This window comes from Sprattus sprattus (assembly GCF_963457725.1).
Source record: "Sprattus sprattus genome assembly, chromosome: 4".
Lineage (NCBI taxonomy): Eukaryota > Metazoa > Chordata > Actinopteri > Clupeiformes > Clupeidae > Sprattus > Sprattus sprattus.
Genome location: NC_137923.1, coordinates 6,220,098 through 6,361,211, shown reverse-complemented (window position 1 = coordinate 6,361,211; position 141,114 = coordinate 6,220,098). Strand labels below are relative to the sequence as shown.

Sequence of the window (141,114 nt, the reverse complement as noted above, 5' to 3'; positions counted from 1 at the left end):
TCCTTTAAAACCTGTTTGAGTGTCAGTAGACACCGAGGACGAGCGAGGATTTCCCATATGATCGCTGGAAGAGTAAATATATGTCTGGCTTGTGTGCATGTGCAGGCTGGAGGATTATGAGGTGAACGAAGAGGATGAGGAGGCTCTCATTGAGCAGAGAAGACTTCAGCGCTTGGCCATTGTGCAGGTACATTCAGATTCTAAGCTTTCCATCTTTCACAACACCAGTATAACAAAGCCAGCTATGCCCTTTTTTTTTTTTAGCTCAGCTTGCTGTGTGAAATCCTCATGTGGGGAAAACAATGTTACTGGGGTGTTGTCTTGTGTAATGCTCACCCTTGTACAAATGCACTTTTGTGTGGGCTGTTTATCGCAGAAGTACAAGGCGGGGAATGATGACAGTGACGCGTCGGCACCCTCAGAGCCTAGCAGTCCCCAGAGCACCCCCCGCAGCCGTTCACCATCCCCCGACGGCATCCTGGAGCGCGTGGCTGCCGATGTCAAGGAGTATGAGCGCGAGAACCTAGACACCTTTGAGGCCAATGTCAAGGCCAAGCAGAACTTGCTAACCCAGGAAAAAGAAGGTACGCAGACACGCATGGTTACATTGTAACATTATAAGTGCACAGTGATGCATTGTAAATCTACTGCACAGTCATGCATTGTTGTTGTTACATTATAAGGGGACAGTGCAACGTGGTTTTCTCAGTATAGGGATATTCTCATTTGTTACTAATGAAACATTTAGTCACTGTGTCAGTTGTTGGTGTTATGCTTTTGGAAACTAAAGCCTCATGTACAGTATCACCATTGTAATTGTTTACATTGAGGATACCAATTAACGGCACTTGTCCTTTCTCATTGCAGGATCCAGTGTGAGAAAGCCGTCAGCGCCAGATATGTTTACGGAGTCCGATGACATGTTTACTGCGTATTTTGATGTGAGTGCTCACTACCCGATTCCCATTGAACAGGTCTTTGACCTTCTCTTGGCTCTCTTGTTTGAACACACGTGTTTGTGAAAGGGGATCTGCACTGGTTAGGTTACATGCAAGCTTTATTCCATCAGATGCATATTTCATCATGCAACCTGTATTCCATCGCCAAAAACTGGCTTTGAACAAGTGATGACAGAACTACCAAATTTTCATTGTTTTGGTTCGCCATACCTTTGAAAATACCACAGAGAAAGACGAGTGGGTTGACAATGGAATTGTGAAAATCATTTCTGGGAATAGGCTCCCTAACCTTGAAGTTGAAAATGTGCAGATTAAACCAGTTATCACGAGACAAAAGAACCATGTATTACAGAACCAGCGGAGAGGAGTTTAACATCAGTTGATGTTTTAGTTGCATAATTCTGCTATTGTGTGGCTAAAACAGTGGTCATGTTTTGTCTGCAGAGTGCAAGGCTACGAGCAGCTGGTATTGGCAAAGATTTCAAGGAGAACCCCAACCTCAAGGACAACTGGACTGATGCAGAGGGTTACTATCGTAAGTTTGAATCACCAAATCCACTCACCACAAGAATTGTGGAGAATGTGTAACATGTTTGAGTTGAAGACCATTTACAATTTAGTAGCTTTAGGTATAGTGTGCTTATGTAAGTGGAATAACTAAGGGTTTAAATGCAATGAATGTATTTGATTTTTCACCAAGCCTAATCTTTTAACAACATTTATTCATACCAGATTTCCTGACTATGAACTGCACCGTATATAAACCGCACAACAGTATTTTATGTATTTTAAAAACAAAACAGAGCATTGACAGCACCTGTCTAATTAATCTATTAACTGTCTCTTTTCCTAGGGGTAAACATTGGGGAGATGTTGGACAAGAGGTATAGTGTGTATGGATACACAGGACATGGTGTGTTCAGCAACGTGATCCGTGCCAGGGACATGGCCCGAGCCAACCAGGAGGTGGCCGTGAAGATCATCCGGAACAATGAGCTCATGTGAGTGGGTCTGAAAAGTTACACTGCACCGTTAGCCATGCAATGCTCCATAGTCTGTATGTTTTGATGAACCAGACTTGATGTTAAGACCTCCCTATGAGTTTTTATCCAAAACTGGTGAGCTAGCTAGTTGGCACCAATGAACGTAAATAACATGGAAGACGTGGCTCCATGCCCTTCTGCTCTTTATTAATGAAGCCTAACTCCTTCCACCATTTCGTCGTTAGTTTTACAGTAATCTAACCTGCTTTACAGTTGTAGAAGTGATCAGATGAATATGGTCACATTCTCAAATTCTCTTTATAAGGCTACTTCTATCGAGGGAGCATAAATTGTTTCAGCTGGAGATATTTAATTAATACGGATGCGTCTAGGAAGGACATTTATCATGTTAACTTGATCTGAAAATTCAGACATTAATGTGACTAACATTCGTACCTGTGAATCACTTCATTCGCAAGTGTATCCACGCCTCCTTATAGAATAACCTTTTGAAAACGAATTGAAGCACATGGGGAGGGTCGGAGCCACACATTGTACTACAGCCAGCCAGCCAGCCAGCAGGGGTGCTAGACCTGTCGTTGCTTCACTTTTTTGAGAGGATACGCTGTCCATTTTAATTAGTCATTGGTTGGCACTGAGAAAAGCTAGCTAGCTTGCTAACTAAAACATTTTGAGTAAGGCTGTTGTGTTTTCATGGGATTTTGTGCCTGCAATCGGTGCGTGAAAAGGCATCTACTGGGAAAGACAGATGTGTTTTTCCCCCTTCACACTAGCTAGCTACTGAAGCACACCTTAAGGCAAAGTATTTTGGAATTCACCACTTTTTGGGGTTTGTTTTCCAATGCAACTATGCACTATGTAGTTCCCACAAAAATGTAAGAAAGCCTTTCACAGCACGACATTGTAAACTATATTGCCAGAAGACACGACTTGGCAAGGGTTTCGCAAGCCTTTTAGCTCACTAGTTTTAGACAAAAACTCTTACTGTTGAAAAAAAACTCTATCATTGCGCTGACTTAAAAATGTGTCCAATTTTCAGGCAGAAAACGGGACTTAAAGAGCTGGAGTTCCTCAAGAAGTTGAACGACGCTGACCCTGACGACAAGTTCCACTGTCTCCGGCTCTTCAGGCATTTCTACCACAAGCAACACTTGTGCCTGGCGTTTGAGCCACTCAGGTAAAATGCCCTTCAAGTGCACATGGATCTTGTCATGCCAGCTCAGACTCGTAGGCACTCTGCAGAACACAAATTCCATTGGTTGTCTTGTCTTGAGACAAAGGCCAAAGGTTATTAAGGAATTAGCTCTGTTTCTGTATACGTTTTCCTAGGGGCTTAGAAGACATAATTAGCTTGTACTTTATCAGCTTAGAGTCTGTACTACTCACTCTTAACAGCAGAGAATAAAGTGGTGTGTGTGTGTGTGTGTGTGTGTGTGTGCCTGCAGCATGAACCTCCGTGAGGTGCTGAAGAAGTATGGCAAAGATGTTGGGCTGCATATCAAGGCTGTGCGCTCCTACAGCCAGCAGCTGTTCCTGGCCCTCAAGCTGCTTAAGCGCTGCAACATCCTCCATGCTGACATTAAGCCAGACAACATCCTGGTGAGCTACCCTCACACACACAACCAGACAAACAACAGTATTCATTCTTTTACCTGCTATTATTCCTCTTATCATGAAGTGGTTTACTGATACAAGATAGATATCTGTCATATTCACAAATCAATTTGTAGTGAAATGTTTATTATGTTAGTTAGACCACTATTTAGGCAAACCTAAAAGGACACTTGTGACACTTATCTATGGATTCCTTGGTGTAATGGTGTCAGTGAGGCCCTTCACACAAGGCGTGCCACACCTCTTTAAAGTCACATCTCTCTCTTCACAGGTGAATGAGTCCAAGACCATCCTCAAGCTGTGTGACTTTGGGTCAGCCTCCCATGTGGCTGAGAACGACATTACTCCATACTTGGTCAGCCGTTTCTACCGGGCACCAGAGATCAGTAAGCTTTTATTTGGACTTTATTGATTAAGCACGTCACAGTGATTTGGATGTTTCTGCCAGCATTTCCCCCTTCAGAGTTTTGACCGATAAGTGGACATTAACATCTTACCGTCACTGACTGTCCGTGGCAATAGAGCACATCTTTGAAAAGTGAACTTTATGGATTAAAGGCAGTTATCACTGTTCTGTTGAGGCACATAAGTTAATTATTGTAAGAAGGTACCCAAAAGCAGTTTCCTCTCTCCACAGTCATTGGGAAGACGTATGATTATGGAATCGACATGTGGTCAGTGGGATGCACTCTCTATGAGCTGTACACAGGAAAAATCCTCTTTCCTGGGAAAACCAACAACCACATGATTAAGCTCGCAATGGACCTCAAGGGCAAGATGCCCAACAAGGTGAGGTGGAAAGTTTGCAAGCTCTCTTTTGGACTCAACTCTCTAAAATGACATTTTGCCAGACTAACTAACTAATCAAAATAACTAACTAATCAAAATAACAACTTATCAGACTCTAGATCCTTGTGTATTCCCAATGTGAATGGGAATCATTACATTTGCACCATGCGTGGTGTTGCCAAAAGGCTCAATGCTTATTTTAACAAATATCTGGCAGAATGTGACTCTGCTAGAAAGCTAATGTAATACCTTGGCTATCATGCGTGTCCAAACCTGACCATTTTGCACTTGCACTTATTCTGTCAATTCTGGTGGCCATGCCTCAATTTATACCGTTCCATATTGAAATGGTCATAAACTGATGTGTTTGTGTCTCTCTACAGATGATTAGAAAAGGCTTGTTCAAGGACCAGCACTTTGATCAAAATTTAAACTTCTTGTACATAGAAGTAGATAAGGTTACAGAGAGAGTGAGTACATCATTTTTTCACTTCCATCTACTTTGACATGTGCAATGAAAAAGTAATTTACTCCAGTCTGCCATCCTCGCTACCAGTTTTCATATTTCATACTTACCTTTGTCAAGTCCAACCCTGTCAGTATGACCCCTCTCTTTGTACCTCTTTTTCCCCCCCTGCTTCCCATTTTGCTGTTTTTCTCTCGTTCTCTCCTGTCTATTCTATCCATCTTATCACAGGAGAAGATCACCGTCATGAGTACCATTAACCCCACCAAGGACCTCCTGGTTGATATGATTGGATGCCAGAGACTTCCAGAGGACCAGCGTAAAAAAGTAGTTCAAATCAAAGACTTACTGGACCAGACTCTCATGCTGGACCCGGCCAAGAGGATCAGCATCAACCAGGCCCTGCAGCACCCCTTCATCCAGGAGAAGATCTGAGGTCTCACAGCACCACACCAGACTGCTGAGGACACTCACACTTAAGTACTTCAAATTCTGTCCAAAACATGCTGCAAACAGTACATGTGTATCTGCGGTCTTGACTTTAGCAACAAGCGTTTTAAGCTTCTCGCCCAGACTTTTTCCTTCTTCTTTTTTTCACGCTTTATATAATGTATGTAATCAAATCAGGGGTGTAGAATATCCATTTCATTTGTTCTTCAAAGATTGGCTGTAAAATATCAAGAAGAACTGTACTATAAGCTGACATTTTACAGAATACAATGTCTATTCTACGTTTAACCACAATTGTAAAATGAGCTTAGCTTTTTAGCTGTGGTAGCAGAGTTCCTCAGAACTGTAAATATTTTTCACTAGGCTAGAAACAGAACCAGGCTAGAGGGAAGAGGTTGCTGGGATTCAGCAATGCTGAAACACAAACTCAAAATGTCAATGGGCCTGTATTTAAGTTTTTAAGTTTCGAGCAAAGTAGACCGCCTGTATATGGTGAGGTATACAGTGTGGTCTTGGTAGTGTGGTTTAAGACCAGCATAAATGCTGTACATGTCCACGTCTCCTTCAGGTGTGAGAGCGAGAGCGCCCACCCCAACGGTGTGCAGGCCCGTCCGCATGCCCTTCGCTGTAGGTGTGTCTCTGCCCAATTTGGCATCTTGGGGTCCTACTGGTGCTCACCTGCAGGGAAGTCCTCCTCTTTTAAGGCAGGTTGTGTACCACTTTCAGTACACTGAAGGTAAGCATACCCCGCCCTCCTCTCCCAAAGGACCTCAGTCAACTACTCCTGGTGTTCTTATCACATGTTAATTTGCTTGTCATGTGGACATCTTCTATCTCTTAAATCAATTGGTTTTATTTTTTGGGGGGGTGGCGCCTGCATGTTGTAAATAGACAAGGACGGAACACTAAAAGAAACCCTCCATCCTTTTTGTGCTGGTGTCTCTCAACTGTTTTCCTGTTTACTATTGTATACCATCCTAAATGCAAAAACAGCAAACTAGTCTCAGGAGAGAGGTACTTAGGGTAAGGGTGGGAAGGGGCTGCAGCACTTTCAGTGTACTGTTGCCTCTGTCCAGGCAGACCTGTTTTGCCAATGAGGTGCAGTGTGCTCTCCCAGTTTCCTTGTTTCGCCTTTTGAAATGGCTTATACCACATCCTGACATGGTGAAACTACAATTGTGTCACCTGCACTACCCCTGTGTTTCTTTCAGTTTAAATGTGCACTTTCAAAAAAAAAAAAAAAAGCACTTGTCTGTACTGTTCTTATGTGTGTTTGTGATCATGTTGTCTTTTGATACAGGGATATTCCTGATCTGGTCTTTGAATCTGCTTGTTATGAGCGGTAATTGCTTCTTTACTTTATTTACTCAACACTGTCTAGGCCACCTTTGGAAGTTCTGTATAAATTTACAGAAATAAAGAGAAAACCAAACCAAAATAACAGCCAATACATAATGAAGTAGAATATGCTTAACAATTTTCTCTTTGCATTATTTGTATTTTTTATTTTTTTGGTGTAGAAGTCTATCCTGCATGTTGACTACAGTTTGGATTTATTGTACATTTACAGTAAATGTGGTGTTAAAGGTAAAAAAAATAAAGATGTTTTCTGAAGAGAGTAATGAAAAAAAAGTATGAAGACCTCCGGTCTCTCATTTTGAAACAGGGCCATCAATCAGTTTCATCAGTGAATATTCAAACTGCAATGATGACTTAATCTAAAACTCTCAAAAAGGCCAAGGCCTTGCCTTCCCTGTATAAGAAATAGACTCTGTGTGCATTGCAGGAAGCAGTAGAGCATCCATCTGTGTATTTCCCACCACTAACTATTGTTTATGATGTTTTTCCTGCTGTCCCCAACCCCCACCTCTCCCGGTCGCTGAGAGAGAGGCAGAGGCCCAGTTTCCCCCAGCTGCCAAGCGGGGCTCTGCCCTGTCCATCACCCTCCAGAGCCTGCCTCTGCTTTCACTGAGACGACACCTCCACAAGGCTGCTCACCCAGGTCATTTCTAATGGCATGTGTAGATGAGTGCCAAAGCCATGTTAAGATGTACAGTTGGATAAGGGCGAATTAAGCTTCATTTGCAGTGTGTCCAAGAAGAAAGATAGCTCTGTAGGACACTTCAGTTAAATATTTTACAATTGCAAAGGGCTCACAGGTGATTGTGAAAGTGTAAAATGTCACAATTGAAATCACAGAAGCAGACTTCTGTGAAATTATGCTCGGGTAGGAAATCCATGGGTGTGCATGAAGCGGTAACCTCCTAATCTAATATGAGGCTGTGGAGACGAGCATCAAAGTGTTTATGTAGGCTAGTGTCTTGAAACTGTTTTAATATGTTTTTTTTTTGCGTAACTGCTTGTCATAAGCAGCTATCAAAACCCTAATCCTGTAGCAGCCTGTAGAAATGTATAATTGGTTAATAGTGCCTTTCATACTTCTTGACAGCTAGTCAATATGGAGAAAATCCTCATACACATGAGCTGGTTTTCAGATGCTTCAGTCTGTATTTTCTTTTAAAGCTTGCAGCAAGATGCTGGTTTACGTATTCTCTGTTTTAGGTGCAGTCCCTTAGAGAAGTCTCACAGGGAACCTCTTCTGGACAAAGGTTTCTGTTTTAGAGAGAGCTCTTTTACTAAGCTTTGAACATAACAGCAGTCTGGTTTTTTTGCCTTTGTCCCCTTAAAACTAGCTTCTAACAGGTAGTTGAAATGGTACTTTGTAGTACATTTGTAGTACGCTTTTTCAATGTTAAATTATTAATATATATTACACATGGAGTACTGACTTAAAAAAATGTACATGGTGACATTACCACACTTGAACTATTAATAATTATGTGGCATATCTGTGGCAAGTGACCAACATTGAGGTAATGCCTTTTTTCTTTGTTACTGACCAATCTGTACAGATGCACTTGTGTGATTGCTTTGGTGACCTTAAATATTTGTGTTTTTCAGGGTAAGTTGCAGCTTCTTCGGTTTCTTGTTTGGCCATACAAGACATCAAGTCCAGATTTCCCGTTTACTGCCAAGTGATTTGTTCTCTGTGGAGTGCATGATTTTATTTAAGAGTGTTGATAGGTCCAAATTATCTTAAGTCAAAACTTTTTGGTGTAAGCTCATGCATAGAAACTGTGGTGTACATCAAACTTCAAAATAAACTGTGATGATTAAAACCTTTATCTACTCTTGTCAAGTAATTCATTTGATACAACCTTGTGAATTGACATATGTTATTAAAGCTACATGTCTGGCTGCTTACTACACTAGAGTTCAAATTACATCTCTTAGCACCTAAATATTTAAAGACAGAATTACATTGATATCAAGGCTTACTTTTATCCCTTTTTTTCAAAGCAGTGCGACCCCTCTTTGATATTTCTTTCTTGGTGGATTTTAATCGTTTGGTTTTATTAAGGGAGGTTGGTTTTGGTGATGGTGATGAACCTGGAGAAAGGCATGGTGCCAGCTTTTCAGCTCTACGTTCCGGGCATGAGCGAGGCCTGTTAGAGGGAGCAGCTGGGTGCTTTCGGCCCATCTTAGACCGCTGTTTGTTTCGAACGCTCCTTGTCTTGTGCGTCACTAAAGCGTTGATTGAAGGAACCACTTCCGTGAAAACAGACACCACAGATCTGCACTCTCCCCTTCCCGAGAACTCTGGCCAAAGGTCAGCTGGGTCCGGTTTCCTCAGACGTGAGCAGCACCTTGTGAAGGGAACTGCCGTTGCGGGACGTGATCGGCCCGTTCTGTCACGTTCTCTCAGCACTGTGGCAGCTTGTAACCTCTCCAGCTCAATCAAGCGTGAGACGATAGCAGAGATGGAGGGGTCTTGCGTGTGCAAACCTGGCCATGCTTGGCCCTCCACCTCATCAGGGGATGACAGGCTCAAAGTCATATGCAACCATTTCAGTGGTCCTGGCAGAACCTCAGGATAAACCTGCGGTGCTTCTGCAGCCTCTCTGCTCAGTATGTCTGGGTCCCTGTCATAGGGTTCAGGTCTCAGGTCCAGCTGAACAGGATTGGCCCAGTGGGATAGTGCGTTTCCTTTCTCTTGGTCAGAGATGTCGCTGTCGTCTGAATTGTAGCCCATTAATTCCCTGCTGCTATAGTCTAGTGTGCTGCCATTTACGTGACAATCCATCAGTCCCTTCTCGTTGTCCACACCCCAAAGGTGAGAAATACTTGTTTTTGTGTCTTCTTTAACCCACCATCTACTCTTCAGCCTCTGACTGTTGGAGACTTGGATGGGGGTGATTCCCACCAAAGGAGCACTCTGGGCCATGTCCTGCCCTTCTGTTTGTGACTGCCGATGGAGATTCCCACTGGGGGTGAATTGCAGCCTAAGCTCACTCCATCTCTGTGCCAGCCTTCTCGGTCTCATACTGGAGAGCTCTTCCAGACTGGATTTTTTGATAAACAACAACACAATTAGAGAATCCAGCAGTACCACTACTTCATTAAATGTATTGAGGGGATATAAAGCACTTTATGGATTTATTTTTAATGAAAGCCCAACATAAGGGGTGTTGTGTTGCATGCCCTTGGAAAGCTGCACAGTTGATATACAGGTTAGGGACTTTGGCAACAGTGGGTAGCGTAGTCATCCGATGCTGTCAGAGATGTGGTGTATGTTTCTGATTTATTCACCACCCAGATAGAGAACATTGACAGAGAACGTAATGAAGTCTATTAACATACTATCCTATTGTTGTTTTCACAGTGAAACCAGTGATAAAGTCACTGATGTATGTATTATAGGGAATTAATTACCGTAGGTGTCATTCATACACTTAAATTAAACCTGAATAACTATGGCTGCCATTAAAGGTGCACAGCTATGGAAAGGACAACAAAGTTGGAAACTTACACTGAGGGTGATTCCAGGCTGCTACTGCAGCAAGAGTCCTCCCGTGCCGGACTTGCATTGCTGTTGTGCACTGACGCCTATGATGAAAGTTTGTTTATTACTATTCTCAAAAACCTTAAACAGTTGAGCCTTTGAAAAAATATATCTTCATCAATTTCCGGTTGTTTCAACAGCAAATATATAGGTCATAGGCCTACCTCATGATTTGGGTTTCCTCTTGAGATGTCAAGTTCCCCAAGGCGACGTACTAACTTAGAAATGTAGTCATCCTAAGAGAGCATATTTAATAATCAAGATCAGAAAAGTCAGTGCATGCCGTAGCCCAGCCCATACCAAGAAGATGGTAGCCGGCTGTGAGCCATCATCAAACAGATGTTTAGTCTGTTTTATAACTCCCACTGCCAACCTCACCTGACCTGTGGTATAAGTTAAAACCTCAACTCAAGCTGTAGTAAAGGTTGTCTACGTTTATGTGAGATGGCTTACTAACCTAAATGCAATAGTAGTAGCATCAAAGTGTCCTTGTAGACATAGTGAGGTTGGAAAATAATTAACAGACATATTTGCTGTGTAGTCTACACTTGAACTACAAGGTCAAATCAAAATTAAACATTTAAAAATGTTTGTGTAGGCTAATATATTGTCAAACTAATTGTATTGTCTAATATAATGTTCCCCACTCACATTAAAATTGTGCAATCCATTGAAGCGCAGTGGAAGGGAGCCTGTGTCTCCTGTTAACGCTGACCTTCGCATTCTGTATGGAACGTTGCCCTGTTGAACAGTTTAAAACCGCGCGAAGCGTTAATAGTTGGCTACTGACTTCTCCTTTGCCATTTGCAAACCTGAACAACATAGACCCTCGCGTGCGCGACTATGGAGAACGGTGATAACATCAAACCTCTCAGGTTTCAGCAGTCTGTTCCAATTCGAAAACTTTTAAAGAATGTAATGAATCGGAAAGTAGAGTATAAAAACAGCTGTAATCAACGAATATACGCTTATACCGCAGTTCTACCACCAACTGTGAATAGGGAAAACTTACCTGCCGCTAGAGAGACTCCAAATAACCTTTCCTACTTCCAGGGGAGGGGGAGGGGGGCGTTGCGCGGCATAGGAACCATGGTAACATTAGCCTTCCATTTTCCTAAATGGGGGTAGATATGGCTGGGTAACAGAAGCTAACGGTGTTCCGTACACTCATCCCTTTTCAGTCAGATTTTACATTAATTTGGTGAAATAAAACGTATACATACCATTCAAACGGTGTCTTGTCCTCTTTTATCTTCGGAAATATTTAACTATAAACTAGAAAATGCATTTCCTGAAGGAAATACCAGTGCATGAAATGCAAAAGTTAAGAAAGGAAAACGAAAAGAAAGAAAAGTGAAAGAAGAAAATAAGAAAGGAAAGAAGTGTGAAGAAAGGAGAGAAGAGAGGAAGAAGGAAAGAAGAAAGAAAAGAAGAGTGAAAGAAGGAAAGAAGAAAAGAAAGAAGAGTGGAAGAAGGAAAGAAGAAAATAAATAAGAGTGAATAATGAAAGAAGAAAGGAAAGAAGAGTGAAAGAAGGAAAGAAGAGTTGAAGAAGGAAAGAAGAAAAGAAAGGAGAGTGAAAGAAGGAAAGAAGAAAGGAAAGAAGAGTGAAGAAAGGAAAGAAAAGTGGAAGAAGGAAAAAAGAAAGGCAAGAATAGTGGAAGAAGGAAAGAAAAATGGAAGAAGGAAAGAAGAGTGGAAGAAGGAAAGAAGAGTGATCAAGAGTGGCTCTGGATATAAAGAGAGAGTGAAAATATTGAAAAAAGATGATAAAAATGGAGTGAAGAAGAGAGATTAAGTGTGAGAGAAAGTAGACTGAGAGGGATAGAGAGAAAGATGGAGAGAAAAAAAAGTAGAGAATGAATGTTCCTAGTTACAGTTAAATTGAGAGGGACAGAGAGAAGAGGTTCCTTTGATTTGGCGCAGGTGTCAGTGAAGCACAGGTGCAAGCCAGTTTAATGACCCTATTATGATGTCATAATGGCCCAATGTAAGTCAATGGGAAAATTTGTATTAGTTTTTATTTAATATCTTAAAAAGTATAAAGTTTAGAAAAGTGAAAAATACATAGCATAAGTGTCCTTTACAAGACCTACGCGACAAAGTTTGAACGAAGTTTGTAAGTTAAGCGGTTCGAGCTGAATTAATCGCAGAAAAAGGTAAGAAGAACTAGAATGCGTTTCGTGAACGAACTGCGAGAGTGTGCTTGCTCTGTGTCAGTGAAGCACAGGTGCAAGCTAGTTTTAATGACCCCATTATGATGTCATAATCCACAGAGTTCTGCCATGCAAGTCTATGGAGAAAAAAGGTGATGGAAAAAGAGGAATAAAAAAGGATTGGCAAGGAATATCGCCACGAAAAGTCATAGCAGGTTGCACCGGATCGGGCCGGACGTTTCGGTGTTTGAACGGCGTCTGTACCTCGAACGGGCGAGGAGTAGTTAGCTGCAAGAAAAACGGGGAGAACTAGAAAATGCATTTCCTGAAGGAAATACCAGTGCATGAAATGCAAAGGTTAAGAAAGGAAGAAGAAAAGAAAGAAGAGTGAAAGAAGGAAAGACAAAAGGAAAGAAGAGTGTAAGAAGGAAAGAAGAGTGAAGAAAGGAAAGAAAAGTGGAAGAAGGAAAGAAGAGTGGATGAAGGAAAAAAGAAAGGCAAGAAGAGTGGAAGAAGGAAAGACAAAAGGAAAGAAGAGTGAAGAAAGGAGAGAAGAGTGGAAGAGGGAAAGAAGAAAGGAAAGAAGAAAAGAAAGAAGAGTGAAGAAAGGAAAGAAGAGTGGAAGAAGGAAAGAAGAAAAGAAAGAAGAGTGAAATAATGAAAGAAGAAAGGAAAGAAGAGTGAAGGAAGGAAAGAAGAGTGGAAGAAGGAAATAAGGAAAGAAAGAAGAGTGAAAGAAGGAAAGAAGAAAGGAAAGAAGAGTGTAAGAAGGAAAGAAGAGTGAAGAAAGGAAAGAAAAGTGGAAGAAGGAAAGAAGAGTGGATGAAGGAAAACAGAAAGGCAAGAAGAGTGGAAGAAGGAAAGAAAAATGGAAGAAGAAAATAAGAAAGGAAAGAAGAGTGGAAGAAGGAAAGAAGAGTGAACAAGAGTGGCTCTGGATGAAGAGATAAAGAGAGAGTGAAAATATTGAAAAAAGGAGATAAAAATGGAGTGAAGAAGAGAGATTGAGTGTGAGAGAAAGTTGACAGAGAGAAAGATGGAGAGATGGAGAGAAAAAAAAATAGAGAATGGATGGTGTCTTAATGTTCCTAGTTACAGTTAAATTGAGAGGGACAGAGAGAGAAGAGGTTCTTTGGATTTGGCACAGGTGTCAGTGAAGCATACTAAGGCAGAAGGCAGTAACTTCTATGTTAAAGCTCAGTGGTATGATAACAATGGAATAATGACCCTATTAATTAATCAGTAGTAATACTATTTCATTTATCACAATTAACAATACAATGATTATCACACACACACACACACACACACACACACACACACACACACCATTGAATTATCACATTAGGCACATAAAACAATGAACTTGAATTGTCACATGAAACACATAAAACATCTATGTCAGTCCATTGGGGTGTGTGTGTGTGTGTGTGTGTGTGTGTGTGTGTGTGTGTGTGTGAGAGAGAGAGAGAGAGAGAACGATAGAGAATGAGGCCCATTTTCCCCCTCCACATGCCCCCGCTCGCCAAGCGAAGTTACCCGATTTAGATGCACCTTTTTCGGACTAGCCACAGGCACTGGGTGGGGGAATAGCCCGATAGCTTAGCATATCTGCCATGCAATTCTAATGGTAATGCTACCTAGCTTGGTATGCTAACTGTCGGTAGCCTATACATCGTGAAATCAACCAAAATACTGATGTCACTGGCTTTAATTTGATAATGGCATGTTAGTAGTACATTTAATATCAGTACATTTGTTTAATTACTGCTGATATTTTACAAATACGTCAAAAACTCATTTTTGACCAAACTTGAAGTTACGGTCTTTTGCCTTAGCACGGCAGAGTAAAGCACAGGTGCAAGCCAGTTTAAAGACCCTATTATGATGTCATAATGGCCCAATGTAAGTCAATGGGAGAAATTTATATTCGTTTTTCTTTAATATCTTAAAAAGTATAAAGTTTAGAAAAGTGAAAAATACATAGCATAAGTATCGTTTACAAGACCTACGCGACAAAGTTTGAATGAAGTTTCTACGTTAAGTGGTTCGGGCTGAATTAATCGCAGAAAAAGGTAACAAGAATAAGAAGAAGAAGAAGAAGAAGAAGAAGAAGAAGAAGAAGAAGCCTAGGAATAACAATACAGGGCATTTCATGCACTGTAATAAACTAGAATGCGTTTCGTGAACGAACTGCGAGAGTGTGCTTGCTCTGTTGCGGCCATGACCGAGAGAACAAGTGCCTTGGAATTGGGGCAGGTGTCAGCTCTCCAGCTCTCCCTGCTGGATGAGCATGCACAAATGAGTATGCATGAGTGAGTAAACATGAGTGAGTATGCATGAGTGAGTATGCATGAGTGAGTATGCATGAGTGAGTATGCATGAGTGAGTATGCATGAGTGAGTAAACATGAGTGAGTATGCACGAGTGAGTAAACATGAGTGAGTATGCATGAGTGAGTAAACATGAGTGAGTACGCATGAGTGAGTACGCATGAGTGAGTAAACATGAGTGAGTAAACATGAGTGAGTATGCATGAGTAAGTATGCATGAGTGAGTATGCACGAGTGAGTATGCATGAGTGAGTATGCACGAGTGAGTAAACATGAGTGAGTATGCATGAGTGAGTAGAGCCCTGGTATGGAAGGTGTCTCTTAATATTCCTAGTTATACAGTTGAATGGAGAGGGACAGAGAGAGAAGAGGAACCGTGCGCAGGTGTCAGTGAGAGTTGTCAGTGAATCACAGGTGCAAGCCAGTTTAATGAGCCTATTATGATGTCATAATGCCTCAAAGTTCTGCCATGCAAGTCTATGGAGAAAAAAGGTGATGGAAAAAGAGGAATAAAAAAGGAGTGGCAAGGAGTACCGCCACGAAAAGTCATAGCAGCTTGCACCGGATCGGGCCGGACGTTTTGGTTTTATCTCAATCGGGCGAGGAGTAGTTAGCTGCAAGAAAAACTACTAGAATAAAAAAAATAGTAAAAAACGAAGAACAATAGTGTGCTTCCCTTCGGGCAAGCACACTAATAAGAAGAAGAAAATGCCTAGGAATAACAATACAGGGCATTTCATGCACTGTAATTAAACACCCTTAAATATTTAAGAAAGTATAGGCTACGGGCGGAATATTGTACTACAGTCTTCAACCACGAGGTACAGAATACTGTTAGGCCTATGCTTAACAGGGATTATTTTGTAGCCTGATAGCAAAAGGCCAGTGGACCACTGGAGTCAGAGTTGGCAGTCTGTTGGCCTTTTGCTCATCGGTTTTCGGGTGGTTATTTCCACCAACTCTTGACATTTTTATTGATGTGATGTTACCAGTGCATGACAGACTTTTAGTTGACCAAGTCATTTTTCACATAAGCATGAACTTCTGTTTAGCATCTGATATTTTAAATAGACTATCCCCATTATGATGTGATTTAGAAAGGGTTGCAATTCCAGGAACTAATAACGTTTGATGTTATTGTCTGAACATCTACTTGATCCTGATAATCTGGCTAATTTAAAGCCATATCTAGCCCCCCTTTTCGTAAAAAAATAAATAAATACTTGGGAAAAATTAGCTGAGCATTTTACTTCCTTTCTACATAAAGACAACAAAAGAAGACTTTCTTTGGCTTTAGAGGACATCACAGCACTGAAACGCATTAGTCAAAGTTCCGAATGACCTACTAATCGCATCTGATCATGGGTGCACTTCAACAATGGTTCGTACTATGGAAACAGACAGGGCAGATTCAGTTTGGATCTGGAGACATATATTTGGCCACTCTAACAACGAGCACACTATGATTGCTTCCACAGAAAGCTTACTCACGAGGATGACAGATTCATTGTAACACTACAGTAGGGCTTACAGTTTTTTGGATCATTATCACACTTGTCTCAATACCATGTACACTTTTTCCAACTCTTCACACAGTTGGCTTTACAGACGCACACCTCAGCATATCAGTTAAACTTTGGTGCAAAATGCACTACAACCACCAAAACACTTCATACTTCACCAAAAAGTGACTCATGCTGCCCTAACTTTAGCAAAATATTCTCTCTCAGGAAGACTACTTTGTCAATCAAAGTTCAATGGCCTAAATAACACACACAACTTGATGCATTGAAAAATCAGGTTTGTACTGGAAAGATCAGTAGCCTACAGACCGATACGGCCAGTAGGCCTACAGATCAGTACACACCCCGGTACAGATCTTTACAGACCGGTACAGATAAGTAACTTCCATTGCTATGCTGATGACACCCAACTTTACCTATCCATGAAACCTGATGAAATTGTACATCTACCTAAGAAAACTGACAGCGCATGTTGTACTGTGAAGGTCTTTGCAATAGTAACCCTACGAACACACTGTATACCCACTAAGCTGTTCTACTCCACCTTTTCCACTACCAATTTTGTACGTATCATGTGTATACCATATAATGATTGTATGAATTATGTTCATTTTCCATATGTACGTTGCATTCATTTGCCCCATGTATGCTTACCACATGTGTGGTAGCATGCTCACCATGATACATGTATGATTTATTCTGCTATGTTCCTGATTGTTTCCCCTCCACTTCTTCTCCCTTTGCTTCTACCATAATTGTCCTTGACTTGTAGTTTTGAACCCTATCTACACTAAAGTGTACAGAACACACGTTAGCTACACAAACGTTAATTTGCGTTTTTCCTAAAAGTCACACAGTAAAAGTTTTACGAAAGTGTGCACAAATTTGTCAGTGGAATTCAAAAATGTGCCTGTAGTTTTTCTCAGTCGCTTTGGTAGGCCTGCATTTCTCAAACGACTTGTTCAACTTGTTCATCACCTCATCACCTTTGCAATAACTCATTGTTTTGAAAAACATTGCAAATGCTGTGGTACATTTGTGCAAATTAATATGTGCTATTGTATTTAATTATCAGTTGCATCTGTCATGTTGATCAATATGTATTATGCAGTTTCTCTGTCATATCCCTCAAACATCTAGACATGTTCATTGTTTAGCCTAAGTCATGACATGCATCATTGTTTGTCAAGCATGTTTCATCAGTTTCATTGACACCATCATTTTTAAATGTTTGCTAATTATATGGCCGAGGTGCCCATACAGCGCGGCCGAACAGTTCTGCAAAAGAGGGGCTTCCTATGTGTAACCGGTGTAACTTCTGCGTTGTGTAATAAATGTGACCCGTGGACAACTGCTGCTGAGACGTGATACAGATGCTACTACAGACCCCGAATACCAGTGTGCTTATGATTTCATAATAAAAGGTCTGAAATACTTGTAACAGAATATCTTGCAAATGTCAATGATGATTCAAGAAATGTAGCATAGCAACTGAGGGAAATTGTAAAGGCCTACCTGACTAGGCTCATGGCCTTTGTGTCATGGCAATTACTAAAGTTAGACACTAGAGGGTTTATTGAGCACAGGAAAGTGCTGTTGAATAGAGCTGTGTCAAAATTCCCTAGTCTGTAGGGCCATAGGGATCTATATTCTCCAGAACAATGGCTTAGAACTCACAAAGAGTGCACCCAGTCTGTTGTTAAAGGCTGCGGCACCCAGTGCAACTTTATAGGCTTGAGACTTGAAAAATAAACATTTCTAGTCTTTTTTACACGTAGTAAGTTTCAATAACTCCATTCCATTCCATATCGACATTCAAGGATCAAAGATGAGACGTCGTTGTGTGGTGAGAACTGAAAGAAAATCGTACACAACAACAATCGCCGGTGGGGAGAGGCCATTTTTCCATTGACTGGAATCCTGCTTTATTTATTGGTGGCACCAATAAATAAAGATTTGGGGGGAAAATGGCGGCGATTGTTGTTGTTTACGATTTTCTATCAGTTCTCACCACACAACGACGTCTCATCTTTGCTCCTTGGATGTCAATATGTAACGGTATGGCGTTATTGAAACTTACTACGTGTAAAAAAGACTAGAAATTGAATGTTTATTTTTAAGCCTCGAAAGTTTAAAGTGAAGATATGGTGAATTTGGTTTCAATTTATTTGACCTGTTTGGATGAAGATTTTTCTTTGAGGGTTCTGATGGATAAATTGGCCAAGACTATTATTTCAGGTCTTCATGGATATTATAACTTTGTGTTAATGAATGCTACAAGGGCTCTGTTACATTTCCACACAAAGTGAATCTAAGGTGGTAGGCCTGTCAACACATCAACCTCTTCCTGTTTTGAGATCTCTGTGTGGTCTAACCATGTCTGCAGGTTGGCTATGCCATCCACATCATGAGGAAAAAAAAATCACAACCACAGCGAGAACATTTTGTACTTGCACATGTAGACCTACTCAAACAACAACTGATGTAGGATCAGTCAGATCTATCCTTGATCCTGCGTTGGTGTAAAGATAGATAGATACTGTGCAGATGGACAATAACGTGACCTGTGCAATGCAATGATATACTACAATAGTGTGCACCTGAAGGAGAAAAACTGCTTCTGTCTCTGGTTAAGATAAGGTGGCCTCTCATGACGTGTGTATTCACAACGGTTTTTTGACCACAGCATGTACTCCACTTTCTCGGTGGTGGCCTGTGGCTTTGTGTCAGACATTAGACTACACAGTAGTATGTATTGTAAACGGTAGCCTATGTGGGGAACATTGTTGCAGACAGTAATGATGCAAAAATGGTATTATGAATCATTGTTCAATTTATTCAGATCTTGTAACAAAAACATAAAAGCAAATGACCAGCAGCAAAATACATCATGGCCGTGAGCAATGCAGCTACAGAGCAACACAGAGCAACTCCAAGCTTTGACCAACAGAAATGTTTGCATCACATTTGTGTTTGAAATACTGCAGTGAAACAGTTAAGATCTGTTCCAAAAGAGCAGCTTCAGTCCGTCTACACATCACAATAAGAGAACTGATTTTCCATATTTGAATGTGCTACTACAAGTCTGCAAAATTGTTTCTGGAATGGTTCCACCTCACCAACCGTAATACTGCACTCTGTATGCTAAAGAAGAGAAGATGGCCTTTACACGTATGGATTCTATCATACAGAACGATCTCATTTCTTTACAAACTTATGGAAACAAGGTTAAAAAAAAGCATCCAAAAGTGGGCTCAGTACATTTGGACCCATCAGGTATTCCAACATAACAGCTTCAGAACAACTCTGTGTTTGACCAAGGACTTGGTGTGCCTCATACAACTTGCCACCCTCTAGGGATGGACATACTTCATTCTTCCTTCAAACAATAGCTTTCGCTCATCAGCACATATGAAGTTACATTGACAGTTATACTGTTTTCTTTGCCATGCCTGAGAGCATCTGAGTCCGAACCGAACACTACTGAGATGGTTGTGTGGATGGTGTCACAGTGAAAGCGCCTGGGTGGTGTCTGTATCTGACATGACAGATGCACGGAACGGAGTCCCATAGAGTTTGCTGAGTTTGCTGTTGGTTGACAGGCACCCATAGTAACGCAGCATCTTTAGCAAGTCTCTACGGAAGCGCACCCCAATGAAGGCGTACAAGAAGGGGTTGAGACAGCTGTGTGTGTAGGCCAGGCCTTTCATGATTTGAGTTGCGATGTCAAAGCTTTTAGATACGTCACAGTCTGTGATTGTGATATTAGCTGCCTGGGTGGCCTCCACTATCAGCATGGCATTGAAAGGAAGCTGAGAGAGAACAAACACAGCAACCACTGCGAAGATGACACGGAGGGCCTTGTGCTTCTCGAAATTCCGTGTCTTCATCAAGGTGTGGATAATGCAAGTGTAGCAGAAGAACATTACCACCAGAGGCAAGCAAAAGCCCATCAAAATCTGGAGCACCCGGACCATAATTTTAAGATGATTGTTCTCCTTGTTCCAGTAGACCAAGGTGCAAAGCTCCAAGTTTGAATCCTCCCAATTCGAGTGCTTTGTGCCCGCAAAAATGAGCTCTGGTACAGCCAGAAATACAGCGAGCAGCCAGACGATCAAACAGACCAGCTTACTGCAGAGGAGCCTCTTTTTCTTGGAGTTCTGTGCCTTGGTGGTCTGAACGATGACTATGTAGCGGTCGACACTGATGCAGGTGAGCAGCAGCATACTGCTGAAGAAGTTGATCTTGTAGCAGGCCGAAGTGATCTTGCACACCAGTGAGCCAAAGGTCCAGCCATTCAGTGCATCAGAAGCCCAGAAGGGCAGAGTGAGCAGGAACATCAGGTCCGCGATGGCCAGGTTAAGCAGATACACATCTGTCATGGTCTTGACACGAGTCTTGAAGTGCATGTAGATCCAGATCACCAACGAGTTGCCCACTATTCCCAGGAAGACAATAGTCGCATATAAAGGGGGTTCATAGTATTTACGAAACTCCCTAACAGATGTCATGTCACAGGGGCTGAAGTCGAGGTAGTCTTCTGTTGTTGTCGAGTCTGAGTAGTCTTCAATTGTTGTTGAGTAGTCATCACTCTATTGGGAAAGAATTTGTCACAGTTTTGAAGCAGAACACATTTTTGATAAATACTCTTCAACATCTTACAGAGAAATATATTTTTCTATCCTTAAATGTCATAAAGTACATATTTTGCATACCTCCGGTGTAACCATCTGTGTTGTTAGAAAATCATCCATTCTTGACACCTTTTCTTTTCCTTTATTTCCCCTAAGGAAGACAGAAGACAGTCAGTGAATGTAATATCTGATATGATTGCACCATGTAGATATGGCACAATATCACAAAGCATGCATAAAGTGATCAAGTTAAGTGAGTGTCAATTTAGCATCAACTTACTTTCTACTGCACAGGCAGGATGTCTGAGAAGAGTACGGGACTTGTCTGAGAGAACTGAGCCACGAAATGCTGTCTGGCAACTGTCTGTTATGCAGACGCTTTATATCATCATCGTAACCACAACATGACGTGTAGAAGGTGAAGTCATTTTTTTTCAGTCAATACCACAGCTGGATAAGTCAATTCATTGTATTCGGATGAACTCATATATGATAGTACTAAGACATATTTTATATTTCTCAAAAAGTGTGTAATACATTCTAAGTTTCCTTACTATGCAGTCATTAGGGTTCATGCAGCGAAGCTGCAGAAACCTATTGTGTTTCTATGTTTTCTTATTATTATTTTTATAATGTTTTTTGAGCAACAAAAAGTGTTTGAGCAGTTTAAAATTAGATGTAACCATTGAGCAAGCCCATGAGGCTCCCAAGATTTTATTTTCTGTAGTCTGTATGTCTTCTGAGACCACCCTTTAAAAAGAACGATAGATTGTCTGACTCTTGGGGTTGCCAGGTATACAAAGACATACAGTGTAATATGGGGGAAAAACGTACATAATGTTTTAGTTTTTTATATCATCTTTCATTACATTATATGAACGGACTCTTTTATAATTTATTTGAACACATTTCTTACAAAACAAACTATATGGAATACTAGTTATGGTGTCCAATATACACTGTCTGACCCATCAATAAAATAAAATAAATAGTTGCGGGTGTTTTTTGACCTTACCATGCGCCAAAAAAAGACATAATTTCCTCCCCATTTGTTTCAATGGTATTTTCTGTGTGCTTTTCTAATACAAACAGAGAATTGGGAAGTGAATGACACAGCCTACATGACTTGTGAGCGAGCTTCTCCTTTTTGTGAAGCTTTTAGTGGTGTCATCGCACATGGAGGTGTTTACAATTTCACTGACAGACACTCAGTGTAACCAGACCACGAGAGCAATATCGCAGTTTGAGAAAATAGAAGTATTAATAGATAATTAAAGTCTGCTGGATATGTGCATTGAAATTTAGGCTTGAGAAAGAGACTTGCAATACATTTTTAAAGCAATATAATAGTTCATTGTCAGTGTCTGCCTCAGCAAATATATTGTACATCTCTTTATTGTAACAGTCTATTCTAGATTTTCGAACCGGTGGCTTTATAGTTGTATTGTATCCAACTTTATTTGGATTATCCAACTTTATGATTTGCTTAATTTTATGTGTACTTAAATTTACATGTGAATGTAAATACCACAAAAAACTCATGAAAATGAGTAACGGCCAGTCACTCGAGCCTCTGCACCTCAGACTAACCCCATACACATAGCAGATTCCCTGCTATCATTAAGATTGAGGTGTAAGTCAGTCCTACATTAAGAGCCCTTTGCCATCAAAGAGGCCTGTAGACTTCTCTCATGCAAGGTTAAGGACACAGAACTTAAACCACCTATAAAGCTTTGCAATCTGTTGGTTTTTGGAACCATTGCTTGGTTCAGTAAATGTTTTACTAACTTATTAGTCTGTATGTAAAAAGTCTGTATGTAGGACCACCATTTCCTGTACTGTTTCCATGCACTTTTTTTTTCTGTGGGCGAGCTAGCTAAAAGAAACACAACGACAGAATGATAGGTCACTAGATGACAGATGGAACATCTAGTTTAACATCAAATATGGAAATTCACACATTTTACTATCGACTAGCAGTAACTAATTGTTTGTTTGTTCTGTTCAACATGTTAGTAAGACTGACTGATTGTGTATTAGTCACACATAACAAATGGTCATATTAAGTGTTTTGAAAGATTAGTTTGTAGTTGGCACACCAGTATGCCCCATTTCTTAAAAACAAACACACACATAAGCATACACACGAGACAAATAGAGCAGTAACAGCCACAAGTGTGTACCCACATGCAAAAAAAAGAAACAGAGAGAAAAAAAAATGTTGTTTGTGTGCCTGTTGAGCTGCACGTGGTCTGCACATCAGTCAGCCTGTGGCCACCTTGCAACAAGTAAAATTTCAGTGCGTACTTGTAATGGAATCATGAATTGAAACATAACACTCAAAATATGTCTTTTGTATACATAAACATAAACATATGTGGGGTTTTAAAGTGTTATATGTAGTGCACATGCATTGAGTATACAGTATATTTATTATTTTTTCTTTTTATTAAATGTATGGTGGTGGAAATGTTTCCCGGCAATATATATTATGTTACATTATGTTGTCACTTATGTGATTTGCTTGGTTCTCCTGCTGTAGTGCAATGTTTGGTTGGTTTCAATCAGTGCAGATAAATCGAAATCTCTGGTCTATCGGGGATACCCTCTACCTACACGTTGTTGTGTCAGTTGAAAACAATATGCTTGCGTGAGAGAGCTCACCACAAAAAGCGAGAGGTGATGCTTCTACAGGCAAGAGTTTCAGCACGACCTCGCCTCCGTGCCAATAGAGTCGCACTAGAACATCCTGCGGTGTACTTTTTTGAGGGGGGTCAAGGGGGGTTGCATGACAAGCTCACGCACATTGGAGACTATTTTGAGGAAGTTGGCACAAGTTTTGTACACTCTACCCCCTCCCCAACTTTCTCTGTTTTACTCACCCTCTCAATCATCAGTGCACATATGCAGAGGTAAGCCAACAGATTTTAGTTCAGTACAATGAGATATGCCAACAGATTTTAGTTCAGTTCAATGAGATATGCCAACAGATTCTAGCTCAGTGCAATGAGATATGCCAACAGATTCTAGCTCAGTGCAATGAGACATGCCAACAGATTCTAGCTCAGTGCAAGGCATACAGTGCAATGCTGTGTGGGGGCTTACGAGTCTTTCTAAGATGCAATCCGACTCCTCAACAACAACATGGGGAAAAAAACAAAAGTGTAAAACAGAAGTGCGAATAACTTCCTCAATCTCGTGCAGAACCATATGATCCAAAACACACACGTCACTCCGGAAAAAATAGATGTGCGTGACAGACTAGACGAAATAAAGTGTGACGGCTGTTTAGGAGGAACCCAGACATGTGTTCGTTCTCATGGGAGAATGGTATTTGCATTTCACCACATGGTAGTATCAGAGCCGCAGGGTTTTCTTGCTCTGGTTTTAGTACAGTATCTCAGTTTTAACTCTCTAACTCTGGTCCTCTTTAACTGCTGTGGTTAGAGGCCTGCAGAGATCATTTGCTGTTTAGATGTTTCCTTATCAGCTCTGCAGTGTTTTTTTGGAATATTGATGCAAATTATTGGCTACACTTTTACAATGTAATGTAAAGTGACCTCAGTGCTAACCTTGGAACAAATACAGTCAGTAAACCAATGCTAACACGAATGAAAGATATGCACCATGTCACTGTCAGCTGGAGCGCGTCACATGTAAAGGACACAGACACAACAGGTCTATCAGGATGGAGTGTTTATTGGGCTGGCCCAGGATGGGGGTGAGCACAGCACAGACATAAGGTAACAGCCTTAACAGGCTCGGCGTTACAAACACCTATGTCACTGAGGGGATCAAGAGGACTCTGATCCGTCAGCATCAGAGATGATCGATGTCTCATGGGTTTCTGCGAATGAAGGAGGACAAAGAGACTGATTAGTTCAAACAAGCCTAGACACATATTTGTTTATGGATGAACTGCTATCTAGATCCTCTAAACAGGAAGTGCATTTGAGTGTGTGTGTGTGTGTGTGTAGGCACAATGTTTATGCGTATGCAGGTCTTTTAGACGTGTATGTGTGTGATGCTGGTGAGAGGTGCAAATCTAAACTGTGTGCTTCAGCCTCACCTGTGATGATCTCTTTCACCTGTATGCTACTACTTCCAGCTAAAAATGAAGAACACACAACGAACAATCAGGGACATGCATAAAGATTCATCTGATGTGATGTCTGCTGCGCACATGTGATGTCTGGGCTGATCACTGGCACTATCCTGTGCCCTGTCCCTCTGACAACAAACTCACCCTGGCCTGGTATTGTGAATCTATGGTTCCATTCCCCAGAGGAGGAGGAGATGGGGGAGTCCTGTGGTGTGCTGACGTGGGCCAGGGCGCTCTCTGCGAGACGGAAAAGCGCAGGTGAGACAGGACTCCGACCCAACAGCACCACAGGACTCCCCCCCCCCCCCCCCCCCCCCCATATTGGATGTGGCCTGCCTCAGGTGGAGACGCAGAGGGGGTGCGGGGGTCAGGGAAACAGCACTGAGAGGAGTACTCATCAGCTGCTGATGATTTAATGGATTCTTCAAGCTAAGGCCTGATCACCTTACAAATCCTCCTCTCAAATGCTCTGAGTGACACAGCCAAGTGTTCCCTTCTTACACTCTGGGGCAAAACACACCTAAACTGACCTGACTAAACCTGATCCTGGGAGGGTAGAAGGGGTTGAACTCCAGTGTCACACAACTGAAAACTAACATTACTTTTGACCACAGAGATCTTACAGGAGATCAAAGTTGTTTGTTGGTGGCAACAGCTTCTCTGCTGTTCTATTCTATTTCTAGGCAACGGTTTCTGTTTCTATGCGCAATGTGGTTGCCTTGCCATGTGACTGAGGAATTTCCCGAAAACCACCATGAGCGATCTAGTCTCCTCAGGCCATCACATCTTAATCATTCCTGTGAATGAGAGACGTCACACCTTCGCAAGTGTCACGCCAGGGCCTTTTGCTACGCTTACCTGTGAAAGTGTAGGATGTTTCAGTGAAGTCTGGTAATCTGAAACAGAACATGGACAAAGAGCTTCTGATTACAGTCACCAGTAATCAGATGATACATACAATTAACAATGAGGGTAAATATGTAACAATGTGGGTAAATTGAATAAAGGTAAACTGGGGAACTACTCACTTGAAGTCATCTCCCTCCAGTAAGGTCCGGTATGTTGAAATCTCCACATCCAGGGCTAGCTTGACATCCAACAGTTCCTGGTAGGCCAGGATCTGCTTGTGGAGATCTACCTTCGCTGCCTCAATGGCAGAGGTAAGGCTGGCGGTCTGAGCCTGGTACTCAGAGGCACCCCCACTTACTTGAGCATGTGCTTCTGCCATGCCCTGCTCGAGAGACATGTTCTGGAGGAAGAGAAAGAGGATTACAAAAGTAAGGACAGTAAAGTGCAGTGTGATGAAAAAAATAATTTGTTAAACAAAAGCATCTGTTCTGGGAATCTTCAAGCGAGTCGTCAAATACTGTACTGAATACTGGTCAGAGTTGCAGGTTGGTAAGAAATGATCAAAGTAATTTGCATGTAATCGTCAAATTTGTGTTTGATGTTCAGATGAACTCTGCAACTCTGTTTTTTCTTGGGGGACAGCTCTCAGGCCGTGGCAGAGAGTCGTCTCTTGGTGCACACAAACCACTTCCTGTGTCTATATACAGTGATTTATTGTGTAGCTGTCTGCTGATCGATGGGAACTGGTGCTGATTCAGCCATGCTCTCGATACAGGTGGCAGAGGGTGCTTTCTAAAGCTGGCATATTTTTTTATCTTTAGTTTTAGTTTTTCTGTTGTTCTAGCAAAAGCCCCTCAAATCCCTTGGTCCAACATACACATTGTTTCCAGGAAGTCTAGACCATAAAGTTCCCAAAGAGAACTTGTTTTTGTTTTGTTTTGTTGAACCAAACCATGAATAATAAGTATAAAATAAAGTCTAGATGGTTGGTTTTATTATATATAGAAAATGACATGACCCACGCCTTCAATGATAAGGCACACACTGTGGAGGCAATGTTCATTCTGATGTACCAGACAGGCAGGACTCTTACCATGGACACCAGGCTCTGCAGCTCCAGACTCAGGGCCTGCATCTCCTTCCTGGCCACCGAGATCTCCACCTTGGCTGAGGAGATTGCCTCTGAATTCTTAGCCGTCTCTGTGTGCATCTCATCCATCTGCAGGGTAAATCATCAGAGTGAGCTTGAGGGCTTTTGTCCCTTCGCTCACACGCTCAGGCTCCTGAGATGCAAGACGGCCAGTGAGTACCTTGAGTTTGTAATAAGCATCGGCCTCCTCTCTGTGCTGCTGCACGGACTTCTCGTACTCCATCCTAATGCTGTTGAGGGCAGTTGCAATGTCAAAGGACTTGCCCGTGTCCACCTCAATCATGGACACAGAGGTATCCATGGCTGCTGTGCCAAGCTTGGTCTGCAGAGAGGACAGCTCCTAAGAAGCAGGCACAAGGACAGGGCAGAGTTGGGACAAGACACAAGCAAGGATATTGGAAGGAGATAGAGACAGTAAGAATCGGGGCAGAGAGAGGTACCCTGGCAACAGCTCCACTATAATAACACTTGGAATCGTTCACTGGTTTTACTGAAGCCCCTCTCACCTCCTCCTGTGTCTTGGAGATGAAGTCCACGTCGCTTTTCAGGCTGTTGTATTTGGCATCCAAATCAATTCGAACATCTGACGCCATCTCAACATCCTACCGAGACAATCAATTCCAGTTCAAGCAATCAATTCATCAAAAAGGTGTACATTCATTTGAAATATTAATATTAAAACCTCCTGGGTGACCTTTATATTTTGCCCCACCTGTTTCATGGAAGAAATGTCAGACTCAAGTTGGAACTTCACACCCTGTTCAAAATCATACCTGTCCAAAAAGCAGATGAGCAAGTGTCAGTGTGCTGGGTTCTTGTTTATATAAGTGGCAGCCATCTTTATCATGCTGGCAAACAGACTTTTTTTTTATCACCAACACAATCCTCACCTTGTTATACTCAGAATCAAATCAAAGAATCAAACCTCATGCTAAACTCAATCCTAAAAAAATGTGTTGCTCCTATCCAAGTTGTTATACAACTGTTTTTTAAGACAAGAGGCTCTTCAACTGGAAGCATCTACTTAATTTACTGAATTCAAAGTTAGCAGTGAGTGGGAGGAGCAAGAATCACTTACTTGGCCTTGAGTTCATGGGCTGCGCCACGGACGTTGTCCAGCTCGATCTCCAACTTGACGGAGTCGAGGGAGAGGGTTTCCAGCGTGTTGCGGTACTCGCTCAGCTGGGCCTCATACTCCACGATAGAAGTGGCAGAGGATTCAGGAGACATGTCAGCCCCGCCAGTCAGCTGGGACAGCCTGGCCTCCAGTGCCGCGTTCTCCTGTTGCAGCGCCCGCACCTTAGCCATGTAGCTGGAGAAGCGGTCGTTCAGGCTGGACAGCGTGTGCTTCGAGGCTGCCCGGGAGAGCAGAGCGGGCAGGGCAGGGCCCGCAGCAGGCCCCACTGCCAGGGCAGCGCCAGCACTCAGGCCTCCTGATGCCATGGTGCGGCCCATGGCGAAGGCTGAGCTGGCCATCAGCGCCCCTGCGCCACCGCCACCACCACCACCGTAGGCAAGCCCGGCTCCACCACCACCAAAGCCACCGTAGGCAAGCCCGGCTCCACCACCACCAAAGCCACCGTAGGCAAGCCCGGCTGCACCACCACCACCACCATAGCCACCGTAGGCAAGCCCGGCTCCACCACCACCACCACCAAAGCCACCGGCTCCCCCACCCAAGCCGAGGCCTCCTCCTAGACCAAGCCCCATACCCAAGCCGGAACCTCCCCCAAACCCTAATCCCAGCCTGGCACCCCCAGCTCCCCCAAAGCCCTGCCTGGCACCCCCAGCTCCCCCAAAGCCCTGCCCACCAGACAGCCTTGAAGAGGATAAGGACAGAGACATGGTCATAGCTGACAACCTGTGATCACAGCAAGTGGCAGAGAGAACACACAACGAATTGACTAAAGCCTCCTGCTTATATAGACAGGTGGGCTAGGAGGGGACAGAGGGAGGAACAAGGGTGCCACTGAGAGACAGAGATAGAGAGGTAGTGGGAGATGGGCTGGGGCTTGCACTCCTCTTTCCAGGTTCCACTATTCCAGCCCTTTCTCCTCTCCTTCTCTGGAGCCCCACCTGGTTACTCCTTCAGGGCAGGGATTCTATCAACTTTATGATCTTTCCATCATGACAGCTTGATGAACTCCGATTGATGCAGTATCCACACTTAAAAAGTTCCCTTACCAGGATTTCTGCTCTTAAATTCTTGTGCCGTCACCTTTCCTCACATTCTAACGTTACGTGACTATTAGATAATATAAGCAGTTCTTGCAGAACCTCAGCAGAAGCACACGCAGACATCTTGTTCATTATCTCAGTGCAAAACCTAGAAGGTAGCATACGAAGTCTGTATGTCAACCAAATAAACGTACAGGACTGTCATAAGGTGAGGAGGCAGTGCCTGGGCTTGAAAGCCTTGGGGAGATAGGGAGCAGAGCGTGCGGCAGGGTGCTGGGTATGTGCATCTCGCCGACAGGTGAAGCATATCTGCTGACGCCTTCCCTGTGGAGGCCTGCCCACAGATTCCCCCATGCCCAGACTGAGAGAATACCTCTCACATATGGGAGAAAACACAGCTGCCGTTTTCATTTTTTGTTGAATAAATATACTTTATCTACAACTCCAGAGGCTTGAGGTAACTTGAAGTGATTTTTGTATTTAGCACTACCAGTCCTGTTCACTGGAACATTTGGTTTGGACTAACAGTTTTCCACAGTGACTGAAGGCACTAGTTATTTCATGAGGTGGTAGACATCATCTTTGCTATGCTAGATTTTTGTTTTATGTGGGGACATCCTTTGCTGCAAAGCTTAAGACAAATTTCCATTATGTGTGGACCATAAAGGTTGGTTTTGTTCTAATTTAATTTGTTACATTTGAGGCATTATATAACCATAGAATCGAACAGTACCCCTTAGCTAAAATAAACAGACCGTTTTTTTTTACTCCAAAATGATCACCAAAATCAATGTCAAATCCATAATTTGACACAATTTATTGGCCTGAAAACTGTAGACATGTTCAACACTGATCATGTTATGTAGTGAACCTCCCTACATAACTGTATGTACAAGTAACCCTTAAGTAATTCTGCCATTGCATGTAACACACACAGCTGAAGACACACACAGCATTACATGTAGGTTCAGCAGTTTGCCATCATGGTAAAATCACTGTGCAGTCACTGATAATAATAAAAATAGGCTTTAGTAGCTACAGTACATTATAATGTCAAAAACATTATCATTTATAAAATAATTTAGGCCGAAGTGGACGGATCAGGCAGACTTTACATAAGCTCCTCATTCACAGCTTATTTAATGACTGGACATAGCCATAACCACAAACACATACACACACTCACATATCTAAAGCAGCCTTCAAAAGGAAACATGTCTCCACTACTCCAAATCAAAGAACTTGTGTGAACTTTCCAAACACAATATCCCACATTTGTACAGACAGAGAACATTCCAATCTATAAGCTGCACTGGAGGTTATAAGGTTATTGTGTGTCCACGGTGATACATGAAATCACATGACTTTTGAAGGGCAACTTCCCTTACACAGGGTATCAATTCCACTTTGCCAAGGTCATTCTGTCCTCAATGGAACAGATTCCTCTCTTCTTATGGTCCATCTGGTCTTTCACTGTCCCCACTGCCCCTCTTCACTCGGACTCATATCTGCCAGGGAAATGAGAAGATGACAGGAAGTCTGTCAAGGAATTTTGTCTGGGCCATTATCCTTAATTAAAAATGAAACTAAGGCCTCACACAGCTGTTATGTGATGTCAGGCCTAGTGTCACCCTGTGTAGTTCCTCCACTCACTTCTGTAACTTCTTCCTGATCTCTTTGATCTGTTCATTCTTTTTAGCCAGGATCTCCTTCATGTTGCGATACGCAGCAGTCTGTTGGAACTTCTTTTCTAATTCCTATGTTTAACACACAAACAAAGATAAATAAACACGGACACACGTCTGCACATTAAAGGAGATATTCATAGTATGATGTACGGAGAAGATGCATCAGATATGTGCGTACTATCCAATCATATCATATTAATGCAATGGTTGATCTTTGAAACATATTGGTATGTGGTATCAAAGGGTATGCCAAGGACATGGAGTACAGCCCGGAGAGGAGTCCTAACCTTCTCAGCCAAGGCCAGCTGGTCCTGCACACGCAGCAGGTCATGTTTGGCAGCTACCAGGGTGTCCTGCAGGTCCTTCTGAGATGTGCAGGTGGCATTCATGCTCTTCTGGAAGTCCTCCTTCAGCACTGCTACTGTGTCCTGCAGGTTTGTGATCTCCTGAGATTGCCGGGAAGACTGTGAGAGAGAGAGAAGGAAAGATGTTTTCATATAACATAGAACACAAATATAACATTTTAATTAATATACAACATCAAAAATACGTCATGATATTTTGGTTTAATTTCTATCAACACTTCCAGATTTGAGGCTATACCTAACAGGCAAAAGCATTTCATTGTACTTCGGTTTCAACTTACTCACCGTAATTATTCCATGCAGCAAAAAGAAACAAAAAGTCTTATCACAATGATAAACTGAGAGGAAAGAGAATCTGTGAAAGAGGAGGACTGTTATATCTCCTGATCTCCCCAGCTTCATGTCCATGTGTATCAGGTCACTCCTTACCTCCTGGTCAGTCTGGACACTCTGGAGGTCTTTCAGAGCCTGCTTAACCTTGCACTTCTCATCCAAAGCATTGGTGGCCTGGAAAAACATCACTCACAAGTTACCACTTTGAAAAAGCTGACTAAATTCTGCCCTAAGTGATACATCATATCCCCTCAGATTAATAGTGAGCTCTAACTACAAGCTAGAGGTTGAACATGAAAACAAGACAAAACAGAGGGGATACCACTGAACAACTAAACTTATAATCCACATAGCCCACCTGTGATTCCAGAGTCTTGAGCCTCGTTTTCAATTTGTCATTTTCTTCCTGTAGTCTGGCAATCTCCTACAAACACACACATTCAAGCAGTTAATATGTGATGCAAAGTATTCTGAAAGCCAAATATGCATAATGAGTAAACAATATGAAGCATGCATTTATGGAGCCTTAACCTTTCTGGCTCATGTGGGAGGTAAGTGATGATGAAGACTTTAAAACATACAAATGTGAATTAAGCACAATACAGCCTTAAGTTTACCAATGAATTCCACCAGTGTATCTGTCCTTGCCCAGTTGTATAGGAAGACATCACCCCACCTTGTTAAGCAGTTCAGATATGCCCCCCTCATTCAATGGGGCCAGCTTGGGCTTGCTGACATCTTGGCTTGTCTGCGTCAGACATGCAAAGGGTCACACGTTAATAGGTCAATAATCCATTTGTGTAAATAATCATACTTAAACTTAAAGTTATGTTAAGCTTAGAAGTTTCACCTTTAATTGTTACTTTTGTGATCTTATATATTATGTACCTTGCATTATCTTGCACTCTAACAGATTGCAATTTGAATTGCAATTGAATTTAAGATTTTATTTAAGAAGATGTTACTTCTACATGGAAAGACGTTCACCTTTTTGTTCGTTGTTGTTACTTCTGTCTTCTCAAACTCGGCCACTTGCTCCAAGAGCTCTCTGAGGAAATGGCATTAGTTTGTTTTCAGATGAATGCAATCAGTCAGTCATTTCACCTACTATTCAGCAGATATCTAGTCATATACAAAATATGTACATTCCTAGTCATGTTAAACCATTGTATACATACAAGGAATAATAAACTACTGTGACAAGTCTCTGGTAAATTTATGGTTGGGCTGAAAAAGAAGATGCCACAGGCTAGCGATAGCGTCCCAGCCTGCCCCACCCTCCCAGGCACTTTACTAATATATCTTGTTTCTTGTCAAAGCCAGTATTTTTATTTTTTTTAAACTGTGATATAACTAGTTGATGGTGGAGCAGGTGCAAAGTGTGGTATGCCACATCATCAGGTTTCATGTTCCACACTGTCAAATAGCATCGTCCACCCTCTAAAAACAAAACTAAAATCCACTAAGAGGGTGGACAATTTTGAGGGGATGAATGGTTGTTAGCTTTGTTAATAAAGGGCAGAAGTGCAATTTAAGGATGAAAGTAAGCACTCACTCCAAAACCATGGGGTCAACATCTATCAATCCAATGCAATTTGTAAGGCACAGTCAGGAGAGTTACACCAAAGAAAAACAGGATGCTGTGACCCCTTTACACAACTGATAAATATATCTGTTGCAATGTGATAACAAACAGATTTTTTTTTTGTAACATTTCTCATTGGAGTAACAAATCAACAACATGTTCCCATGAAAACACACTGTACAAGTTCTCTCTTAGCGGAGAAGAAGGATGTGGTTTTCACACCCCCTTCACTGGCATAAACAGCCAGTATCAGATTGGCGGTTGTGGCATGACATGACCTTCATCAGCTTTGGGAACTAGAATTTCATCCACCGTTCTCATATCACATGAAATAGGACTTACAGGAAACTGAGTGGAAAATGAACGATGAAAATGAATCCAGAGTTGGAATGCTATAACCAGCAACCACATAACAGCTATACAATGTAATCCTATTGGGCATGCATTTTAGTAAAAGTTTGGACCCAAAAAGATCAAATAGGGCCCAAACATCACCAAATTTCCCTTATACTGCTTTGAAAATGCTAGTAATATATCAAGACATTGTGTGATCGTCTGTGGTCTGTGATATGTCCTTCTCAGTTCTATCTTCCAATTTTGTCTGTTTACTTTAACAACTGAATGCTTATTGAATGTTGTTAAGACCAGGATGAGGTTTGGAGTCTGTGCCTAATCTCAAACCACCCAATGACAATATGTGAAGGACCACTACAGTGATAGATCTGCATCTGATTACCTCAATAACTGTAAAGACACTGTAGAAAGCACCTGTTTCTACAGTCAATGTTTTACCTTTCTCTTCTTCCGATCTGCGACACCACTGTGGTTCTGGAGTAGGCACCCAAGGGAGCGCACCGTCTTTTGCTAATCAACTACAGCCACTGATCCTTTCCATGTTGTAAAACACTTAGAATAACATTTACGAGCCTGTCAATGGTGAGAACAAGCTGTTTCCTTTGACATGAATGCTTGCCCCATCGGATTCCATTGCATAGCTGCAGCTGCTTTGGTTGGTTTCAACAATAATAACCCCCCAAAAAGACCTCAAAATAGGGCCCAAGTTGAAAAATCCCTATGTTTTCCTTTCACACTGACCCTAACATAATAACGGTTCTTTCTCTTTCTCTGCCTCCTCCCAGGCTCACCTGTTCTCCAGTTCTGACACATCCGTCTGCAGCTTCAGGTAGTACTTCTCGGCCTGCGAGAACAACTGCCTCAGGAGCAGCACATTGGTGTGAGCTGTATTGATGAGCTCCATCTCCACCTCCCCACGCACCACCGCCTGCAGGCCCTCCAGCATGTCTGACACCTCATCCGCAGTATAGGTCTCCTCCACCAGCCTGGAGAAAAGAGAGAAACAACGCAGGACATGGGTGGGCGAGTATTGGTTATTTACACCTTATTTGACATAGATTACACTACAATTGGGATACTGTGGCAAAACATTGTCACCTGCTTTCTTTGAGGTCTTCGAAGCAGGAATCAATAGTCTTCAACCTCAGAACCCTCTTGGTCCTTGCAAAACGCATGTAATTGATCACTTCATTCTGATGATGGTCATTGAACCCAAGCTCCGCCTGTGCATGAATACAAAGGGAATAAAACAGGCCCAACGTTAAACTTAAAGCACAGCTTATAGCTGGTACACTACGACTAACTTTTACACAACGTTAGTTGACTACTTATTCGACACATTACGCCAACGATGATTATGTAACATTCATTTGACTGAAAATAAGCTTAGCTAGCCTCCACTTAAGTTGAGTAAGCCACACTGCATCAACAGGGCAGCCATATTTTGAGAATAACAGAACTAAGTATGCCAAGCTAGCATGGAACTAGCTTTTGAACAACACTGCTTGTTTGGCTACGCTGATTATACCGTCACTTAGCTGCAGATCTGCCGGGCAGAGACCAAGCTTGTTAGCTAACAATGCTATCAAAACACTAGCTAGATAAGATGACTTACCATGTCAGATTAACTCCAGAGAACAAATAGAATAACAAGAGGTGCTGTTCAGAAACAGACAATCAGAAGCGAGTTATATATACACGGAGGGTTGGGATAACGCAGTCACGGATTTTTAAAAAGGGGACTCAGAACAGACACTTTGAAGCATTCGTAAAACAGCTTGCTCCATTAGCCATCAAACTAAGCTAGCTAAAGTAGGGACGCCACCTGCAAACACCAGTTGCTATGCAACTGACGTTGACGTAGGCGAAAATCTAAAGCCACTCTTGTCGAATGTCTCCCTCAGCCGGATACTAAAGGTTAGGTGTAAGATTGGGACAGCAGCACGGGTTTGCAGTCATACATTATGGTAGAACAATGATCAACAAACAAATCTTGATTATTTAAAATGACTGTTTTTTCCAATAACAAATACATAATACAAATAAATGATGACAACATTCTTGCAGTTATTTATCACTAATTCAATTAATTGTACTCTTGAGAAGCCTTTCTGCAATATAAAGCAAGACTATGCAACAACATTGTGATATTTTTTGGCATCATCTTCATCATTTTTGATTGCCAAATATATCACCAAAAGCCACAAGGAATTAAGCCTTTGTCAGTGCCAACTGGGTTATTCTTGGCTTTTGCAAGGTTTTTGCATGCCTTTTAGGTTGTAAGCTTGCTAATTTTAGGCCAAACTACTTACCGTTGCTTTAATTCAGTATCAGTAAGTCCGACTTAAAACTTGTTGGTTTACAGAAATTAAGCCGTAACCTAATGTAAATGATTCTAGGAGTTCTGGAATAATCTGTTCATGTCTGATCAAGGGTATTGTTCATCATACAGCCTTTTCAGATGTCATCACTTCCCCATGTCTTTTGTTAACCCTCCATTCAAATAGACCTCTCCTGATCTCTCATGGACACAGACACACAGTTCTCTGGTACTGTCTGACATAGGTGGAGCTGTCAACATGCACAATTTCAATACTATACATACATGTGAAAATGGTGTGAATACACATTATACATTTATAGATATATAGTGGCAATGTTGCCAAGATGTATATGCATTGGTGATCTTCATTGAAGGACTGGTTGTTGACTGTGCAGCTATAGTTGTGATAAAAGTGTTAATAAAATGTTGTATCTTTACAATCTGTCAGCTGATGTTCATGTGCCTGGGACTGCCAATGCACAGATGACACTGAAGGTCCTCTGTTTCAATGCAGTTTCTCCTTGACATGGCCCAGAACATGGCTTGAAATACAGCTTATGTCACCAACTGAAATTGTCAGGAAAACAGCAAGCACTCTCTAGCATCCACATCCACATAGCTATAGAGGTTCCTCTTGCTTTGACATGATGATATGACACTTTTCACACACGCACTTTGTGCCCTGTCATTTGGCTGCCATGTGTGTGCATGCCCGGGGGTGGAGGGGGGGATAGTAGGCCCTGGGTTTCTGTCCAGCGTCATAGAGCTTTCCTGAGAAGGCCACAGTGCTGAGGCAGCCGAATACAGTCCAGCTTCAATGCACAAAGGGCAGGGCCAGGTCTCTGTTACAATGCCACCACAAACAACAGGCCGCGGACAAAGGGCTCTGCTTTCCAGAAGCCCAGCGCACCATAAAGAGGCATGTGCTGGGAGGCGAGGCCGTTTCGCTGAGTTCTGGGCAGAGAGGTTTCGTTGAAGCAATGTCCATGGGTGAGTAGCTTACCACCATCACTACTATCATCTCCATCACCACCACAAAGCAATGCCTCTTCCAAGACGACGATCCTCCTTCCTCGGCCAGTCCTCCACCGAGCGCCCCGGTGTGGTTGGCCGGGTGACCGTGGGGAGCACCAGTGCACCTCGGGGTGTGTTCGTGGGCATGGCCCCCACGGGTGGCACCAGCAGCTTGGGAACCCGCGTGTCCCGCCGGGCTTTGGGCATCAGCAGTGTCTTCCTCCAAGGCCTGAGGAGTTCCAGCGTGCCCGTGGTGCCTCAGCCTGGCGAGAGAGGCCACCAGCCCAACTTTGACACTCTCAACGGGTGCCTTCTGGAGTACCGCGACAAGGTCCGCGCACTGGAGCAGCTAAACCAGCAGCTGGAGGAACAGATCAGGAACTGCCTGGACCGCAAGGCGTCCAGCGCTGGTACCTGGGGAACCCTGAGGGAGGACTGGGAGAACGTCTCTACGCAGGTGGGGCTCTGAGAGGATTACTGGGCTCAGTGTGGGATTAGATACTAGCATAGTGATGAGAAATAGTGGAGAGTATACCATATATTGCAGAGAACAAACACTATAAATACTGAACTTAGGTGCAATTTATAACTGGTATATAACTGTAATGATATCAGTACAATAACCTCATATTTGAAACATTTAAATGAAGGACCTATAGGGGTTCCAGATAGCAAATCATTTTATTCTTAGCTGTGGTGGGAGTCAGAAAATGAGACTCCCACCACAGAGAGATGAGCACACTAACACTCCAAAGTTGCTCCTCAGGTCAGCGAGGCCATCCTGGACAACGCCCGGCTCATGCTGCAGAATGAGAACGTCCAGGCCAACGCCGAAGACTTCAAAGACAGGTGTGTCTCTGTGTGGTAGAGCGCCAGCCTTTGCAGTATGTCCATGTTCATTTACAGATTGACAGCCGAGGAAAGAAATATGTTTTGGTCATTATATGTGCTTTACTGGAAGTCAAACCCACTAACTTGGTCTTTCACCTGAGCATTACTTCACATATTAGAGGAAGGCTCTCCTAATTTTTTTTCTGTGTGGCCCAGATATGAAAACGAGCAGCCCTTCCGTAAGGCAGTGGAAGAAGAAATCGGCTCTCTATATAAAGTCATAGACGACGCTAATCTGACAAGGATGGACCTGGAAAACCAGATTGACTGTATGAAGGCTGATCTTAGAGATCTTGCCAGGAACCACGAGGAGGTGGGTGACAGTTTCTCTGGGAGTTGTTTTCAGTATGTTAAAATGATTCATCTGCAATTTGTTCAGGTAGTGTTATGCTGACTATTTCCCACAAGCTAATAAAAATTAGAAAATGAGATGGAAATATGTAAAATGGGTCTCCATGTCTGTCAATAACTTCATTACTGACTTTTAACAAACCATCATAAATCAGCACATAGCAACAAATCTGTGGATGACAGCTCCACTCTCATGTGCTCTTGGCAGGATGTGAAAGTGTTGTATAACCAGATGGCTGGCCGTGAAGTGGATGAGCCTGACGCTCCTATAGAAACCAGTCTGGACCATATCCTTGGCTACATCCGCTCCCACTGGGAGAGAGTGATTGAGAAGAACCGGGCTGAAACCGACTCTTACCTGGAATGCAAGGTTCACACTGTGCTGAAAGAATTCCATTTTGGCATTTTAATGGTCTCTTTTCAAACCATCGTCTTTACTTACTCTTTCTTGTTGTCTATTTGCTCTGTGTGACTGCATGTGCACACCTTTGTTTGCGTGTTTGTGTGTGTGTGTGTGTGTGTGTGTGTGTGTGCGTGTGTGTGTGTGTGTGTGTGTGTGTGTGTGTGTGTGTGTGTGTGTGTGTGTGTGTGCGTGTGTGTGTGTGTGCGTGTGTGTGTGTGTGTGTGTGTATCCATGCACATGTGTTGTGTAAATGCAAGCAGCAGGCCGACAGCGTGAACAGCAAGCTGAGCAGAGAGGAGGAAGAGATGGGGAGTCTGAAGTCAGAATGCAATGATGCTGGTTGTAAGATCCAGAGCCTTCAGGCTGAGACTGAGTCCATGAGAGCACTGGTATGAACTCTTCTTTATATTTTCCCGTCCGGCTGAGGTATGGCCCTCATCTGGCCCAGATCAGAACCACATCCAGGGCCAGGCCAGACCAGACCCGTCCAAAGCAGAATGAGCTGCCATCTCAGTGTTAATTTATGTTTGCCTTACCTGCAGAGTAATTGCGGGGCAAGGGTATGTGGTTGTTGGCCAGATGATGACTGACCAGGCGGAATTAATATATGTAAACTGAAAGTTCATAGACTGAGGAGATTTTGGTTGATGTTTGTCCCTACAGAAACGAGGCCTGGAGAACTCCCTGAATGATGCCAAGCACTGGCATGACATTGAGCTGCAGAACCTGGGCTCCGTCATCGGCAAGCTGGAGTCCGAGCTCGGTGACGTGAAGGCCGACATTGAGCAGCAGCGCCGTGACTATGAGACGCTGCTTAGCAACAAGATGAAACTTGAACTTGAAATTGGGACCTATCATGGAATCCTGGATGGGGAAGAGAGTCGATTCCATCCAGGAATGTTAGTACCTGAGAATGAGCTTTTTAACCTCCAATCTCCCCTCTACACCTCAAACTAGCCTCCAGTGCTGTGACCCCAGTCCTTAATACTGAAATGCAAATCTAAAACCTGGAATTTCTTTAAACATCCTGATGCTCAGCTCATCTTTTAACTTTAACATCAGGAATTATCTACAGTGGAAACTAAAACAGGTTTTCATGAGTAAAAGAAATGTCTTTGTCCTTCTACTCCAAAGGTATTCTGGAAGCTCTGCTGAGCCTGAGCGTGGGTTGGCCCCCCCCGCTCCAACACCACGCCCCCCCAGCAACCCCAAGCCTGACGGTAATTTCCCAGTCCATGTTATATCCCATTGATGCCTTGTGTCAAATCAGTGTATGTTATAGTATAGCCTGCGATATTGATTTTGCCAGATCATCACTAATAGTGTTAAAATACATGTTTTATCATTTTGTTTGTCTGAATGTCTGACTAAAAAGACGATTTTCTTTCTAGGGAGAGATGCTGCCAGTAGCACCCCAGCAAAAGACCCAAATAACTAAGAATGAGTTCCCCAAATGTGTCTGTCTCAACACCTACACCTGTGCAAGGATTACAAACCGGCTCTCATCTTGCCAGCGAGGGCTCTTATCTCCAAGCCACCAGTTTCACAGAAGCATTTGAGGGGTGAATAAAAATTCAAAATGAAATTCTGAAAATCTTTTTTTCTTTTATTGCAGTCACATTTTCATAAACAGACTTGCATTACAACTATTTCAGCATCGAGGCAGACATCTAATGTATTTTGCTCAGACAGACCCTGACACAGTACAATATCAAACCTGGGATTAATAAAAATCTGACGAGAAATGTCATACGTATGCAGCAACTTTACAATGGCAGAAGCTTAAGGGCCAATTTCTCCTTCACACAGCCACATCCACCACAGATGAGAGTCCCTGAGCTTTGTCCTGTCATTATGATGTATTAGGGGGGCTGTGACGTGTGGGAGGTTAACTCTGTAATAGCATAATTCTATATGGTAGAGGCTAATGACATGGTGGGGCTGTAATCACCTGGCTGTAAATTGACCACTCGCGTCTACTCTCTTCACTTAAAACATGGCTAAGCGGAATCAGGACTGCTAGGTGAGGTCATAGCTGTAAAACCTAAAAACATGCCAGCACTTGTTTCATTGCATGGGTGGGAGAATGGTGAATATACTTCAAAATGGCAAGGTTTAGTCCTTCAAGTACATTGAGAAATTAACAAAGAATCATAAAAATCAACAAAAGACACTAACCATAGTTCACTTAAACACTTTAGTTAGATAACAACACCGTGAAGCAGTGTTGAGGGTTCTCTGTCACAGACGCGTTCTTGTCGGATCTCCAATGACAGAGAAACAGCCTGCACAAAAAGGAGCAGGCTTTTTTGAGATGGAAGATGTTGCTCTTCTCTTACGAGCAATGAAGCTCATAAAGGGAGTTTTCCCATTCTGTGGGACAAAAGAATACACAAGTTATAAGATGTCACCGTTGGCTTAGGCACTATAATTAGTGCTGTATACCTGTCTCCTTACAAAGCAGACCATTGTCCACCAAATATCACTCTGATTACGCGAGCATCCAAATAAAGTATGGAATTACAGATATACAAATACTATTGAATAGGTGTAGGTATACAAACAGACATTTGCTGACCTTTGATGTTGATCCCACAGTACTTCTCTCCTCAAGTCTTGATACAATCCCAGAAGCAGCCATCTGAATAAATAATAAAAACAATAATAATAATGTTCTTTTTCAATACAAGTAACATGAATACACTATATGTTGCCATTCTCCTTGAGTGAACGGTAACCCTAGCCTTGTAAAGCATGTAGTCTTTGGCAATTTTACACAAAACTCTTAACAAAAAGAGTGCATAATCATATATTATTGAACCGACACTGGGTTGTTTTAAAAACAAAATTCAAGTACTTGTAGTTCACACATTACCACTGCATGTAGCTGTGGTGTGATACTCATCATGTCTATATATCAGAAAGTATTCAGCAGTGGCACTTGCAAAAAGATAACGTAAAAAATCCTCAAAAGCATATGCTACAATGATAGTTTTGCTTCCAGCACTGTCATTTCAACGCAAAATTCACTCAAAACTCACCTGAGACATGATGGGTTGGTCATTTGCAGTCCCACGTACTCGTACACACTGTGATAGCATGACGGCCAAAGCCATCAGCAGAGACAGTAGCCAGGTCCCTTTCATGGTGTCAGTAGTTCAGCCAGCTGTACAGAATGTGAACGTTTGCCCTGAAGTGGCTCCGAGATATACCCACACAGGCAACCAGACACATCATTATGTTGAAGGGTGGGATCCAAATTAGGATGTTCTCTGATGCAGCACTTTAGAAGTAGGGCTGAATCTACAAAACAGTCCGTTACAATATCTTGACATCAGAGAAAATTATAGGCAAAACAGGGCTTTTTTTTTCTTGTTTATTCTTTTTTTTTTTTTTAAACAAGGCATTTTCTTTTTTTGACATGAGGCACAGTTCATCTGAGTGTAGAGAAACAGAATGCAACATTTTTATTTTCCTTCAACACACCATGATTTAAGACCAGACGTCAAGGAAAGATGCCTTAATTATGTCAGTACAACCTGGCTGAGGACTTTCGGTTTTGTTTAAGCAGGCAAACTTCCCCGAACACCATCTCCCATCTCAGAACAGAGGTAGCTTAAGACAACATGACAGATGGTAGAAAGAAAGAGGAGACTCACCGACTCACTGAACAAAACAATACTCAATATTAGAAAAAGCAGTAATTATGAGCAATATTAAAATTGAAGATTTTGTTTTAGTTATTTTTTAAATCAAACCAATATGTGCAACAGCATAAAAAAGAAAAGTACAACAAATAATAAATAAACTCTGTGGTCCAGTACCAAAAACCAGGGGCAGTAAAAATACTGCACCAGGACTGGAAGTTAATACAAAAACATCATCTTACAACAATATCAGCAGAAAAAAATGCAGATGGCAAGAAAAAAAATCATCTATATTCAAAATTCACAGTACATTATCAGTACAAGATGTATTTTTGTTGTTCCTCTTAACAAAATGTATGGAAAGAAAATGTATGGGGGATGATCCCATGATCTATGAAGCAGATTAGTGTACATCCATTCAATCCCTCCCATATCTCTCTCCAATTCAGCTGGCATCGAGCTTTGGGCCACAATTTTAACAAGCTCAGTATCACTATATACTGTGTATACACACACTCACTCACACCTTGCTCAGTAATGCTTAAAGAATAGCCCATTGTGCTTGCTGCACACATCTCTTCTTTTTGGTATCAAGTGAAGCAGTTTACCCTCATACCAACATACAGACAAAAAGCATGTTGAGAGACAGATCCCCTATGAGGTACATCATTTGTGACATGCAAAACTGTCTGAGTAGAAATATTGGGTTTTGGAGGGGAGATGTTACGAATCTAGCATTCATTTTTGCGCTACCACTGAAAGGAGAAAGATGATTCTTGATTAAAATGTTATATAAATTCTGTGAACTCTGCTGTTTATCCAAAAATCGTCCCACAGTTTGAATATGGCACCTTTAGTGGATGTGACATCAGTTTCACTTTTACCATCTGGTTAATCAATTTTGCAGACAGTCACACAGTATAGACATGATATGACGATAAAAGAAGTTATTGTACATATCCATGATTCTTGTTATTGTACACCTTTGAAACATGATACAGATCTCCCAACAATAAATAATAGATTTGCATTAAAGCAACCCTCAGTGGTTTTACCTCTCCCTATTATAAACAATGAATCTTCCAGTTAAGAACCTATACTCCCAATCACACAGATACAGGATATGCACAAACAACAAACAAAGGAGCACACACGCATGCACACACACACACACACACACACACACACAGACACAGACACACACACACACACACACACTAACGCTGTGTTCACTGAAATGGAGTACACAGGGGTCCATTTCTGGTTAAGAGCACAGTGGCAAGGTTGGACTCTGCTAAGCAGCTTTGAATCTTCACTGTTTATCATCATTATGGAATGCCCAGCATTTCTCACTTGTAAACCTATCAATCTCAGGTTCCAAATGAACATGCCCTATATATTGTAAAACACTGTGACCAAATACAAACCTCCAGACCAAATACATTCTCTGACTCTCCTCACATCTCTCCCAAAATCTTTCTCTCCTTCTCACCGTTTATCAAGCAGGCATTTTTGTCTCTATTGAAAGAGACCCACTCAGAGGGAAAAATAAAAATTCCCACTGACAGCTCTCCACGTCCTGGAGAAAAACATGTACACGTGTACGTTCTGTAAAAGATCCCAATCTGTCTTTGCCATCTGGGCTCCCTCTGTCTCTGAGTTTGCTAGGCTTATGGTCAACTTTAAAGCCTAGAGAGTGTAGTACCGAAGATGCAGAAACATGAATGCATTTTTGGAAGTCCTATCACCCATTACAAAAACATGATTGAAATAAAAATGAACAATAAAACAAACAAAAAACCCCATAAGACTTAGAGGTGAGTATTGACATTAACGGGTTTAAGCAGGCTTCAGGGGTATACAGCCGACCCCCACCCCACCCTCGTGGCACACCATGGGCGCCATGAACGTCCAGCGGTTAGTCTCGGGGTCGTACATCTCCACCGAGTTCAGGTTGGACTGCCCGTCGTAGCCGCCTACCGCGTAGAGCCGGCCGCAATTGGCTACCAGGGACACGCGGCTGCGACGCGTGCTCATGGGCACCAGGTGGCTCCACTGGTCCGCCACCGAGCTGTAGACCTCCGCGCCCATCAAGAAGCCTGAGCCGTCGTAGCCGCCCGCCACGTGCAGCTGGCTGCCCAGGGCCGCCGCGCCGTGCCGACAACGCTTGTTCATCATGGACGCCACAGGGTGCCACAGCGCTGTGTGCTGGTTGTAGTACTCCACCTGGTGGAGGAGAGGAGCATGCACATGGTGAGCCCAAATGACACTGACTCAAGGACACCAGCACTTTGTTTCTGGCAAGAGTGGAAAGGATGCAAGTGACTGAGCACAGGCTTTTGTCCACAGATTCTGTCCAACACTAGTATTAATTTCAAATACGGTTGAAGCATTGGATAGTCACCTACCAAGTTGGTTTTAGACCATCACAGGCATGACCTTTGCCCTGTCGACACTGTGTTATTGTACATGGCTCATTGCACAATCTACCCAGACATTAACAAAACATTTGGAGGCTAAATTAAGTCTGTTCATCTATGGCTGCTTAAATTTCACGGACAACTTAACCCATCTCACTTTAACTTTACTCTTCTCAATAAGTTAACCTTGCTAAACCCGACTGTGAGGTGGATCCCACACTGACCGTGTTGAAGATCTGTAGACCATCATGGCCCCCTGACACAAATATCCTCCCATCAAACACAGTCACTCCAGCAGCACTGCGACTCGCATTCATCTCAGTGACCAGCACCCACCTGTGTGAAGGACAACAAAACACTATGAATAAGTACGTCTAGCTATAACCCATCACATTTTCATTGATTCAAATGTGATGGGTTTGAGTGAGCAGGATATGTTTTATAACAAAATAAAAATTAATGAGTACCCACCGGTCAGTCTCGGGTGAATAACATTCTACAGAATTTAAAGAGGATTTGCCATCATAGCCTCCACAAACATATATGTGTCCATCTACCACAACTGTTCCCATTGCACTGGAGACAAAAAAGAGACAGACAGACAATTTGTGAGCAAATCAAGATACAGGTAACTATAGTAGTAAAGAGAATATTTTCCAAAACAAACAACCAAACAAAGCCTTTCTATGTTTATAGAAACACAAGCCACTTTTGAGTCTGAATTCAATTTTAATCTCACACCAATCTGTAGTTAAGGTTTGTGAAGTATCCTGAATTTGCCTACAATCAATCAATCAATCAATCAATCAATCAATCAATCAATCAATTCTCACCTTCGTTGACTATTCATACTAGATACTTTGCTCCACGTGTCGGTTTCTGGATTGTACACTTCTACTGTGCTGAGTCGTGACTGGCCATCATATCCACCAATGGCATAGAGAAGCCCATTTACTACAGCCACTCCCACTCGACTTCGGGCTGTGGCCATTGGCTGGCAGCGCCCCCAGCAGTTTCCGATGGGGTCGAACATCTCAACCACGTTTAATGAGTCTCCTAAATTTGTCAAAACATGTGTGAGTAAAACAGCTGAAACTGCTAGGACTTACAGTTATGAGAGAAAGCTGTGAAAAGCCAGTTATGAGTAAAAGCTATGAAAAGCCAGTTTTGGGAGAAAGCTGTGAATAGCCAGTTATGACACAGCTATAAGTGGAGGAGGAGCACCAGCACTGTTGAGGCCCCCCACTGCATATATAAGGCCGGCGATAGAAGTGCAGCATCGCTGTCGGGTCTTAAAGGCAGGGAGGTGTGGGCGACGCTCCGGCATGAGGTGATAATCTTTTGCTTCATCTACTAGGTCTCTGTCGGAAATAATAATAAAAAAAAAAAATCAATGAATAGAACCCTCAATTAATAGAACACACAAAGGACTCATACAGTCAGTTGTAATCAAGGAGCAGTTTAACACAGCTGAAAAAAATGTTACACACAAAAGGGCAGCTTCAATCAGACAGACAGCATATTGCTTTGACCACCAGCTCAAAAGCACAACAAATCCACAGATACACACATACATACATTCATACAGACACACACAGTACACACTGCTCTATACACAGCTGTACCTGCACTTGTGGCAGCAGCGCACCAGTTCATCTTGTTGCACTCGGTCGGCCAGGAACTGGGGCCGACACAGGGGCAGCCGCGTCCTGGTCAGCAGCTCAGGGACGTAAGCCTCCCGCTCCTCCCTGTCATGCCGCACCCATGCCAGCACTGCCTCAAACACCTGAAACACAGGGGAGGCGGCACAAATGCAACCGTGAGGGTGAGGGTGAGGGTGAGGCCTGCTCATCAACTTGCAGGCTTTAAAGCCACATGGCCCCTTTATCCCGGAAATTACACTGGCTGCCCAGGGCTTCACTCTGAGCAGACCGCAAGCCTGAAAAAGCTGAGGCAAAATATTGCAGCTGGCGAGAGGGCTTTGAGAGTTCATACACTGCTTCAGGGCAAGTGAAGACCTGATTGAGTTCCATTCTCTGCCCTGAGATGCACTTCCTGTGACCAGACTGATTTTTGTTTAAATATGGGGAGGGGGTGGGTGGGGGGGGGGGGGGGGAAATCGCTCTTTGTGCTTTCCCCAAAGCCCTAACTTACCCATGGTGCTCAGGAATGTAAGAGTTTACTCAACACATAAAGTCCTGTTCTTTTGGGACAACATGCTATAAAGTTTTTCTGTTTTTCCAATATTTATTAACACGGGCTGTAGACATACAAGTGTACAATTTATGCGATGCAAAACTTGCATGCCTGCTAGCCATTCTACTGAATAAAAGGAAAATGACTTGCAAGCATGCAGCGTTGTGAGTATGGGAGCCTCTATACTGGTATGAGCCCACACAGAGGTAGAGGGACTGACAGTGGCACTGACCTGCTCCTCTGCTTTGACATTTAGCTCGTCACAGCCCACCAGCTCCAGCACCTCTTCTAGTCGCAGCCCCAGGAACTCTTCGGACATGGACACCTCCACAAAGTGCTGGTGCACAAAGCTGTTGGCGGCATCGTAAAGCGTGGTGCACATCATGGTCTCTGCGAACTGACGCACACCCAAACAGTTTTTTGGATGCAATCTGTGAAGGAAAAGCCACACTTGTCGTCGTCACACAGTCCCAAAACTTCGGTGAGACCACATTTATAGTAATGAACTTCACCGTGTGTTTACTACCTAAGAAAACAAAATGCTGTGAGTGTGAATGCATACCTCTCCTGAAGGAATGAGCAGCAGGCATCCTTGACGTTCTGCAGCTGTAGGAAACTTGCACCTATTAACAGGGCCTGAACGTTCTGCTGGTCTATTGCCACGTGGCCGTTGTATGCGAAATTAATCAGAGCTTCAAGAGCACTGTGAAGGGAAACGCAGAGGAGATAGGAGATGCCTTGGGGAGAACTGTACTGACACACAGTTCAATGGAACATCGACATTAGCAAAGCAGATCCAAAATAAACGTATGTAAGGAATGTTTGGATTAAGAGGCCTACCTAGGATCCATCCCCTGCATGACAATCTCGTCCTGTTTACATTCCACCATGTCATTGGTGAACATGGCATGGAAGTATGGAATGGAAGCAGCCAGGACAATCCTGTGAGCACTGAATTTGTGTTCGCCAACCTACAAATAATATTATATTTTAGCAGATGCTTTAATCAAAAGTGACTTTTAAAACACTGGATACAAATATTAACTATAAAATAAGAGCATAGGTCAGTTAACAGCACTGTATTGGTCACTGCTTTGTAAAATATTCATTGTAATTCAGTGTAACCACAGGTAGTGTACCTTCTGGCTCTAAGAACAAAAAAATGTCATGATGACAACAATGTAGGGCGGTGGAACAAAATGGGCAGGGGGGTGTGTGAGAGAGAAGGACTGAGAGACGATTGTGCAAACGCAGCAACAATTGACAGCTCTCAGTGTTTAATCTGCAGATAATTATAATGCTGCTTAATACAGAGCAGTGACCACACCGGCACGGCAAGGGCAGAAGGCCAACGTCACACAGTGGTTTATCGGAATGAGAGGCTTACTACTGCCTCCCATTCAATTTGTTTCTTTATCTAACAGTAACACTACCTACATTCATTCGGACATAACGGAAATGGCTCAAAATAACAGTTACTACAGACTGCCATCAGACTGTAGCAGCCTGATTATGAATAGTGTAACTGCAATTCGACCAATGTTATTCGCACCTTTACTACCGAGGCAAATGGGTTCTCAGCTAGTTAAAACAACGTTAGCTATGAGAGTTTGTTATAAAGACCACTTCATGTAAAACGACTGTGTCGGCACCTGTTTGACACTTTTCATGATTCTTCCGCATAGGAAAGTTCATAACTACAGGCAGACACATTATAAATACTTTGCTACGGTTGACAGCAAGGCTGATCTAACGTTGTTTTTAATTTAACTAACCTGTTAGCCACGATTATATTTTATGGCAGAAAATCAAACCTTGCTATCAACAAACATTCAAACCATCGCGAAATTGTTATCTGGTCAGACATACTGTTACAATGACACATTTCGGTGTAAAGTCAGCTAACGTTCACTATTTTGATGTACATACAACGGGGAAAGCTAACTTTGCCTCCTATTTCAACACCTCAACCTCTCCCAAGCAACCACTCATGGCTAGTGGTAGCAAGAGCTCAGCTAGCAATCTACAGCAGCTAGCCAGCTGCCATTTGGCTGCCCAGTATGCATTGGTGGAATTTCTTTACCTTTAGGGTCACATCACAGAGTTTCCCTTGCCGTCGAATCTCTTCCATGACAGCATATCCGCGACCCGGTAAATCGTGGACTGAAAAATGTACTAAATCATCCAGTTCTTCGAATGTCATGTCACCCATCGTCATTGAGGAGAAGGAAAGACCGAAATATTGAAACGCCAAAAGATAGGGCAACGTGATCTTCGCGGGTCACCGTAGTCACTCTTCCGTCTCACTTCTGCGTCCAGGCAGGTTGAAGTTTCTGCAGCCAGTTTACACCAATGTTATACAGGTGTTTGTTCATCAGTGAGACATACAAAGATTTAACCTTAGCCGTTATTATATCTATGGCGTATAGCTCATCGTTAAATCCACTTATCTCTGTCATTCTGTCTGTCGACTGTGTATGACATGACTGGCGGGCAAAGCCTAGTAGTCTTTAATAGTTAGGATTAACGATTACACTGTGTTCCGAGGATTAACTTTCATAAAGAGTGGATATGGTCAGAGGGATATTTAAACACACCTGTCAGTTTTTACCAGATGTAGTTTTGTGGGCCGGGACAAACCTCACAACTTTTATAGGGCGTCCTAAATATTTCGCAAAGTTGGCAAGACAAATCTGTTAGCTAGAGAGTTGCAGACGTAGGCCAAACGTCTCCTAATGTTATTGGTTTCCGTAGGCTTTCAATGCAGTGTCGGTTTTCATAGTTAAGGAACGTAATGCTGTAGATCTCCTGTCAGTTTCATTAAAGTAAATAATGGAGAAAAACACCATCATAAAGTTTTCAATTAAATGTTAAGCAATTAGGACTATGGTTACAACTTAAAAAACTAAACCAAACACTAAATGCAGGCTCTTAGTTTGTTCAGCAGGTCCACTTACAAATAAGTTAGATATCTTGTAGCAGTTTACATTTTCTTGTTTCAGAAAACCCTTGGTTAGGGGAGACTGGGGTGATTTGTGCCAGCGGGGAAGTTGTGCCACTCCTTATTTCTAGGGGACCATAGAAAAAATTGGTCAAGTGACCACACATTTTTGAATAGTCAGCCATTTAACTCATCCTGCAAAGAAGAGAGCCTCTTTGCATGAGAGATAAGCACATTTAAGTTCAATTAAAAGTAAAATTTCTATGATCACGGTTTTTTAATTGTTGTGTCTAAATGGGTTTCACACAATTTCACACATGTTTAAGTGCTTTGGTAAACTACACTATAAGTGCCAAAGGGCCTGGGGTAAGTTGTGCCAGTGATCTGTATAGAGAACTCCATTCAATTTGGTCTTCATTTGAATTCCATTTTGTTCTGAACATGTGTTCATGTAAATTACCTTTAAATAGAATTGACTCAACTCAACTTTGTTCTGATGTGTTCAGGAAGCTTTAGGCCTTGTTTAAGAAAATGTACCTTTGATGTGCTTGTGTGGCGCAATAGGCTTGTAGAAAATCAGCTTTTGTTGTTGAAAAATAACTTTAAATAAACCTTAAATGTGTCATTTTGCTTTGAATTTATCTAGCTTTTATATAGCAACACAGTTTCTGAGATGCATATTTACTGTTTTACTTCAATAATCAATGTCACAATTTACCCCAATGTATTCTCTTTAATGGCACAACTTACCCCGCACCGGGGGCAAGTTGTGCCACGAGACCACTTTTTTTTCAGAAAGCTATATTTCTTAAATACTATATTTCAGATCCAAAACGATTGTTCCCAAAGATGCACCACATCCTGCAATATATGTTCATATTTTAGTTGGAAGCATTACTGTCATGGCCTCGCTTAAAAGTAAAAACTGGCACATCTCACCCCACTCTCCCCTACTCATTTAAAATATTGATGTCACAAAAAAAGACACTAAACACCAAAGGGGAAATCCATAATTAGAAAAATATGATTTGATCTCTACCTTGTTGGGGAAGTCCAACACTGAATGTAGTTTTAAATCATGTGCACGATCTGTTATTTTATATTCTTTACGTGCTATTGCTAACTGCTATTTTTAAAGCGCTGCATTCCAGCATTATTTGATTACATACCTTTATTTAATTTTGAATGGTGGCCCTTAAATTGTTTGTGCTAGTTGTCTCTAAAAGGAATCTTTTGTGCAAATGTTGTTTCTCTTTTTTTTGTGTTTATACATGTCTTGTCATTCACCAGTTAAACTTGGAAATACTTGACCAGATGGGCATTAATTAAAAAACAGCAACTTTCCCCACATCTGCTCAGTCAATTACATAGAATGACTTCTTAAGGCACAATGCCTGCAGAAAAGTTCATAGAGGCATTATAAAGCTATGACTGCTAAACATATGGTTGTTTTGAAGCCATATTAGAGTACGCGGAATGCTTTACATGATAATGTAAATCAATTTCAAATGCTGAATGAAGGCCTTTTCCATCTGGGCTTAAGCCCCCATCCAACAGATGCCGAGTTGTGTGATTCGTTGCAATCATGTGGCTCCCTCCGCATTTAGACACTGCTTTTACCCAATCACAGGGCCTTCTATTTCCATGATGTCTGGAATTTTTCTTGTAAACCATCCTTTCATCTCCACATGATGAGTGGGTTTATATCTAGTTATTTCACAAACATTCAGTGTGCACAGATAAAAGAACGTTATCTTTAAGTTTCTGTTCTCAACACAACACAATGCTTCCTCTGTCACTGATCCACACCCCTCTACCCTCCCAACCTGACCTCCTCCTCTCAGTCTGTATAAAATAGGAGGTCTCGACACCAGCATCACTTCACCCAAAGCTGCTGCCTCGTCAGTCTGATCCACTGAAGCACATCCAGCTTGTGAGTATGCATGAGATGAAAGTGCTGTTATTTCAACTTCAAACATTTTGAGGCGAGATGGTAGTTAGGTTCTCTCTATGAGGGAGAATTCTCCAGAACAGTGTAACGCTAATATAATAAACATTATTTTTAATACACTTTTGGGATGAAATAAGGATGTCTGAGAACTAAGATATTAGAATTCTGTAAAATTCTGAAGACAGTGTCTATTGGTTCCAGATGTAAACTGTATAACTCATTGTCATGCCTGCATCTGTCAGTTTAAGAGCTGCAAGCATGTCATATATATATATCCGCCCCTTTAACATTTTGTAATATTTTTTCTTCCCACATCATAGACTTGTTGTGTTTAACAGCAATTCCATTGTATTTCAGGGGAACAGTTCTAACCTTTCTAGGACTGTTTGTTTTGTGTTGTTCTTTTTCTATGGCAGAGCCATGAGCAGAAACTACATGTCCAAATATGATGAGCTCCGCAAGGGAGACTACCTCTGGTCAAACAACAAGGACTACAAGGCAGTCTTTCAGGTACTTTACCCAACTCTCACCCATCAAATACACTTTATCCTGTATATAGGTATTGGTCATTTGAAAAAAAAAAAATCCTTCTCTTTGTCATGCAGGAGGATGGTAACTTTGTGATCCATGGCTGGAAGCCAATGTGGTCGTCTGACACTAATGGCCAGCGTGACGCTCACCGCCTCTGCATGCAGGATGATTGCAACTTTGTCATGTACAAGCGGGACGACAAAGCCATCTGGCACACTAACACCCACAGGACAGATGGCTTCAAGATGTGCCGCATGTACCTGCGTGACGACGGCAACCTGGTGATCGAGAAGGACGGAGAGGAGGTGTGGAACTCGTCCCAGTCCAAGGGGATGAAGTGAAGCTGAGAGGCCTGCTTCAGCTGAGCGTCTTCCTCTCTCTCTCTGGCTCTCAGCCACTCTGCCTCCAGTTAGTGATGTGGTTGGGTTTGAATGGGGTTGGTTGGTTGACAAACTTAAGCTGAATAAAGAGCAAAATAAAATGCATTTCGTCTAAGTTTACCTTCTTCTTTGCCTCTTGACACCAAAAGTATGTTCATATCAAGCATTCCACTATAAAGAATGACTCTCACATCCTAGGTCATCCTACTATTACTTTTGCAGCGTAATGCATCAGCAAGGCAGAAAATAAGGGGTACTACTGTAGTTCTTCTTATCAGCCCTTGCTTACACACACACAGAAGATACACTTTTAAGCAAATACACAGAGCTATAAATGTCCGCACTTAGGAACAGAGACAGAAACGTCATGTTTCAGCTCACTAAAGCGTAAATGTTTTACATTTACTTATCAGTCACTACCTTTTAACATGGATAAGACATACTCCATTTATCCATAATCCATATCTCCCATATGATCTTAAAGAAATGAATGCAAAGTTAAATCAAAGGTATTCAAACAATGTTCTACCTGTACATACAATTAGTAAATCAACCCTGTGTGGTCAAAAGAAATCCTTCAGAGGGCTGGTTACAGTCTAACTTTAAGGCTCATAATAAGCCTGCATCTCATAGTCTCAACCTGTAATGTCTTCACTGACATCTTACTTTGACTGTACCTTAGTGTCTGTCTGTTGCATTTAACATTTAACTAATTTAGTTCAAAGAGAAAATATGTGATTTGATTTGCATTATTAAAGTAACAACAACCATCTTGATTCTTGTGACTTCCAACATTTCTAAAATAATTTACCTGATGCTATATTTATTTCTCGACCATTTGATCAACCATCTTAAATTAGTTCATGCAATATAGCGGTGACACAGGGGCACATCAGGTCAGATTGTGTGGAAGTGTGATGTGCTAAACATCCTTGGCACTTTTCACAAAGAAGTAATATATTTCAGATTGTCCATTACTGACTTTATGACATTGGAACATTACATTTCAGAGGGTTTGCCTGATTTAATTTATGACGTATGGTCTTGTGCTGAAATGGACACTGGAGGGATTGTAAAAAAGAAAAAGGCAGCGTCTTTGACCTTGCTGAGCCTTTGCACAGATATGCATAATCGTCTGAAGTTACTGAAATTCACTTTCATCACACTGCTGTGTGTAGTGTTAGTGTAAGGCTTGTATGTCAAACATCTCGCAGCATAGTGGATCTTGTGTGTTCCTATTGAGATGACTGTATGTGACATAATTACTGTGAATTTGATTGGATTTTCATCAAGATCCTTTGCCTCGCCCTCAGTAGGCACACTGAAGTCTTATAAATGGCCGTTTGGAGAATGCTACTTTCTGTAGATGAACAACTTACATAATTATCAAGTCATGAACAAGAAATAATGTCTAATAGTTTCACACGCTCACTTTACCTGACCAGTTGATGTAAACATGCAGACCCCTTCCATAAATCTCTAATTTATGATGGTTTCCATGAAGATGAAAGTGTAACAAAATGTTTTAACTGATCACAAGATCAGATGGCATTCATTCAATATTGTATTTTATAAGGTGCAAATTAAACTCAAATCAGGACCAATCTTGTTAGTACATGAAAGAGTTTTTTGCTTTTAAATGGTAAATTCCTGCAAGAGTAAATTAAGCACATTTCACAACCAAATTAACAGATCAACTCGTGCAGCATCACATAGTCTATTCAGGCGTGAAAGAGCTCCTCAGTCCCTCTCCTCCTCCTCCTGCAGCCTCCTCCTCTGCCCTGGGCCTATAAATTGCTGCTTCTCTGGCCCAGCATCACTTCACCTGGAACCGCAGCCACAGCCACAGCAGACGATCCACTGAAGCACATCCAGCCTGTGAGTACTGTGCTCTTTCTCTCTATTGCTTTCCCTCTCTCTCTTTCTCTCTTTCACTGGCAACGTTATGCAGGCAGAGATTGGGTGCCTTTAGCCAGATATCCGGGTAAGGCTGCACCTCTCTGGACTTCCTGGCTTGTAAGTCCTGGGTATTTTTGACTGCCCTGGGGGCTATCCATTTCACTGTGCGCAATTTGAATACTAAATTGATGTGTAACATCCAGTATCTGTTCAATGTGTCTCAAGCTAAATTCCCAGAGATGCCACAGTACTTTAATTTTGACCTTATTTCTTTTAGCTCTTATGGACAGCAAAGAAAACTTTTAATGTTTTCTATCCCACCTAGTCTAAACATTTCTGGTCTCTCTTCCTTGTCAGGATTTCCTTTAATGATAAGGAGGCTCAATACTTCAGTGTACCTAAACCTTCATTTCTCATTAGTGGATATGAGTCTTGAGATCAGCTAGACTGAGCTCAACATATTCTACTTTTGTGATTTTATATGTTCTCAAGGCTCTTTTCCATTAAGACAGGACTAGAACATATGTATTATGTAAAATATAAACACATAGGCCTAAATCACAGTTGCCTTGAATTGACTCTACAGAACCATGAGCAGAAACTACATGTCCAAGTTTGATGAGCTCCGCAAGGGAGACCACCTCTGGTCCAACAACCGTGAATGGAAGGCCGTTTTCCAGGTAGCCTTTTTCATGCTAATGTGAAAAATTCTGTTAAGGAAAAGAGTTTTGAAGAAAAGTCTAAATTTTGCGTCTGTGGAGATTTACACTGCCTGTTTATAACCATCTGATTTTGGACTGCAGGATGATGGCAACTTTGTGATCTATGGCTGGAGACAGATGTGGTCATCTGACACATCTGGCCAGAGGGAGGCCCACCGCCTCTGCATGCAGGACGACTGCAACTTTGTCATGTACAAGCGTGACAACAAGATGATGTGGCAGACCAAGACCCCAGCATCTGGCGGCTTCAAGATGTGCCGCATGCACCTCCGCAACGACGGAAACCTGGTGATTGAGAGGGATGGAGAGGAGGTGTGGAACTCCTCCCAGTCCAAGGGTTTCAAATGAGGATGCTGTCTCCTATTACAGGGTGTAGGCACAGGCAACAGTGCACTCTATTTGCACATGTGGAGTCAAATTCAATGTTTGATTATTCAGTTCATTCAATAAAAACCATACTGCAGACATACTTTGCCAAGTCTTGTGTCATTGTCATTTTGTTTTCCCTGGCTTTGAAAAGCTGTCTTTGAAATGGTCTCGAGTAAAATGGGGAGGTGTGCCAAGTTGGAATTCCAATGGATGAACAGTTCAAAATGTTGCATTGCATGCTAAATTATTGCCAAGTTGACATACGCGTATAGAGACACGTTGTAATACTTTCAAGGAACAACCATTCTGGGATTTGAGTCACGAATACCCTTAGATTTGTGGGCGTAATGCATTTCTCCTATGAAAGAGAAAGCCAGGAGGGAACAGTAAAAGGCTTTGATATAATGAAATGAAATGCTTGCAAGCCCCCTTGTGGCAAAGTGAAAGGCACACATAGAGTGATCTTGTTTTTGCTGGATTGGTCTAGAATCAGACTCCCAAAGTCACGACCGAAGTCACCTACTTGCCTCCATGAGTTCCTGCTTAGTAATCCTGAGATTAGGCAAACTCTTGGCCGGATCTTGGGGGGTGTTCTTGCACTATTTGCATACAGAAATGCGTACCATTGCATACCATCACACAATTCACTGCTGTTAAACAATATTACAGCATGCATTAATGAACTCTGCAGTGCAATGTTCCATAGATTAGGCCTACCCAATACATTCAATATTACTAAACCTGAATTATCATTGATTACAGCGTAACACAGATAAACACTGTACTTCGATAATGGAAGAACGTCTGTCGTTTTTACCCTGTCAGAGTAGGTATAACTATATTCAGGTTTCAATAGATGGCGCTTTTGTTAGATGTTTTGAAGGCTGATGGGTTCTTGCAGACATCTAGGGACATCTAGACATCATCGAGGGACCAAAAACACAGTAAGTACACAGCAAATACAGAAAAAGTCCAGTTACAGATACAAACCGATTAGGCCTATACCTTTGCATCAAACAGAGATATCCTAACTTGTTTTGTTCAAAATCTAAATGTCTCAGATGTTAAGTGAGACTGAGTAAACCGATTCTTAAGCCTTTAGTTTGCAGTTGCCTATGTCTTTAGCAGGTTTGAGCATTGGCTTACACGGTTAGAAGCAGGGATGTGCAAACATACTCAAAAACAGTTACCACGACATGTCGCATAAATAAACTACAGTATTTTGCATTTTAGAAATACAAAAATATATTTCCATGGCAACGTGACATCATATCACAAACCTCAACTCTACATAGGCATGTTAGATCATCTGATAATATTTGACAGCTTTTCACTGCTAAACAAGGCCTATATATATATATATACCTGTTTTGTGAGGCACTCCCAGATAGCCAACTGATTCTTTACAGGATCCTAGGTCCATGTAGTCTGGGAAGTCCCGCCCCACTTCTTCCGGCCAAATTGATTTTGCCTCAGAACTGGGTCTGGCCAAGTTTGCATACCCGTTCATTTCAAGATTTCCAGAATCCTTGGAGCCAATCACAAACTGGCTTTTGGCTACCTGGCGCGCCATTGGCGGATTTAAACTTACCACGGCTACGTTACAAAATCTACTGCACGGAGAGTTTTTAAACATTGGACATGGTGGCCGCCGAAGCACCGCAAAACTTCGATAAGGCAAGTTTTCTTTGAAAACAGAACAGAAACTTGCCCTGGAACAATTCATACAGAAAAAATATGTGTTTGCTTTATTACCGATCGTTGTATCGTTGTATAGTATCGTTGGTCTGATTGGTTAAAGGACTGTCCAATCAGGTGGCTGAAGTGGAGCGCCGTTGAGAGTTGGCCAGACCAACTGAACAAATGGAATGCAGTGAAGGGTCAGGGAATTCCCAAACAAAGGTCCATGCACTTCCCTGGAAACATTATTGGATCTGGAACAGATCCACAATCGGGTCCAGATCGGAGTCCACTAGCATGACAGAACAGATCCAGAACAGATCTATCCCAGACCACACCCGCACTCATAAAGCAGCACAACCAGCCCAAATCTGAATTGGATCGGTTCATGAAGCAACTCATTTGGTCTGGACCCGTGCAGGATCCCTTATTCAAAATAACATATCTGGCCAAAACTAACTACAGAATATTTTGAATCTAGCTGACCAACATCGAGATTGCTCTATGAAAGCTTATATATATATATTTCCCATAACCAGTCTGTCTTTATTAATATAACTAAAATAATGAAATTATCCCTGGATTAAAGACTGTTAATGTATTGGTAGGTAGCCTAGGCCTACAATAGGTATTACCAGAAAAATGAAATGCTATCATACATAGTATCAAAAATCTAAAGGATTCTTACTTCAAAGGGGAATTTCTGGATTTTCAACTTGGGCCCTATTTTTAGATCTTATTGGGTCTATATATTTACTAGGAACAAAACCATCAAAATTGGTCCAGCATTGTATCCAATAGAATCCAGTGAGGCAAGAATGCACGTCAAAGTAAACTTTTCTTTTCTGCAGTATCAAAGTCATCCAGTGATGTCTGTACATCCAGGCTGCCCTAGTGTCCAAGTGGGTGTTGTGGGCATGGCGAGAGGGGGCCATTGGGCCTGAAGGTGGAGGACTGGAGGTGCCCTATTTAGCTCCATGTCGACGGGAGAGGCAGCTGTTATTTTGACCCTCTCCACTGTAAAACACCATGTTCCATAATGCTACAGAATAGAAATGAACAATACGGAAAGAAACCTCCGTAAAAATGTGTCCGTGGCAACGGTAGATATATTAATTTATTTATTTTATTGCCAAAATATTGGTTGGATATTTAGAAGGGGGCGCAAAAAACTCTGCCTAGAAAAAAAAAATCATAATAATTATTTTATTTTGTATTTCCTTGCTGGGTGCAGTTTTTTTTCTGGCCCCCTCTGGGTGGCAGTCTAGGCAATTGCCTATGTCGCCTATAGAAGGGACCGCCCATGCTTTTAATAGAGAGAAAGAGGCGTGTGTGTGTGTGTTTGTGTGTGATCACCTCTCTTTCCCGTAGCTTTCTTTACTCTTATATTATATCTATGGGTGTATGCTATTTCTAGCTAAATCACAGATATGACTGGGGTGGATTGCTCTTTCTGAAACCACAGAATAGCATGATAAGTTCCATCATGCCTAGCAGTAAACTTGAGAAATATCTGCATAGGGAAATTCCATTCTATCCACACCCCTACACTCACACCAACCACCATACATGAAAAAGGCGCATTATCATGTTTTAAAATGCATAGTTTATATTTATATATATATATTTTTTTGCAAGCAATCTGGTAAGTAACGTTACGCCCATAGTTTCTTTATATCAATGAATATCACATACATATGTGGCGGTAATGCTGAACATGGCTTTGATGGACTGCATATATTTGGATACTTACGGTAGTGTTTTGACTTAGCCGAGAGAGCTAGAGGAAGCTCAAATGCTCCCAAGCAAGTAGACCAGGCGCGAATGGGATAGAATGTGTTTAAAGTATGCTAAATCGAAGTGAACCCATCCTCTCACGTAGCCCACGTTAATTGCGGCGGCAATGAAAATAGTTTATAACACGTGGTCAGATTATGTACGGCGTAACTATTTTTTCGAGGATTCCTGAATTGTGAAACGTTGGTACACGCAAGGATCTCAAAGTGACAGTAGTCTTCGTAGTAGTGGTAACCTAGCCTTAGCTAGGTTACAGCTTTTGAATTTAATCTTTCTAGGCTTCGTTTTTGTTCTTCTGCCCAGACACCTTATGGTTCTTGGGGTGAACAGTCTGCGGCCTTGGCCAAATTTGATGAAACAAGGATTTGCATTTTTTCGACTGTTGTGAGACATAGGCAGGGAAAACCTGGATGCGCAGTTCCGAGACAGACCAAGCAAATAAATACACTACGTCAGGATAAAATGACGATGTCTGTCCCGGAGAGGATTTCTGGGTCCGGGGGTAAGGAGGAGGAGAGCGAGGATGAGAGTGAAATCCTGGAGGAAAGCCCCTGTGGACGCTGGCAGAAGCGAAAGGAGCAGGTAGGCTCATAGATGAGTGGTGCGGAATTCAAATGTTCGAACTTTACTCGTGCTGTGCTCATGCTCAAGTTGATCCCAAGTGCAGCGGAACTGTGATACAGCAGTGGATTTAATGTTTGTCTATACATTACATGGTGTTTTGTACCTTTACGGGTTGTGTCTGGTAATAATAATGTTAAGTAAAACAAAGAAAGCATGAGCGAAAAGTTGTTATTTCCACGAAACTCGAAGACCCTGTTTTTTGAAACGCAGCTATACATAGGTGTACATCTATCTTACAGCAGATTCCTATCTAGAGCGATGTTTGTGTGGTTCGCACGCACCATGTTTGAATACGTATACATTTTCCCTTAAGGGCTATTTGTCTTTCTTTATGTTCAACATGACATTAGATTTTAAGCAACTAATAGCCTACATTTTGACATGAGAAAGCTTGACCGCTTTTTGACATAACAAAGCTTGTGTTTCAAGGCATCAAGCATCCTCTCTGCTAGCTTATGAATATGCTGTAGGCCCATGATCCACTCTTTTTAAAACATAACACAAACACACGCATGTATAATACAAAGTTTTTGCTCACAGAAGTGTATAGCCTCAAACTTTCCTTATCAGTGAAGTTTTCTCAGTATAAAATTGATTGTTTTTTTTAGCTCTCATAGCTGGACTGAGTTTTTTTGTGACCTTGTTCAAATTCACTGAAGTTGAGCGTTTAAGCTTTTTGTGACCGATAACTCTCAGTAAGGTAATACTAAAATCTTATCTCTTGAGGCACACATATTCTTCCTCTGTCACTTACTGATTACCCATCAAGACAACTTGGTTACTTCTAACCCTAGAGTAATCACATGTATTGCCTACAACTGTAGATGAGGGGCTCCTAATGTTTTATACAAATCTGAAAAAAACCCATCACTGTTTTGTAAACTGAGCAGTTTGTATTTTGTATGTATGTTTATATCAAGCAGTAGGTCACACGCTATATGAGTGTAGGAGTGCAGCTTCTTTTGAGTTTAACAAACTGGTTTGGTCTTTCCTAAGCAGGAGTGTTCTCAGATGAGTCTCCCTGATATTAGCAGGGGTACATTTTTTGTGGGGAACATCAGGATTGAAGTATATCCGATCTTACAAACAGCCCCCATCAGTGGAATACAGTCGTTACTGTTTCCTCCAGTCCGTGCTGTTGCGTCAGTGTCGTTACAAGGTGCCCGAGGGCCGGGTGTTGGGCAAGACAGACCTGCTTATAGAACAACAGTGAAAAGCTACACTTGTTCTTAATGTTTTCCACTGAGCAGTTCCCCTTTTCCCTGTGTTAGCAATGCATGCATGTGTGTGTGTGTGTGTGTGTGAAATTGAAATACATGACCAAAAGAGGAAATATGAGAGTGAATACCTGTGTTAAACATGTCGGGCAGATGGGCAAAAAATAAAAATAAAATCAACAAGCTGTAGCCTATTCATACAACTATTTCTCTAGTTTACACAGAGGCCTATCAAACACCCCTAAACTCAAAATGGATCACATGACTAGACAGAGCCAGACATTCCCTTTACAATGACACCTGGATTGTGAAAATCAGTTGAGGATTGAGAGAGTTATGGTATTTGTAATATCACCGATTATATCAAAATATTATACATTACTTACAATGGAAGTCATGTGACCGAAAACGCTTATTATTCACATGTTTTTGCTTGTAACTTCCTCATTTTATCAGATATTTGCATGAAATTTGAACAGAAGGTAGACTTTTGTTAGTTCTTTCAAGTGAAACCATGAACATTTAGTTGGAATGGGCATCAGACCCATGGTACCTCACTGAAAACAACTATAATTAATAAGTGCCATTCATATTCACAAACGACGCCTGCTGCAGTGCATCTGACAGGACGTTCGCTAATCTACTCATCACAATTGACTAACAATGACTAACAATTTTCCGCGATTTAGTTTAATACTTTCTCGACCATGAATTTCGATGAAATTTCGTGTGTACCAAGATAAGAAGTATATATTCAAGTCCACCTATCTTTCATCAGTGTCCAAGGCTTTAGATGAAGTCCGCTGACCGGTTGAAAGCCACTCAAATTTTCAGAGAGTTGCGGTGAACTGAAAACACCTCAGGGCTGAAAGCTCGAAATGTCTAACGATTACAGTGGTTGTACTCGATGTAAATACTGACGTATTCAGGACAAACATACTCTCACCAGGCGGCGAGGAGTGAATTTTGTATGACACATATTGACAGTATTAACGCAGAGTGGATCATGTTATTGAGACAACAACCGCTCGCGGCGAACATTCTGTGTCAACATACCTACTATAACCTAAAATTCAGAGATGCCAAGATTGTGTGACCTTATAGTGATCTCACTAATCTAGAGTGACCCTCTTGAAGTCAGGTAAAGGACACTACACAACACCTGAGCAGATGGATATTAAGGACTTTTGTCTCTATTCCCTGTTTTTTCGTACATATGAGATGATCCATCTGTCCAAAACTGTTACGCCTACGAGGACTGCCCTCATGAGCAGCTGTGTGTGACTGAAAACCCCAGCGGCGTGAAACTATTCATCAAGTCTAAGCAGTTCAGTGTGTCATGCTGGTATGTGCATGTCAGTTCTGACACTAACCTGACATTTCACATAAAACCAATGTTTATGGTGGAGAGCTGGCAAGCGTTGCCTTATGCAAGGTGACTTTAGAACCTGTTTTAACTTTTAGACCTTTAGTGATTTCAGTGAACTTCACGTCACTTCACTTCAGTTCACTGTGAAATGTCAGTATGCCCCTCAGCTTGCCCCTCTGCCACAACCTTGCCACTTTTTCCCCTGACCAACTGCAGCATCACCTGGGTACTTGTAGGGCATCACAAGACCCCTGTAGAATTTGAGCATTGCTGTGATCTCTGTCCAGATTTGGATGCTTGACCGGGTCCTAAGAATGAGGCAGAAAGACAGAGGGGCGTGAGAGGAAGCGAGAACCTATCCCTCAGGGTTACCTCCTGTAACATTGTGAAGGACGTCAGGACAGAGGATGATTGTTTTGCCTTGTTTACATTGCAGCTTTATTACAGGCGAGGACAAGTATGCAGTCATCTAATGAAGTCATTTGACATATAAGTTTACAGTCAAGGTACAATTCCAGACAGGATTGCAACACTAAAAAAAATGAGTCAGATGCATCATGTCTGCTTTTTGGAAAAGCGATACTGTGCTCACTAATCTCTTTTGCCCAGAGGTCAAAAGTCAAACAAATGTGTCATTCCATGCAAACAAACTATGGAATAAACGGCTTGAAGTCATTCCATCTTCCACTGATGGAACCATATTGGTTTTGCTAAAGAGGCAACCAAATAGTGAAATGAACAGCTTGAAGACATTCCAGTTTAGGTACTTACTCTCCTATGATGATCATATATTAAGCACCTTTTTAAAAGGCTTGCATTGGCTACATTACAAATCATATTACATAGCTGGAGAGGACTGTCCTGAATCACTCTGTAGAGCTTGGTGTGTTAAATGACCTAAAATAAGTCCCTTGCCAGCTAAATGGGCAGCGTGCGGAGGTGTGAGTGAAGGCCCTCTGGGACAGCCCCTCTGAGCTCACCCTTAAACATGGCCGACCAGGAAGGGAATCTAATCCAGGACATGGACCCTAGGTTGCGTACAGCACTTCCACCGAGTGCCACTGAATGTTACCAATTGCCTGATTGAATTCACCCCCGTTTGTACACCTTAGTTTACTGTGCATTCAAAATAGTGCAGAAGACGCATGATTGCAGACTGCAGCAAGAAACCCTTATGTGTTTTAGTCACTGTGACAGTACAGTGAATCATTCAGTGAAGCTGTGTATCTGAATGTTTGTACAGCTAGGCTCTGTTTGACCTGACAAGGTACAGGTTGCTCTCTAGTCCTGCCTTGAGTTCTGTGACCCCAAACAACCCTGGCTGTGGAACATATGTTAAACTTGAAGGGTCTTTTTTTTCCCACAGTCAGCTGTTTTCCAGGCACTCAGCTGTGAGGGGTATTTCACCCTGGCTCCTGGCCAGTGTAAAGAAAAACCAGAGTGATCCATCTGTCTGTATGCATGAAGCCATCCGTTTGGCATTTCCCCCCCCCACACACACACACTCCCCCTTTCTCTTGATCTCTCCCTCTTGCACGTCCTGTTGCGAGACCCTTCCTTGATTTCTGAGAAAAGGCTGATGTTATGAGTGCACACACCCATGTTTCCCTATCTCTGGGCCTGGAAGGGTGTCTTCGGCCGCCATCGCTGAGGGCTGAAGCCGCAGCAGCAGAGCCCGCCCCTCTGCCCTCATTCATTTACCCATGATGCTGAGCGCTGCAAAAGCTAAGCTGAGGCCCCTCGAGACCAGGAAGTTGGAGGAGGGCTCAGCACCATGTTGTGGTTTTCATGGTAGACCTGTCACTTGGTGGACTTGGTGGTGGTATAATCTGTGTAGAAAAGATGCCAAAATATACCAGTGTGGACCGTAGTACATATTGGGACCACATGTCTGAGTTTTTTTTTTTCTTCATTCTCCCTCTGTTTCCCTGGTTTGTTCCCTTTTGTTTATGGATCAACAGGATTGCTTAGCCATAGGTTTTTGACCTGCAGGGACTAAGGAACAGCACAGTCTAGAATTAACCTTCAGGTCTGATGAACCGGTCCATTGCCGTCACAGCACTGTATTAGATTATGAAAAGTGCTTCCTGTGACGGGGATGCCACAGGGGGCCCCTGCGCCAGCAAATCAGTCTCCTGAAGGTAGCCTCCCTCGTTCATCATGGGAGTATAATAAAATGGCCCCTGTTTGACTGCTGGGATGGCAAAGATTAATTCACCCATCCAAAGAATCACGCTTTACTGAACCCTAGAGCTTGATGGCAGTTCCAGAAAGTTCCCATTTACAAGGTTGGATCAATAAATGGATATTGACCGGCTCTCATTCGTCAGGGTGGAAGCTCAGGCATCTGTGTGCCCCAGCTGAAGAGGAGCAGAAGTAGAGCAATCACCACTACAAGATGCAGACATGACTAGGCTTGTGAGATGGCCTATGACGACTGCATTCCAGTGTTCTCTTGAATCTTTTCCCTTCATTATAGAGCATGGTCTTCTGTCTCTCCCTAAGGGCTCCTGCTAGTGTGTTGATGACACTGCCATGCACTAAAGTTGATGCAAACAATCCCATTCTAGCTGTGCTTGTACATACATGCCTACACAGATGTTTGTATATGTGTGTACGCATGTATGTTTGTGTGTGTGTGTGTGTATTGTATATGTGTACAAATTCAAAAGTGAGCATACCATCAGTGAGCATCCTGCGGGCACCCCTGATGGGGAGGAAATGAGATTGACGGTGCCATGTCAAAGGGCCTCTCCACCCACATGTCTTCAGTGTGACTGGGGCCCAGCCTGCATTCTCATGGTCTCCCTCTACTCCTCCCCCCGCCCCTCAAACAGAAGGTTGGACTGTTTGACACATAGTAACCCCTTCGAGTTTGTATTGAGAATGTATGAATTTATGGCAGAAGGCTAATGAATAGGCTATATAAGAAGAAGAAACATCCCTTGCTCTTGGATTGAAATCTTCTGCTTCGTGGATGCCTTGCGTATTAATAGAGCATTTCTCAGCTTAAGTCGCTTGCCATGTGCCATTCTTGCTGTATGGAGGTGCTCCTCTGTAACAGTATAAGATTCACTTATTACTTGGGCTGCTGAATGTGGCTGGAATAGTCAGCTTTGCTGCCTGAGTCACTTGGCACAATACATCCATTCATAGGCAAAGAATAACAGGGAAGCTTTATGAAAGCGATAGGTACCCTGACATGATTAGCATCCTCTGGGTCTCTGAGCTGCAGATTGCTTCTTGTTGACAGCCTGAGCGTCCTCTTGCTCACATGCCATCACTGGCTGTTTGAAGGAATCATGTGATCCCACAAGATGGCATCTTGTCTTGGACAGACCTGAGAAAATAAAAATGAAAACGCTAGCCCCAGGTTGTTTATTTGGTTATCGGTTATCACAGTCAAGATAAATTCAGTCTGATGCTAAATATTGCATTTGTAAGCCTTTACTTGGATGTAATCTAACTGATGTGCAACCAGGAAATTCCAGGAATGTAACAGTTGTACATTCATTTAATTACTTTAGTTGTACTCAAGGTAATTCATTTAGTTGTTCGTTCTTTAGTTGTACTCAATTTCAACAAATGTCTGAATGTGGGTCCGTACATGTTTGCATACCGAATTGTCCTGCAGTGTGCTTTTATAATTGTGTGCTGTTCCTTTAAATGGATCTACTTTCACCCACCTCGAGTGAACTGGTGCATGGGGGAAGCATCATAGAGCAGATGGCTCTTTCAGTTTAAACGTGACATCAGGATTATTGAGCCCTTGTGCTAGCACGATTGTCCATGCATTTACTCTGTGTGTGTGTGTATGTGTGTGTGTGTGTGTGTGTGTGTGTCTCTGTGTGTGTCTCTGTGTGTGTACATGCGCGTACATGCATGTGCAAGGTCTACATTTGAACTCATCCAGTTGTTTGTGCGTCCATGCATACGTGATGGGAGGTGCACACATTACATAACTACCAGAGCCAGACACAGCCCACAGCCAAACTCATTTTTTAAAGAGAGAGAGAGAGAGAAAATCCTTGTCTTTTTCTGCTCTAATCTCTAATTCCTAATTCCTATGTAATCTGTACCGCGCTCAGTGATTTGCAATCTATCTAAACAAAGTGGGCTGGATTTCAGGCATTTGTTATTCATTTAATTTGAAGTTAAACTAATCTTGAAAACGCAGAAAATGACTTGGCTGAACAGAACCTCCTCTAGACACACTAAAATGTCAAACTTTGTTCTCCGATTCACAAGAAAGTTTCCTACCAAAGGAAAGCAATGCATAGCCAATGCAATGCATATATTACCAAAAGAGTTAGATTGGTTGTCTTTCTAAATTTAGTTCTCTGAGAGCCAGGGTTTCTTGTTGTTTGTTTTACCAAGGTTTTTTCTCCCTCCCTCTCTTGGATACATGAGACGCAGGGAAAACATCTTGGACATAACTCCCGTACTACCGTCCACGCTGCTCCACCCACTCCCACTTCACTACATGTTTGTCTTTGGTTGTTATGGGCCAAGAGCCACTCCGGTTAGCTAGCTCCAGGTTCCTGCCAGTTAGCACTCCAGTTACTGTCCCGTAGCAAATGTGTTTTTGATCTGAAGCCAAAAGAGAAACTTTTGCAAAGCATTTACAATGCAGAGGTACAGTACAAGGTCTCCTCTATCTGCTGCTACTGTCAATGAAAAGGACTTTGAGTCCCTGACATTACAGGAGTGGTGTACTCATATGTTTTTGATGGTTACGGGGGTGGAGAGGTGCGGTGGGGGAATAGGGGGAAGAACGATGAGAGAGCAGCCAGAGGAAACAAAGCTCTCTGTCTGTCTGCCCCACTCTTCCCCACACAAAGCGTGTCATTCAGTCGTCCGGGCCCTCCTGCAGCGACTAACACCGTGTGGGACGGCCAGCTAACATGGTGCAATCTGACATCATTCCTCTCGCCAGGCCGTCAGTTTCACGAGTCCCTAGAAGGGAGAGGCCGCTCTCGTCCCTCTCTCTCTCCCCCAACCCCACGAGTCCACGCTCGAATGCGCCCCACTCTCTGTCCTCCCTCTGTGGCCATGCCATGAACGAGCCTCTGTGTTGCACAGAGCTCCTGGTTTCACGGTCATGCGGTATCAAGCAGCAGAGGTTCAGGGAGACGGGGCCTGCGGGTCCCTCTTCCAGACGCGGCCCGCCATCCCCCTGCCCCCCCCCCTGTCCGAGGCTGAGGTACATGCTCACATGCTGCTGCGCTACTCTGGGGCCTATGATATAACGCCCGCCGCCCTTTAGGCTGCTCAGCAGAGAGGAGGAGGAGGTGGAGGAGGAGGAGGAGGAGGAGGAGGAGGAGGAGGTGGTGGTGGTGGTGGTGGTGGTGGCTCTCTTCCCTTTCAGGGCTGTGCTGAGTGTGACGGGAGAGGGCTTTCAGTGCAGAGTCACATTAGCTCAGTTTCAGGATCAGACGTGCAGCGCACACACACACACACACACACACAGTCACTAAGATTCAAAGCTCCCAGACAGTTGCCAAGAACAGACTACAGCACAAAGGGTGCGGTAGTAGACCCATCTTTACTGTGCAATTAACTTCCCTAGTTTTCCCAGTTCACTGCACTCTTTATCCCTCTTTTTCTTTTCCCCTTCAGACCAATGTTTTGTCTATCAGACACACATTCTCTCTCTGTCACACACACTTACTCACTCACTCACTCCCTCACTCTCCTGACCCATGTTCTCAGGCTCAGTAAAGCTGTGCTTTCAGACACGCAGATAAAACGGCCAAGGATAGCAGTCAGTGCGTGCTGCTTGACTCTCCTCAGGCTCAGATGAAAACAGGGCAGCACCATCAGCACTCTCCTCTGTCAACAGCACATGGCCGCCAGCCTGCAACAGCAGCACATGAGCCAGAGCAGAGCCCCGTTTGTCCCTTATCAGACAGGGGTTTGTGGTGCTCAAGAAATGAAAGAGTTGGGCAGCCTTATAGTATAGTTGGGACAGCCTTTTTTTTTAGTAGTATTTTGTGGGATTATCGTTTTATTGTTGCATTCAGATCGTCTTCACCAATATGTTGAAGGAGTTGCAAATCAGGATTAAAGAGCAGAATTAAAGTTACAACTTGCAACAACTTTTTGAGGTATGGCTTTTTGATACCATCCTCAAATTCATTTTGATAGCATGTGGTCATGTGAAGGCCAGATAAGCACCTGAGCCTTTCCCACTAGATGCACTATGCACCATGCACTATGTCGTTTCTATGTTCCGGGCTTGAACACCCTGCAAAAATTAAAGAAAAGCTTTCACAGCATTGCCAACTACACTGCCAAAAGACACAAGTTAGTGTGTAGACAAGCTTCTAGCAGTGCCAACTGGGCTGTTGTTGGTGTTTGCAATGTTTTTGCGTAACTTTTAGGCAGTTAGCTTGCTAGTTTTGAAACAGAACATCTTATTGCTGTTTTAATAGTGAATGACTGAATTGTATTTGTAATGAGACTTCGGGTGTCTGGTTAAGTGTCCTGCCATCTGGAATACTGTGCCCCTAGGGATAGCATAAGGTGTGATGGAATAGGTGTCTCTCACAACCTCTTATCTAAGGTCATATCAGAATGTCAATGTAGTCCTTATACCCTCACCCCCATGATACAGGTCTCTGAAACATTTGCTCATGTCTGGATCCTCTAATAAACAAAGTCCTTTGTGAACCAACATTGTTGCAGTTCCCGTCTCAGAGTAGCTGCCTGATACATATTCATGTATGGCGGGGCTATTGGTTGACACCCATTCCGCAGTTTAGGATACTTGGACTGTTTCAGTGTCTAATCAGACACGGGTGAATCTGCTTAGTTAAACATTCCTCTCTGCCGTGATGCACATCATTTCAAGAATAATGGCTGTTTCCTGATTGATCATTCTCTGACTGAGTCTCTACCTATCTGTGGTATTAGGAAAAAATGACCAGTGTCTTGAGCAATTATCAGACTCTTTTGTGTGTCTTGTGAGCTTTAACTATGTTAGCCTTTAGCCATCATCCAACTTTTAAAAAAGAAAAGATTTTCCCAGTCGACACATGTATGGTTTTTGTACTCGCCATGTGTGCAATTGGCTGCTCATCGAATGTATTACGCCAGCTCATTTTGAGTGGTCAGCCCCCACCACAACTTAGAGTTTTAAATGCCCTGTTCCCAAAAAGCCCCAATGTTTTGGGCTATAAATCATAGCCAGTCGATAGTGGGCTTACAATGTGCCGTTCATTCTGGAGCTGAAAAGAAGTGTGTGTGGCTTTCCATTCGGGCCCCTGGGTTAGATAGCCCGAAATGACCCAAAACAGCTGTATGTTTGGGGTACTCCGCTTCCTGTTTGAAATGAAAGGACATGGGGCACGGCAGCTGGAAATACCAGAGGCGCGAATCGCCTCGAGCTCTGCCTGTCACAGCGCTTTCGTAATCTGTCTTTTATCTAAACGTGTGGCCTAGCATGTCCCAGCACATTCTTTATGCCATTGTGAACGCCTCTGAGGTTAAGGCTCAAAGTGGTTTAGTATTGTTTAAAGTGTGCCGAGGGCCCTTCACCCACTGCACACGCAACCACACACACACACACACACACACACACACACACACATTTCCCCTGCTGGAACAGGGTGGATTTGTGTCCTAAGTTGGATCTGAAGCATCCTCATTAATTATTCCATTGCAGGCAGTAATAAGGTTCCATTGCTGTAATGAAAATACAAACAGGATAGCGCTATCATTGTGTTGCTAGACAGCTTGTTTCAGTGTTATGAGTGTAGCCCTTCTCTGTCATCTCATCTTATGTCATCTCGTGTTCTCTTCTATGTGCTCTGTATGGGTCATCTTTCCCCCGGTCAAAGTGGCAGTAGGGGGGACCCCCCCCCCCCTGGGGCAGAGCCTGCACCTGCAGCAGCTCCAGGAGTGTGCCCTGTGCTCCGCTTCAACACTGTAACTATAGCAGGCAAGCAGTGGAGCGGATGCCTTCGTTACTTTGTGTGCATTTCCTGTCCCTGTGGAGGAGGCCATTGAGGTTCTTGGTATTGCACCCGGGCTGGAGATCAGAGTTATAGATACTGTCCGCAGCCCAAGCACTTGAGATTGGCTTGTGGGATGAAGGACATGATAAATGACAAGGTTCTGATTCCCCGCGGAATTATGTGTTGTGAAGAGATAGGAGCACTATATCACACAGGCATGGAGGTAATAAACCAAGGCCTGGCCAGACACTGCAGGAGGCATAGGCCTGCTTCATAAATAATGCTTGAGGTGTAATAGGAGGCTGTGACGCCGGTGGCCGTACAGTAGCGGTGAGGAAAGGGGGTGTCAGGGCAGGAAATGAAGCCTGGAGGGTTTGTTTACCGTGGGGATCTCGGCACAGGGGTTCAAATGTCCATTAGATAAAAGAGACCCACTTCTGCATGGACAACCTGTGTCTTCCAGGGGTAAACATGGAAACAGTGCCGTCACTCATGCCTGTGAAATTCTGCAGAATGCAGGGAAAATACATTACATACAAACAAATTCTACTATTTGCTACTTTGTAAAAGCTTCCAATAGATAGCAACAAATAATCTGTTAATTCACCTCTTAAAGGCACCCAGTGCAACATTAGAGGCTTGAGACTCGAAAAATAAACATTCAATTTCTAGTCTTTTTTACACGTAGTAAGTTTCAATAACTCCATACCATTACATATCGACATTCAAGGAGCAAAGATGAGACGTGGTTGTGTGGTGAGAACTAATAGAAAATCGCGCTGCCAGCACCGCCGGTGGGGAGAGGCAATTTTTTTTCCTAATCTTTATTTATTGGTGGCACCAATAAATAAAGGGCTTCGCTCTTGCGGCTAGTTTTAGGGCTCTTTTTACCGCCCAAAGTATTAAATAATGATGCAAATGTGCTAATATGGTGAAGTAAATGTAAAGATGGTCTTATCCAGAATATTTCCATATTGATGCCCTAATGTTGCACTGGGTGCCTTTAATTAAGCTTGAAGACATTTGCAGTATGTCATTAAACCATGTTTCTGTGTGCTTTCATTACCCATGATGCATTCCGACATCAGCTGCATTGTGAGACGGTCTTGAGCTCGCCCTGACTCTGGAGAGGAAGCAGAGCTTTTTTGTTGCAAATTCTTTAACAGCACTATGCAAACATTCCCCAGGTTTAACAAGCACGCAGAAAAGCTAATAAAGCCCAAATGGAACTGCCTCGCCTGGCCATGTAGGTTGAAAATGGTGTCAATAGAACTCAATGGGTCAATGGGTGATAAAAAGTACCACACAGTGTGTCTGTCTGAGGGCGCCTGGTTTAGATTCAGATGTTTTATTAACAGTTGAAGTAGTCTACTCTTCTTGCTGTAAGTAAGGCAAGTCTGTGTTCGATGCTGTGGTTCTTTTAGACTAATTATACATCCCAGGGCTTCAGGAGCCTGTAATTAAGTCTTGTAGCCATTCATAAAAAGGACAGCCTCCTGAACAACAGTCAGTAACACATTTGTGAAAAGTGTGATAGTTTTAGCCTATCCAAACTTGAGATACTCATTTGGTGGACAGTGTTAGCAATAGTTTTAAAGGTGCAATAAGTACTCTAACTTCACACCCGGCGATAATTTCAAAAATGTTCAACCTGGGCTGTATTTTTTTCTTTCTTTTTTGCTCCAAACTTTTACAAAAAAAGGTCAACGAACGATCAGAATCGGTCCAGTACAGCAACTGCAAAACTGCTATACAATGAAATCCTATGGGGCAAGCATCTGCGTCAAAGTAAACCGCTTGTTTTTGCCACTGACAGGCTCAGGCACTCAAGAGAGGGGTGTATTTGGTTTTCCAGAATCACTGGATTTTCATTTGTTGCACTCGTCTAAGCTTGTTTTGTCACCATCGTTGGACTTGTCCGACACACTCCCTCACTAGGCCATATTTATTTATTGCCCGTGGTGCTGTGTTTTGTTTTTCTGCTGGTTGCTGACCTGGCCTGATCTTACGCTCCAAGGGAATGCATTGAAGGCAGAGCACGGAGTGAAAGCTCTGACCGTCACTGCTGAGGTTCAGGCCTGAGCCTTAAGTAGAACAGCTGTATCTCAGCATGTGGTGAGCATGTGACATGAGACCGCCTCCAAAACCACTTGTGGCATTTTATGTAGACATAGTCTAAATTAGTCTTTTACGGGACTCGGTTAGTTTGATTCAGTTAACCTAAAATATTCTTTTCTGATTCGTTCACCAACCAGTGCCACTTCCTATTTGCATGAACTAGATCTGAAACACTTGTCCCCCTATACAAAAAACAGCTAAAAAAATGTTTTATTTAACCCAAAAAGCGTTATAGCTAAACATCACCAATAAGTCGTGTGGGAAATGATATTTGTTTTTGAATAGTCTTGGCAACATTGTAACCATCTTTGGAACATTTCTTTTGTAACTTGGAGAGCCATTGTCTTACAGGGCTGATATCTCAATGATCTATCAATGTGGGAGCATAGGGATTCCAAGATGGCACAAAACTCGTTGAAGGAGATTACTGCCTAACACTAGTGTTATAATTTCCAAATCCACGAGTACGCAAGGATCCGCTAGGGTCAGAGTGACAAACAATTCTGTCATCAGAGTGTTTATTGGAGGCTCTGGGCGGATGTCCATGTACCCTCTAATTGTTTTGTGACTGTGCTACAAGGGCACCAACTTCAAATGCCAAGAGACTAGAAAGTAGCATAATAAGAACAACTACCACCCGTAGTGTCTGTAGCTGTCTATGAAAGCTGTCGTCAAGGAAGTATGATGGGGCAGGTATACTCCTGCGGACACGGCTTTGTGCAGTATAGACATGGACCTGAACAAGGATGTCTCCATAGTATATAAAGTAATTTTTCAGCTGTTGCTGACTCATCTTAGGGCAAAGGCTCAATCACTCAATCACAGTCTTTGAATTGATATCTCTGAGCCGTGTGAATCTACAGCAGACATTTTTTTTATCGGTCTATAGTTTTCTCTGTCCCTTCAACCGACTCCTTTATCTAAATAGATAAACTGTTACCTACCTTAAAATACCGTTGCTGGTGATCTAATCGGCAATGATTTGCTGAAACATGAATTGAACGAAACTCTTTTTTTTTACCAGCGAGTCTCCCTTAGGTCTATTCCCAGGATGCAAACATACTAATGAAAATGTGCATCTGTACTGCACGTTGCTTTGCATAAAAGTGTCTGCTGAATAAATACATTGCTGAAAATAGATCCTCCATTTTTAACTCGCATGAGGAGGGAAGGTTATTTTTCTCACCTAGACAAGAATGCCTGGTGTTTGAGGTGTTTGTAAAACAAATAAAGTTCTGTTGAGCGTAGGTATTTTCATGGTCACAGGCAACGGCCTAGTGTTTACCGTTATTTCAGGAGAATCTGCACTTGGGTGTTGTGCCTGCATGAATGAAGAGCTAGCGCTCGTCACAGTACCATCATGCTGGTGGAGACCGCTCAGGGTGTGTCTGGTGTGTTTCTGCAATGATATTCACACAACCAATGACCTATGTCTTTTCCCAAACCAATGCTGCACCTTTAATATCTGACTTCTGCATTTGTATACATTTGTAATATTGATGCACCTCTACGCTAAGCATGTTTAAGCCCCTATAACTGAGTGCTCCTCTTTGTTATCAATCAGGCTTTTCTAGCTCTGTATTGCTTGTCGTTTCACCAGTGACTGTATTCCTGTTGTGTGTTAACTCCAGCTTAGCCAAGGTAATGTGCCTGGGATCGAAAGCGCCTCCCTGGCCATGGACACGGAGGAGGGAGTGGAGGTGGTGTGGAATGAGGTCCAGTTCTCGGACAAGAAGGTCTTCAAGTCTCACGAGGTGTTCATCCATCCTCTCGCATTCTTTCTTTTAAAGACAAATAGCTGCCGATAACTTATCACCCTTCCATTTTTATCACCGGAGCGCCAATGCATGTTTGTATGGAATGAGTGTGTGGATTTGTGTATTGGGTGGAGTGTGCTTTTAAGAAAATATTTGGCTCAAGGGGTATTCAGCTAGAAATCCAAAACCCAAGGTACTATTTAAAATTGACCTTACCCTTAAATGCATGCCTAACATTTTTCTTTTGTCTGTGTGTGCGTGCCTCAGGATAGGATGAAGGAGATGTTTGAGAACCTCATGCAGGTGGAGCATCCCAACATAGTCAAGTTCCACAAATACTGGCTGGACTCGAGGGAGAGCCGCGCACGGGTGAGACTCACAGGGTGTGACGCCCAAATACTACGGATAAGCACATGCCCTCACGCAGGCACACAGGACACACCCAATGACACTTTTTGCACACAATTTCCCTCACACACATGTAAACACATCTGGACTCATTTACAAAAGGTGCTCTGAAGAACTTGCTTTGTCCGTGTGCGTCCATTGAGTTCAGTGTTAGCCTGAATAAAGCACTTATTACGTAATTTGTGGCTGCCTGTCAACACGAAAAGGCCATGAACTCTGTGACACACACGCTTTCTAAGAGCAGGTCTGAATTATGCTGACTGGAGGCATTTATGGTTGTTAACATGCTGACAGGCTGAAAGATAGACCCCCACACACACACTTAAATTATTCTGTTCTTCTAGGTGATATTCATCACAGAGTACATGTCCTCAGGAAGCCTTAAGCAGTTTTTGAAGAAAACCAAGAAAAACCACAAGACTATGAATGTGAAGGTGAGATGCATTGGTCAAAAAATATAGCCATCATTGTTTTTTGTGTACAGCGCCCTCTAGTGTTTAATGGGAAATGCAGAGGAGTAATCTGGTGCTGCTGTCACCCTGTTTCCTATCCTGTTTTTTGTCCTTGCTCTCCATGGCCTGCTGAAATTCATGTTCCTATTTTAATTAAACTGTCACTCCTTGTCCTGATGTCTGTCTTGCCCTTGCTTGTCTGTCTCAGGCCTGGAAGCGTTGGTGTACTCAGATCCTCTCGGCAATGAGGTAAGAATCATGCCAGTCAGATCCCATAGCACTGCCATTCATTGCAGATTAACTGTTTGAACCAATCTATAAGACACTGTGGATGTATATTGTATAGTACAGAGATGTAAATTATATGGCGTTAATAAAGTGTGACTTTCTGTTTTTCTCCCTCAACAGTTACTTGCACTCGTGTGATCCTCCCATTGTCCATGGCAACTTGACTTGTGATACCATTTTCATACAACACAATGGGCTGATTAAGATTGGTTCAGGTAAAACAAACAAATGAAAAAAAGCATAGCTAAAACCACCTGGGCATGGAATAGTAAATCCAACAGCCTTGGAACACACTCCTTTGTATTTACATAAAAAATGAACATAGACTAATATAAATCAAATTACAGCTCCTAGTAGTCACATGCTTTACTTGTAATATGAATATGCACTAATACTAATTCATCTTTCTTTCTCTCTCTCCTCTCTGCAGTTTGGCACAGGCTGTTTGTCAATGGTGAGAATCCCACTCTGTTTGGCATCGCTACAAAAATGATTGTTGCCCACTGGTGAAAAACGTGCATTCACCACACAGACAGAGAGGCTTTAGGCATTAATTGTGTGATGAAAACATCATTATCTTATTTGGGTTTTTGGTGAACATTTCACTTTTATTTTAGTTTTAAGGTAGCTCTTACTCAATCCATGTGACCTTTTGAATGTCTGTATGGCTAAATTTGGTGTCAGTGAACTTCTGTTCTTCTGTTCCTATTTAGCTCCTATGGTCGTGACAGCCCTTTCTAGCACATGATTTTCTCACGAATATGTCCTCGCAATGCGTTTCAGTGTTGTGCCTTTTTTTTTTTACTGCTTGGTTAATCAAATGAAGACCACATTCTGCCTCTACGAGTACATTCCTGCTGCAAATGGCTTATGAATATGCTTCACAATGTGTTTAATGTGGTTTACAGAGTGGCATGAGTCATTACAGCACGCACACACGTACGCACGCCCAGCAGCGTGTTTATCAAAACTGCCCGTCTGTCTTTTCTGTAGTGTTCCCAGAGGCAATCCATGGGAATGTTCACCAGCATCGAGACGTGCAGAGAAACCAGCACTTCTTCGCTCCGGAGTACGGCCGTGAGTATCCGTCTAGTTCTCTTCCTGAGTTTGTTTTGTCTGTCTGATTCTTATCTGATTTTCTTCCCTCACTCTCTTGAGCGAAACTCCCCCCAGCCCCTTAGAAGATCACTCGTTCACACTTGCTCAGTACAGCGTTTCCCTGGGCTATTTTTCATGGTCTTGCTCTGATGTTTTGCATTATGCTTTTTAAATCCCTTCCTGACATGCCCTGGCACACAGATTGCTATATTCAAATGTTTAGGAAAATTGACCTTGAACCACATTTATTATGAACTGAATTATGTAAGATTTGGTTGAGCGGACTATGATCCTGAGGCTGTCCGTCTAGACTCTGAGGATGACCTCTCCATAGACATATTTTTTCCCCCTTCTAGACTCTGAGGATGACTACTCCATTGACATATATTATTTTCCTTCTAGACTCTGAGGATGACTACTCCATTGACATATATTCCTTTGGCATCTGTGCCTTGGAGGTAAGTGAATAACCGCTGGTTATTAAGTTAGCATTACCAAAATGTCAAAGTAATGTGAAGAGGATCGTGGTGCTTTTGAGAGTTTTAGTTTCTTTCTGTAGATGGCCGTCTTGGAGATTCAAGCCAATGGGGACAATGCTGTGTCTAAAGAAGCCGTAACTTATGCAGGGGAGTCACTGGAAGACCCTCTCATGAGGGTAAGATGCATAATGGATTATAGGTTTTCCAAAGACATTTTACATCACTTCAATTCACTGAATGTTAGGTGTGTTGAAAATGATCTTGATTAACAGATGTATATGTGTTGTCTGTCCTGTAATGTAAAGGAGTTTATTCAGTCCTGCGTACATGCTGATCCTAAGATGAGGCCTACTGCCCATGACCTGCTATTCCACAGAGTTCTGTTTGAAGTGCACTCCCTGAAGTTGCTAGCAGCTCACTGCTTTATTAACAACCAATGTGAGTATGCAGAGTTGTTAAGGTGAACTTGGGAAACAGGAATGGAAGGGCACCAGCCAATACTGATGGCAGCAACTACCTGTGAAATTTGAGTTGTAGTGCAAATGGATGACATGTCCTTCACTAGATTCTGTCAATAGAAAGTAAGGAACCAAGTTTGATTTCAGGTTATTGGAATACAGTTATAATGATATAATACCCTGACGTGTGTGTAATTTCATCACATTTTAACCAGACCTGCTTCCAGAGAACTGTGTGGAGGAGAAAACGAAATCTTTTGATCCAAATGGCATAATGGCAGAGATTGATCATATAGATCGCCCAGGAGTCCAACTTAAGTAAGACCCTTGACTTTGTTTTTGAATGAACAAATGAATATATGAATGAATAAACGAATGAATATATATGTATTTGAATATATATCGTGCTTATTGTTCTCCATGTTTATTGTTCTCGAAGGTACTCCCATGTTTCTCCTCTGGAACTTGACAAATTCTTGGAGGATGTCAAGTAGGTGACAATTTTACACACCATAGCAACTAGTTAAACGTTGAATTGCATTGCTTTGTGCCACTGAAGTAACATTGCCTTTTTTTACTTGTCCAGAAATGGGATCTACCCTTTGATGAACTTTGCCTCCAAGAGGCATGCCATGCCCCGTGCCCTGTCCCTGTCTCAGGAGCACATGGAGCCGGTGAAGACGCCCAGCCCAGAACCCCAAGAAACCGAAACCAGAAAGGTGAGTGAGCTCGGCAGGAGTTGGTCCAGTTCAGTTATGTTATGCCACTCTAATGTCTGTGGTTGATCTGTGGGTCTGTGGTTGTGCTAAGCTTGATGTTTTTGCCTTATAGGTTGTTCAGATGCAGTGTAATTTGGAGGCCAATGAGGAGGGAAATATATGTCATGTGAGTTGCCACATTTTGATACACATGTGCCTCTTGACGAGTTAATTCTTGTTAAAGTGATTTTACATCTCTCTCAACTTGTTTTTTGTTTGTAGCTCTCTCTGTTTTTGAAGATGGATGACAAACTTCATCGCCAGCTCAGTTGTGATGTTCTTCCCAGTAAGTGCAATTATTCCATCATTGTTTTCTAGTGGAAAAATAACTTCACAGATGGGCCTTGTGTCTTTATGCAATGTTTGTCTAGTGTTAAGCTGCCTTGGTAATACCACAGTCTAAATTATACACCGTTGTAATTGTCTTTGAATTAAAATAGTGCCCATTCTGTCCAGAGTTCCAACACATTTGAGACAAGTTTTAATGCAACTATAAAATGAATGTGACAACAAATTATATTCCTCAGCGGACATGCCGAGGGAGTTGGCCAGCGAGCTTGTTCAACATGCATTCATTTGTGAGGTAAGCAGGCCAACCCCCTAGGTTTCCTGAAACTGCTCATGACCGCCGCAGACAACTACAACAGGGTTCAGCCTTTTAAGCTGCTGAAATGTATGTCGCCTGGTTAATTGTCTATAATTTGACTGAATGCCTCTAAAGTTACTACTTTCTAATGACAACCCGACAAATAATTGTATAGCTAGCAGATGCATTCTCATTCAGATCAACTTCTTTAAAGCTTTTACTTCAAAGGCACTGAACCAGCAGGTGAATGAGGGTGTGCTAGCTAACCACTTCCTCAATGCTGGGCCTCTTAATTCAGCTAAATGGGTTCTGTCACGGAGCAGTACCTTTAGGGGTTTTGGGATTCAGCCGCTTAGTCAGTGCACTTAAGAGGGTGCTGTTCAGTGTCACTGATATTCCTGTACTGTGCCTGTGTAGGAGGACTGTGAGAAGCTGGCAGGCTTCCTGGAGGAGGCTCTGGGTAAACACTGGGATGGCTCCTCTGCCTCCACGTCAGTCACGGCCGTGGTGCAGTGAGGCTCGCTCAACTGTCAGGGCTGCCACGTCGTATCAGCAGGGACCATGGACGTGGAGTTTGTGGAGAGAGAGAGAGCAACAATGAGTGAACGAAAGACAAAGGGTGATTCCCATGGAGGGAGGAGATTGGATGAGTCTCACAAATCAGCATGAACAGCAAAGCAATTCCAAAGAGGACTTACCTAAAGCCTCAGGACACTCTCACTTTGGCAGAGTACTTGAGGGAAGTCTGAGGGCTGAGCAGCTATCCCACAATGCCACAGAAGTGATATTCCAAAAGACTCCATAGGTTTTTTTTTTGTTCGTTTGTATGTTTTTGTTTTGTACATTTTTATTGTTTGTCATTTTTGTTTGTTTTTGTTTAAATGGGTTTGGTGTCTGTGAAAACCATCCAACCCTCACTGACTTCTCATCTTTGGTAACATACATTTTACCGTCCAGGTGACCAAAGACAGGAAAACGGCTTCAAAGACAGTCAGGAGGTATTGGATGACAGAGCATCAGGAAGGGAGAGCAAGAACGCTAAAGGTCCAAAATTATGAATGCTCCCTACAAAGCAGCTTTGCCGTCTTAAAATGTCTGTGTTTTTGACTATACTGATCTTAAACTATATCACTACTTGTATTAAACATGTTTGTTTTAAATGCATTATGTTTAAAGCTTGATGATTTTCAGCACTTAAGATTTTTGTCATTCTGCCACAGTTTGAGCACCTCTATTTGTAAACTTGTCTTGGTCAGGAAATCAGTGGCAGTGAAGATGAGATTGTCATCAAAAGTAACCTGTAGCCCTGACTTCCTTCTAAACGTGAATTAGACACTTGACATGCAGACTGATGTCCCTGTGTGTGATTAGATCTTATAATGCACTAAGTGCCTCATTTAGACAGGAATGTGTCAAATCTGAATTTGCCAACCTTGTTGACTCATGGGTGCAGCCTACACTAATAATCCAGCTCCAAGCTATTTACAATTTCCTAAAGTAAAGCCACATTTATTTGTCACTTCACTTTTTGTCTTTTCACTTTTACTTTTAGGAAATATCACCCAAACTCAGTCATACATTGAAATTGAAATGATACTGTCAATTACAAGTATATACATGAATGAAGATTGAAATTCAAAGCATACATCAGATACTGTCACTCTTTTCTGCTTTAAATCACGAAGGGCAACCCCGGCTCACTTTTTCTAATTTAAATGACCTCATCAGTACACAACTGCAAGGATATAAGGTATCCCGTTCTTGAGGATAATACTGTTGGCAATACACCTTCAGTCACATTCACATTCACTTTGCTGAAGAAAGCCTGTGAGAGGGTGAACTCCTGAATCACTCTTTAGAGGTATACAGTATATTTAATGTAACTTGAATACAATAATCATACTGTATTGGTTTTTTAGTTTTTCAATTTGTCAAAGTCTCCCTGTACCAGTATCAGGCGGACTGCATGTTGAATGATTGCTAAAACAATTCCAGTTATTAATATTATTTGAGGCTTTAAATTGGCATGATGTGCATGGAACCTTTCAGCTCATTTTCAAAGAAATCGTTTTAGGAATTTAACCAACGCTGGGTTTATTTTAAAAAAGCATATAACAGACTTTTATTTGGTAAATGTTTTTATCTTGCTGAAGCTGAATCATGAAAATAACCTGCAATAAACGGGCAACATGAATGTGCATAATAAACGCAAAAGCCTTGAGTTCACATGTGAATGGCTCTCTGTCTACTCTGTACTGTCAATATCAAAATGCCTGTATCAATGAATCCTGCCTCAGTCTGTTTATTTAAACTCATAAGATAAGTTGTATAATAAGCAATGTGAACAAAACCATAATAAACTGGCTGGGTAAGAGCCTTTTCATTACTACTGCTTCTGTTATTACCAAGACTTGCTCAAGTCGTGTCTGAAAATGCATCCATAAAAAAATAAACCTGAAATCCTTATTTCCATAAAGTTCTATTTTACTTGGTTAGGTTTTCAATTAAACTTCGGCAGTCTCAACATTTCTAATAAAAAATCAGAAATAACATCTGAGATTCAATTTTGACTATTTTCAGTTATTAAGTTATTTTTTCTTTGAGATACTGATTTTACAGTCAGAACTTTAAACTTTAAACTCACAGAGTGCATTATAATTTTGTATAATTTTCGAGAAGCCCAGATACAGACTCATTAGTACTTTCATAATAGTCACTGTTTGGTTGCACTGTCCTACGTCGAATGTGGCCATTGGCCAATCTTGCGTGCAGAGTATCCTATAGTTGCATCGGAGTTCTCGCGAGGTGTAAACTACAGTGGCGGATGCCAATGCTGCGTATCAAACTATCGCGAAACATTGTGATATTCAGCGTGTCGGCCTCTGCGAAAAGGTGTGTTTCATGGCGGTGGCGGTGTCTGCGGTAAATTAAAATTATGTATATACTACCTCATGCACGCATATAATTGAGTCGTTTTGGTTATCTTAACGGCACTGAAATGCAACACACATTTGCCATCCAGTCTTGAGATCCCATGATTGTGGCGAAGCTTAGTCATTCAAACTCAACATGTTAACTACCAGCTAGCTGGCTATCTTTAGCCAAATGTCCATGGGAAATAGGAGAGCGGGATTTTGTTCATTGAGCTAGGTCGTTGGTCATTTAGGAATTCGATTTACACATAGCTATGTATGAAATATATTTATTCTGTTGAATAAACAGACGTATTTGTTCGTGTATTGTAGTCATGAGGATGGATAGCTAATGTTGAACCTAAAACAAAATGTCCACAAACTATGCTAATGTTATAGCTAATGATCCCTCACATTGTCCCCCAGCTAGCTGCAGTTCACTTCAGTTATCTGAAGCTAACAAGTGCGCTAGTAAGGGTTGCGGGTAGGTTGTAATGGAACAACATTGATCACTGCGTAGTCATTTAGTCACAAGGCTGTTGTTACTCAATACATGAATGATGTTACACAAACCTTAACTTGTTGTGTTCCCTCCATGAATGTATAAGGCACGAGTTTATTATAGTATATGGAATTAATGTTGCCTTGCATTTAGCTGTGAGTGCTAGCTTGCTAAGTCCTTCCACAATGTATGAAGTTAAGCTAGCTAGTTAACGTGAGGCTAAAAGGGCCTTAAAACCTAAAGCGCTATCAATCTCGGGTCAGCAGAATTGGCAAACTTTTTGGTGACGTTGGGAATATAAAAATGCAACACAAATCTTTAAAACTTACTATATAGCGGTATTGCCCTTGCTAGTTTGTAAACCTCATATTAGAAGAACATTAACCTGAAGTTTGCTTACGCCAATTAAGTTATCGCTAGGTTCCCTAGCTCACCGTCATCCTTTGCTTGCTAGCTATCCTCAAACAACCAGTTGCTTCGCAAATGTATTAGTGGTTGTTGATCAAACGACATTTTTACCTCGATTAACTTAATATTTAGATATCAGGCTAAACTAAGTTATACTGTTAACATTGAATTACTTTTACTATACGCTTGCTCACATAACGTCAACAAGTAATGTACGTATTGAAAAATCAATAAACCCTCGTTAAATGGAGGAACACGTCTTCGAATCGTGGAATGGAAGATGTAACTTGATGCAGTTGATAGTGATAATGTATTTATAACTTATGTGAAGGATTTTTCTCCCCCTGTAGACTCGATTTGAACTATAAAAGCTCTCCGTATTTATTATCTCCTCACGGGTAACGTGCAGCAGGACACCCCAACGGAGAGCAGGTGCTAGGTAAGGGCCTTACTTTCCCACTGCTTAAGCACACTGGTTGTAGTATAACATTAGGCCAGATAGCAAGGGTTACCCGGTATCCATTGGGGCCTTGCTCTCTGTCTTCAGTGTGTAGTTTATTTTAAATGGCTGAGATGATCAGACCTTGGAGGGTAAACTGTTCTCAATCCACCCCCAATCCCCATTCCTTGCAATGACCAATTAAGAGTAGAATACACCTGACCAGTCAAGTAACGTTTTGCTGTTGGTAAACTTAAACTTTCCCTTTAACAAATTACTGAAAATAGTTAATGTTTTCACATTGAGAGTATATTAGACTCAAGGCGAAGCTTATTGCTTTACTATTTCCTGTGCCCCTTAATATATGTAACTCTTCACATAAAGGCTTACAGGAATGTATCATTCCAGCACAAGCTATGTTCACTGTTAATAGTTTCTTTACAGATGAAGATAATTCGGTTTGATTAGGTTTTTACAGTACCGTTTAAAGCAATGTTTATGTCTACAGCTCATGGTTATCTGAAATAAACAACCATGTTAATGGCCACGTGTGTTTGTCATAAACCCTCAAATCAAAGTGCCTGACTGGCTCAAACAAGTTGTTTTTAGATTGATGTAATTTTATCCAGTGACTCTTGTGCTAAGTAGGTTTGTGTGTTTTCTTTTCTTTTTTTCTTTTGTCGTTTCTCTCTATGTGTCGTCTGTGCTGTAGAGCGTATCTCTTGACTGTACTATATTTCCAAAGCCAATGGCAGAACTATTTGGCACCACTCTTAATGCACCACTCTGGAGTTCATATGAGCAAAGGTACTTCAGCTTTCTTCTGTGTAGTAATCAATAAGGGGATTTGCCTCACAGAACATTCAGTAGAAAACCCCACTTTCGGGGGAAAGCTCCCCCTATGTATGGAGGTGTCAAATATTTCGTGATTTTCTGAACGGGGGACGTTCACCATGTGCTGACTTATCTGCATGATTTCGTTTCTTGCCTTTTCTGAAATCTTACCCTTTAGTTATGTGGCCATGTTGTGCGCAGTAGAAGAGAATTATGTGCTGCTCAGCCCTTTTTTTGCCTGTTTTTAAAATGTAACATTTGTTCCATTGCGTAAATAATTTTAGAGCAGGCTGAAAGTGATTCGTCCAATGCCAGCATGTAGAAGAAATGTTCTGTACTGTCGTGGTGCGTAAATTAGCTTGAGTTTGAAGATGTTATGAAACACAATGGTGTTCTGCATCAAGATTTCTTTTTTTTTACCGTAAAGCTATTAGGAATTTTCAATAAGAATGTGGATGTTGGTCATGTTGGATGGTTGTGTGGTAAATGAAGATGTGTCCTTCCTACCTCACCTGTTTTGGTCGTATGTGTGCAGGGCGGCCCGGCTCTGACGATGGAGAATGGACAGAGCACTGGCTCAAAACTTGGCCTTCCACCTCTAACTCCCGAGCAGCAGGAGGCGCTACAGAAGGTATGGAGCGGGACGGATGCAGCATTATTTTGGTTCAGCTTAGTGAGTCTACTTTGTAACGTGATATCCCTTGTAACACTAGATTAATCAATTGGAAAATCAAAACATGTTTATAAAGGGTCTTGGAAGGGATAAACAGAGGTAGGTATATCAGTATCCTGGAAGGCAGTGTATGTCTTAATCCAGGAGATCCTCTTAAGAGGTGTGTTAGTGGTCTCCATCTGCCAACGTGTGTGGGGTAGCTCCTTGCCCATGTGTCATCAGCAGGGGCAGAGCAGAGCTGAGGCTGTCTTCACCACCAGCATGTCCAGTGTCGGTTGGTGCTAGTCCTTGTACACAAACTGCACTGAAACACACGTTTGATGTTATTCTATAAATGTAGCAGCTCTTAATTCCCCATTTTCCCATTGGTATTGTAGCTTAGGGTTATTAGTTTTTAGTTGTTTATTTTGGTGGAAAGTTACCCTTACTGTGTCGCTTGGTTCCATATTTGGTTGTAGTAGTTGTTGTCTATGTGGATGATTTCAGGCAAAGAAGTATGCGATGGAGCAGAGCATCAAGAGTGTCCTGGTCAAACAAACCCTTGCCCAACAACAACAACAGATAAACAACATACAGGTGAAGACACATTTTGTCTGTTCTTATGATGTCTCTATTTATCAGGTATTGAAATGGTTCTCCTGTAGTAACACAAATGTCTGTTTCAGATGGCATCATTGTCAATGGGCTTTGGAGATCCCCTCTCACCATTACAATCGGTAAGTCTGTTCAGTACAAAATAGACGGGTTGATTACCAGATAGTAGTTTGAAGGACACAAAAATATTGGTCCACGTCATAACTGTTTGGTCCCCTCTATTTCTTGGCATACGCTTGTTAATTCAGTACTAGTGTGTGTGTAATGTACGGAGGCAAAGAAATGCCAGTGCTATGTCGTATTGCTATGCTAGTACTCTTTCACTGTGAGTTTTTTTGTTGTTGAGGTAAACAAAGGTTGCTTGACAGTGACTGTTTAATTGAATTTTCTTGTCTACAGGTGGCAGCACAGCGGCAACGAGCCCTGGCCATCATGTGCCGTGTGTACGTGGGCTCCATCTACTATGAATTGGGCGAGGACACAGTCCGACAGGCCTTTGCAGCCTTCGGCCCCATTAAGAGCATCGACATGTCCTGGGACTCTGTTACAATGAAACATAAGGTTAGATGTGAGAAACTGATTGGTCAGAAAAGTGTTTTGAAGCAAAACAAGCCAAAAAAAAAGTTGACATTTTGATCTGAAATCTGATTTATGCCCTTTGTGTCCCATAGGGTTTTGCATTTGTGGAGTATGAGGTACCAGAGGCTGCTCAGTTAGCCCTGGAGCAAATGAACTCAGTCTTGCTTGGTGGGAGGAACATTAAAGTAAGTGGGGCTTGGTCTTATTGTGAAGCATCACACGCTATATTCTTGTGATCTTGAACACATGGTGTATACAGGTCAGTGTGGTGTTAGTTGTCTGTAAATGTCTTTTCTTTATGTAGTGTGGAAGACCTAGCAACATCGGTCAAGCTCAACCAATCATTGACCAGTTAGCAGAAGAAGCGCGAGCCTTCAACAGAATTTATGTGGCGTCTGTCCACCCAGACTTGTCAGACGATGACATTAAGAGTGTCTTTGAGGCCTTTGGAAGAGTCCAGTCCTGTTTATTAGCACGGGACCCCACTACAGGAAAACATAAAGGTTATGGATTCATAGGTAAGCTGTAATTTAAACCGTGTCTGCTCTAGAAATTCAAATGTAAAAATGTAATGACCGTAGGGATTCCTTATTTGGCATCACGTTCTTGTCTTTTCTCTTGTGGTCAGGCTCCCACAAAGTCTCTGAACTCATTGTAAATATCTGGGTTTTGAAGAAAAAAAAACTTCAAGCTTATTTCAAAAACTAAATGAACATCTGAAACACCTGATATTTCACTAATGAGCTCTTTATTGGATAAGTGTATGAAAAGCTTGCAGACATCCCAGTAATGTTGCTGTGCCTAATGATAAAATGCCTAGTTGGAAAATTCATTACAGGTGAGGTCTAACAACATTTAGAACATGACGTGCCCCAATTTGCTACATTTATTTGGGCAGACAGAACCTGATGGTGCAAATTGAGTGCAAATGTTCTTATTTGGATCTTCTAGTCACCTTAACATTAAGTCATTACTCTATCTTTGAAAGAATTACATTGTTTCAATTTGTATTACAGGAGCAAAAAGGTGTGATGTGTACCTGGTTACCAAATGAGTAGGCTGCTAGTTATAAAGTAGTATCTCTGCCAATGCTCCGGGCACTTCACAAGGCAGTGCTTAACCTTTCCCATAGAACACCCCATAATGTGTGCTGCCATATTGCAGCCAGAAATTAATTCAGGTACATAAGATTTCGGCACAAAATTGGCACTTGCACAGCATATGAATTTGGCTGAAGTTGATGCACATAAAGTCTTCATCAGCTTTTATCAGCACTTGGTCAAACAGCAACAATACCTATGTGGTTCAAAGGTTGCCTTTTTGAGATGAGATGCCTGCTGCATGATCCTTTAGAAGGTCTCCTCACCCATGTGTCCTCTGCCGCAGAGTACGACAAGCCGCAGTCGTCGCTGGACGCTGTGTCCTCTATGAACCTCTTTGACCTGGGCGGCCAGTACCTGCGCGTGGGCAAGGCCGTTACGCCGGCCATGCCCCTTATGACCCACACCAATCCCGGCGGCCTCCCTCCAGCGGCCGCTGTGGCAGCCGCCGCTGCCACCGCCAAAATTACCGCACAGGTAAGCCCCTTTACTCCTTTTTCAATTTACCTTTTCTTAGTCAGGTGTGTGTGAGTGTTCAGCCGCTTTCTCTTGACTCTAGACTGGAGCTTTTACAGTAAGGTTGCGTGATAAATCAGCTTAATAAGGCCATACGAGACACAAGGTGAACAAGCAAGAGAGAGAACATAGTGCTGTTTTTTTCCTTTTCTTAGTTAGGGTATTCTCTGAGGCAAATTTGATGGCATGATGACTCAGTGTGACTTATTTTAGACAGAGACTTTTACATGCAGAAAGATAACATAGCGTGTAAACTCCAAAAACAGATGGCATGGAATCTGTCCCAGCCGGAGAATCGAACAGAAGACTTCCTACACTGTCTGGTAAATCCTTCAGGAAATTCTGTTCCAAGCACGCTGGTGCCTTTTTTGTTATGTGTAGATATTTTAAGTGTTTGGGAGGGACTTGTCTTCAGGCCCCTCGTGTTTAGTTTTAACTTGTGGGGTAGTGAAATGTTAATTGTTAGGTAATTCTAGGATGTTATGGATGCTGTTGTTTCTTATGGGTATAGTAGCTCCTCTTAAATTTAAATATAGATTTATGTAAGCTTTTCGTCTTATACTATGATGTTACAATCGATTTAGTTTCTTCTGCCTTGAATTATCTGTGTGCACAGCAGCGTGTGTCTCTTAAGGAAATGAAACCGAAAAACACTACAGGAGTATTAATACGCTCTGTGCATAATTTAAGGCCTCACTGATGTTGAAATGAGTAGACATGCATATTCCACAATGCTTTCACTATGTGCAGTTTCACACCTAATTTGTGTGACCAGATTTTTTAACATTCTTTTCTCAGTGAATTGTTAATTTCATATCTATTCTGGTGCATAGACAGTTAATGAGAATTAAAAATATCCTGCTCGTCATTTCACTATTGTTCTATGCAATATATGTAGTACAGAATACCCAGGAGTATAATTACTGAGCAAGCTATGCTTTAATCATACACTGTACAGATAAAAATCATTAAGGCAGTTTTGCACACTGTCATCTTAGATGATATGATAGAGGAGAACTGTCCATGTTTTGTCTTGTCCTCCTGTGTTTTCCCTCTTAGGGCTGGCTGCATATACTAAATCATGCATCTTGTAATGTACACAGTTGTTAATAATGTAAGGGTTCACAGAAATGAGCTAGAAAAAGAGTATGCTGTGAATTAGTAAACTATATTTGGTATACAATTGTAAAGCATGTTGGTCAAAGCTACCAAGGTTTTGCTGATAATTGAAGTAGATTTCCTTTTTTGCCAGAAATACATTTTAATTTCCTAAGGTTGTAGCAAGCCAACATTAATTCATGTGGCTGCGTTTAATGCAAGCACAATAATGGCCGTTATTGTACTTGCATTGGAGGCAAGATGCCTATTCATAGATCCCAAGTGACGTCACTGTGTCTAAGCGCCGCCATCTTTGTGACCGAATGTCGAGCTGAGCGTCATTCATAACATAGACAAAAGTCACAGAAACAAAACGGTCAGTCAAAACTTACAGAAACGAAAAAATGCCTTCCATATGTTGTGCAGTTGGATGCGACAACTATCGCCAAAATAACCCAGCAATACAATTTTATAGTATACCAAAAGATTTAGATCGGCGTAATAAATGGTTGGCCGCTATAAGAAGAGACAACTGGCAGCCAACATCTTACTCCAGATTGTGTAGTGAACACTTTGTATCCGGTAAGTAAAAAAAAAAAAAAAACACACACACCTTTGTATCTGGTAGATTGCCACAAGCTACATTTGCCGTATTTAGCGAATATTTTTTTTACAAGAAAATGTTGACATGGGCTACGTTGTTAATGATGAGCTTGTTAGAACATTGTTATCCTAACGTTAGCTAGTCGCTAACGTTTTTCTGATTGTGAAGTTAGCTAGCTAACGGAGCTGATGTTAGTATAACATGACATGTACAACTAGTTATAAACCTACCTGTACTTCGTACAGTTTATGAATAAGAGAATATTTGAGAGAAACAATTGGAAGGGAAATTACCTTCAAGTTATTTAATGTCTATTATGTAGGTGTATTATATGTATATATATATATATATAGTTTAGTATTATATGTATATTTGTTAGTGTTATATGTTGGTTGTTATATGTTTAGCATACTGTATTGTATATTTACAATGTTTATTTAGTAAGGTCATTTAGGTGACTATATGTTTATTACGTGTAATTTATGTTCAGAGTACTTGTACAGAGTGTAAGTCATGTTTTGTTCTGTTATACTAAGTTATGTTATGGTACTCTTCGGCGGTGCCTTGTCTAATTGCAGTGCCCTGTCTGACCCTGTGTCATTTCGTGCATCTGACAAATAAAAGACTTGTGACGTGTCTTAATAGTATGCACATATTTAATATTCTACCATTCTTTCCTATCTGCTTAGGTAAAAGTGAGAACCCCATGAGCCCTGATTATGTGCCGAGCGTGTTTGCACACACTTCAGCTGAACAGCGGCAGAAAAATGCCTATGCCAACAAAAAATTTGAGCACACTCAGCAGCTGAAACGGAAAAGGATTGAGACTGTGGCCCTCATAACCGATGACACCTACCATGAGCCTGCGGCCGCTTCCAGCACCGTAGAGGTACAAGCTCACACTGAAGGCATGAAGGGTGAGCACACATACTCATCTATGGTTCAAAGCCCAGACATCGTGGAACCATGCTCCAATGCAGCCTGCCGAGCTACAGTCAAGGCACTGACTGATGAATGCGCAAGACTCAGGACCGAGATCAATCGCCTGAAGGACATAACCAAAGACATGTCTTTGAGTGAGGAGGCCTTCAGAGGGAATGATGAAATGGTGCAGGAACTTACAGGCCTTCCAAGCTTTGCCAAATTAATGGTTGTTTTTACATTCCTGTCTGGATTTCTGAAGCCTGGTCCGAGACTGACTCCTTTCCACAGTTTTATTTTGACCCTTATGAGAATGAGGTTAAATCTACCCATGTATTTTTTTGTCTATTTATTTCGGATGTCCAAGTCAAGTGTCTCCAGAATATTTAACTGTACTTTAGAAATCATGTATGTAAGACTGGGTCCGCTTATACTTTGGCCATCACAAGAACAAATTAATGTCAGTCTGCCCATGTCTTTCAGAACCAACTTCAGCAACTGCACTTCTATCATTGACTGTTTCGAAATTTTTATAGAAAAGCCCAAAAAATTGAGAGCTCGTGCCCAGACTTACTCACAGTACAAGCACCACAATACAGTAAAATACCTAATTTCAATAACACCACAAGGTGTTATATCGTTTGTGTCAAATGGCTGGGGTGGACGCACAAGTGACAAGCACATAACAGAGAACTGTGGCTTCCTGGAAAAACTATCTCCAGGAGATGTAATTCTAGCAGATAGAGGCTTTAATGTCAGAGATACGGTTGGCCTGTTTTCTGCCCAGTTAAAAATACCTGCATTCACAAAAGGGAAACAGCAACTGCATCCACTGGAATTGGAAGCAACCAGGGGACTTGCTGCTGTTAGGATCCATGTGGAAAGGGTCATTGGCCTGGTCAGGAATAAGTACACAATCCTTCAGACCACCATCCCGCTGTCTCTCTGCCGAGCGGCCGCTCAAGGACAACCTACCTCCCTTGACAAGATGGTTAAAGTTTGCTGCGCTCTTTGCAATATTTGTCCATCTGTGGTCCCCACAGAATAAACATGCTAGTTGTTTGTTCAAACCCAAGTACTACTTTGTAAATAATGTAATGATGTAATGTGATATCTCTTGTAGTGATGTAATATGATCTAATGTGTGATAAGACTCGCAAATATTTGTTCTTGTACATAGCATGTACTCAGTTGTTTGTTAGCATGGAAGAATACAAAACTATTATATACTGTATAAAATATGGACTACGGAGCTTATTTCTTATTAGTTGAGATCATTTCTTGTTTATTTGCAGCTTCTTGCACTCCAAACATTTCCAACTCTTTGGTACCCTGATCAGCTTCAGACAAGACTTGTGGAACTGTTTTCGCTTACATTGCTTAGATGTGCAAGACAGGACGTTGTCTGCGTTACCAGTAGGCTTTCCACAGTAGCATCCCTCAGGTGTCTTCTCAGAGGTTGCAGTGGCTGAGAGGCGTGGCACAGTAAACCATTTACCCAACAGCTCTGGAAGTATCCCTGTTCTAATAAAGTCAACAACCTTCAAATATCCATCATCAAAAAATTTGCTGTCAAACTGGATACGCTGTATAAAAAGTTCTTGAGGTGTCCACACCACAAAATCACAGTAAGTTACCTCTGCTACACGCATTTGGGCCTGCACTTGATACATGTAACTGTGATCTAGCTTTAGGCTCATCACACCTTCCTTAGAGACAGTCAGGCAGAACTGTGTCTCTTTAGCACATTCAGGTAGAGTGCGGTCCTTTGCACTGAAAGGACACTTGATTTCGACCATGCCACGCTCATGGCAAGCACAGGTCACCACGCCATCTGGTGATGCACCAATCCATGGCAGATCTGGGTTGATGATAAGTCCTGATGCTGCAACTTTGAGGTCTGCATGGATATCTTGCATCGCCATCAGGTACGATTCTCTTGCAGTGTCCTCTTTTTCTATACCCCATCTGATTAAAACAGCACAAAAGTGAGTTATTTTGAACATTGTATTTATTTGTGATAAAGAAGTGGAAAAAAGGCATGATTTTGTCTTGCTTCCTAAGATTATATACTGTGTACCTGGTCGCTTCTGTCGAAAACTGAGAAGAGCGAGGATAGCAAACTCTCTTAATCAGAGATGGAGATTTCTCTGTCCTGGCTGCCTTATGGAACTGCGATGCAGTAACTCTTCCTGCTCTCTGATCAAACCACACCCTCGACTTTCTCTGTTCCCTGGTCTTTTCCTCCACTAACACACACTCAAAAAATAATTGAACTATCAAAACAACTGTATTTATCACAAATGAATAAAGCTATACTTAATAAACTCTGTGATGTTTATGTATATGGAATTGTTTTAACGGGAGCCATTCTAATTTCTTACCAGCTCTTGTGTGAGATGCAGCTCCTCGAAGATCTTGGCACCATCCTCCAGCAATGAGGGCAAATCCATTCCAAGCCTGGTGCTTGAATAAAGTGCTGTCAGAGGAGTTGGCAGATGCCATTGTACAGTCTTGGGCATGTACCTGTGGGAATGGCCTTCGATGACTGAAAGGAGTGCACTTTTCTTAGGCTTTGCCTCTTGGTCTTCACTCTGATGGAGCTGTTCACAGAAATAGTTGAACTCATCAGCAGATGGTATCATGTGTTGCAAATGGTCTTGGGTTTCAAGTTGCTCTTGGTTAGCAAAGATGTTGCACAACTCATCATACTTGACGATTTTTGAACTTGGCTCTGCCCATGCGCATGGCTTCTCTGTGCATGTCTGTCCTTGTCTCTTATCGACCGCTGCCAAAACTGTGTACATCAGTGCAGCAGCGTGAGAACACACCTCTCCCAGCCCTGCCATACAAGTACAGTGTGCCATCACCACTGTCCCTTCTTCCTGCACCACTATCCATGGACATGTGGCTTTTGTGTTCAGAGACTGGGAATGATTGACCTGTTAAGTGAAATGCAGCACGTTGATACAATCGTGAGCAATTGCTGTGTTTTATCAGAGCTAAATTTCCTTAGCTAGCTAGAGCTCTAATAGCTAGCGGGCTGTTTAGCGCTTTAGCTACATCTCGCTAGCCCACATTGGCACTGTTAACCACAACTTAAATAACAAGGTTGATAATCGCTGTTTGAATGACTTACATGCCCTGTGATGACATACATATGTTTTGCCTCCAGATGCCATATCTTTGTGTCGTTCACCCATCCCGCAACTGCATATTGGTATGCCTCTGTACTCTTGTAAGCCTTCAGGCTATCTCCGGTGTATGGGGAGGGATTATGTACAAGATAAATGAATATGTCGGGAAAAGACAGTTGTGGCAGACGATTCGCAGACTTTAAGGGGCAAAATAAAGTTGATGGTACTAAATATGGGTCGCAGCCAATAATAGATGTTTTTTCTGAATATCGCCGTCTTTCTGCCTCATTCAGATGTGCTGTGTACTTATTCATGATGCTAACTATGAAAGCTAACTAACTAAACACTAAAATTACAAAATACTACTTTTACAAAGTCTAAATTTTAATAGCCTATCAATAAAAAACAATACACTTAATATAAAACCGTTATTATTATTATAATATGATTCCTATAAATTCCTATATATGACTTAATAGCTACAATTGGGTACAAACACCGTATAATTCAATGGGAATATTGGCTGAGTTGGTCACAAAGATGGCGGCAGGCTTCACGGAAGTGACGTCTTTGGGACCCATGAATACCTTGGTATTGATACTAGGTGATGCTAATCTCATTCCATAAAATATAAGCTGGTTTACCTCAGCTGGTGGTGAATGAGCTGTTGGTGCTTGGCAGAACCTTGCAGAAATTAAACTTGTTGGCAAAAAGCCTTCAATTGCTTCAGTGGTGACTAATCACTGTACAATAGCCTCTTTAAAGAGTGTATTTTTCTCATGTATGCAGCTGGCCCCCTGTCCTCTTTCTCTATGTACTCCATGCCCAGTTTCGTCCCTTCTCACCTCTGTCATTTGTGTGCGTGCGTGCGTGGCCGTATGCGTGTTTCTGTATGCGTGTGGGCGTGTGCGTGTGTCTGTATGCGTGTGGGCGTGTGTGTTTCTGTATGCGTGTGTCTGTATGCGTGTGCGTGTGTCGGTGTGCGTGTGTCTGTATGCGTGTGTCTGTATGCGTGGCTGCCGGTGTGGTTGCATGTCTTCTGTGTCCTGGTTAACGGGCACTGTCCAGGCGGTGTTCCCTTATGTCCCGGTCTTTCCCTACAGGAAGCGGTGGCGGGCGCTCAGATCCTGGGGGCGATGACTGGTTGCCAGACAGGCCTGGCTCTGCCTCATGCAGTTATGGCCGCGCAAGCTCCGGGAGTCATAACAGGTACGCAGGAAAGGCGATGGGTGGGGGTAGGGTAGAGGGGTGGTAGTGGTTATGAAGCTGGGGTTTCTCTATTGCGATCCTTGCCCAGTTCAGTGCCAATGAGCATTATTACGTCACCCTCAGTGAAGGTCACAGACAGAATTTTGTTGTCACGGCCACTGCATTGAGGATGTCTGCTCAGTTGCATGTGGTTCATGGCAAGACATAAGATGTAGTGACTTTCTGCGAATGAGGAGGCTTACGCATACAGGTAGGTTCTTGCACAGTAGTAATTTTGGTAACCCATAAGACAGCCTTTTTTCTCCTAGGGTTGTAGTGTGGAGACATTGCTGTTTTTGTCATGCAAATGTTCCAGTCAGTGTCTGAGCACATGACTCACGTTTATTAAAAAAGTGTAACTGAGCTCAGTTGAGAAGCATGACAAACTTGATGATGCAACAGCCTTGGGCTCAAACAATCAAGTATTCTGTTTATGAATGCCTATTTGATTACTTGATATGATGTCCCTTTGAAAACTTTTTTTTCTTGCATGATTTCATCCCACACCAGTTTCACAGTTAATTGAATTATTTGCATTGTTGCTAGGTTGCACCCTCTGTTGACAAAATATAGTGACAAAATATAGTGTGTATATATACAAAACTATATATATATATATATATATAGTTTTGTTGTATTTCTTCTATACACGGCAGTACACTGTTATAATTAGTAATAGTAACATTTATAGTATTTCTGTATGCATACCCACCTCGATTTAATAAGTGCATTTGTTTCTGCTTGACTTTATAATGTAGGGCTGAAAATATGATGATGAACGGTGAAAATAGCCTTGTGTTAAATTAAGAAATGTGTCATGTTGTTAATTTTAAGTTATGGGTAATTGATTGCTTAACTACAGTTGAGTACTCAAAACAGTACTAGCCCCTAAATTGCTAGTGGCATGTACACATACCAAGTATGGAGGTGTTTTGCCAGTAAATTGTTGTTGCATGTGCGTTTTTATTATTTATTTGTGTAGGTTTGTATTTGGTTTAAGGCAAAACACTGGAAATTCCCATTTCCCTTCATTCAGATTGTGTGTCTGTGTACCTATGTGTAAACTTTTCCCCCTCAGGTTGCTTTTGTTTCCTACTCAATACATAGATGAACACGGCCTGGCGCGGGAACTGTCCACTAATAGATTTCTCTTTTATTTTCTCTTTTCTCCTTGTCTCTTCTCTCTCCTTCTCTCTCTCTCTCTCTCTCCTCTCTTCCCCTCCCTTTTTTCCACAATCGCCCTGACCGTGGCCTCTTTACCCCTCCCCTTTGCTGCACACTGACCAACCCAGTGTGAAGAGGACTCTTTCTAGCCCTCCCCCTCATAAACAAATCTCTCATTCCTATTGGCCAGTGAGTCTCAGATCCTGTGTGTTTTTGTGGAGTTGGGTTTTTGACATTATCGATTTGAACTTCCAACTGGAGAGGAATTTTTTTTTTGGGGGGGGAGGGGTGAGGGACTCAGAAATCCATCACTCCACCACTTCCCACACACCCACATCATACACATAACACACATTAGTTCAGTTTCTACACATTTCTTCTCTCTGACCAGGATGTGAAACTCGATGACTGCACACAGGTGAAAGTGGCACAGTTTAGAATGCATTATGGGAGTGCATAAAATGCACTGTTGCTTTATTAATCAACACCTTGATTAAGCCTGAAAACAATGTCTCTTTTCAAATAGAAAATCAACAGGATGAACTCTAGCTGGACGATAGTTCTTTTGGAGACGATCTTAAGATTGATCCTATTCAAGTATTTAGAGACCGTTCCATATCCAGCTATCTGTTATTTGAGAAGAATGCTAATCTAGAGGGGCTTTCCCCCCTTCCCTTGTCTTAATAAAGCCTGCAGTCTGGCCAAAAGTCTCACCACAGTAGGGCTTTTCCAGAGCTGACGGGCTCCTCTGTGCTTATCCAGCATGTTTTGACTCCGTGTGGGCTGCTTGCTCTGTCTGCAGGGGTTACTCCAGCCAGGCCGACCATGCAACAGCTCCCCCAGGTGGGACTGGTGAACCCGGTGCTGTCCTCGCCGCCCTCGATGGCCTCGGCTGTAGCGGCCGCACAAGCCTTACAAGCAGCACATGGGGCCAGGAAGGAGAAGGAGGAGGAGGAGGCACGGGAGGCCATGGATGGCACGGGGCAGGAGATGTTGAGCGAGCAGGAGCACATGAGCATCTCTGGCAGCAGCGCCCGGCACATGGTCATGCAGAAGCTGCTTCGAAAACAAGAGGTGGGCCATCAGGGGTTCCCAGTGGAGGGAGTACGGGTTACGCTAATGTAGTATGTGAGGGGGTGTTCGTGACACGGTGACCCTCCTTAAGAGTCACAGTTTGGTTTGATTCCATCAAACACATGAAATCAGAATCTAAAAAAAAATTATCTTTCATATTTTTGTAAATAGGTGTCCTTGTCTCAACTAATCAAATGTAGAGGTTTTGATTGCCCCCTTTGCTTTCATTGCAGTCCACAGTCATGGTGCTTAGGAACATGGTGGGCCCGGAAGACATCGATGATGAGCTTGAGGGCGAAGTAACAGAGGAATGCGGCAAGTTCGGTGCTGTGAACAGAGTCATCATCTACCAGGAGAAGCAGGGTGAGGAGGAGGGCGCTGAGGTCATAGTAAAGATTTTCGTGGAGTTCTCTCTTGCAGCAGAGATGAACAAGGCCATCGAGTCACTCAACAACCGCTGGTTTGGAGGGCGTAAGCTCATTGCGGAGGTCTATGACCAGGACCGATTTGACAACAGCGATCTCTCAGCATAGACACTGCAGTCCTGCCCTTCCTCCCACAAGCCCTCCCCCTCTACTGCTATCAAACACAGCTGCCAAGCACTACTATGTCAGTGGTGCTGGCTCCACTTTTTAACTTGTAATTATTTTTTATCAATGTTCATATTAATATTATTAATGATCCCTTTTGGGGACAAAGGCAAGTAATGGAGATGCTCATGGATTTTTTTTTTGTATTATTACTGTTGCCTACTGTGAAGGACTGGATATTTGTTTTTGTATTGGTTTGTTTCCTTTGTTTCTGTTTTTGGCTCCCTTATAATTATACTTTGAATTCGGTTACATTGTCTCTTTTTATGATCTGAAAGTTGACTCCTGAGGACTCCTATCTTGCTAAATAGCTCTGTTTCAGTTGCCCAGGAACAATAAAATTCTCCAAGTATGAATGCTTTCTCATTCTGTGTACATGTTCTGCGAACATCCTCTGTTTTCATAAAGATAAATAGAAAATATTTATTTGTCATTGCACAAGTGCAACGAAATTGAGGTGGCAGCTCTCAGACTTCAGTGCTATTGAAAATTAAAAAAACAAAACAAATATATATACAATACAACTACAAATTTGAGGAATACTCAGCTTAAGCAAAACAAGTAAAAAAAAACACAAGACATATTACACATCAAAGAGGCAAATACAGGTTAGTTTTGTGCATTGTTTAGTGCAATGATAGCTCTTGGATAGAAGCTGGTTCAAATAGGTGGTGACCAGGGTGTGTTGAGTCTTTGAGGATGCTGTGGGCCTTCCTGAGGCAGCGTGTTGTAAAGATGTCCTCCAGAGGTGTCAGAGAGCAGCCAATGTCTCTGTGCGGTGTTAATGACCCTCTGGAGTACCTTTCTTTCTGCTGCTGTGCAGCTGGCAAACCACAGCGAGATGCCATAGCTCAGCACTGACTCCACAGAGCAGCGGTAAAAGGACACTAACAGTTCCTGTTTTAATTTATTTTTCCTGAGTAACCTCAGGAAATACAGCCTCTGTTGTGCCTTTTTAAGCAGTGCATTGGTGTTATGTTTCCAGGAAAAGTCCTCCTCAATGTGAGTGCAGTCTGATACCCTCTCCACTTGCTCCCCATTTATGACAATAGGCAGCATGTCTGATTTTTTAACAGCTCTTTTGTCTTGGAGGTGTTGAGGACAAGATTGTTTATGGTGCACCATGTCGACAGCCTTTGCACCTTCTCCCTGTACAGGTTTGACATCCATATCAATGTATTGTCAACATTCATTACTGCGCTTCCGGCAGCGGCAGAGTAACTAGCTAGTTATCATATCTATCCCTAGTTGACTTGTTTTGGTACTCGTTACGTGTAAAGCAAAAATAATGCTTTAAGAACATTATAAAGGAACAGGATCTGTCTGGCAATGATAACAGTGCATTTGCATTTTTAAGTCATAAAGCGGACGTTTAACCAGACTCATATTTCGACTGCTGTGGGTCATCCAGCTCTGTTTTTTTCAGAGTAAACAATACAGAATAAATGTAAACAAACCATGGTTCTATCAACAATTAAACGGCGCCTAATATGTAAACGTTAAAAGTTATGTAAGGGATAATGTATAGCCCGGCTGTCATCGAAAATGTCACTTGCCAAAACGATAGAAGACATTCCTCCAAAATACATTTTTTTAATGATTTTGTTGGCGTTTCGTGAGTTCCGCTACGAAAAATTAGTTCTTTACGCAAATAGAACTTTAAAGTTTCAGGTGTTGCGTGGCAACTTTATGCCTTGAAGTTAGGATTACTTTTCTGTACGTTAAATGAACGGATTACTTGCGGAATGAATGATATGAAAGATGAAGCACAAAACCCGTTGCCAATGACAGCACTAATTTATTTTTCGCAATAAATATCAGACCTCCGAACGTTTGGGTGGCCCATTCAAATCAACGGAAAATTTTGGAACATTCTGAGGAGTCGTCTTATAAAAATGTATACAATCCGTAGACATGGGTATTCCATTGGACAATTTTTGATCTTTGCAGGGGGAAGTAAATAAACGTCGGACATACTTCCTGTTTTCGTTTTCTTTTACTGGGTTTCATTGCCAGCTAACAAGCCAGGCTGTCTTGTGGTGATATGACAACGTAATGACTTGGACTAGTGTGGCTGTAGGTGGCAAAATCAAGTTATTACACCTATAGGTACATAGAAATTACTCAACATGGCTTTGAGCTCCGGCGGGTGGGCTCAGATGCCGCCACCTTCTCAATCCTCAATCCTGGTGGGAGCACTGCAATCCACCTGCAATACAGTACTCATGTCGGTACGAGTATCAGTGTGCCATTCGGGACTCCGACCGCTCTGTCTCCCAGGAGCTGGGGATGACACACTTCGCCTTCAACTAAGCATGGACCCAAGCCGGGCTGGAGAGTTTCGATTAGCCCTTAGGGATGTCTGCAGTTCTGGTCGTAGTGTGGTAAGGTCATGACACTGTAGTATGTATAGTTCTGAGCAGTTTCAAAGAGCAGGCGTTGCTATTTAAGGGTATACGTGGAGTCTGATTTATGAGAACGCCTTTTGTCTGAATTAGCTTCCTACCTGTAACTGCTGTACCATTGCAAAGAAGACGGTATCTTCTGTTGTGATTTAGTTCGTCCAGTGATTATTTTATAACCTTATTACATAGTTCTTGCTCAGTTATTACGCAAAGGTACGTTAACCAAACTAATTCCAATTCTTCTTGGACCTTGAGATAATATGAACCCTCCAGTTATTTCTAGCCTTACTGCATTTCATGTTTTGTATATATTGTCCACATTTTTTGTTAAAATATTTGAACATAAAAAAGATGATTGTTTTCCCATTATGTCACCTAAAATCTGTTTGCCCCATTTTAGTTTTTAGCAGAGTTTGACCTGCGGACAGTGAAATATGAGATAAAGTCTCCACGCTGCCATGAACTCCGGCTGACTACACCTCCACATGACTGCCTTAGTTTAAATTTTCGCAGTGAGCAGGAGGCCCAGGAATGGGCGACTGTGGTGATGTCATCACTGAGGGAGGCCCAAAGAGGTCAGTGTGAAAACTTGGGCCATTTCTCCATCATCTCATCTACTCTCTACATCCTCCTCATCTGAACCTTTCTCTGTTGTGCCCAGTCCATCAATATTTCTTCCGTAACGTCCAGTCAAGACCTTTTGGACATAAACATTGCTGTATGTACACCGCACTGTCCCTCATTCTGAATCATCTTTCAGTGGCAAATATCTCCCAGAACTCAGTGGAGGAAGTACATCAGGATGTTAAATCTGTTGAACAGCAGGGTTCGACAGAATTAGCACCCAAAGGTGAGTGTGCCTCAAACTGTTCCTGCACTTGTTCCACAAGACCTCAAGGTATTCATGTCTGGTCAAACCTGTCCTTCTGCTTGTGTGCAACTGCCATAATTAAAACTAATTTGTGTACACCAGTGGTTCACAGACTTTTCATGGCAGGTCCTCCTTTGAAAATGTGGAGAAAAAATGCACTGGAGATGCTCATATAGCCTATTACCTGTTTTTAATTTAAAAAAAGCCCAGCTTGTCTTAAACATCGTTCATACATTTGAACAGTAAAGCTTTTCAAACAGTTAATCTTTTGCCAGCCATCCGAATAGATTCTTTGGTTTAAGATTGCAAGCATTGAGTCCTTGGCTCACTATCTCTTTCTCTGTCTCTCTTCCCCTCCCCAGAGGAGCTATGTATAGAGTTAGCCAAAGCCATAGAGGCAGGAGATACCAGTTCTGCCATGCAGCATGCGACAGCCTTGGCCCAGCAGCAGTTGTCACTCAGTATCCAGCCCTCACAGAAGAACTATGAGGATGAAGATATCAAGTAAGTGCAAACTCACATCACACATCATACTGTACACACACTGTGTCACTGATATTCAGAGGACATCCTTGGTTGTATTACATTGTTTTATATTTTCATTGACATGAAGCCTTCAAACGTGACTAATGTGTCCTCAAAGATATTCAGACGGTGGAAACATGCTACAGTGTTTATTTTACTTCCCTGTCGTAGGTATGGCTTGCAACCTGAACCATGACAGATTCATAGTAGATGCTTATGATGAATGGAAATAAACTAAAGCATGAGAAAATGGTCAGTGTCATTGATGGCCATAGGGATATATAGATCAGTTACTAGCACAGACTGGTGATGACTTTGTTGATATATGTTACAGTCTTGCTGTGGTAGTGGAGGATGCCTCGTCTTCCTGTTGTGTCACAGTTAAAGTGATCCCTCACATGACGGTCTCCTCGCTCAAACAGCAGGTGAGATGTATGTCATTACAGAACCAACCTTCATCTACTCTGGAACACAATTCACAAGAACTCAAATTGAGCTAAAGTTGTAGCCATGGTATTATTAGTGTCTTATAAGAAGGGTAGATTGATTGACTTTGAGATGAATGTGATCGGCAGATTCTCAAGAGAGACTAATGCATTGTTCCTTGTTGTTCTCTCCACGTTGCAGATTTTTCTGGAGTATGGCTTCCACCCACGGGTGCAGCGCTGGGTCATAGGTCAGTGCTTGTGTGTGGACATACGCTCGCTGGCATCTTATGGGGTGGCACGGCACGGCGACACGGCCTTCCTGTACCTGCTGTCTGCCCGACAGGCCCGCCTGAGCCGCCAGCTTTGCCAGCAGGACCAGGAGAGTGCCCTCCTCATGCCCAGTGGCACCCCTACTCCGGGCCCTACCACACACACCAATGTGCCTGCTTCCCATGACTGGAGGGGCTATAGCACCCTGCCATCCAGACTCAGCCACAGCAGCACAAGTGAGTACCCTAATACACACACTTACACACATACATGCACTTATGCAGACACACACACGTGTGAACACACTCACACACACCTATAACAGACACATTCACACACACCACATACTTACACCTAACACCCAAGCACAAAGACACAGTTTCACTGTAATGGATCTTCAGAATTCAGTCAGTTGAGTTAGGGTTGGGCGATGTCTCCTTATTTGGCAGAAGACGATGTTTACATTGAAACATCGTGATGGACGATGATATCGTCTCGTCGGGGGGGGGGGGAGTCCCATTTTTTTTTTTTAAATGCCGTTACGTTTACCAATGTTGAACAGTGACTAGCGGTGAGGTTCGTGGCTGCGGTGAGGTTCGTGGCTGCACCGACTCTTGCAGTGTCAGATTTACAATAAATGAACCCATTCAATTGGTACCTTGCACATTGACAACTTGTTTTTCATATTTATTATCAGCATTCTTAACATACACATTGGTAAGGTTCATACTGTTGGCAGTTGCTAGCTTGTGATGAATTCGTTTTAATATCTGGATATTTGAACTCGTGAATATGAACTGTTTCATAAGTTGCACAGGCACCCTGAGGGTTTCTACCAGTCTCCATTATAATTGTATAGTTAAGTCGAGGAGACTATAACATCAGCTAGATAACTAACTGTCATTTCATGCAAATTGAACTCTTTCATTTAAATCGTTGAAGGTAACTTAAAGTGTCCTTAGCTAGCTAGTAAGCTAGCAGGTATTTAACCGTAACAACCAGGAAACAACTTCAGCTGGAGTTTAATTCCTCAAATCAGCTCACCAATAAAAGCAGTCTTTGGTTCAAGGTGATCACAACCACTTGTATGATGTTAAATGGCTTCACATAGATATGAAATAATCCTCAGATAAATGATGTGAAATCAACGGAGCAAGCTATTCTGATAACAATGTAATGTTAGCGAATGAGGGGTGAGAAGCTCCCCCTTGCTATATTTAGTCTCCGCTGTTCGTTCAAAGCCAAATATATCCTCGTGGTTCCAAATAGCAATTTGGCTTTGAATGTGAGAAGTTGATCGAGCTATCTTCTGTCCCTTCGTGTCTATTCTATTTTGTAGCCATTGCACTGAAGTTAATGCTTTCGCTAAGTTGAACGTCATATTTCTGTTGACAATAAGCAAGTTTCCCGACGCAGGAGCAGGCTTAGATAACGTGAATAACATGAAATGTTTGACGTGGGAAAAACGAAGAAAAGCTGTAACCTAGACATAATACCCTAATAATAATACATTGTATAAGAATAAGCCAATTAGGCATATTGTAGCAGTAGCCTATTTCATTTTCATGCCTGACTTTAATTCATATGGGGGGGCGTGGCATCACGATGGTTACCATCCATCGTGATGGTGGGTCAAAAATGACGATGGACGATGATATCGTCCATCGGCACAACCCTAAGTTGAGTACCATACATGGTCAAGAGTATCTGAACAAAAACATTTAAATGAACAGATCCATTGACCTACATTATGTTTTTTGCGTATTGTGTATTTTTCTGTTTTGTATGCTGAGAAGGCAGCAGTGGTGCTGAGAAGCACAGCATAACAGACGTGATAAACCTGGAGGCGCTGGAGCTTGGTGGGCCCAACGTCAGTGTCAGCAACACTCAGGTACCAGCGGTCCCAGCACATATCGGACATCATTCAGTCATTGTTCATTGTGGACCGAACATTAGGTCACACTTCAAATAGACAATCGCTCTGACCATCACGCCTTGTCTCATCGTGTGTTTGTCTCCAACTCAGGCAGGCTGGGCGTGTCCGTCCTGCACGTTCATCAACAAGGCGAGTCGCCCCGGCTGTGAGATCTGTAGCATGGCGCGACCAGAGTCGGACCAGCAGGGCCACATCCAACAGGTGAGAGGTCAACACCCTGGCAATGGACACTTTTCTGTGGGAATGCTATGAGAATATTGGTCAGTGAAGACTCATTAGTACTTCCAATTAGTACTCAGCCTATTAGTACTTCCAAGGGACATTGGGTTGCTTCTAAACAGCCATGGTGTGAGAAAATACATTAGCAAATGGTCTACCACTTCACGTTCATTGATTATCAAGATGAGAAGGGGGGAGTTGATGCCTCTCCAAATACTGCGGTGCTGAAGTTGTCAGAGAGTGCTGAAGTGATTGCGCTTATGATGAGTCTTGCACAGCTGTGACTTACACCCTTCAGAGAAGGGGTTTGAATGCAGGGACCTTCAATAACATAGACCAGCAGTATGTATGAGTACTTAGCACCCGTTAACGTGTCAGTGAAGTCACAAACTCAAGATGTCATGAATGTGTATCATTTTAAATTAGGCAGGAGAGAGAAAAAAGACAAGGAAGAGATCAGGTGGTGCAAAGAAGCGAGGGGCAGCACACAAGCACTAAACAAAGTGCTGTTGAAGGAGAGGTAATCATTTGAATGATGACAGCAGAAAACATTCCTGCATCTCTGTGGCTCATCACCACAACAGACCATTGACTTGATGTAATAACATACATTTTGTTTCTTTCTTGTTAAGGAGAGAGGAAGAAAAGTCGATCAAGGGACCAGTGGGACGGCTAGCCAAGCCATCTGAAACACAACTACTTCTAATAGTGGAGACCTCCTCATAACACACACCTGACTACAACACAACTCTTGACTCACACCACAGCTAAATGTTTTTACTCCAACACAAACACATAGTAGGACTAAACCATTTATGTCTGCCAAGAACTTTTGAAGACTGGCGTCATACTCAAGCACAGATGAAGGGGAGCACAAGTTACCCCCCCCCCCCCCCTCGCCCCTCCCTGTAGTCTCCAGATGGACTAATCCTGCCCCACAGGCCTCTCACAGCCCACCCAGAGGTCATCCTACCAGAAAACCACTGGTGAGTTCAGGACGTCCATATTATTCCATCCGCCACCGTGTGTCTTCTGCAATGCGATGTAGGATATCATCACCCACAAAAAAAAAAAACATCAACCCTGGCTCTCCTCCTTTTCTGTGGCGACATGCTGAGGACTCATCTCATGGCACAAGGTGTCTGTTGATTTTGACAGGGTTGTGCTGTGTAGCATGCTCTTCTGCAGTCAAGGTTTAGTCTTTGTTCTCCCCTCCTTTCTTTTCAACTATAAACTGTGAAAAAGTGTTGGAGAGATAAGATGGGTTACCTCTCTAATGCTTGAGGGATTTATCTGACCAGATTCAATCTCATTTGAAAAGACCGGCTGAGTGATTGAGGTCATTGTGTTTTTAGGTGCTTTTATTTTTATATTGCAAATTATTTAAGTTGTGAATGTCATCTACTTGCGAGACTGTAAAAACAAATGTTATTCCAAATCTGTCCTAACTAATAACCTAAAACATGCTTTATGGTGATACTGTAAATGAATAAATGCCATCAAAAATGATTTTATACATCAGTCAATGTCATTGAACTGGACTTATACATAAACTGAATCTCCGTTTTTTACGAAATAGGCTTTTTTATTAGTAGTATTCAGCTCTTGAGGTGAAAAGGGCGTGGATCAGGCACGCAATGTAAAACATTGAAGTTTAGTGCATAAACAACATAGACATACATAAACACATAACATAAACACATAACATAAACAAAATTAGACATTTTCCCAACATACCCCAAGACCAAAGTGTCAGCCAGGTGTCCTCCAGACCTTATGCAAATCTGTTTTCACATATTCACACTTATTTACAGCATAACAACTCATTCATGCACCAAGGTACTTGCATAAGCCTGGTCTTGAGTTAAAAAAATAAATAATTAAAAAAAACACATTAACTTAAACCAGTCAGTGCTGTCCATTCCCATCTGGTGTGTACTTACAGCATCTTAGCCTCCCTGGTAATATCTCCACTTTCCCTTTTAACCAGGATGGCCGGTAGACCACAGACCTGAGATCAGTGTTCATGTCTAATCTCATCTCTAAGGTCATGACAGCACTTGGGGGGGGAGGGAGCTGACTCTGGATCAGGCTGTGCTCCGGTCGCTGCTCAGACGTGACCCCTTTACTTCCAGAAGAGAATGTTCCAGAAGAGCAACCAGCACGGGTAGACAAACAGAGCCAGCAGAGGGTAGACCAGCGAGCCGTACAGGCTGTGGTCCAGGATGCCCTGCGAGATAACAGACAGGTAGAGCATCCAACCTTCACCCAGAGAGACCGGCGACTCCTGGAGCTCTTGGTAGATAAACACGCAGTAGAGCAGCGTGAAACCAGGGCTCAGGAGAACCATGATGGTTGTGCTTATCACCCTGATGGAGAGAGCAAGTACAGACAGAAATAAACATTCTTCTGCGAACAGAATCAGATACAAAGTCATGAATCATATAGTGACATTATTCAAAAGGTAATTTCTCAGTCATGCTTAATGTATCACATTCATTTGTGTTCCCATCCTTAACTTCGTCATTCAAGACAGAGTTGGAACACTGGCAGCGGCTGCTCTAATTTGCAGAGACAAAAAGAGATGGAGAAACTGAGCAAGCGGGGCAGTTACTTGGGCCGATGGGGCGTGACGAAGGCGGCGATGGGCACCAGGGTGACTGCCAGGATGAATCCCAGGGAGAAGTTGATGAGGGCGGTGCAGCCCAGCAGCACGGCCAGGTACAGCAGAGCCACCAGCTTCAGCACCTTCCAGCCCTTATCTGTGCCCTCTCCCACCAGGAACCTGGGAAGACAGACAGGGGCGAATGCAGGCAAAGCTCTTTATTTTGAACTAGTGGACTTTTGCAGAGTATTTATTTTTGACTGTATATGTGTATGAGAGAGTGTGTGAAAAAGAGAAAAGGTGTGTGTGTGTGTGTGTGTGTGTGTGTGTGTGTGCTGTACTTGTGAGTGTTGTGGGGCAGGGCCAGGCCGGCTGTGTAGATAGCGATGGCGGTGAGAACCACAGCCTCCGTCTCAGACACAGGGAAGTGCTCCACAGCCATCTCCTGAGAGCGGATGGGCAGCGTGTACAGAGCTGCCCCCGTCATGTGGCTGATGACCAACGGAGTCAGGATGGACAACACGCTGGGGCTCGAGGCCTGAGAGGGGGAGGAAAAAAAGAGGAAAGAAGGAAAGAAGAGAATAAAAGCTACTGGATATCCTAAAATTTCCCTCAGGATTAATAAAGTATCCATCTATCTATCTATCTATCTATCTATCTGTCTAATATGTCCTATAACGTATAATTCAATATTCAAAGAACGATCTGATCTCACTCCTACCGGCTCCACACCAGCTACTCCATCCTCTGTTCCCGGGGGTGGGGTCCCAAGCTGCACCCACAGGTCTAATGCCTGTACTGTGGTCAAGGTTTAACATAGACAAAACACCTATATGGTGCCAACATATACAGGAGATACATCACATTGCTACCTTTCCAATTAGTATTGAACAGACAAGTATCCAGTATTGTACAGATTGTTAAGACCTTCGACATGCATGCAACCATTTCTACTCCATGCATGAGTGTTTGAAATATAGTCGCTAAGACACAATCATCAACATGAGAATCCCAAACAAAAGTACTGAGTTCATGGTGATGCTTTACAGACTTTGGAGAACTGCCTTTTTGAAAAGGCCAAACTCCTATAACCCCTCCACATACACACTTTGAATGAAAGGGTTCCAGTGACGGTGAAATAATTTCTTTTTCCAAGATATCTCACTGGACTCCAAAGAGCCAGTGTTTCAGACAAACATGTTAGGCGAGGATACTTTGAGAAGAAGGATCACGGCCAGCAGGCCGAACGCTGGCATGTAGTAGCCAATAGAGACGAAGTGGTGGAGTGATGGCATCAGATAGAAGAAGTAGGACTGGTGGAGACGCTCCAGAAGATTGTTCAACTTCCGAAACATGCCCTCCAGAAGCCTATAAGTCACACACACACACAAGTGTGTGAAGATGCGTCAGGAATTCATGAATTGAACACGCGTTTGAGAAGTGTCTCTCAAAAGAGAGAGAAGAAACATCTGCTCTACATATATTTAATATCTTCTAAGGATTTGGCATTTTTAATTTGAATGGTGCATGACTGCCAAATCACCTGCCAATGGTGGTGGCATCGGTCTTGTACTGGCGGAAGCTATTGATGCCCTTGATGGTGGCGGCCTCGATGTGGTAGCGCAGGAAGAGGCCGTGGTCCCCCCAGGACCGCCCACTGGCCTGCTTCATCACCATCAGCATCATGGTCTGGGCAGCATGGGTGTAGCCTGACGGGGTGTCCCAGTCACTCCTCTGGAGCTATATGCCCACATAAACACAGAGGAACAGTGCTTTCACGTGTTCATCCAACACACTTCTCCAGAATAAACATGCACAACGTGGATCACTGACATCAATGTAATCTAACAATAGCAACTTCAGCATAAGATGCCACTGAAAACCACACACTGTACCTTTAAGTTCTTTCATATATTTTTTTCGGTTCAGTAAACATTAAGTTCAGTACACAATTAAAGATCAAAAAAATATATGATGCTCAACATAACCTCGATGTTGAATGCCCTAAAGTGTGTCTGACCACGTTACCTTGCCCTGGATGGTACACAGAATATCGATCTTCTGACAGAAGGCATAGAAAAGATTGGCCAGATCCAGGTTGGGGAGCTGGCCATTGAGACCCTCCAGAACCAGGTCTAAACTGGTGATGACATCAGAGTTGAGTTCCAGAGAGAGGGCTGCCTGGATAGAGCCTCCCCGACCCTGAAGGGGTGTATAGTCCATGCCTGAAGGACCCGAGGAGAGGAAGGGTAAGCATAACAGAATGAGCTAAGTGTGTGTGGCCTGAGTGTGTCCGTGTGTAGTGGCTTAAGATTCCTCTCAGTTAGTTGCACATGAGACTGACCTGTGATGTTAGTGTGATGGTAGCCCTCCAGCCAGGCCTGCATGCCGATAAGATCATATTCATTCACAAGGAATATGATGTCCTTAGCCCAATAGACCTGATCTGTAGGACAAGCACGACAAATAGTATGAGAACCAATTTTAACATTCGTGATGACATTAAAAGACTCAGTGTTATGGTGTGTGTTGCCATTTGTCCATTTCTACAGTGGACAGTTTTTTTTCCCAAAGCAAAGCAATGATGGATAACCACGACTCACTCCTAAAGTACTGAGCCAGCCCAAGCAACAGCCCCACTGCCTGGTGGTTGCCGCTGCCTTCGCTGCAGGAGGCGGTGAGCACCAGCGCTTCTGTGCGTGACGCTCGGGGGGCGCGCAAGATGCCATAAACGTTAGTCCCCTTTACCATCTGCGGAGAATACAGGAGAGACAATTCAGGATTGACAGGACCAAATTTGGGTTAGATGATTCACCCAAGTGCACACTTACATATCTCTCTTTGTTTTCATCAGGGAAAGGCAGGGTGCGAGAGAACTGCTGGGTGTAGACCTCCAACCCACGGGCTTGCATGGTTTTCACCAACCAGTCTACAGGCATCCCACTGCACACAGAGATATTTAATTAATTGAATGAGGAAAGGTGAGAGTGAAACAGAGAGACCAACATGGAGACATGTAGGACATGTACAACCTAGAGGCCCAAGTAAGAATGTCCTGTTTAAAATGGTGTAACAAAACTGATCTTAAGTTTAACTTGCTCCCACCCAAGTCTCATCATTGCTACAGGGTTCACAAACTTACCCAGCCTTCCTCTTGTGAGCAGCAAACTCCCTCCCTGTGGCAAGAGCCCGCTCTCCGGCTGGGAACCTCTCCTCCACCATGGTGGACCCCATTGCATTCTCTGACATGTATGTTCGCAGCGTAAACGGCTCAAATGCAAGGCCCATGAACCAGGCCAAACCAGCTACATAGCACACCAAACTACAGAGAACACGAAGGCAGGGCATACAATACGCAAGTATATTAAAGTCATTAGTAATATAAACGTTTACGAATTTATATCTATAGTCAGAATAGAATGTCAATAAGGAAAACTTGAAAACGTACCAAATCGGTGTGTTGAGGCGGGTTAGAAGGTTGGTAAGAGCTCTCCTGCGGTTTGGGTCTGATAACAGCCCCATGATGTCTTGAAGTACTACCCTGCCTGCCATGTAAATAATTTCAAAATGTGCAAACCCTGGCGGCTGTAAGCCACTGAGTAAAACAAATTCATATAAGACAGTATAACCAGTCTATAAATTATAGTGAATCTGTTCAGGGATTAATAGGTGTATCCCCCCAATATAAAACATGCACGGTGACATGTTTACAACTTCACAGCCTAACAATCCAAAACATAAACTGTACTTTAATCCATTTTACGATGAGATGGTCATCGTATGAGTGACAACCACCCTGCTCATCCATTGTCTCCACCCCAATTTTATGAAAAACATAGCAAGTTAGGTGAATTTAAGAGACAATGTGCGTGCCACATACCATTTCAACAGCCACACAATACCAGGGACATTGATTCATTACCAAAGCAACACGTAAAAACACACATTTAGCACTTATCTGTACCTACCCCTTCCACTTGCTGCAAGACGGCAGGTGTCAGGCTAGCTCAGCATTTCCTTGTTTCTCCCCGGTCTAACAATTTACCGGACCAGCCCGTTTACACGGCGTAACCTTTTTAATTTTGTCTCCCCCCTCTGGCAAGGAGGTGTACTAACTTTGAGTTTTACATGGCCTTCCATAAACACAAACACACAGGTATAACGTTTATTTTGGTTAGGACACTCGGGAGACCACTCTATTAAAAAACAAACTAAGATTTATTTTTTTCAGTTTATATAAAGTACAGCGCTGTTGCAAAGGACATGACCGGACAGAGTTTTCTAGAATGGAAAAACCAGCCCACATAGAATTCTTCCACTCATTCATTGGAGCAGTGGAGTCCAATTTCCATTCCCTCTCAGAGTCCTGCTCACTCTCCTGTCAGGACAGACGTCTCCTGCAGGTGCTGCCGCACAACCTCATCCAGCACTTTGCTGACCCCTTTGCAAGCAGTCATGGCTGCCTCCATCAGTGTGTCCAGGTGGTCCTGGTGGAGCCTAGCGTCCATCTGCAGCAGGGCAATCTGCCCACCGCGTGGCAGCAACGCCACGGCTAGTGAGGTGCCCCCACCACTCTCTTCCGCGTGGCACAAGTCAGCCAGCGGCGTGTCATCTACAAAACCTGCTGTGCAGGCGCACACATAGTCACGCATGGGGATGCCTGCATCGATAACTGCTAGAGTTGCAGCATTCACGCAGGCACTGTAGTTCCCACCGTCTGCCTGTAAGATCTGTAGGGGCAGAGTACAAGTTCAGAGGGTTGAGGGTACACTGGACCTCCAGAGTTATACATAACAAATAAACAAACTGAATTTCTTTAACAAGGCAAATTAACGATTCCAAAGCAATTCTGGAGTTAAAATCAGTCAGAGCATCCCCAAATATTTTTCTTCTTTGCAACAACAGCGCAATAGTTGGTACCTTGACATAGATGTCAATTTGGGACCGGGGGTACAGCTGTGTGAGCACTGCAGCCTCAAAAGTCTGTTTCAGATGAAGGCTCATCTCACTGGATTTACGATCTCCGTGTGGCCGCCTCTTTCTTTCCGCCGTACTGAAGGTAGCCATACTGTACTGGCAGTTAATGACTGCCCGGTCATACAGGATCTTGCTCCTCGCACCTCGCACCTGAAATATAGGGGCAACGTTACAAACTGGGGGATAATAATCAAATGACAAGCCCTCGTATGAAGTAAAATAGAGTTGTGTGGTGCAGAGGGAGTACAAATAGAGCTACAATGGAGGATGACATGAAGTAGGCCGAAATATGACAAATATTTAACACAAACCTAGCAGTAACCTCCCTTCATTTATTGACCCCACATCTGTGTTCTTCTGGCTTTCAATAGTTTACAGCCTCAAGGCCCAAAGGCTGTTTCTGAGCTTCTGACTGACGGAAGGAGATTCAACTGCAGAAAGTGACGGTTAAAACGGTCGTGTTTTGTTTCACGGACCTGATTACAGTTGTCTTTGCGTTCAATTTCCCCGAGAAGATATGAATGTGAGCACGTTACGAACAAGATGTACATGCTGTGACTTTACAGACAGGAGCGCCTGAGCAAAACATCCGTTATGATCTGCTAACTAGCTAGTAAGACCGAGATGCAGAGCGAAAGTTTAGGTGCACAGCTCCTAAACAGCTCAACATGTCCCCTTATTTAACGATTTACACAGAGCCTTTGGGCAACGTCGTGGGCTGTAACATTGCAGATTCTTGCCTAACTTCCATCTGTGCAGGAACATTTTTGAAACTTTGCTGTGCTTACAACATGCAAAGAGCATCTGTACTTACCTCGTGAGGACCATACACGACAGCCAGTACCTTGGTGTTTCCTTGCTCTAAATAGGCAGAGCCATCAGCCTGACCGAAAACGCCCATCCGTGCTTGAACTTTGCGAAGCTCTGTGGCTTTCCTCCCATCCAGCCGATATCCCTGGTCCGACAGCAACTCGATTCCAGCCATATTGGGAACGCTACAGTTTGGAGTAGTTGTTGATAGCAATGAAGTCGGATCTTCCGGTGTGATGTGACCCACGTGTGTTGCACAAACCTCAATACCCAGAGCACCTTGCGGGTCAAATCTGGTACCTAAATTCAGAGGGTGTATTTGATTGTGGGGTTGAGCATGGTATGTGTGAATAGATTAGCATTTTTGCAAGGTCCCCTTTCTTTTTATCCCTGAGAGACTGAATGGGATTTGAAAAAAAAAATTGACCAAATGAAGCCCGTGTTGTTGAAATAACTGGGTAGGAGACCCGGGCCCGCATTCGATTCTGTTCAATAAAATGCATGTGTATGTCGTCTCTGTATAAACTTCAGACACATTATATTTAAGTGTATGTTGCTATCCCTCTAGTTTCTGCTTATACGTCACCAATTTCTACAAACTTCTAGTCGGCGTCCATACTCTATTGGGTGCGTCAGACGGGTTGGAGGATACTTAAATGTAAGGATCTTAATTACCCGTCATTCTCAAGCCTTTCGTTACCTTACACTTTCAACGAGATCTTATTTCACCAGACAACACCACTTTGAAGACGTCCTTAGACATGGTTTTCTATAAATAAACTAATGAAAGCTACCTGACTACTATAACTGCCTGGCCACTATGTATACAAAGTATGCTATGCAAATACGGTACACAGCATTTTCATAACCAGCTGTATTGGTAGACTTAGTTATTTTAATATGAACCGCACCTGCCCTAAATCATAGAATTCTTTGATAAAAGACTGAGGTCCATGTTTTAAATAGCTGTTGTTAAGTACTACTAGCCATGGGAGTCTGGACCATATCTGAATTTAGCTATAAATCCCTTTTTGCACCTTGTAGTGTTAATGAAGTTAATTACTGTAAGGGTTAGACATAGGCCTGAATCCGTTTTTTATCCCAGTATAACAAATGGTGTATATATTAATTAGTGATTCACACTTGAGAATCTGGTGATAATGATTCCACACATATATAAAGCTATTCCTTTTGGAAATGCATTTCTAATATGCTGTGCACCAAAATCTGCCAAATGTGATCTTCAGCATTTATTAAAATCTCAAACAGCAGTAACTGTAAATCTGTATTGCATACAGCTAGCACACATCATATCCTCTTCAGGTCAAAATTAAATATAAAAATTGTGACATTTTATTTTTAATACAAAGGTTCATCTTTTATTAAGGTGACTATATATGTATATTTATATATATATCTATATAGATAGATATATATATAGATTTATATATATAGATATATTTATATATATATATATATAATATGTACTTACGTAAAATCTGCTACAGCAAAGAATTTTGGACATATAATTTCAACAATGCTGGACAGAAAATGCCCCAGTATTGGCCTAATGACACAACTGATGTGTAAATTAATTGAATGTGAGAAAACTTTCAAAACAAACAACAATAAAAACAGAATAGGAATTGTCTTCAGTGAAAAGTTAGAGGGGACTCTCCATTCAAATTGTCCAGTAGCCTCAATGTAGACTGACAAGTCCTTTGCAGTAAGAACACTAGTATATTTTGTGATGGACTTGAACACACATTGAAAAAAAAAATAAAGAAAAAATAAAACTGTCCGGTCTCACAGCAACAATAAAAAATCCAAAGTAAAGCAAGAACTATGCAATTTTAAAAATAAAATTTATTAGCATCTCTCTAATATGTGTATAAATAAAACATATATAAGAAACAATGCATATATGCATTATGTTATGAGCTGAACAATAACTGGATTATATGTGATACAAAGGAGCAGAGGCAAACATACCTCAGCTTGTTTTTTCATCTTCGTCACTTTCATGTCATAAAAGTGTGTGTTTGTGTGTGTGTGAGAATGTACCTTGAAAATCAAGCATTTAAAACAATATGCATACCTAAGAGTTGCAACTCTACATTCGGTCATAAGAATGAAACAAAGAAACACAGGTCAACTGCAACAATGGGGGAAAGCGTGGAATTTTGGCGGTTTTACAATTTCGGTCATTGAGAAATTTGCAAAACAGCGTGAACACAACAGCTTGAAATGAAGAGGAAAGACTTAACCATCCTGTAGATAACGATACTAGATCTGGCACTATGGGCCAATTAGTTTTCCAATAACTTTATACCCCAGTTTTGTTGCCTGAAGGCCTTAAACATTTGATATAAGGAGAGTGTGAACTGAAACTTACATTGGGTAACAAGGCTACTTCCCTTGGGTGCATTTTCTCTGACAAGCTCAGTTTTCAAATCAAAACACTAAATAACAAAATGTAACAATGCATGTCAACATACTGGATGACTGAGCCAAATCCACCAAATCCACAAAATTAACACACCTGAATTTCACTGCTGCCGCCAAACACCATTGTGCTTTGAATAGAATTTGGCTGCTTGAATTGCCTGGGTACAATTCGGCTTAAGTGTTGTTTGTCCCATCTCCCCATTGCGGCTAGCCTTTCACTGCAGTTTAACAAGTTGAGATTGCTAGAGTGACTGGAGGCTGGAGGATGAATGCTCTCTGGGTTTGGTGGTACGGAGTTGCTAAGGCAAGTACTGAGGAAGCTCTAAGGCACTCCTCTTCTGCCATCCACTTAGCTCTCGTTTTGGTCATGCTTTGAACACTCGTGGTCTTTTTCTTTTGTTTTAAAAACATACTAGATTGAACAGACAGATATGCACAGAAAAAAAACAAATACTACTGAAGGCTGGCCAAAAGATTCATCAGTGGTCTAGTCTGAGGTATGAGGTTTTTCCCTCTCTCTCAATAGTACTCAAAAAAAAAAGAAAAAGAAAGTAAAAGAACTGACGCATAACAGACAAACCTGTCAAGAACTGGAGTCAACACCTTTCTTTCAAGTCACACAAACCGGTGTGATACTGCCACGAACATTAGGCTTGGAAGTTATACTGTGTTGACACGTGGTGATGTTAATTTGGCCTTTGTCTTTCAGATTCTGCACTTAAAAAAAAAAAAAAAACGATCTTCCTTTTATTTCTCTTTCCCATTTTTTTTCTCCGCAAAATACCACCAATTTAATAGGGAACACAACATCCAAGACAACAAAGAATGCTTCCAAGCTGATTTACCAGTGGGGCAGGGGCAGGGCCGGGGAGGGTAAAAGGGGTCCAAATGAAAAAGTGATGTGTCTGCTTTACTGTGCCAGTGTATGACGTTTAAGTGCCTGCTGGGCACGAGGATCACGGTGACCTCCTGTTAGCCATGTGGAATGAAGGAACTACTCAAGAATTTTTCGAATTATGTTGTGGACGCGGCTCCACCCCATGTCTTTAGAGTGCAAAGATCCCCTTTTTTTTTCTTGTGTTGTGAATCTACATATTAGCCCTGTTGTACCCATGTTCTCACTCACTAAAACTCAGCAAACTCTTTTGCACATTTCTCTGTCAGAGAGACGCGAATTTCCTCTTCCTCATAGTCATCAAAGTTGCTTGTGTCCCCAGCGCCTCTGCACTTTGGTATGAAGGGAGCCTCCACCTGTGAATACGAGAAAGACTAATTTAGTATTCAGCAAGACATTCAAGTGACACATTTGACTAAATCTTCAACAGAGATCTAGTACAACAGAGTATGATTCAAACAGAGCATGTTAATTCAGTTCATATGCAAATACCCTGCCTGAGGTAAAAAAAACGGCAGGACTGCTGAGTGCCAACATGCTGCCAAAATGTAGAAACTTCCTGAAAACACTCAGTCGGTTGTAAGTAACTGACACGCACAAGATACCAATTTCTTTGTAGAAACTACTAACAAAAAAAAAAAATGGGCCCACATATACACACCAATAATTATAGAAATTGTTTTTGATTTGCAGAGCGCTGCAATCACAACGTATAGCCTAATTTAAGACTACATGGTTACACCAGAGACGCTATAAGGGAGGCGACAAATCACTGACTGGAAAATGAAATGGAGAAATAGGAGGGGATCTGTAACATTAAATATGGCGGATATGTAACTGGAAGTCCTGCCCTGTATTATAAAGCACCAATCGCTTTGTTGGAAAGAGCCTAACTGACATTTGTCTTCCCTGTACGTTCTGTTTATTTCCATTGCTGTCATTGTTATAGCCACGCCGCAGAAGTCAACTCAAAGAATAAAATGTAGATGTGCTGTAAATATGTACTTGTAATGTCTGTTCGACCATCTCCCAGAGATCTTAGTTAGGAGCCTGGTCTTGTTTGCCTGAAATAGCTGCCTGGAGACATAGCAAAGATGGCTGTGGTGAGACTAGCCTTTAAGGACTTTGGTCTCACTTTAAAGCTGGCTGTAGTGCACATGTTCGATGTGGTGGTTTACATCTCTTGCCTTAACTGCACCTTATATTATACTCCACCTCTCTCATGTTAATTGCTCTGTGCTTTTGTTTGCCGTCCAGCATACACTGTCCAAAATATATCCTTTCCGAACTGGCCCCTGCACACTCCCACTCCGACACACAGTGTAACTCCGTGTGGACTGACTCTCATGTTGGTGGAGGGAATATTCAATGAAGGGATAGGGTGTAATATGAGGGGTAAACTTTGGGGCCGATAGACAGTGGTACAGGAGGAGAAGTCGTTTAGTAATCAGAAGGTTGCTAGTTCGTTTCCCTGTCGGAGCCTCCAGTAAGCCATTGAACCCCCAATTGCTACTGATGTGCAGTGTGCCGTCAGTGTAAAAAAATGTAAAAAGTGTATACATCCTTGTAAGTTGCTTTGGATAAAAGTGTCTGCTAAATGTAAACATCAGAGTTGTTTACATGGACGTAATTAACAGAAATATTTAACACCATATAACACCATTGGGAGACCGTCTATATGATACCTTTGTTTTTCCCATCTTATACTATTTGTATTGGGAGCCGCACTTCACTTGTCCATATTCGGTTTTATGGTGACTCTCACAAGCTGGATTATGCAGGGCTGCTTCTTTTTTTTGATGTTCAGTGTTTTTACTGATTGTGCTGCAAATATCTGTTTTACTCATATTGTTGTCAATGACTCTGTACAGTTCATTAACATTGCACTTCCTGCGGGCTCGCTTTTAGAAAGGTTTGTAACCCATTTATTTATTTTTAAAACACAGAATGTGAGGTCGAAACATGCGTGACCCACGCAGGCAAAATGTTGCCTGGAACGCATGTATTTCATTTTATTTAAAAATGTCTAACTCCACGTAATTGACCGATCGCGAAACTCCCTAGAACGGCCCTTGTCCAATCATACCTTAGCAACCGCTACTAAGAGAAGAAGGTCCGACAACTTTGAGGTCTGAGCAGCATGGTTAAACAGTGTGCCTAGGGGACTTGTAGGTATGACATGAGGTACCCTGAGAGATTAGAGGGATACGTTGGGGTTTTTCGCTTCCCCAAAGCCCAAAACACAGGCGCAAAAGTGCCAGCTATGTATTAAACAGTGTGGTCACCCCACACCCAACTCAATATATCGCAAAATAAACATATGTCTGCTCCAAAGTAAATCAAGCTGCTTGCTGCCAGCTAGCTGTCGCTAGGTATGATGGCTAACTATCTACCGTAATTGAGAGAAAATCCCCAAAAAGTTATGGTTCATGAATACTTGTATTATTACCCCTAAAATAACATAACTAGTCTCTCCAACCAGTGTTCATGTTAAAAAATTAAAATGTTAATGAATGTGCCCGTCTAAATGTCACTGTTACTGTCTGTATGATTGCAGGCAGAGCTGTTGAAGCTATCGACAGCAAACGCCAGCATTGAACAAAACTTTTAACAAACACTTTGTAGTTTGTATTTATGCTTGATACAACATTGAACAGAACTTTTAATGAACACTTTGTATGTATGCTGCTGGCGTTCGCAATCGCCAGCTTTGATAGCTCAGCGTGCACATTTACAAAAAGGTTACTGACGGTAACATCAGCATTGCTAGCTAGGATAGTCACCATACATACCTCCAGAGTCTCTCGCCAGAGACGGAATAAATAATAAGAATACTCTTTAGAGGTTATTAGCTACCTGAAATATTATATACAGATCTTACCCAGTGGTGAAATAACATGACTAGTCTACAAGGTTGTGCTGGTTGCATTTCAATGAAGAGGTCGTAGGGTTTCTATTTTTTTTTTTTTATTGAGACCTGTATGCCTTTGCTTCAATTATTGTTGTGTCCACTAAGTCCACTTCGTTGTTGATCTTAATATTTTGGATATATCCTTCCACTGCATATTGCAGTCCCTTTTGATCTGGAGGATACCGCGGAGGTATTACTCCAAAAAGCATCACTCATACTGACAGTTATAACTCTCGTAGGCTACCCGTACGAACTTGCCATGGCTTTAAGGTTGACAGTTCCGTGAATTGTGTCGGACGTAGCAACAATTACTAGGGGGCGGAGCCCTGGCGATCGGTCAATTCCGAATTTAACTGTGATTTTGACAGTGTGAATCATTGAGCCCTAGATTGGCTGCGTAGGTTGCCCTGTGAGCACACACACACACACACACACACTCAGACACACTATGGACAGCTACAGCTACTTCCACATTCACATCCCCTGGACACATCTATGAGGTCAGAAGCTCCTTCTTATGGCAACACAATTTTCCTGTGTCAAACATGGAATTCAGATAAGTGCACAACTTCACCAAAGACTTCCATTGGCATGTATAAACCTATTAAGACCTCAACACATGAACATTTATGTTTGCTTACACGGCACGTCTGATGTAGATCTAGAACAACTGACTGTGCTGCTTATGTTTGCTTACACGGCACGTTTGATGTAGATCTAGAACAACTGACTGTGCTGTTAAGAACCTTTCTTTGTTTCCAAGATGAATTGATACCAAATTGAGCTCAAAAAGACTCCATAACAAATCAGGACGTCATGTCAGTGGACATCGAATCAAAATAGAAGATCAGTGTATATTTATCTCCACCAGCTAGAGCTCATATTGAACCCTGAGCAATCCTTGTGAAAACATACAACATTTCCCCAACAGTGAGAAAACAATGAAGGTACACATGCACACATAAATACTCACAAGCATATAATTCAACAAAGAACTTTGCAACCAGCACAACAGTTCAGTCAGAGCAAATAATATCATCAAACTAAGAAGAGACTATAATACCACAAGAATTCAAATGCGCTCAACAGTCAGCTGTAATCGCACAAAATCCCACCTCAACAGGGATGTTTAAATGTACCTCATGGCACAGTAAGCAGGTGACTCTGATCTGGGTCAGGTTTGGGTTTACAAACACAGCATAATTCAAGCAGGAGGACAACAGCCCGTCCGGACCATCAAACAGTGCTCTGTAAACATCTGGGCTTTGATGGTTCATTTGTGAACACGAAGCGTCGCATCTTTAACAGCTCCATTTAACAACAAACAAAGCCTATTGCATAGGATCAAGAGCAGGACCACACACACACACACAAACAGGAATATTCTTCATCTACATATTCTGTCATCTGCTGAAACTTCCCTAGCCTAAAGAAGCAAACAATGTATTCTTTTAATTTGCCAACACACTGTACCTTTCTCTCATAGATGGCGATCCAATCTGTTGTGGCAAACCACTTGTGGTTCTTTATGTCGTTCACTCCATTCTTCAGGTTACCATAACGCTTGGTCAGGTCTACCTGCAGCAAATTCCTCAGCAAGTCTTTCAAATCTGAACTAAAATGGGATGGGAATCGTACCTGGGAGGGAAAACATATGGGATTTACTGACAGCATTATCCCTTTCTGCAAAATCATTATAACAAGAAAATTAAATATATTTACAGAAGCCCTGGAAGGATTACTGCAGTTTAAACGGGGGCATAAATGCAGCTATGAAAAACAAATCCACTTAGGGAGGAAATGATTGAAAACCCCTGATAACCTTCTTGATGCTTTGAATTATGTGTGATTTTTAGATATGAGCACATATTCATGAACACCATATCCATACCTTTCCAGACACAATTTTCTCATAGATCTGGATGGGCTGATCAGCGAAGAAAGGGGGGTAGCCAGCGGCCATTTCATAAATTAGCACTCCCAGCGCCCACCAGTCCACAGCTTTGTTGTAGCCCTGCAAGAGCAACCCAAAACAGTTGTCACACAACATATCAGTATGGATGGAAAACAACAGAATTTTACACTGTGAGCAAATTACACCAAGAAGATCTTGTTGTCATTTGTGGCTCTACATTTTTATTGTTGGTGCAAGTCTGCTTCAAACTTGCAAACTTGTAAGATGGCATAAATTATCTAAACTCAAGGAAGATGATATGACCCAGAACAGAGATGTAAGGAAGCGTGGGATCAATTAGTATATGGAAACGAGACCTTGCTGAGAATGATCTCTGGTGCCAGGTACTCTGGGGTTCCACACAATGTCCAGGTTCTGCCCTTCACTCTTTTGGCAAAGCCAAAGTCTGTGACCTGAAGAGAACAAACAGTCCAGAATTCACACACTGATCATATTGGCTGAGCATTTATCAGGCCTTTAGTCCTATACTTCTTCAAGACACTGTTTTACAAACAATAATTCAGCATTGAAAAGACTGCATTTGTATATGTAAAGGTTAACAGTGCATTTTCATTCTGTAGTTGTAGTCGTGTGTGTGTTAAGGTGTGGACAGTTATGTGAGTAATGGTCACACAAATATATAATCTTACATTACAGCAAGTACTTGCATTTTCTAAACTGAAACATATAGGTTAGACAGGCCTATATTGAATACAGAGAGGCTTGAAGGCCATCAGAGGCTATCAGTGAGAGGATAGCTTTTGGCCTACCTGGATGTAGCCATGCTGGTCGATGAGCAGGTTCTCAGGCTTCAGATCTCTGTAGATGAGGTCTAGTGAGTGGAGGTACTCGAAGGTCAGGACTATTTGAGCTGCATAAAATCGTGCGTGTGGTTCACTGTGAAAAATCAAGGAAGACATACACATTGTCACACACAGTTCTTTGATGGATCTCACCAAACAATAATGGTTCCTCCTGCAACAACAACGTACAGTATATGCACAAATACACGGCTAGAATAGACCAGCTAATGAAGGTAGTGCAGGCCTGAGACTTGAAAGCAAGCCTTTCCAGTCCCTTTTCCTCCCCTACTAAACCAATCACCTGTGTTGTTGTGCGTGACTGACATCCTATAGCCCCAATGTGTACCTGTGGGGTTCTCTTTCGGTTTTGATTCTTGCAGGGCCAAGGAGTAACAGCACTGAAAGGATATACCAATAATGCTGCCCAAGAGATCTGCTCCATTTCCTGTAACTGTTACTAGAGCCTATACTGCATTCTGTCACACATTACTATCTTTACACATCCTACTCCACATCGAATTAGTTCTTTATTTCAATGACAGTGACAATTATCAGATTAATATTCCCCAACTGATGCTTTCAAGAAGGAAGAAATGTTCTATTTACTGCACTCTCAAAGCAGACCTCCCCCTATGATTTCACAAAACCCTCACACTCTTAGACACTGTCAAAATGACATGGTCAAATGGAGAGTGTAGCCTATTCGTACATATTGTAATTTTGGAGCATCGTCTATACTGGTCAATCATTTCCATGAGCATGTATTCATGTAGAACAGGTAGTACTGTATGGGTCATTTACCAAATCTTCCAAAGTAGCGCCTCACAGCAAAATTGAATGTGGCACACTGATAGAAGCATCAGTACCTCAGACACACCAAGGCCGCTTAAACACAACACAGCTAGACACGGTGGACAAATAGAAACTACACATGTACACACCTGAACCTGCCAATTCTTCGAAGGTGTGAGAACATCTCTCCTCCTGGTACATATTCCATCACCATATACAAGTTGGAGTTGTCCTGTGAGTATTTCAACAGTTAGATCATAGTATTAAAAACTGCATACAATATACAAAACAGGCCAGGGAAGAAAAAAATACCTTGAAAGCAAACTCCAATCTGACAAGAAAAGGAAAAGAGACAGCTTGCAATATTCTCTTCTCGTTGAGTGTGTGTTCTATTTGCTTGAGTTTCACCACCTGAACACACAAGAAAAGACAAGAGGCTGGAGGTGAGGTGTGGGGTTCTTTTATGATAATACAAGAATTCAGAAAGCAGTCTGAAAAAGACATTTCCTGTCACCCCCTCCAACATTCAAATCCACTTCCTCCTTACACAAACAATCTACAAAGAACCTCTGGAGCTGCACTTCCACACATCACATAATCTATCCAGTCTTACCAAAACAACCGCAGCACGATCACACAAATACCTCTGGCGGATGGGATTTATATTTAAATATTGGACATGAAAGGTGAAGAAAGACAAGGTCACTTGAAACACCCACCTTCTGCTTGTCCAGGATTTTCATGGCGTAGAACTGCTCTGTTCCTTTGAGTTTTACCAGCATGACTCTGCCAAAGGAGCCAGTGCCCAGCGTTTTCAGTCTGTCAAAGTCATCTAAGCCAGTCGTACTCTGCGGGAGGGAGGTGCAGAGAATGGATGTTCAGCGCCAACAATCGATTACATGAAAACACCGCCCTTTCTTTAAACATGGAAGGTTAATGTTGAATTTAATACAAAAATATATCCCAGGTCATGTTCATGTATTGATAACAGCACACTCAAACACACTGACAATGAATCAACACACTAGACTTGGTAAGTATAGGCCAGGTACAATAAACCTTCCCTTACCGCTGGCGGACATTCCCATTTTCTTAGGAAATCTTCTTTGGCTTTGGCAAGAAACTCTTTAACTGTTGGGTTAGAAAGAGGGAAATGTGCAGTTAGACAACAGAACTAATTCGACATTGGATATATGAATGTTATACAGCCTACTTGTTGGTACACTCAAAATTCAGGGATGGGGAAGGCAACAAACATATGCAATCCTTTAATGTATCTGGGAATTCAAGTGCAGGGAAATCATTTTCAAAGTTTGGTCAAATTAGCGGATGGAACAGTCATCTGTGGCCTACTATAACACAGTGAAACTCCCATCTACATTAAATATTTCTAATTTACGTACCCACTAGAAAGGATAAAAAAACAGGATTCCTAGTTCTTAGCATTAACAAAAAAAAAAAAAAAAGGCAGGCAACGTCACAAGTGATGCCAAGTGTAGTAGGACTCAGTAGGGTTCAACAGCCATGGTTGGCCGAGGGGGGAGGGGGCTGATTACTAGGGATGGGAGGAAAATGGGAGTTTCCAGATCATGCAGCTGTGGACATCACTTCCCATTACTGTTACTGAGAAATAAAACAATCATAATAAACTCACAGTAGTACCGGAACAGGCAAAAAAAAGACCACAGAACATGAGGGGGACACACCAGACAATAGACAACCAGAATGACAGAAAAGATGTGAACACTATAGACATTAATGAGACAGTGAGGATGAACAGGACATGATCCTGTTCAATGATTGACTTGAGCATCATTTGAATGGGCCAGGATTGAGAGCATTTTCTGTCATTCTGGTCACCCGGTGAGAGAATGGGCATACCAAAAGTCTCTATAGATCACCAAGGATTTGCAGGAACATTCACCCACACGCATGTGATGATGAGAGACAGAGAGAAGAGAAAGGAGAGAAAGAGAAAAGAAAAGAGAGCAAGGTTTATGTGTAGAACAAGCACATCAGATATACAAAACGTGGACCAGATGGGACAAGTATAACTATTGAAATTCCAAACATAAACAGAAACATAAAATGAGAGAGAAATTGGAACAGAAAATACTGGGTATCCTAGCTTGTTGGTGCTTTATAAGTAGGCCATTTTCTGTTATCCAGCAAACTTTCGACTAACAAAATCGTCTTCAGAGAGACCAGGACTCAAGAAAGTCACTGATATGCTTGCATTCTCCTACAGCAGAACACAATGGCTGAAATGGGCATTTCTCTCAATTTGGGTAACTGTCCATTGTCATTTACTGTTTAATTTTTTATTTTCCCCTTTTGAAACAGCTGGGGAGTGGCTAAACATTTGTGTTACTGGAAGACATCTGGCTGAGGGAATCCTGCCTCTGGCTACATCCATTTAAGGCAAGCCACTTCAACTCAGCACAAGCATGGCCTGGGAACGGGCTTTCCTGGGGCATCTGGGATACGATAAAGTTAGCAGAGGATTCTTTTAGGGGGAGAGGGGAGCACAAATGAAATGTCCATACAAAGATAAAAAAGAAAAAACACTGAAACACCATGTTGTCAAACCCATATACTCATGAAACATTCCTGAAAGAGAACTAAATTCTGTTGAGTCTGTATAACTGTATAGCATAACATACAGCACTGTCTTTAGAAAGCAAATATGTAAGCTTAATAAAACCACCTCTGTGACATCCAATGACATAACTTCTGGGAGAAAAAGATGACTTCAAGCTATGCTTGTGTTAGTGGTACACATGCAAAGGTCTCTAAAAGCCTAGATCTAGCTTTCTAGGGAGCAATAGCACAAAAGGTGTTTACATCCACAGCTACCTGCATAAACAGCAACACAGACCGAAACCATCCGTTTGTCACTGTTGTTCGATAAGTCAGTTAGAACTTAAGACAGTTAGAGTTAGTATCATAAAAGCAGAATAAAAATATTAACTGCTTGCTTAAAACAGTTTCATTGAATTCCCACACTACTCAGTGAGCATATAAACAGAGTGCTGATTCCTTCTCCTTGACAAAACAGATTAGCAGGTGTGAACCGGTTAGCTTTGATGTGGGTCAGTGTTATAATCCAGGTTAAACCCATCCCTGCCCCGCCTTCTGCCATCCTACCGCCACCATCCTAACCTGCCAGACAGACAGCTGCTGCCCAATGGCCAATGCGTTTCACCCCTTCTGAGACCAAGGCCACCACTCAGCACAAAAGACATAAATCACACCAAGATCTCAGGCTATCGATCTAAGGCAGACTGGAATAAGCTTTATACAAATGACATTACTTTTAAGTGAAACAGCACAGTTGATTACAGTGCTGTGGCTTCATCTTTGCCTGTTTTAAAATGACAACACTTAAGAGTTAGGGAATAAGATTAGAAAAGCTTGCTGTTTACAGGATTAATGTAATGTCAATGCTTCCTTATTTTTTTTTTTTTTAATTCAACAATGTGCGTATTTTAGAAATAGTAAGCACCTGCCATGAAAATATTTTTTGTTGTTTATGGAGAATGAATCTGGCTCTATCACACAGCACAGTGCATCGACGATCAGCAAGCGTCAAAGTGTCACACTGCAAACTAATACAAGCCTGGGGCTGATTGCGTCAAGCCTTTCAAAGCTCGTAATTACACTTATCCTCTGACGAAGGTCTGATGACAAGCTGTTCTAGTCAATGACAAACGTGCTCTTCGTGTGTGTGTGTGTGTCCCCGTGTGTGTGTGTGTGTGTGTATGCCAGGGACCTTCACAGCACAGAGAGATTAAGGGGGGAAAGGATGGGGAGTCAGAGAGGGCACTCTCAACAAACAAAATGAAAGTAAATCTCTTCTAGAATGGTTATGAGGGTGCTTTTATGAATGGGAGCTTGCATTAGTCATTTTTTCACCAGATTCGGTCAGTGCCTAGTGGTGCTCTACTCCCACAGTGAGACACTGAGGAGAGAGCCTGTGATAGCTTATAGGATATGACAAAAGAGACCCTCTTCACTACTGCAGAATTTATTTTTTAATAAATATATATATCAAAATAAGTACATACAGTGCATTGACAACCAAATTGCTTATTAACATTGGCTATCATTTTGACAGTAGTTACATGTTGCACTACTCAATGATATGCACTTCTAAGCTATTTTAGCACTGTATATAGTACCATACATACAATATTGATTGTTTACGCTCTGACTAGTTGTTTAAATACTCGATAAATATTAACATATCTATGCATGTACAGGTGTATATGCATGCATGTATCCATCTAACTAAAATAACCAATATAATTTTAGATGACAATTCCGTCACTGTACTTTCGCATGACACTAACGCAGTCATAACCGCCGGTCCGCCTGTGAAACAAGTGTTCACGTAGAAATATTTGTCTGTCAACAAATGAATTGTCGTCTTAGAAAGCTTAATATCAAACTTATATGATAATTAATGTGAAACTCTGCATACGCGTTAACATTAGCTGTACAACAACGTTAGCTTGCTAATCAACAATGGATGTCGATGCCTCCAGCGTACAAGTACATACATAGTAACGTAACTGTTGCGAGACAATATTCTTATTCCTCTCCGTTGGTCTGAGCGAATGTTGTCAAAAACACGCAGTTTTGTAGCAATAAGTTTGGATAGCGGACTGGGCCTGCATGCGTTACTGACTGGACTTGTCAACGTTAGCATCTTGATGCGCTCTAACAAAAAGTCAAAACAACTAGGCCCTTTCTGTCATCCTCAATGACCTGCTTGTGAATGGCCAAGCAAGCAATAAAAATGAAAGTTACCAAATGCATGAACGCCATAATCGTTTCCAATGTCAAAGCTCAATAAGCTGGCAGTTGTTAAGCATTTACATTCTTCATTAGGGTACTAGCCATGGCGGCCTGCCGCTCTGCCTCTTAACGGCTAGCTAACAATCTTGTTATGCTACCGTCAACACAATCAATTTAACTAAACACTAATCCTTCACAAATTATTGTATGCAAGTCATAATATTTACAAAGCAACAAGAATGTAAAAACTGCTGATATAAGTGCTGATATAACCATCTAAAAACTGCCAACAGAATGCATAACTCAAAACTGGATAGACTAAGTTCTTGGCCTTTAGTAAGCAAGCTAGCATTACCGTTATGGCTAACGGGGACAAATCCAACTGCATACCAAGCTTTAAGATTACTTAAACATTGTGCTTTGTCACATAATGCCTTCACAGCACTGAGTGTATAATCCACCTAGTCTACACATTTATGGTTTATCGCTAAACTTCGTGACGATCCAGCAATAGCGAACTCTACAATGTCAGGCCTATCTGATTTAGTGTTGTATGATGGCAACTATTCTAGCCTGCTAGCATTCTGTACATTTCCCGAGGAATGACTCCTGACTAGCTGTTACTTGCTATCATTTGAACGGTAGCATTCGAAGTAACAATGTAGCATACATGGGCCGAAAGTGGCTACAGAATATTTACCCTTCCGTCAAAAATGAATGGAAGCATGTCTGCGCTGTTGACCCTGAGCTCTTCTAGCCAACGTTTATCTATCTGGTTAATAATGACAACATAAACCAGCTCCACTCACCGCTCTCCAGCTCGTTGCCTTTCTTGGCGGTTGCAGCGTTCCCCATCGTGAGGAAGACACGGCTGTATATTTGAGTGCTGGAGATGGCGATAGGGCTGGAAGAACGGTGCTCCCCACGCTAACCTAGCTTTAACTTTCTAAACCACGTTGATTCGAATTAATGTTTACATCAACGTCCGTATTCGAAAGGGGAGACTCTGATGGGTATTAGCGTTCCCTTAACGGTGCTCCCCCCCTCTCCACCAGTGATGAAAATCTCTTGTCTCCGCTACAAATTGGTAGCGGAGTCTCGCCTCACAGTCGATCCCTTCGGTTTCCAATGATAATTCCAGACTGAGATTACTGGTACAGAGACTCTCTACTCGACTAGTTTCCGATCACAGTCAAACTGAAATAGCAGCAGCACATCAACAAGGTTGGCAAACACAAGAAAGTTTCAAATGAAAAGAATCGTCTACATTGTATCCATCCTCACATTGTTATATGGCTTAGATACATGTACATTTCATGTACTTATGTCAGAGAAGGATAAGTGTGGGGGGGCTTGTTTTTAAACCATTTTCTAAACTACAGAAAATGCCGATGTTTGTATTTTCTGTAGTTTGAAAAAAGTCAGCATGGTTATAAGAAGCGCCATAGTAGTTGACACTGATGCATGTTATTCAAACAGATCAAAGTCCCACAACAGAATTGATGAATTTCATACTTGCTGTAAGATAACATTGTGCAACACATTACACTTGCTGACCCAGAGGTAACATTCATCTTTAAGACATTTATGACAGTAAACCACGTGTGACATTTATTTCACGTGGAAACCTAGATATCCTCGTTTTCTCCACAGAATGAAATGTGCACATCCTTACATATCTGTAAAGTACATTATCTTGGTTTCACCAGACCATAGAATACACACCGGAAATCAAATTCGGGCAACAGACACGGATCAACAACGGCCTCTACTGGCATGAAACCGTACTACCAAACCTTTAGACTTGCCTAAAAATATCTCCTCTCAATACCATCACTCAAAAATGAGGAAGGACTAGATTAGCCACTATAATTTGTTGTTCACATGTTCAATTTATTTCAAACCAGCAGTTTAAAAAGTTACGTTAAAAAAAATATGTTTACCCAATGTTGTTACTTCATTTAATGACAATAAACTAAAGTACACCACAGACAAAATAATGCTTCCAAACCAAACCACGACTTACACCTCATTTCATAGATATCTACTGAAAAGTTTAGTTTCTGATTTAGTAATGGTCAGTTGATCAATCCTCAGTAAACATGTAATAAAATCAAAATATTACAAGGCAAGCAAGTAAAATCCAGCATGTTATGGTTCAAACCCCTTATCTTATCTTATTCGGTGGCTACTCATGAATGGCCTTACATCTTAATCTATGATAATATAACCATTGGTGTGGTTTACTTCAGACATAGACATTACTCTGAGAGAAGAAAATCTCTCTCCAACCCTATGAAATCGGTATTTTCCAATCAGGGAACTTCCAAAGATATACTATGCTATATTATAGGCATCTCAGCCTGCCCATTATTGAGTGAGTCGGTAGAAACTAGTGGTCCATGTCAAATGATGCAAAGGCAGTTAACCTTTACACTTTGTCAAGGACATTGCTTGATTGGTATAAATTTAGCAGAGCTCGTCAGTCACATTTGAGTCGATCTGGGTCTCAATCATTCTTATCATAACTTTTAAAGTGTACCAACTATCAAGTATCTTATGGACATTAAGTTACATAAGCAGTAACATTATGTGACGGAAACGGCTTGTCATTAAAGGTGCAAGTACACTGATAAGTAAAAACATTTTTTTAGTCGATCTGGGTCTAAACCATTCTTATCATAACGTTTCAAGTATACCAAATATCAAGTCTCTTATGGACATTACGTTACATAAGCAGTAACATTATGTGTGGAAACTGCTTGTCATTATAGGTGTAAGTACACTGATATCTGACGGTCAAATTTCATAATTCTCCTGCAAATAGTAGTGTGGTTGCTCATCAAGGGTAAGTAACAAATAATACTAACGAAGAAAAAAGGGAAATGGTTAACGATGATTTTGAGGGAGTCCAGAACGAATCTGTTTAGAACTTTCACTGACAAAAGTGTGCGGCTATTCTGCCTAATTTATGTAAGGGAACCCTAAAAAAGTAATGCTATATAGTTAGCAAACGAACTTCTCAGCGACTAACTCATTCGGCTAGCTAACTTTAGCGTGAGAAATGTCAGTTGGTGAGTCCGCTATCATTAGGTCAAATATCTCACAGAGCCAATCAATGAGCAGTCACTGATCAATTCAACAACACATAATCATAAAAAAAAAAAAAAAAAACACAACTACAGTAGAGTCGTGGCAAATGTTGTCGCGATTAAACATAAAAAAAATAAAAGTGAGATCATTTTCTGCCTAGTTGGCTAGCTAGCAAATGTTAGCTCATTAACGGTTCTTTCTTTGATCTAGTTAGCTTGCTAGCATGTCTCCAGCCAACTGCGTTGTAAAATCTTAGCCCGTCAAAAGGGGGGGGGGAAATAGCAGTTAATAACAGCGGACTAAAAACAGTCACATGTAGAACACAGCAGATTGTCTGAAAATAGTGGTGGTCGTAACCAAAACACATCAAAAGTATTATAAATAAAGACTGGGGGGAAAAAAATCTCACACAACTCACCGTCCTCCATTATTCACCAAGGCCACGCGACTTCTCCATTCAGTTACGCCACTCTCAAACGTTCTACAGACTGGAGCGTCAGAGCAACCATGAAAACCATACAATAAAATCGTAATGTGTCGCTACGCTACTTCACTCTTGTCAGATTACACTGGGAGCATGTGGGCTGGGGATGCATCAGTAGTTTCATTTTAGTTTAACAATTGTTTCAGTGTTACCTGAGAATCTTGCTTTTCTGCATTTTCTGCATTCCAGAGATTAAGTAAGCTTCACGTGGGCAATTCTGTTCATATAGCATACATAATGTTGACAATACATAACAAAACAGACCATTTACCTTCACTAAATTATTTGTATTTTTTTTTCGTTTCCCCACATCCCCTCGTTGGAAAACTAGTTTGATATTTAAAAAAAAAAACTGAAGATGGCGCCATTGGGTAACTTTTAAATGAGTACTGTATCAAGCAGCCAATCCTTATTTCTAAACCCTACAGGGAACATTTCATTGTAGATCTATCCAATTTGCTATCAGAAAGTGAGGTACAATTAACTGCACAGAAACTTTAGAGCAAGTGGTGCCCTCCAAATAATGAGTTAGCTTGGCTGAGGAAACATACTGGGCTTGTTTGATGTTATAGTCTTTTCCCCCCTCTCAAAGTGATGCATGCTTAAGCCGTGACACACATCAGAAAACCTAAAGCTTTTCATCTACTATTTATTTTATTGAATAACTCATTGTATTCAGTGTTTAAATCCCCTGCCAAATGTACTTAATGACAAGGCCACAGTGTTTTAAAGGCCACTGGGTCTCATTAGGGTCAGACTTCCTCCTTGCACAAGGATATGGGGAATTCTACCATAGCCCCTCCCAGCAGAATGAAAGACTGACATGACAACATATCACACTGCAGAGAAAAAAAACTCAATATAAAATGAATGTGCAAAAACATTTAACCTAGAATGTTTCATGCCCCTCGCTCCCTCTCTCTCTTTTTCTCTCTGTGACTGTAAGTGTGTCTGTGTGTACGTTTGTCCCACTCCACTTCTCCCTTGTTAATTGCACATGAAGGCGATCTAAATCAAGATGGAGATTTCTCCCTCTTGCTTATTTTTATTCTGGTCTGGGGAGAAGGATATGCTGGAAACATTAGGTTGAATTATGTCCCTATGCATTCCCCACGACTGGAGTCATAATATTAAAATATGAATGCCACTTTGTTTCATGCAATCATGCAATTTTATGTTGCTGCATAGGGAGTGTCTAGACATTCTTTATGATCTCCATAGGTCCTTGTGGTAAACATAGTAATATGCCAATCTAACATGCAATACAATCACACCTCCCACTCACTGCCTTTGTCATCATGTAAATATTTATTTTAAGACTTTTGCTAATGCTTTATATTTTATCTCTTGAAACACACATGCAAGCACACTCACACACACACACACACACATACACACACACACACACACACACACACACACCTATTTATTCTTTATTTGATTTATTCTTTATTTTATTTGATCTGTCAGTCATGTTTCAACATAAGTGTTTTTTTAATATTTCCAGAGATACAGTATATACACTCTTTATACACTTAAGGGTACAGAAAACATTGTTTGCACCAAACACCAAAGCTACCAGTTACAGCTGAGATTTTTCCAGTTGAAATCTTTCCAGCTGTTTGGCCCTTTTCTTAGGTAGGCCTGCTGAATCGGAAACTGTCAATTTCTGAACAAGCCCAAGGCTGCCAAATATCAGAATCACCAACCTACCTAGCTCTTGGATATTTGCAACTAAGGGTTGGTACTTGGTTAGTTTGTCAGAGAAGGCTATGTCTTTATATAGGTCAAAGACATAACCTGTCTCACAGGTTCTTTTTTGCCGTCTTCTACTGGTACAAAAACAACTTCAGGGGTATTAGGGATGATACAATTAGTGTTACAGAACAAATCAGGCATTACATGGGAATGTTTATGCACACATATATTTCTTGGTAGCCCATCACTATCAGCTGCACAATACAGTCATGCCATGAATTGAAGAGTCCCTTGTACACTTCACATCCATTCATAAAGCAAGTATGTCTTGAGTTGGTAACACCTGCAGTCTGGCTTTAACAGTGAGGCAGAGAATGTCCTTTATCCCTGAATTTCTGTACAAAGTGGTAGGCAAAATCAAGAGATGCCATTCCCTGCATCCTCAGTTCAGCCCAGTGTTGTTTTTGTTTCACACACACACACACACACAAACACACACACACACACACACACACACACACACACACACACACACACACACACACACACACACACACAGGCGCACAGACACTAGTAACCACTCTCAGCGATGGCGGGAAGATTAACATCCAGCTGGGGTGGATTTGTCTTGACCTAGAGAGGATTTGGTGCTCCCCACCTCATCACAGGGCTTTGGAATCAGCTCTGCCTTTCTCCTGGCGTCAGACTGCTCAAATCACTTCTTCCAACCTGACCTAGATTAAATAAGCAAAACTTAACTTTAAATGGCACACAGACGATATGGCTATAGCTGTGTAAGACAAACAATTTACAGTCACTCGCTGTATAATAGAGCATTCTTCACTATGCTGTAAGGATGGACATTTTTCTCTGCCCATTGTGAAGGATTGTTTAAAGCCAAACTAAATGTACTTTAGTGCATTGCACACAATGGTTCAGTTTAATTGGATCAGATGTTTATTACCTCTGCCAAGAAGGTTATGTTTTCATTGCCATTTGGTGGCTTGCTTGTTTGTTTGTTTGTTTGTCAGCAGGATTACGCTAAAACTACCAGCCGTTTAAAAAAAAAAAAAAAAAAAAAAATTATACTTGCTGGAGGAGTGTAGTGTGGGCCAAGGAACCTAGTTCATTTTTGAGTGGATCCAGGAATTTTCTTTCCACTTTCTTGTGAGAACATTGTGAGACATCGAGTGCCCTTCTAGTTACTAGTCTGACAGTTGATCAATCCACTGGTTAGGAACAGTTCTCTTCAAAAGTATGTAACCACAGAAAAAAAAATCTAAATACCGCAACTGATTAATGACAGAATGTTAAACCACCTTGGTATGAAAACTAAGTATTATTTAGTTTAATGAGCTAAGAAACAAATTATATCTTGAATATAATTACTTTGAAAATGGGAGGATAAATAAATCAGCCTTGTTTGCAAATGCTCCAGATTATAATTTTAGTATAGAGCTCCAGCTGAATTCTTTGAAATATTTAATAGTGAGATGGAAACACAAAGAAATATAGGCCTAATAACCTGTACAACAAATTAGCCCTCATAAACTCAATACAAGCATTAATATGCCATATCATAATTTTAATTAACAATTCAATAACTTGCCTACAATGAACAATATGAAATTCTCCCTGTTCCACTTGCAAATGTACTGCCCATGGAAAAATATCATAACTTGCATGGTTGCGTAGGCTGTTGGACAATCTGCTCGTCACAAAAACAATGCTCAGTGTGCATTATCTTTGCCAGTGCTGCCTTGAGATTAGCTTGATTTGTTTTTGTTCACAGCAGCCTCAGTCGGGGCAACAGAAAATAAATAAAATTAAATCAAAGTGACAAAGACATCATTAAATCAATTCTGAATCAATGGTGAATCTGAAACTGTCTTTGCCATCATTGTAATTAAATTAATGTCATGTCACATCCTCGCTTCCAGAGCACCAAAGCGCTTGTGAGTGAAGACAGTTCTTATCAGAAAATAACCAAAGAACCCAGATGTGTGTCTGAATGCAGAAAGAAATCAAAATGATACTGCCTCGACAGTTAATTTCAGACATGAGGTGATTGATGTTAAATTTCCTCAGTCAGATGAGTCTGCATTCGGAATATATTTACCTACTCAGATATGTATGCAGTCCTCTGAAGATCTGCAAGGCTGCTTTGTGTTTATCTCTCTTTGTCTCACTCTCCTCCTCTGTCTACCCTCTTCCTTCCGCCAATAAACAGCATGTTATGTCCGTTGCGAATGCCCAGCTGCTCTCAATATTGACTTTCATATGTTCCACGCACAGGAGGGCAGGCTTGCTTCAAAGCGAATGATTGATACTCAGCAGTGAACAAGAGGCCTCTCTGCCTGCAAGCCAGTTGTTTCTTCATTTGGAAGGCAGAAACCTTCAAACTCTTTAGTTTGGTCTTGTTTGTTTGTCTGTTTTGTTGACATTCAAACACACATTTCCATCTGGATGACAAAAAAAAAAAACCTGTCCCTGTGTGCACTAGGGATATTTGTGGTTCTTATATCCAAATATATCCAGTTGTTCTATGGTCAGAAGGACATTTAGTTACTGCCTAGAGCAGCAAAGATATAAATTAACGTAAAATGACTGCGGTTAAGCAAAGCATTTCTTGTCAAAAATGAGTTTTGATGAAGTGGTGATGTTTTGGTGTAGTTATGTGACCGTTATGAAGTCATTTGCGATGTAGAGCCATTCAAGTGGCTACAAATTAGTGGCCATTTCGGTCCCAGTAAAAATGTTGTGTCTATTTTGCAATACAACCGAAAACAGCTCAAAGCAATACTGCTACCAGCTCAGCAAGCATAGAAACCAGTGATTCTCCTGTCTAACCTCTAGAGACTGCCCCATAGAAGCTGTGCAGAGAAAACCTAAGTAGAACCATTTTCAAGTTCATTGCATCAGCAAGTGTGTTTGTTTTTTGTAAAAGTCAAAGAAAGAGAGAGAGAGTGATAGAGTGTGCGCGCAGGGAGAGAGAGAAGTAAAAGCAGGGTGAGAGAGAATGAAAGACAGGGAAAGAAAGAGATGAACTGGCAATCTCTTTATTATCAATCACCAGTTCCTATTAGGATGTTGGATATGGTTCCAGGACATTACCCATTTCCTCCCCTTTATATCAAAGCTACCCTCCCTCCACCCGAACCCTTAATGTGTTCCAGACGAGCACAATGGGACGTTTGATTTAGTGTACAAAGAGACATGTACACAGCTGGCTCTGACGGGCCCCAACAGCTGGTGTGTAGCCTGGAATACAGCATCAAGTCTCAATCAGGCATTTGTTTATCTAATTAAGGTTGAGAAACGTGCGGCCCGTTGCTTTCACCCTCCTCTTCCCACTCTTTCCCTCCTGTTCCTTTCAGATAGTCTGAAGAATTTTTTTACTGTAATACATCCAGGCCGGTCTAGTCACATAGTCTTTGCTTTGATGTACCATGGGTAGAGTGATGGCGCACAGGTGATGTTTCCGCAATGTGCTCCACCAGCAGCAAGGTCACGGACTTGGCATTCAAAGCCTTTTGCCTTTGTCGGGCGCCGGTTTTTGAGATGGATTCCCCATATGAGTCCTTGTCTGACTGTGTCTACCCCCTACTAGTGCAAACATTCCAGCATGTTGGTCACCGAGCACCCAACAGTTAGCTACACTCCCTCTTAGAACTCTTGGTCTGCTTAAATGGGGCGACAGTTTTACAGACAATAGATTAGATGCTATGGTCTCAGCTAGCCAATAATACAATGATTATGTTGTGCTTTTTTTGCTTTCTGTCCTATTTTTACTAATGCACATAAATAGTAGCAGAAGGAAACGAGTTGAGGGAAGGATAGAGCTAGAATCTTCTATCCTATATGCATGATCCCGTTTCAAGATCGTCTGACTCATTGTCTACGGTGGTTAACAACTGCAGTAGAAGTCTGAGTCATCCTTCATCTTCAGAGTAAGGAGTTAGGGCTGTGATCATAAGTCTGCTCAAAATGGTGGCTGGCACATTCAGGAGAGAGAGAGACCACGTAATGGAACACATACAACACACATACAACTATTCTAGAATAAACTCCTCAGAGGGAGACAAAGATGGATAGACAGTGGGAGCATCTTCCCTGCATGTTAGATGAGGCATTTCTGTAGGCCAAATCGTTAAGTTTTGTGGAGGAGTTCAGTATATGGATTAATGGCTGAGTGATTTATTCTCCTTGACATTTACTGTAGCATGCATTTTGGGCTGGAAATCATCAGAAATAAAGGAGACATAAAAAATAACGGCACATATAAAACCCTGGCGTAAGTCTAGGGCAGTGTTTAGGCAGCCAGCGTTTAACAGGTATTTAATTCGAAATAATAGCATTGATTTGACATAATATCAAATATGAGCAAATATGAGTTGAAGTGGCGTTCAAAAAATGTTGAGAATGTGTAAAACGAACAGACAATTAGTACCCGCAAAAAAATACCTGTGAACCGGTCGTAGATACGCAGAGATGGAACAAAAGAAGAATGTCTCAGGCAGGCAAATGTGTCGAGGTTCTGACCCAGCTCTCCCAGAGGATGGCGAATGCAGCACAATCCACATGCCAGTGTGGAAAGAGGGAGCAAAGGCCCTGCCTCTCAGAACTGGAGCACGGAGGATGGGAAGATAATACTGCATTACACGGGCTGTCTGAACCAGATCAAAGCCTAGACAATCAAAGGCATTGTGTGTGTGTGTGTGTGTGTTTGTGTGTGTGTGTGTGTGTGTGTGTGTGTGTGTGTGTGTGTGTGTGTGTGTGTGTGTGTGTGTGTGTGTGTGTGTGTGTGTGTGTGTGTGTGTGTGTGTGTGTGTGTGTGTGTGTGTGTGTGTGTGTGTGTGTGTGTGTGTGTTGGGGGGAGCGGGGGCTAGCCTCATGTCTAGAAGCTTCTGTGAGAGTCTGATGTCTGTGCCCCACCCATGTGAATTGTTCCATCGCCCACATCAGCTGCCATCGCTTGCAACGGGTCTTCCGCACTTGCATTCTTTTGCACTTTTGCTTCACATGGGATGGATGGGGGGATGAGCTGTTCACTCCCCAAAAGATGAGGGGAATTTCCCTCTCAGGTTGGCGAATGGAAAACTGTCTCAGCCACTTAATGGAATGCCCGTTTCAGTTCCCTGCTTAATGTCGAAACTCCTGTAAAGCCATGACTCGAAGAGAATTGCTTTGGAAACACTGAATATTAGGGAAGACATTTGACTGTGTCCCTGTTTGTCGCTGCTACTAATAAACAGTTAATAAGAAACAGCAAATGATAATTGGCGAACAGAGAGTCGTCAGACAGCTTTACAACAGTCAAAGAAAATCAAGTGGTGTGTGTTCCAGTATGTTGAACCTCTGACCTCATTGGGGTTGTCTATGATGGTAACATAGTATGTAAATCCTGGAAATAGGACACTTTACAGCAGTGTACTGTAGGTGCAGGCCCTTAGTGGAAATGAGGATGCACAGTGACCTACTGGTTGAAACAGATATTGTCACAATTTAAATGCAGCCCTGTGTACCACCATGTTAAATGGATGTGAGGACCAGACTCCTTCAGGGATATCTTCTCTTTGATGATTCCTTGTATCATTAAACCTTTTGAAGTTATGTCTTCTTATCCCCCACCCCTCCTTTTTTTATTCCATAGGATTTTTCAAGTCTTGCTACACTATATGTATGACTCACCACAGAAAAGGAAGAGGCTGAGCTCCCCTTCGGGTAATTATGCACAGTTACACAACCACACCTTGTTATGACAGAGGCTACAGTGAACAGCTTGTGAATGTCATAACATTGGTGTCTTAGTAATATGTCAATAATGAAGGAGAAACAAGAATAAATTGCGAATTAACAACATGTATTCTGGGGAGATCTTTCATTACCCTGGCTGCCTGGCTGGTGGTGTTTTTTTTTTTTGTTTTTTTTTAACAAACAGAGGTGATTCTTGCAGCGGGGGACAGAGCCCATCAGGACATCGAACACCAAACATCATGTAAATGAGACAGAAGACTAACGGTCCATGCAAATAAGGTCTGCCTCATAATAGCGTACCGCCAAGCATGCTGAGCTGTAAAACACATGTGGGGGGAGTCACCTTTACCACCGAATCCTGCTTTGCGGTGCTGTACTTCATTACATTGTTTCAGATGGCCCTGTCAGGGCTGAGGTTTGCACATGGCACCACACTGAGGCTCACTGCTGCTTTGTCCCGGATCACATGATGTATAATTTGGAGACTTTAATGTAGCGAGACAAAAATAGAAACCCCCACATAATGGTCATGCAATTTCACATGGTAAGATCTTGGAGCAGTGGAACAGAGTAGTACTGTATGTGTAGGCTAGCAGCAGCTGCTGAAATGTTGACAACCTGATTATGAGCGGAAATAAATAAAGCAGCAAACCGATAACTTTGCAATGACCCTTTTACGAACTCTTATGAAGGGGAAATTCATGTTGGAAAAAAAAGGTGCATGTCATTCCTTAAGGTAAATGAAGATGAGTCAGGTCACTTAGCACTTAATGGAAGCATCCCCTGGTGTCTTTTTGTCTGACGTTTAATTGCTGGGTAAACACTGGCCTCCATTAGCTTTAATTGTATGTTTTCTATTGTACTATTACTCTCGCTGCAGTTTGATTTTGTGGGTATTCCTCCAAGGCGAAAACATGTAATTACTTGTTTCTTGCTTCTGTGTCTCCTTTCAAGTGGAAAAATGTATTTTCAACTTTCTTTGTGCTTGGCCTCTGATGGATGACACTGTAATCAGCTGTGTTTGTGTGGGAGCCTTTGGTGGGCTGCATGTCTGACCTTAATGCGATTGTGATGTTGGTGTCTCTGCCTAATCGCACTTACTCCCCGGACTCTGAATATTGTGTTAGAACTGCATGCTGGCGCCAGAATGGGCAAATGACACAGAATGGCATCGATTTTCAGGAGTTAAATTCTTTTGTACAGTCTGTCTTTTTTCCAGACAATTGCAAAGCAGTAACAAAATCACAAATACACACAAACACACACACACAAACACACAGATTACCAAAACCTATCTACATGCATGCATGCATGAAGACCATGGCAACGTATGCCTGCAGCTGTTATGCCTGCTATGAGCAAGTTCTTGCCCTTCCATGCTCTACTTTGTTTTCAGGAGCTGAACACACACACACACACACACACACACAAACCCACACTGATACCAGCCTGTGATACTGGAGAGGGCGAGCCCCTGGATACAATGTTTTAAAGTCTTTAATTCATACCTTTGCTTCCTATGGCTGAAGGCTTTTTTCATGTGATTCTCCAGGGGCCTATCCTTAGGCATCTCGGCCCTGGCCATAATTAAGCGAATGGAGCTGGAGACAGCTAGCAGATGAAAGGGATATAGCAGCACGCCGAGGCTGCACAAAGCCGGCAAACTCACACATGTAATTCATCTTCCCTTTGTTCCGTCTCAGCAACAGCCATGATATTAGGCAGCCTGAGAGTGATTTGCCAATGACAGCCATAAGTGTGCCTTACAATTTTTTTGGACGGAATTAAATGGACTCATTTTTGTTTCACATTCAATGTGGATTTAAAAAAAAGAAATGAAATGACGAATGCTTGGGTGTAATAATGGATCTACTAATTTCCTCAAAGAAAGTCAGGAGAAATCTTCATTTTCTTTGGCAATCTGTTTCTCATCTCTGATTAGGTCTTTGGATAATATGGATATTTCTGGAGGATTCAGTTCAGTAGATTTGTGGCTGCTCATTTTCTGAGACCCTATTGCTTTTTCTTGGAAAGAAAAGGAAAAGAGAAAGGAAACGTTTCCCATCTGAATGCTTTCATTAAAAGATAACCTGAAATTAAACCAACAGTTTCTTGTGCTTCTAACAGTTGAAAACACAGACCTAGGAATGAATCACTCACTTCTATAGTATTTTTCTCTGAAAGCCCTTAAATCTTTCCTATTCTTTATAATTGTAGACACTGTCCCTGCAAATGTACAAATGTTGCTGTGTAAGAATACATTTAGTGTCCATTCCTGAAGAAAACAAACAAGAACAGAATCTGTATTTTGAATAACTTTATTTTCAAACAGCCTGATGCAGTGGAGGAATCCAGCGCTGCACCACCTCCGTCGACTGTGCGTTAGAGAAGACCTTCAGCAGCAGAGCCAAGTCCCGGCGCATGGGCCCGGCCGACACGCACTGAATGAGTAATCCAGCACCGCAGCAGCAGTGGCAGCAGCAGCAGCAGCAGCAGCAGCAGCAGCCTCGCCGCTTCTCATGGATCCATCTCTCCTTGAGCAGAGCCTGAAGGTCACTCCCCATCAGAAGCAGGCGCGCGGATGCGCAGAGGGGGTGCTAATGCTCAACACCGCACATCAGACATCTGAGCTGCAGAGCGGTGCTACGGCAGAAAGCCGGGGTTCCTGGAACCGCGAGGCTGCGGTGTTTACTCCTCGCTGAGTGGCAGGTGACACGCAACATCTGTTGCGAAAAAAGGGGTGTAGTGGAGAATGCTTAGTGATGAAAAGAATCAAAACTAATTCCCACTCAGGTGTATAAATACCTGTAGATCACACATCATGTTGTGATGACTAAGAATCTAATATTGAGTGCCATATGGTGATCGTCTGCGCTGTTTGGATTTTGAGTAGAATGCATTTTAAAAGGCTTAGAGGTGTTAATGAATCCAATAACACTCAGTAATACTCAAGGGAGCTATACTTGATTAAACTTTCTTTTCCTCTCTTTTTTATTCATTCTTGTTCATTAAGAATCACCTACCTAGGCATATCTTAAGTGAGCTTTACATTCAGAAGTAACACCCCATTGTCTGCAGGGATGGGTGTTTTTACATGCCATGTGTTTTTTTAAATAGGATTTGGCAACATAGCGCAGTTTTGTTCTTGGGGTAGTCTTTCACTTCATGCAATGCAACAGCAAAGAGAGTCATGCCTATTTTAGTGTTGTAGCTTTAATGCAGCATATTTAGTACAAACATGACACCCAAAGCATTAAAGGTTAGCAAGGGATTACAAAGCATTAAAGGTTAGCAAGGGGTTATTTTGCCTCGGGAAGTAAAAGGTGTATGCATGTATGTGTGTGTGAAACGAAATATTTGTACTGCCAGCCAGTTGGTGGCGATCTTTGCTCTCTCCCTGTGAAATCACTCTGCTCAATCTCCCTGCACTATCAGTTGATTCTCATTAAAACAAGGGGTGATAATAAGTCCCAAAGAGCCTGTGATGGTGTGATGAGGCTGTATTGAATTACAAACGTAC

At 42.1% G+C, this 141,114-nt stretch overlaps 14 protein-coding genes across 21 annotated transcripts in view; 7 read left to right on the top strand and 7 right to left on the bottom strand.

Annotated features, from left to right (window-relative positions):
* The window catches only part of prpf4ba (pre-mRNA processing factor 4Ba), an 11,234-nt gene extending 2,778 nt beyond the window's left edge, over window positions 1-8,456 (top strand). The window contains exons 5-16 of one of the 3 annotated variants that reach the window (XM_080836903.1): window positions 106-187; window positions 377-584; window positions 868-941; window positions 1,404-1,494; window positions 1,813-1,960; window positions 3,003-3,140; window positions 3,409-3,562; window positions 3,849-3,963; window positions 4,215-4,366; window positions 4,750-4,836; window positions 5,064-5,268; window positions 5,851-8,456. In XM_080836903.1, the coding sequence (XP_080693029.1) occupies window positions 106-187; window positions 377-584; window positions 868-941; window positions 1,404-1,494; window positions 1,813-1,960; window positions 3,003-3,140; window positions 3,409-3,562; window positions 3,849-3,963; window positions 4,215-4,366; window positions 4,750-4,836; window positions 5,064-5,267 (1,453 nt within the window). In that variant the 3' untranslated portion in view covers window position 5,268; window positions 5,851-8,456. Of the gene's footprint in view, window positions 1-105; window positions 188-376; window positions 585-867; window positions 942-1,403; window positions 1,495-1,812; window positions 1,961-3,002; window positions 3,141-3,408; window positions 3,563-3,848; window positions 3,964-4,214; window positions 4,367-4,749; window positions 4,837-5,063 lie in introns of all 3 variants that reach the window. The other 2 variants (XM_080836902.1, XM_080836901.1) reach the window with 2 other exon arrangements.
* An 11,247-nt stretch (window positions 8,457-19,703) lies between these two features.
* Window positions 19,704-20,951, bottom strand: ccr9a (chemokine (C-C motif) receptor 9a; the record flags this gene model as incomplete). The annotated part of the gene is made up of 2 exons (XM_080836528.1): window positions 19,704-20,789; window positions 20,913-20,951. 2 exons carry the CDS (start codon window positions 20,949-20,951, stop codon window positions 19,704-19,706), a joined length of 1,125 nt encoding a protein of 374 aa, XP_080692654.1.
* A 3,674-nt stretch (window positions 20,952-24,625) lies between these two features.
* Window positions 24,626-28,783, bottom strand: LOC308364512 (glial fibrillary acidic protein; the record flags this gene model as incomplete). The annotated part of the gene is made up of 10 exons (XM_080837645.1): window positions 24,626-24,678; window positions 24,901-24,939; window positions 25,078-25,170; window positions 25,792-25,829; window positions 25,962-26,182; window positions 26,876-27,001; window positions 27,093-27,272; window positions 27,439-27,534; window positions 27,645-27,705; window positions 28,011-28,783. The coding sequence occupies 10 exons, from the start codon at window positions 28,781-28,783 to the stop codon at window positions 24,626-24,628; spliced, it is 1,680 nt and encodes a 559-aa protein (XP_080693771.1).
* Window positions 28,784-30,759: 1,976 nt separating this feature from the next.
* Window positions 30,760-34,625, bottom strand: LOC308363550 (leucine zipper transcription factor-like protein 1; the record flags this gene model as incomplete). The annotated part of the gene is made up of 8 exons (XM_080836354.1): window positions 34,534-34,625; window positions 34,227-34,421; window positions 32,484-32,544; window positions 32,173-32,244; window positions 31,855-31,920; window positions 31,593-31,670; window positions 31,086-31,262; window positions 30,760-30,867 (listed from the first exon to the last, which is right to left on the bottom strand). The coding sequence occupies exons 1-8, from the start codon at window positions 34,608-34,610 to the stop codon at window positions 30,760-30,762; spliced, it is 834 nt and encodes a 277-aa protein (XP_080692480.1). The 5' UTR covers window positions 34,611-34,625.
* Window positions 34,626-36,800: 2,175 nt separating this feature from the next.
* On the top strand, window positions 36,801-39,669 carry bfsp2 (beaded filament structural protein 2, phakinin; the record flags this gene model as incomplete). Its single annotated transcript, XM_080837644.1, has 7 exons — window positions 36,801-37,229; window positions 37,539-37,621; window positions 37,820-37,976; window positions 38,223-38,384; window positions 38,675-38,806; window positions 39,081-39,316; window positions 39,552-39,669. The coding sequence occupies 7 exons, from the start codon at window positions 36,801-36,803 to the stop codon at window positions 39,667-39,669; spliced, it is 1,317 nt and encodes a 438-aa protein (XP_080693770.1).
* Window positions 39,670-43,661: 3,992 nt separating this feature from the next.
* klhl18 (kelch-like family member 18) lies at window positions 43,662-48,898 on the bottom strand (the record flags this gene model as incomplete). Its single annotated transcript, XM_080837976.1, has 10 exons — window positions 43,662-44,290; window positions 44,709-44,820; window positions 44,956-45,060; window positions 45,318-45,540; window positions 45,709-45,845; window positions 46,110-46,270; window positions 46,913-47,111; window positions 47,243-47,383; window positions 47,521-47,651; window positions 48,764-48,898. 10 exons carry the CDS (start codon window positions 48,896-48,898, stop codon window positions 43,904-43,906), a joined length of 1,731 nt encoding a protein of 576 aa, XP_080694102.1. The 3' UTR covers window positions 43,662-43,903.
* A 2,607-nt stretch (window positions 48,899-51,505) lies between these two features.
* Window positions 51,506-52,588, top strand: LOC308364772 (B-type lectin plumieribetin-like). The gene is made up of 3 exons (XM_080838007.1): window positions 51,506-51,554; window positions 51,989-52,082; window positions 52,178-52,588. Exons 2-3 carry the CDS (start codon window positions 51,993-51,995, stop codon window positions 52,442-52,444), a joined length of 357 nt encoding a protein of 118 aa, XP_080694133.1. The 5' UTR covers window positions 51,506-51,554; window positions 51,989-51,992; the 3' UTR covers window positions 52,445-52,588.
* Window positions 52,589-54,308: 1,720 nt separating this feature from the next.
* LOC308363561 (B-type lectin plumieribetin-like) lies at window positions 54,309-55,573 on the top strand. The gene is made up of 3 exons (XM_080836365.1): window positions 54,309-54,361; window positions 54,969-55,062; window positions 55,186-55,573. The coding sequence occupies exons 2-3, from the start codon at window positions 54,973-54,975 to the stop codon at window positions 55,450-55,452; spliced, it is 357 nt and encodes a 118-aa protein (XP_080692491.1). The 5' UTR covers window positions 54,309-54,361; window positions 54,969-54,972; the 3' UTR covers window positions 55,453-55,573.
* An 18,297-nt stretch (window positions 55,574-73,870) lies between these two features.
* On the top strand, window positions 73,871-79,647 carry nrbp2a (nuclear receptor binding protein 2a). The gene is made up of 17 exons (XM_080837138.1): window positions 73,871-73,990; window positions 74,261-74,362; window positions 74,746-74,835; window positions 75,062-75,102; window positions 75,262-75,356; window positions 75,572-75,595; window positions 76,135-76,218; window positions 76,642-76,697; window positions 76,799-76,894; window positions 77,024-77,156; window positions 77,392-77,494; window positions 77,616-77,666; window positions 77,763-77,895; window positions 78,008-78,061; window positions 78,157-78,220; window positions 78,462-78,517; window positions 78,938-79,647. Exons 1-17 carry the CDS (start codon window positions 73,913-73,915, stop codon window positions 79,034-79,036), a joined length of 1,359 nt encoding a protein of 452 aa, XP_080693264.1. The 5' UTR covers window positions 73,871-73,912; the 3' UTR covers window positions 79,037-79,647.
* Window positions 79,648-81,386: 1,739 nt separating this feature from the next.
* On the top strand, window positions 81,387-97,286 carry puf60a (poly-U binding splicing factor a). 5 transcript variants are annotated; one of them, XM_080837233.1, is made up of 14 exons: window positions 81,407-81,442; window positions 82,693-82,781; window positions 83,494-83,588; window positions 84,151-84,246; window positions 84,775-84,864; window positions 84,954-85,004; window positions 85,282-85,443; window positions 85,554-85,646; window positions 85,766-85,979; window positions 86,848-87,038; window positions 87,344-87,400; window positions 93,941-94,046; window positions 96,052-96,323; window positions 96,557-97,286. In XM_080837233.1, exons 4-14 carry the CDS (start codon window positions 84,169-84,171, stop codon window positions 96,854-96,856), a joined length of 1,614 nt encoding a protein of 537 aa, XP_080693359.1. In that variant the 5' UTR covers window positions 81,407-81,442; window positions 82,693-82,781; window positions 83,494-83,588; window positions 84,151-84,168; the 3' UTR covers window positions 96,857-97,286. The 5 variants fall into 5 exon arrangements, with proteins under 5 accessions (XP_080693361.1, XP_080693358.1, XP_080693362.1 ...); XM_080837234.1 differs by lacking the exon at window positions 83,494-83,588 and having other exon boundaries at window positions 81,422-81,442; XM_080837235.1 differs by lacking the exons at window positions 82,693-82,781; window positions 83,494-83,588 and having other exon boundaries at window positions 81,387-81,412.
* Window positions 97,287-98,832: 1,546 nt separating this feature from the next.
* Window positions 98,833-104,956, top strand: sharpin (SHANK-associated RH domain interacting protein). 2 transcript variants are annotated; one of them, XM_080837564.1, is made up of 9 exons: window positions 98,833-99,297; window positions 99,719-99,893; window positions 100,079-100,168; window positions 100,552-100,693; window positions 101,049-101,139; window positions 101,342-101,648; window positions 103,209-103,303; window positions 103,439-103,549; window positions 104,200-104,956. In XM_080837564.1, the coding sequence occupies exons 1-9, from the start codon at window positions 99,043-99,045 to the stop codon at window positions 104,254-104,256; spliced, it is 1,323 nt and encodes a 440-aa protein (XP_080693690.1). In that variant the 5' UTR covers window positions 98,833-99,042; the 3' UTR covers window positions 104,257-104,956. The 2 variants fall into 2 exon arrangements, with proteins under 2 accessions (XP_080693690.1, XP_080693689.1); XM_080837563.1 differs by having other exon boundaries at window positions 99,980-100,168.
* A 195-nt stretch (window positions 104,957-105,151) lies between these two features.
* Window positions 105,152-110,162, bottom strand: gpaa1 (glycosylphosphatidylinositol anchor attachment 1). The gene is made up of 13 exons (XM_080836493.1): window positions 110,141-110,162; window positions 109,621-109,717; window positions 109,315-109,494; window positions 109,004-109,115; window positions 108,776-108,923; window positions 108,517-108,618; window positions 108,201-108,397; window positions 107,716-107,912; window positions 107,387-107,540; window positions 106,894-106,965; window positions 106,514-106,710; window positions 106,182-106,352; window positions 105,152-105,936 (listed from the first exon to the last, which is right to left on the bottom strand). Exons 2-13 carry the CDS (start codon window positions 109,692-109,694, stop codon window positions 105,693-105,695), a joined length of 1,848 nt encoding a protein of 615 aa, XP_080692619.1. The 5' UTR covers window positions 109,695-109,717; window positions 110,141-110,162; the 3' UTR covers window positions 105,152-105,692.
* Window positions 110,163-110,371: 209 nt separating this feature from the next.
* exosc4 (exosome component 4) lies at window positions 110,372-112,176 on the bottom strand. The gene is made up of 3 exons (XM_080837907.1): window positions 111,964-112,176; window positions 111,093-111,299; window positions 110,372-110,902 (listed from the first exon to the last, which is right to left on the bottom strand). The coding sequence occupies exons 1-3, from the start codon at window positions 112,132-112,134 to the stop codon at window positions 110,543-110,545; spliced, it is 738 nt and encodes a 245-aa protein (XP_080694033.1). The 5' UTR covers window positions 112,135-112,176; the 3' UTR covers window positions 110,372-110,542.
* Window positions 112,177-113,807: 1,631 nt separating this feature from the next.
* prkacbb (protein kinase, cAMP-dependent, catalytic, beta b) lies at window positions 113,808-127,684 on the bottom strand. The gene is made up of 10 exons (XM_080837402.1): window positions 127,372-127,684; window positions 122,832-122,893; window positions 122,482-122,610; window positions 122,075-122,173; window positions 121,912-121,994; window positions 120,938-121,064; window positions 120,485-120,580; window positions 120,105-120,227; window positions 119,687-119,851; window positions 113,808-115,658 (listed from the first exon to the last, which is right to left on the bottom strand). The coding sequence occupies exons 1-10, from the start codon at window positions 127,415-127,417 to the stop codon at window positions 115,533-115,535; spliced, it is 1,056 nt and encodes a 351-aa protein (XP_080693528.1). The 5' UTR covers window positions 127,418-127,684; the 3' UTR covers window positions 113,808-115,532.
* Window positions 127,685-141,114: the final 13,430 nt, after the last annotated feature.

Bases quoted from the DNA above. Each gene is read 5' to 3' on its own strand.
- LOC308364772 (XM_080838007.1), top strand. From the start codon at position 51,993: ATGAGCAGAAACTACATGTCCAAATATGATGAGCTCCGCAAGGGAGAC. The intron at 52,083-52,177 runs GTACTTTACCCA...TTTGTCATGCAG, and splicing joins ACTACAAGGCAGTCTTTCAG to GAGGATGGTAACTTTGTGAT.
- LOC308363561 (XM_080836365.1), top strand. From the start codon at position 54,973: ATGAGCAGAAACTACATGTCCAAGTTTGATGAGCTCCGCAAGGGAGAC. The intron at 55,063-55,185 runs GTAGCCTTTTTC...TTTGGACTGCAG, and splicing joins AATGGAAGGCCGTTTTCCAG to GATGATGGCAACTTTGTGAT.
- nrbp2a (XM_080837138.1), top strand. From the start codon at position 73,913: ATGGACACGGAGGAGGGAGTGGAGGTGGTGTGGAATGAGGTCCAGTTC. The intron at 75,357-75,571 runs GTAAAACAAACA...TCCTCTCTGCAG, and splicing joins GCTGATTAAGATTGGTTCAG to TTTGGCACAGGCTGTTTGTC. The intron at 77,896-78,007 runs GTGAGTGAGCTC...TTTGCCTTATAG, and splicing joins AAGAAACCGAAACCAGAAAG to GTTGTTCAGATGCAGTGTAA.
- puf60a (XM_080837232.1), top strand. From the start codon at position 81,422: ATGGCGGTGGCGGTGTCTGCG. The intron at 84,247-84,774 runs GTATGGAGCGGG...GGATGATTTCAG, and splicing joins AGCAGGAGGCGCTACAGAAG to GCAAAGAAGTATGCGATGGA. The intron at 96,324-96,556 runs GTGGGCCATCAG...CTTTCATTGCAG, and splicing joins AGCTGCTTCGAAAACAAGAG to TCCACAGTCATGGTGCTTAG.
- sharpin (XM_080837563.1), top strand. From the start codon at position 99,043: ATGGCTTTGAGCTCCGGCGGGTGGGCTCAGATGCCGCCACCTTCTCAA. The intron at 101,140-101,341 runs GTGAGATGTATG...TCCACGTTGCAG, and splicing joins TCTCCTCGCTCAAACAGCAG to ATTTTTCTGGAGTATGGCTT. The intron at 103,550-104,199 runs GTGAGAGGTCAA...TTTCTTGTTAAG, and splicing joins AGCAGGGCCACATCCAACAG to GAGAGAGGAAGAAAAGTCGA.
- gpaa1 (XM_080836493.1), bottom strand. From the start codon at position 109,694: ATGGGGCTGTTATCAGACCCAAACCGCAGGAGAGCTCTTACCAACCTT. The intron at 109,495-109,620 runs GTACGTTTTCAA...TGTTCTCTGTAG, and splicing joins CGCCTCAACACACCGATTTG to TTTGGTGTGCTATGTAGCTG. The intron at 109,116-109,314 runs GTAAGTTTGTGA...CTCTGTGTGCAG, and splicing joins GCTCACAAGAGGAAGGCTGG to TGGGATGCCTGTAGACTGGT.
- exosc4 (XM_080837907.1), bottom strand. From the start codon at position 112,134: ATGGCTGGAATCGAGTTGCTGTCGGACCAGGGATATCGGCTGGATGGG. The intron at 111,300-111,963 runs GTAAGTACAGAT...CCTATATTTCAG, and splicing joins TCGTGTATGGTCCTCACGAG to GTGCGAGGTGCGAGGAGCAA. The intron at 110,903-111,092 runs GTACCAACTATT...CTGCCCCTACAG, and splicing joins AAATTGACATCTATGTCAAG to ATCTTACAGGCAGACGGTGG.
- prkacbb (XM_080837402.1), bottom strand. From the start codon at position 127,417: ATGGGGAACGCTGCAACCGCCAAGAAAGGCAACGAGCTGGAGAGCG. The intron at 121,065-121,911 runs GTGTGTACATGT...GATTTTTCACAG, and splicing joins CGAAGAATTGGCAGGTTCAG to TGAACCACACGCACGATTTT. The intron at 120,228-120,484 runs GTCTCGTTTCCA...TTGCTCTTGCAG, and splicing joins CAGAGATCATTCTCAGCAAG to GGCTACAACAAAGCTGTGGA.